General features: G+C 41.8%; 7 protein-coding genes across 9 annotated transcripts; 5 read left to right on the top strand and 2 right to left on the bottom strand.

Annotated features, from left to right (window-relative positions):
* The first annotated feature begins 10439 nt into the window (after positions 1-10439).
* On the top strand, positions 10440-20696 carry LOC306962287 (uncharacterized protein). Its single transcript, XM_079555396.1, has 7 exons — positions 10440-10521; positions 10608-10738; positions 12721-12911; positions 15336-15440; positions 17466-17604; positions 18875-19025; positions 20500-20696. Exons 1-7 carry the CDS (start codon positions 10515-10517, stop codon positions 20640-20642), a joined length of 867 nt encoding a protein of 288 aa, XP_079411522.1. The 5' UTR covers positions 10440-10514; the 3' UTR covers positions 20643-20696.
* Positions 20697-25032: 4336 nt separating this feature from the next.
* Positions 25033-31874, top strand: LOC306961689 (uncharacterized protein; the record flags this gene model as incomplete). The annotated part of the gene is made up of 5 exons (XM_079554534.1): positions 25033-25054; positions 25141-25307; positions 27743-28344; positions 29498-29597; positions 31548-31874. The coding sequence occupies 5 exons, from the start codon at positions 25033-25035 to the stop codon at positions 31872-31874; spliced, it is 1218 nt and encodes a 405-aa protein (XP_079410660.1).
* A 6435-nt stretch (positions 31875-38309) lies between these two features.
* LOC306961858 (paired amphipathic helix protein Sin3a-like) lies at positions 38310-43409 on the top strand. The gene is made up of 4 exons (XM_079554790.1): positions 38310-38422; positions 41057-41191; positions 42141-42247; positions 43213-43409. Exons 2-4 carry the CDS (start codon positions 41066-41068, stop codon positions 43352-43354), a joined length of 375 nt encoding a protein of 124 aa, XP_079410916.1. The 5' UTR covers positions 38310-38422; positions 41057-41065; the 3' UTR covers positions 43355-43409.
* Positions 43410-48040: 4631 nt separating this feature from the next.
* On the top strand, positions 48041-83371 carry LOC306961775 (paired amphipathic helix protein Sin3a-like). 3 transcript variants are annotated; one of them, XM_079554667.1, is made up of 22 exons: positions 48041-48221; positions 51575-51800; positions 52637-52807; positions 53353-53459; positions 54550-54943; positions 55039-55290; positions 57582-57734; positions 57835-57987; positions 59545-59631; positions 59755-59873; positions 60964-61189; positions 62471-62587; positions 62680-62918; positions 64063-64246; positions 66847-67164; positions 69074-69383; positions 71129-71298; positions 73682-73855; positions 73936-74028; positions 75830-75924; positions 79555-79759; positions 83041-83371. In XM_079554667.1, the coding sequence occupies exons 2-22, from the start codon at positions 51606-51608 to the stop codon at positions 83257-83259; spliced, it is 3981 nt and encodes a 1326-aa protein (XP_079410793.1). In that variant the 5' UTR covers positions 48041-48221; positions 51575-51605; the 3' UTR covers positions 83260-83371. The 3 variants fall into 3 exon arrangements, with proteins under 3 accessions (XP_079410793.1, XP_079410794.1, XP_079410792.1); XM_079554668.1 differs by having other exon boundaries at positions 54550-54952; positions 66847-67110; XM_079554666.1 differs by having other exon boundaries at positions 54550-54952.
* Positions 83372-89018: 5647 nt separating this feature from the next.
* Positions 89019-106396, bottom strand: LOC306961855 (cellular retinoic acid-binding protein 1-like). The gene is made up of 4 exons (XM_079554787.1): positions 106239-106396; positions 97316-97494; positions 97104-97217; positions 89019-90309 (listed from the first exon to the last, which is right to left on the bottom strand). The coding sequence occupies exons 1-4, from the start codon at positions 106306-106308 to the stop codon at positions 90259-90261; spliced, it is 414 nt and encodes a 137-aa protein (XP_079410913.1). The 5' UTR covers positions 106309-106396; the 3' UTR covers positions 89019-90258.
* Positions 106397-111129: 4733 nt separating this feature from the next.
* LOC306962296 (solute carrier family 25 member 44-like) lies at positions 111130-113705 on the bottom strand. Its single transcript, XM_079555407.1, has 3 exons — positions 113043-113705; positions 111473-111600; positions 111130-111377 (listed from the first exon to the last, which is right to left on the bottom strand). Exons 1-3 carry the CDS (start codon positions 113668-113670, stop codon positions 111186-111188), a joined length of 948 nt encoding a protein of 315 aa, XP_079411533.1. The 5' UTR covers positions 113671-113705; the 3' UTR covers positions 111130-111185.
* A 4300-nt stretch (positions 113706-118005) lies between these two features.
* On the top strand, positions 118006-125351 carry psma4 (proteasome 20S subunit alpha 4). Its single transcript, XM_079555790.1, has 9 exons — positions 118006-118088; positions 118444-118469; positions 118552-118594; positions 119992-120154; positions 120233-120310; positions 122104-122192; positions 122271-122401; positions 122473-122596; positions 125119-125351. The coding sequence occupies exons 2-9, from the start codon at positions 118467-118469 to the stop codon at positions 125271-125273; spliced, it is 786 nt and encodes a 261-aa protein (XP_079411916.1). The 5' UTR covers positions 118006-118088; positions 118444-118466; the 3' UTR covers positions 125274-125351.
* Positions 125352-143474: the final 18123 nt, after the last annotated feature.

The following is a 143474-nucleotide window of genomic DNA, read 5'->3' as shown; positions in this document are numbered from 1 at the left end:
AAGAGCCTATAGTTTAACATTGAGGTGGAGGTCAACTGACGGTAACTATGGTAACAGTGGTAACTGACAAAATGCATATTTTTATGTCTTTGTTTTTCGGCTCATATCTCAGTCATTACTGGGGGAATCAACATGAAACAAAAGCTGTCACAAAGTTCATCGTCTCTTCTGTCAGCACATATAAACTAATGTCCAATTATTATCTCTGAAAAATGTCAAAAAGTGGTGACAATATGCGAAAACATGACCATGATGTTGTCCAATAGAAAGGACTTTCAGGCAAAAAAATAATATCACAGGTTTGTGAATCCACTCACGATCAAATACTGAAGAGGAAAAACATTTCTCAATTTTCGTTTTGGAGATTTCTTCCAAAAACTGCATTTCTCCCATAGAGTTGTATTGGCCCTGCCCTCCATCTGACATTATGACATCATCACATTCTAAATCGTGAACGCCACCTATTGTTTTTCCCCTTAACTGTTTTCAAACATGACCATATATGGGCGATTCCAGGGATGCCGTCTGTATCTATAGAGCATAGAGCATGGTCGCCACGGCAACAGTTTGTTTGCTTCCATCTATGTCACTTCCTGTCCGTGTCCAATGACAAAGTGAAATCACATAAAATGTCAGATTAAAGAAAGCTGGGTAATGTGTCTAAAATGTAATAAGCACTGCAGCACCAACTAAACTACATCACAGCTACTGTATATTATAAATGTTTTAATACTTGGACAAATACACATACACGCTCTCCGTAAGTAAATCTGTCTTTTTTCCTTATCGCAGTCGTCGTCCTCCTCCTCCTCTTTGTCGCACTGACGTTCAGCCTTTGTTATTCTTTCTTTTTGGGCCTCTAGTTGGACCAGTTTGACACCATTCTGCGACTGCTCGAATTTGGCTGAACTCCACCTCTAAATCTGTGCAGGTTTCTCATAAGACGCACACGTTTACCCAAGGTCGCTTCATAACGTGTAGTAAGAGGAGTATTGAAAATCGCGTTCAGGTAACTATTATTCAAATACTTTTGTTTGGGTAGAACTTGATGAGGTTAGATTTAGACGAGAGAAGCTAGAAAAACACAGTATTCATTCTGTGTGTTGTTCTAAATCTTCTGTTGTGCCTTTTGTGTGAGTTAATACTGTATGAATGTGATGAAAGTGCCGTAGCTTCTAAAAACAAAATGGATCGACACAGTCTAAACCTGCATTACTGCCATTTTGAAGTACTACTAAAGGACAAAATGTGGTTTCAAACTCAGTGGTTAAAAAATGCCTGTTTAACTAATGTTTTTGGAGATGATATAAACCAAATACTGTATGATTTCTTACTTTAAAGCAGTGGTTCCCATCCTTCCAGGGGCGGACTGGGACTGAAAAACAGCCCTGGACTCTGACCAGCCTGACCCAAATTAGCGTAATTGTGACTTCCACAAATACATATTTTAACCTCTTACCACCCGCCCTAACATTAACGAGTGCATTTTCCCCAGTTCGGCTTTTTATTATTATTTTTTTGATTGGTATCATCAGCAAAAAGAACTGGAAAGTGGTCGTAGAAACAGAAGCAAAATCATTAATATAAATAATAAATAATAATGGTCCCAAAATTGAACCTTGTGGTGCACCATACTCCACGGAATTCCTTTTAGATTCAGGTTTTCAAATCTAAAAGCCTCTTGACGGGAGATCAACAATGTAACGCCTCATTTGAAAGCTAAGACCGACAAAAGCGACGGAAACCTTTCGTCACGTCGCCACATTTTTTTCGTATTTTTGTTGTTTTTTGAGCTATTTTTTTCTATCATTTTTTGTTGTGTTTTTCTCATGTTATTGTTGACTTTTCATCCCCTTTTTCTCGCTATTTTGATGCTTTTCTTTTTAGCTTTTAGATTTGGGTAAAGCTCGGTTGAGGCGGGACTGGTGCCCTTCTGTGCTCTTCCAGAATGGACATATGGCCAGTCCGCCCCTGCATCCTGTCCCATGTACCCCTTGAGGCATTCACTTATGCTCCGAGTATCCCCCAAAATAAAATATATAAAAACGAAGTGAGCAGCTAAACATAGATTATTCAGCATTTAGTAGAGTGTTAAGTTCTGAATGAAGCTAAAATAAATGTAAAAAACGACCTTTTTTGAAATGCGATTATTTATTTATTATCTGAAGTCATTCTAAATACCCCCCGCTAAGTGGTCCCCTCACCCCTGATTGAGAAACACTACTTTAAAGGATGATTAGTTAACCTCTTAACCCCCGCCTTCACTGAGCGCATTTTCTCCAGATCAGCTTTACCCAAATTATTAGCTTATCTAAAAGCTTGTGAACCGGAGAGCAACCGTGTAATGCCTCATTTGAAAGCTAAGGCCTATAAAACAGTTTTTTCGTTTTTTTCGTTTTTTTTGTTGCTTTTTCATCTTTTTTTTCATAGCTTTTTTGTGTTTTCGTCACCTTTTTGTTGCTCTTTAGTCACTTTCATGTGGTATTATTGTTGCTTCTCTGGCACATTTTTGTTGCGTCTTTGTTGCTTTTTCATCGACGGTTGTAGAGCGGCTCGTCTCATGATCGGAAGGTCGGGGGTTGTGTCCTTGGGCAAGACACTTCACCCAATGCCTATGTGTGAGTGGTTGGTCGGAGGGACCGTTGGCGCAGATGTGAGCAGCCTCGCTTCTGTCAGTCTGCCCCAGGGGAAACTGTGGCTAAAAATGTAGCTCGCCACCATCAGCATGGAGTGAATGTTCTATGTTATAGCTATGGACACATGTGGCTCGTTTGAAAGCTGAGACTCTAAGCTTAATTAAGTTTAATTCTACGTGCCTCGGTTCCTGAGAAATCTGAGCTAATCACTGATTGTCTTCTAGATTCTGAGAGAATGAGTGTTTTATGAAACTCTCTCCTCTCTGGACGGACATTAACGTTATGGGAAGAGGCCTAAATATATTTGTTTCAAGTCAAAGAGAAAAACGCAATAATAATGAAATGTCCCGATCGTGACTTTTCCCAAGTTTTGGATCGTCATTTATTTAACTTCTGTTCATCACAGAGCTCCCAAAATGCGTCTAGTTTTACAATTGGCTTGTTGCACAATGTGGCTACGCTAGTTCCTCTAACCTGAAGTAGTGGGCGCGAGCACTTCCTGTTCGTATTTATTTCCATTAAAATTAGCTTAGACTTGTTCGAATCATGGTATTTCCTAAAGATTCTGTGGTGGACAGTGAGTTCCTGGTAGATGGTCACTTCCTGCAGGTGAACGAGTTGCTGTACAGTGTAAATATTTCCATAGAGGAGACGTCTATGTTTATAAGGATCAGTGAGTTTGTCTTGAAGCTAAAGGCTAACATTAATTTCATGCATTATACAATTTGAAATAGTGCCTTTTATTCATTTTTTTAATTGCATGTTAGCCTTTAGCTTCAAGACAAACTAATCCTTTATGATCACTGGTATCTCCGATCTAGACAATATGATTATTATTCCAGGAAAAGAATACAGACAGGAAGTACTGGCGCTCACAACTTCAGGTCAGAGGAACTAGCATAGCCATACCGTGCAACAAGCCGATTAAAATATTTTTTTAAAACACAGAAACGAGTTCTTCCATTTTTGCCACTCAATGCGTTAAAAACAAAACTTAAAAAACAAACAAAAAAAAAACATCTAAACATTCCTTCCTGGCAAAGCATCCACAGTTTTATTTCCTCATGAGACTCTCCATGATTGTGTTACAAACTGTTCTGATCCAGGTGATAAACACAGTGTGACCGGGCGCCGCCGCCTCCTCTCCGAGTGCGTGTCCTGTCAGAGTTGCGGTTGATTTGTTATGTGGATTGTGGTGGAACTAGATTTTTTTGCTGCTCTATGAATATTTGTGAAAGACATTTTTTGGTTTGCGCAAATGGTGAAAGAACAACATTATTTTTTAGTGTTCGACGTATTTCAAGTTGTGTGTGGTTTTGATCGGGGGGGGGGGGTCATTTTTACAAGTTAGAGGGTCGTACCTACAACAACTTAAACTTTATTCTGCTCAACTTTCTCCCTTTACGACACGCACTAAATTATAACTCTCGGCTCCTTTTCATGCACTGACTGAGCAGTTTTGTTGTATATACGCGTGATTTGGTGTGGAAAATGCTGAAATATAAATTATGGAAAAAGAGTTGATGGGCCTCTTCTAACCCCCGCCTTAAAGGGATGTTTCAGGATTTTTGACATAGGGCCTCATTTCCTAGTTATCCAGAGTGTTTCTGGAGTGTGAAGTGTTTTTTTTTTTGTAATTCATGAGAGAGTTTCATGGCGCTAGGCTAGTGCAAGGCTAGCACATTTCTATGGTATCAGCTAGCCTGCATTAAAGACAGTGTGACCCGCTCCACAGAGCACCTGAGGCAAATCACTTATAACACCAGACTAACCATATAAATGTCTGTGTCGATTGAATAATGTTTGGAATATAACTGACCTGCATCACATGAATGATCGCATTTTGAGGGACTATTTTCTAGCAGATCACTCCGCCGCTACGTAGCTTATACAACCACGAAGCTGATGCTGCTCAAATATAAGGTATTTTAAAGGCAAAATGGTTAAAATTACTCTATGGACACAGACATTTATATGGTTAGTCTGGTGTTATAAGTGATTTGCCTCAGGTGCTCTGTGGAGCGGGTCACACTGTTTTTAATGCAGGCTAGCTGATACCATAGACATGCACTAGCCTTGCTTTAGCCTAGCGCCACGAAACTCTTCAAATATAAGACCTGCATGAATTACAAAAACACTCTGGATAACTAGGAAATGAGGCCCAATGTCAAAAATCCTGAAACATCCCTTTAACCAAACATATTTTCTCCAGTTTGGCTTTACCCAAAACTAAAAGCGTCTTTACTTGTGACTTTTTCGTTGTGCTTTCGTGACTTTTTCGTGACTTTTTCGTGACTTTTTCGTGACTTTTTCGTCGTGTTTTCGTGACTTTTTCGTTGTGTTTTCGTGACTTTTTCGTGACTTTTTCGTTGTGTTTTCGTGACTTTTTCGTGACTTTTTCGTTGTGTTTTCGTGACTTTTTCGTGACTTTTTCGTTGTGTTTTCGTGACTTTTCCGTCGTGTTTTCGTGACTTTTTCGTCGTGTTTTCGTGACTTTTTTGTTGTGTTTTCGTGACTTTTTCCGTCATGTTTTCGTGACTTTTTCCGTCGTGTTTTCGTGACTTTTTCCGTCGTGTTTTCGTGACTTTTTCGTCGTGTTTTCGTGACTTTTTCGTGACTTTTTCGTTGTGTTTTCGTGACTTTTTCGTCGTGTTTTCGTGACTTTTTCGTCGTGTTTTCGTGACTTTTTCGCTGTGTTCTCGTGACTTTTTGATTTTATGACTTTTTCGTTGTGTTTTCGTGACTTTTTCGTTGTGTTTTCGTGACTTTTTCGTTGTGTTTTCGTGACTTTTTCGTCGTGTTTTTGTGACTTTTTCGTCATGTCGTCGTGTTTTGCCTCTTTTTTGTCTCGTTTTTTTGCTGAAAGCCAACAGGCCAGTGTAATGCCTCATATGTGTAAGATTTTTTCCATCAAAAGCATGAAGTCGCTTATTCTTAATGAAATCCAGTTAGTTTCACACACATCACCTTAATAGTACAGTAACAAAAATGAAAAACAGTCTTTGAAGGAATTCTCAGACGTCTCATCCACGTTTTGTAATATGAGATTCCAAAACATAATCTCCCACAAAACAGTGCATTGTTCCTAATGTTGAAAGAGTAGTTTTAAATCTTAAATCAGTCCGAGATCCTCCTCCCACCTCAATTACTGAAACTACAATTTGAACTATTGGAATCGTAAAGTTTCATTAACAATTTCACCTTAGTCCTTTGATCTTTACTGACACAACCACACACACGGGGCAGTGACACGGAGCTCATTGTGCTTGTGGTTGGCCATGAGTCACTTTTATGAGTAAATAATTATAGCCCTAATAGTGCAAAATATGCCAAATGAAAAATAACTAACACTTAGTAATTACATGCTGAACATTTACAGTACAGTCGGTCTCAGCCAGACTTGAGAATCACTTAAATACATTTGGAGCTGCTGTTATTTGTATTTTTAGACTCTTGTATGTCTCTTTTATGAAGGGTGTGTTACAAGTATCAGTGTGTTCTCAAGTGCTTGTCCAATACATTTTAAAGAAAGTTCCCTGTTTTTATTACAGCATTCTTAGTGTCCTCCCACTTTGAAACCCACAGACTTTCTGAAAAATGAATTAAAGGTTTGATATAACGATGACACCATAATCAGCCGTTATTTGATTGGATTCACAAACCTCCACATTATTCTTTTGGCTGAGAGTCGTTTTTGCCGACCAACATCACCCTCATGTTTTTGAATATTGCCTCCACTTAGACCAGGGGGGCCCAAAGTGCGGCCCGGGGGCGAAATGCGGCCCTCAGATACATTTTTGTTGGCCCTCGGGCTTCTTGTTGAATTGGCATCTCCTGAGTTAGTGCTTTTTACTGCAAGTTTGATAATTCCACACAATTAAACTAGGGATGCACCGATACCGATACCAGTATCGGGTATGGGGCCGATACTACATACTCGTACTCATTCATGAGGTCCCGATACCAGAAACCGATACCATTTGACTTGCGGCCAGCACAGCTACGAGGCGCAGCTCTCAGCTGAGGAGAGAAGCAACAAACTGGAGAATTGTTTAGTGTAAATACAATAATCCACATAGAGCTGACTTTATTACAGACGACACTCACTAAACCAGAGTCTGAGCTGGATTTAACCAGAGCTTAATGTTGTTCGTGCTGCAGCGTCTGCAGTGTTTACAACATACAGGCTAACGTTGCTAACTCACGGCTAGCAGTTTTGGACATTCTGACGCCGTTTTAAGCCCAGGGGTTTATTCATCTGAAAAACTAACCCAGCGACTAAAAAGTCCTGAGAAAATCCAAATTAAAGACACACAGCATGTTTATATTGAGGGAAAATGAGCTGCAGCAGAACAATGAAAACGCTGTAGCTTCTCGCTAAGTTACTACAAACACACGAGAAAATCTACTGGAGCTGAAGTAAAGACGAAAAGAGACCATTTAAGAAACATCTCAATACTATTGTTAAATAAAAATACATAAATGAATAAAGCTCAGGCATTGGGAGCTTTAGGACATGGGCTTTTCTGTCTATGATGGACAGAGACATAAAAATGATATTGAATGAAAATAAAATAAATAAATAAATGGCATCAGCACAATTCTTATATAACTGCTCTTAAATGTGTCGCCTACTTTACTTAAGGAAATGTAAATGAGTCAATTTACTAATTACAAACCAATCTGCTGTGAAAATGCCTTGAACTCGTATCGGTATTCGGTATCGGCGAGTACTTAAATCAAAGTACTCGTATCGGTTTTAGAAAAAGTGGTATCGGTGCATCCCTAATTAAGATGTGGGGCACGGTTTAAACCTCTCTTAAAGGAACAGGCCACCGTATTTCCAAACTGAGTTCTAACCTGAGCTTAGACGAGTTGATACGCACCTGTTTGGTCTTTGTGCCTGTGGAAGAGTTCATTAATTTCTGTAATTCATGACATGCAAAGTGACATGTCAAGCCTTTGTTTGTTGTCATTTTGATGATTATGGCTTACAGTCAAAGACATTTAGAATTTTTGATGAATGTTAGTTAGTAGCTAGTACAGGGGCGGACTGGCCATGTGTCCATTCTGGAAGAGCACAGAAGGGCCACTGGCTCTAGGGCCACCGGTCTGGCCTCTCACTTTACCTTACCCCTACCTCCGGCCCCGGGCATGACCGAGCTTCACCCAAATCTAAAAGCTTAAAGGAAAAGCATCTAAAAATTAAAATATGCCGGAAAAGCAACACAAAAGTGACAATAAAGTGACAAAGACACAACAAAACGTGACGAAAATGTGACGACAAAGCAATGAAAAAAGCGATGAAAAAACTAAAATAACATGAAAAAAAAGAAGAAAAACAAGAGACGAAAACACAACGAAAAAGTGACGAAAATACACCAAAAGGCCACAAAAAAGTAATGAAAAAGCAGCAAAAACATGACAAAAATGCAGCAACAACGTGACAAACAATCACTTTTCTAGATTTTAGCTTTCACATGAGGCGTTGCTCTCCAGTCAAGAAGCCTTTTGAATTGGGTAAAGCCGAACTGGAGAAAATGCTCTCGGTTAAGGCGGGGGGTAAGAGGTTAGCATGTGTATTTGTGGAAGTGTCGCATTTACATCCAGGGCTGTTTTTCAGTCCCGGTCCGCCCCCTGAGCTGGTATGATGCTGAATAAGGCCATGCAAAATAAGGACTTAGGGCTTTATAAAGAACAAATAAGAGCTAATTAACCATTAATTAGTACCCTCATCAGCCCTTAATTAGCTGTTAATAAGTGAGTGCTGAAATAAAGTGTTGCTTTCGTTTTCTCAAAATTCAGTTATTCACAGTTGTTTCAGGACCCCGTCTGCGCACTCTATCAGTGAGTTTGGTGCACTTTTTTTGAGCAAAACAAACCCATTTATATTTGTTATGGTCAGGGGCGGACTGGGACTGAAAAACCGCCCTGGACTCTTATTTTTTTGATTGGCATCATCAGCAAAAAGAACGGGAAACGGGAACGGGTTGTAGAAACAGAAGCAAAATCATTAATGTAAATAATGAATAATAACGGTCCCAAAATTGAACCTTGTGGTACACCATACTCCACGGAATTCCTTTTAGATTCATGTTTTTTTTCATACTGGGCTTTACCCAAATCTAAAAGCTTCTCGACTGGAGAGCAACAATGTAACGCCTCATTTGAAAGCTAAGACCTACAAAAGTGATGGAAACTTTTCGTCACGTCGCCACATTTTTGTCATATTTTTGTTGTTTTTTAAATCATCATTTTTTGTTGTGTTTTTCTCACGTTTTTGTCGTTTTTTTGTCCGTGTTTTTCTCACGTTTTTGTTGACTTTTCATCCTCTTTTTCTCGCTATTTTGATGCTTTTCTTTCTAGCTTTTAGATTTGGGTAAAGCTCGGTTGAGGCGGGACCGGTGGTGACCCTAGAGCCAGTGGCCCCTCTGTGCTCTTCCAGAATGGACATAGATACAGGCGGCATCTCTGGAATTGCCCATATATGGTCACTTTTTAAAACAGTTAAGGGGGAAAACTATTTTGAAAAAATGTAAATTTTCTCTTAATTATTCAAAAACTACTTTAACAAATGCTGAATTATGAATATAGTTTTCTACTAAATAAAGAAACAAAGACATGGGGAGGAGCAAAGTGGTTCAACAGCCCATAAATACATAAATAACTGAGAATGCTAACTTGATGCTACATGTTAGAATCGGGCTAATGCTAACGGTTAGCTAGCGCAAGCTACAACTGCTGTTTTTTCACTTCTACAGAACAATCTGTTGCGACAAAATATCCATATAGGCCCGAATTACACTTGACTTTATTTATGTGATAAATAAGTTCATATTCCATCAGAAAATGGCTAAAAAGAGTGAAAAATTGTGTTTCTCTAAAGATTCTATTTTCCCCCTTGGCTTAAATGAGATGATGAGATGTCGTCTGTATCTATGGCCAGTCCGCCCCTGGTTATGGTCAAAACTTAGAACCTAAACGTCTCAGAACAACTCAGAACGCAGATAGAACCTCATAATTCAAAAGGGACGATTTACAAGCAACTAAACATTTTTAAAGTGGATATCATGCTCAGAATTCTCCATCTTTATCAATTATTCTGATTGTTTTCGCCAGTGTTAATTTCGTCGACTAAAATATTTTGTCTTAATTTTAGTCAAAGTGATATTTTTGTGACTAAAATGTGACTAAAACTAAATCAAAAGATTCTCATGAGACTAAAACTATGAATAAAATGTCCAGATATTTTAGTCGACTAAAATAAGACTAAATAAAAATGAAAAGGAGAGACTAAAATCATCCAAACTTCTGAAAAAGTCTGAAAAAGCCTCATATCACATAGATTCTCTGCCAAATGAACAGGTTTGTGCTTTATTCATGTGGAAGCAGCTCCATGAAGTCGAGGACCTTGATTAAATATGATTATAATGAACATTATAAATGCAAAGTCGACTAAAACTAGACTAAAATTGAAAAGCTTTTTTTGACTAAATCTCGACTAAAATTAAATTAAATTTTAATCAAAAGACTAAAACTAAAATAAAATATGTTGTCAAAATTAACACTGGTTTTCGCCACAAATATGGTCTGTTTTACACATTTTTACTCACAAAAATGTTGCGTGTGTCACAGCAAAAGCTATAATGTATTTATGATCTGAGTGTCACTGAAACAAAGTCATCATTTTAACAGCGCCGCGTCTCTGTGCGAGGCCTATTATCCCCACAGTGTCCACATACCTCGGCTGCACCCGCTGTACCGGATCGCTAACTCGTTTTTTCTTTTCTTTCGCCTTCTTGACAGCTCCTAAAGCGTCTCAGGAGACTATAGACGACAGCGGCCCATACGTGAGCGCCTGGAGCTTTGCGTGTCGCTATGATGGGTATGTTTAATGTAAACCCCGACATACGTGTGCACAGACGTAATTGCAGCTTTGTGCTCAGTGCTGAACCTGTTCCCTTCCTCCAGGTCCCTCCCCCTCCCTCCTGACGTTGGCGATCCTGCTGCAGGGCCTGGGGCTGGCCCGGCCCGCCTCCGGCAGCCCCCCTCTGGGCATGACCGTCCACGTGGTGCCCCTGGACTCCACTGAGGGCAAGACTGTAAGTGGCGTCTCTAAGAAATAATACAACTAGAGCTGAGACTCCAAAAGACCACGCGACGAAGTAATTTTAGTCGTTGATGAGATACTTTATGATGTTTTGTCATGAAAAACCTGAATTGCGTTTTGTTTGATTATACCAGTGGTGGAAGAAAGTTAATAAGTATAAAGTAAAAGCCATTAAAGGAATAGGCCACCGTTTTTACATACTGAGATATGTTCTTACCTTAGCTTTGAAGAGTTCTTTAGGACCTGTCTGATCTTCACCCGTGCCTTCAGTCACGTAAACACAGCGCAGACGGCGTTAGCATTTAGCCTCTCCCTCTCTCCTCTATAGCTCCAAAACAGGTCAAGATAGAAGCTACCAAGCTCTTCCACGTTTTCCCTATTTAAATATGGTTACGTGAAGTGTTCCACTACAAAGTATAATTACACAAAATTAAACAATGTGGATTTTCTAAGCGGATAAAAGGGGGGACTATATTGTAAGGCGTAATAATACCAGGATTAATACCGCACAGTAAAGTGAAGATTACTGCGCGGATTTCGAACTACTCCTGGTATATTTAAATAGGGAAAACGTGGAAGAGCTTGGTAGCTTCTATCTTGACCTGTTTTGGAGCTATAGAGGAGAGAGGGAGAGGCTAAATGCTAACGCCGTCTGCGCTGGGTTTACGTGACTGAAGGCACGGGTGAAGACCAGACAGGTCCTAAAGAACTCGTCAAAGCTAAAGTAAGAACATATCTCAGTATGTAAAAACGGTGGCCTATTCCTTTAAGAGGGTTAGGGTTAATGTGCAGGATTTTTGAGAGGCCTCCACTGTGAGGTCGCTCCAGTTCAGGCTCCACTGTCAATTTTTTTTTTCATAGGAAGGGAAAGGTGGGCCGCTCCCTGATTGGCCAGTTGCCGACATGGGCAGCCAATGATAAGTGGAGCTCCAACCATGATGTCACCACAACAAAACACTAGTTTAAAGTGGGGGGGTTAAGAGGTAATAGTCTATTTTTGTGTATTTTTAAAGGGGGGGTATTATGCTTTTTTCAATCACATAGCACCAGTCTATATCACACTACAATGATGAGCAAACCTTCTGTTGGTCTGTAAATGCAGTAAATTAGAATAACTGCCTTGTATAAAATGTCTCTCTCAAAATGGCTGTAGTGAATGTCTTGAAATAGGCCTCTGTCTCTTTAAGAACCTCTGAGCCTTTCCGACACGCCCCCTCCACACGCTGTCTGTGGCATCAGTGGGGAGGGGGTTCTGCTGAGGAGCAGTGGTTGGTTACTCGGCTGGTGACGAAAGCTCGGAGGCGTCTCCAGGAGGTGGGGGCGTTCCTAGGAGGACTCAGGCAAACCTATCCCTAAAATGGCCGCCATCAGAGTTTTTACAGATGACTCAAAAATACGTGAAGGTGCCAAGGCAACACTTCAGGCATGTTTTTAATGAGGGAATGACATAATAAGCTTGAAAAAGTCGATTTTGCATAATACCCCCCCTTTAAGCTAATTAAGATTTCAGAGGCAGTTGTGGTGAACAGGTCTGAGCTCATTCTACACATTAGGACATGGTTGGAACATGTAGGGGGGGGAAATACTTAATTTTAACATTTTTAAACTCTGTATAGTCCTTTTAAAGATAGTGGAGTTTACCAAAGCGGTGGTAGGGACCTCACAGTGGAGGGTCAGGGTACCTCCAGGACCTCTTGTGACTTTTTGAGCTTTAAATGATGGTATAGGATTGTTCCCTTTTGGAAAGAACACAGCACTTTTTACATAATAATAAAAAGCATTTGACAATGAACTTACATGAAGTTTTAGTATTTTCTAAGGCCATTACATTCTCAGACAAATATGATGTAGTAACTGTGCTTTGCTCCGTCTGTACAGTCCTTGTCTCTTCATTGACGTCAGCGCCTTGTCGACTGTCTGCATTCTGTGTTTCGTGCGACTCCATAAGGACCTGTCGTCTCATGTAATCACCAGGTTCGCGCCCACTTCACCGCCATCGTGTCCGGGGAGTGCACGGCCGTGACGGGGCTGTGCGCCGACGGAGAGGACTGCCTGGTGGAGCAGAACACCGTCCCCTTCACCGGCACCAAACCCGGGGCAGGCTGGTGCTCGCATCACTGGCAGAAGACGCTCGCCGCGGACTTCTCCGGCACCGTCACACTGGGGTAAAGCTGCATGTTCATGACACTGAGCTTTAGCTACAGGAGGAGTTCACTGGGACTAATTAGGACAAATGTAAACATTAGTCTGTTCCTGCAAAAGTAAAACAAAAAACATCTAAAATACAAAGGAGTTACTCTGACAACCATTAAGTAAGGATTAAACAACGAGGAGCCGCATTAGACGGTTTTAATGCACGACGCGGAGTCAAGAACATCACGACGAGTCATTATAACGTCTAACGCGGCTCCTCGTTGTTTAATCCGCTTATACCAGGGTCCCACAAACGTAACATTCATAATAAATGTTTTTTTCATTGACTAAACTCACTAAATCTGCCAGACTACGGGACTATTTTGTGTGGGTTATTAGCCGGTCACTGAAGGCTGGTCTCAGAGCGAGTCATTCTCCGCAGCTATTACGAGGATCTCAGTCAGGCTCAACGACACAACATCAGCACAGAATCACAACACAACAGGACTAACCCGGAAACACTTTTCCCTGGAAGTAAACACCGATATGCGGCACTCGTGGGCAGGAGTTATTTCACTTTTACGCTGTTTAACCTGAAGCTAGCTAGCTAGCTCAACCAGCTCAACTGTTTATGGAAACAGCTGCGGTGGAGTCGCTCACACCTGGGCCCCCCCAACTCAAACTTTTATGTTTGACTTTACTAATCCAGACAAATATGCTTCAATGCTGGATCATTTTATGTACGCCTGAAAATGATGAATAGCCTTAACCGTTTTCAATAGAAATGTAAAAGCTCATATGTTATTAACAGTAGCTAACCTAGCTGCTCACTCTCCTCTACAAACATTTAGCAAACGTTTTGTTTTGGCCAAAATCCATCTCATACGTTCCTGTCAGTCACTAATTACGCCTTTATCTGATTCAGCTGTGTCATGCGTTGCTATGGCGATGCCACAGCGGAGCGATATCCCAGTGATTTAACTACCGGACTACGTGTGCGGTTATACCAAAATAATGCACCAGCCAATCAGAATCGAGTATTCACTCAGACCATGGTATAAATACAATTAACCTCCTAAACCCCGCCTTAACCAAGCACAGTTTCTCCAGTTCAGCTTTACCCGAATCTAAAAGCTTTTCGACTGGAGCTCACACCTATAGGCCAGTGTAATGCCTCATTTGAAAGACCCACAGAACTTTTTTTTTTTTTTATGCGTTGTTGTTGTGTTTTTTATTGCTATTTTGGCGCTTTTTTCCAGAAGCTTAGATTTGGGTAAAGTCGAACTGGAGAAAATGTGCTCAGTTATGTTGGAGTTTAAGAGGTTTAAAATAAGGAACATCAGTTTGTTCTTTGTTTTGGAGCTGTGTCTCAAACCGATCTTCCCCAGTGGTTGTTTTCAGCGACAGCTCTTCCTGAGCTCCTACGTATCGAGGAAATGTTTTCCTCACCTCTTCATCTCTTGCTAAGCTTAATCCTTTCATAGCGGAGTGACAACACTCGCCATACCTTCACTACTGCAACTGATGCAGAATGAAGCTGCCCGTTTGACACTGAACTGCTCTTATAGAACCACTGTAAAAACTATGCTCTCCGATCTGGGCTTAAGGTGAAAGATTGAGCTTCATTGTTATTCTCTACTTGGAAAATATTAAAACTCAATAATCCTATGTTTTTATTTAGTCAATTTAAAAACAACAGGGAGTCACACGGCTATAACACTAGACATGCATCAGAAGGAAGGTTTTCAATTCCCAAAGCAAATACACATTTTCTCAAAAGCACTTTTGTCTATAGAGCTATGATGGGATGGAACGTCTTGCCACTAAACCTGGTTCGAATAGACCACAAATCTGTTTTTAAAGAACAATTGAAGAACTATATTGGTGTTGAATATCTTTGAGGATGCAGAATGACGTCAAATATACATTGTACTTGTTGTATTTTCTTTTTATAATGTATTGTTGTAATGTTTTGTATATGTATGCTTTTAACAAGGACCCCAGGGAGACGAGCTGGCTGTAAAGCACAGCTAATGGGGATCATAATAATAAACTAAACTACAGCCACACTTAGGGCTGGGCAAAAAAATCGAGTTGGCAAGTCAAATCGATTAATATTTTCAGAAAATCTGTTTTATTTATTTTTTTAGTATTAAAATGTTTGAATGTTTAAAAATCTTTGTTACAAACTGCTACTGAAACATATTGATGTGCTGCCCTATATTTTTTTTTCATGGTGTAGCATTTAGAAGATTTGAAGAAGCACAACTCCCCTCCCTTGATAAATCATTGAATTCCTGTAGGTATAATAGGAAACCAATGGAGAGTTTAGATAATATAACAGCATCAAAAGGCAGACTTTCCACTCATTTGGCCTCTGTTGCCGTGCCGTTGCTATGCAGTGACATCACTCACCTTCCCTGCCCTAAAACCTGGATGTTGTTGAACGCTCCCAGGTCTTCCTCTGAGATGTTCGTGGCTCTGAAAGCCGACCCTGTGGTTCGCGGCAACAGCGGCAAACTCAACACCCCGGCGTTTGTGGGTCTCCCTCCTCCTCTCAGGTAAACAACTCCTCCACCCTGAGCGTCTGATCACACACGGCACAGGCGAGAGGCGGCTGCTTTCAAAGTATTAAACAGGACAGGTAGAAAATGGAGCTCTTTTAGATCAGTAACTTTTTGAAGATATAAGATCTTTTTTTTTCTTCTGGTAAGGGAATAAGGTGTGCTTTGTCCTTAAAGGGGGGAAATTATGCAAAATTGACTTTTCCAAGCTTTCCATCATGTTATTATGTCACTCCCTCATTAAAAACATGCCTGAAGTGTTGCCTTGGCACATTCACGTATTTTTGAGTAATCTGTAAAAACTCTGATGGCGGCCATTTTAGGGATAGGTTTGCCTGAGTCCTCCTAGGAACGCCCCCACCTCCTGGAGACGCCTCCGAGCTTTCGTCACCAGCCGAGTAACCAACCACTGCTCCTCAGCAGAACCCCCTCCCCACTGATGCCACAGACAGCGTGTGGAGGGGGCGTGTCGGAAAGGCTCAGAGGTTCTTAAAGAGACAGACGCCTATTTCAAGACATTCACTACAGCCATTTTGAGAGAGACATTTTATACAAGGCCGTTATTCTAATTTACTGCATTTACAGACCAACAGAAGGTTTGATCATCATTGTAGTGTTATATAGACTGGTGCTATGGGATTGAAAAAAGCATAATACCCCCTCTTTAAGTATTTTAGAAAAGTTGACAGTTTTTTGGAAACTTTCTCAATAACGATGATGAAGCGATATCAGAAATCTGCAAAAATGTGCTGCAAACATCTACATTCACATCGCTTTGCTGTCTTTCATTCGGCATAGGGCTTTTAAATATTTGGTTTCTCTTCCTACGGTGAGTAAAACACAAACTTCACATTGTCATATGAAAACGGCTTCCAGTTGTTATTCATTTGACTTATCTAAAAAAATAAAAAACATAGACTATTTTATGTCAGACTTCGCTACATAATAAAATGAATGTCACTCTTCCTTGAGTAAATATTTTGGATACTCTTCCCACTTCAGGTCCATTTCCTATGAATAATATGAATGAGTAACTAAATGAAAATTAATACATAAACATATGGTCATTTATTTATAGTGAAAGGGACTATATGGAGTTTAAAAATGTTAAAACTAAATATTTTCCTCCCCCTACATGTTCCAGCCATGTCCTAATGTGTAGAAAGAGCCCAGACCTGTTCACCACAATCCTGCACTGTCACTCAGAAAGGTGTTAATTCGGGTCCGAAGCGCCGTCATGCACGAGCTTAATATAGAAGGTGCAGTTACACGTATGACCCGAGGTGGCAGTAGTGAGTATAAAATGGCCAACTTGCATTTAGCCCCTTTAAAATAGTTTAACCTCTTACCACCCGCTTGAACCAAATGCATTCTGTCCTCTTTGGCCATTATATAGGTCTGTGTAACACCTCATTTGAAAGACCCACAAAACTGATCTTTTTCCTCGCGTTGTTGCTGTGTTGTGACACCTTTTTTATGTTTGTTTTTTTTTGGTCACATTTTGGTTGAGTTTTGTAATTTTTTGTTGAGTTTTTGTCACATTTTTGTTGAACTTTTGTCACATTTTTGGTTGAGTTTTTATCACATTTTTGTCACATTTTTGTTGCGTTTTTGTCACATTTTGTTGAATTTTAGTCATTTTTTTGTTGCGTTTACATCCTTGTTTTTTTCTCATTTTTTTGTGGCTGTTTTGGCGCTTTTTTCCCAAGAAGCTTTTTGATTAGGGGAAAGCCAAACTGGAGAAAATGGGATCCGTTCAGGTGGGAGTTAAGAGGTTAAAGGCCATGTACCTTGTTATTGTTTTTGTTTCCAAGCAATGAAAGAGTGAAAAAGTAAATTAAAATTAAATAAAATGGCACAAACACATTTCTATTCCAAATTCTTCACAAGGATGAGTGTCCCGTGGGACCCCGTGTGTGACCCGTGTGTGACCCCGTGTGTGACCCCGTGTGTGACCCCGTGTGTGACCCCGTGTGTGACCCCGTGCGTGACCCGTGTGTGACCCGTGTATGTTTTGTCCAGGGCCAATGAGAAGTGCCCCCACCACTTCCCGCTGTCGGTCAAGGATCTGGACGGGGACCGGGTTCGCTGCCGCTTTGCCAGCGCGGACCTGGACGAGTGCACCGACTGTCAGCCTCACTCCTTTCTGGAGCTGAATCAGGTCAGCGCAGCTTCTCGAGCTCTTCATGTTGGTTTTTTGTGTCAAAAAAAAGTGAGCAAACATTGACAAAAAAGTGATGAAAAATTGATGAAAAAGTGGCAAAAATGTCACAAGAAATTGACAAAAATGGACGAAAAAATTACAAACATTTGACAAAAAAATGACCAACAAATGACAAAAAATTGATAAAAATTTGACAAAAAAATTACAGAAATGTGACAAAAAAAGGACAAAAAAAGATAAAAAATTGACGAAAAAATGACAAAAATTTGACCAAAAAAATGAAAAAAAAATGACCAAAAAAAGACAAAAAAATGACAAAATGTGACAAAAATGTGATAAAAAAATTGACAAAAAAATTACAAACATTTCACAAAAAAATGACCAAAAAATGACAAAAAATTGATAAAAATTTGACAAAAAAATGACTAAAATTTGACACAAAAAATGACAAAAATGTGACAAAAAAATGACAAAAATTTGACCAAAAAAAGACAAAAAAATTACGAAATGTGACAAAAATGTGATTAAAAAATTGACGAAAAAATGACAAAAATGTGACAAAAAATGACTTGAATACCCAACAAAAAAATGATGGAAAAAAAATCTGATGACGTGAGGAAAAAGATCCTCTCGGTTCAGGCGGGAGTCAAGAGTAGGGCTGCAACTAACGATTATTTTGGTAATCGATTAATCGACCGATTATTATTACGATTAATCGATTAATCGCTTGGCTGTGAAAGGTGCATGGAAATTGTATTTTTTCCATTTTTTTTATCACATAGAGCTAAAGTGGCGGCGCTTGAGGACATGTTGATGGAGTAAACTTAAAGTAAACGTTTGTACAAGGCTATTTGTGCTAATTCTGCTTTCTGATTGGACGAGACAAAGACAGATATTTATGAAATTTACAATGTACAAAACACTGCAGACCCTAACCTTAAAAACAAAGTAGGTTTTCATCCAAAATACAGAATTTTTATGTCTTTTTTGCTCTACTTTAGTCTGTGTTCACTAGAAAACGATTAATCGATTACTGAAATAGTTGACAACTATTTTAGTAATCGATTAGTTGTCGATTAATCGATTAGTTGTTTCAGCCCTAGTCAAGAGGTTAATGGAAAGATGCAAATGTTTAGAAATGACATAGATTATACTTCGATTATCTGTGTTTGTGTTCCTTTATTGCTCTCCTTCTTCTTCTTCCTTCAGTTGTATGAGTTGATTATCATTGTGTGTAAGTCTTGAGGTTTCTCTGCGGTGGTTTCAGGAGAAGTGCTCGATCACGTTCACCGGTGACGCTGCGGTCGGGGTTTATCACGTGTACCTGATGGCCGAGGATGTGGTGCCGTCGCCGCACGTCGTTGTGTCAACGCAGAGCAAACCCATGAGCGCCGTCCCGGTCATCCTGACCCTAACTGGTGAGGCGTTACAGGAGTCTGACTCCCTCTAGTGGTTCATGAAAGGACAGCACTTAAAAAACTGCATGCAAAGGTTACAGCACTATTTAATGAGTGCTCAATGTTTTAGATGCAGTTTTTCCCCCTTTTTTATTATACAAAGGTGCATTATAGGTTATAAATAAAATAGAAAAACACACATCAGTCTAGGGCGGATTATACTCAGATTAGTAACAGTTTAATCATAGTAAAACTCTATATTAAACGATTTCAACCTTTCCATTCTTCCATTATTAACTTTCTGATAAATTAGTTTTCAAGGCTCTAAACGCATTTCTAATGTCCTGATTCTTGTAAATTCTCTAATACTGGCCTGTATTCCATTAGAGGATGGGTCTCTAACAGTGGCCGGGTTTGCGGCTGGCGGAGGCAAATTAAAGCCGGTCTCTAAAACAGGCCGGGGCTTTTATTAGAAACTATAGCGGTAGAAATATTCCCCATGTTAGGAATTTGTCTCATACTCGTGTAAATGAAAACTCACGTTCAGGAAGTAAACAAACGGGAACCCGGGCCGAGGGGGACGCTGCGGAGGAGCTGATCCGAGCGCAACTTTGACACAGATTTAGCCACTTTTCAAACCTCCTGTGACGATATTTGGAAACAGGGCAACAAATGTCATGTGACCCTCCAGGTTTTAATAAAGTCTCCATCGCGTCTTCAAAGCACGTCCAGCTGCTCCGTGTGCAGGTCAGTCCCACATCTCAAAATAACTCCTCCGATCAGCGCGAGCGTCTCGTCTTCTCTCGGGTCAGTCTCATGATCGATCACAAACACAAACGCTCCGTCTAAACTCGCCTTTTACACGAGATAACAACAAATAATCCGGACCGCGGTAAAAACGAAACAGAAACCTGCAGTGACAATGATGTCAAAGCTCCGCTAACAGCAACGAAACACTTCCTGTTGTCCCGACAAAATAAAAGGTGTCAATGTTCCAGCCGCTGGGAGAGGGTTTGAAATGTTAATTAATAAATGAACCTAATATTTTAGGTGCAAATGGACACAAATCTCGTTTTTCTTTTCTTTTTTTAAAAAGTGACGAAATGAAACAAAATGAAATGAATGAAACAAAATGACAACATGGCAGTAATGTGACGAAAAAGATCCTTCTAGTTCAGTTTTGGAGGTTTCAAATGAGGCATTACTTTAGCCTTTAGGCTGCAAACCTTTAGATTTGGGTAAAGCTGAACTGGAGAAAATGCACTTGGTTAAGGTGGGGGTCAAGTGAATCTCATCTCTAAAAGACTTGAAACTACAGTAGTTTGAAGTTATCCAAAGTTTAAATATGAGCATAGCTACTAGATTCTGAAATCACTCTAAATACTATTTGAGTTTGAACTGAAACCTACTGGTACAATCCGCACGCGTGACTTCCTGATCTAACTAATGCCTCCCGCTCTGAGCCTGATCCTGTCGTCTGACCCTTGCGTTGCAGTCGAGGAGGCGAAGTACAGCTGCAGCGCCGAGCCGGTGGCCACCGTGGAAAACCCGACCGAAAACTCCGTCCTGCACATCCTCCCGTACCACGAGAAGTCCTTCACCGTCAACTACGACTCCAACCAGGAGAGGTGCCTCTAACTCTGCTCTCTCTGCCTCCCCACCTCCGGGACAGGGCTCTGGCTTCACTCTCCATGATCATTAATGCGAGATTCACCTGCAATAACACAGCGTCCAATGTCGTGACTTTACAGTGTCATAATCTCAGGATCATTTTGCAGACAGGTTAGTAAACAGTGCGTGCTTTCATGTCCAGCGTTTCTTGTTGAAAAAGAAGATTACCTCACCACTCCTGAATACACGTTTGATTACTTTACTTACTATTTATTCAAAAGTTTGTGTCATTTTGTGAAGCTATGTGCAGTACATTCTCTTGTATCGTAATCATTAGGGATGCACCGATACCGATACCACATGCTTGTACTCATACTCGTACTGATTCATGAGGTCCCGATACCAGAAACCGATTCCATTAGACGTGCGGCCAGTGCAGCTACGAGGCGCAGCTACGAGGCGCAGCTACGAGGCGCAGCTACGAGGCGCAGCTACGAGGCGCAGCTCTCAGCTGAGGAGAGAAGAAGCAACAAACTGGAGAATTGTTTAGTGTAAAAACAATAATCCACATAGAGCTGACTTTATTACAGACGACACTCACTAAATCAGAGTCTGTGCTGGATTTAACCAGAGCTTAATGTTGTCAGTGCTGCAGCGTCTGCAGCGTTTACAACATACAGGCTAACGTCGCTAACTCACGGCTAACAGTTTTGGCCATTCTGACGCCGTTTTATGCCCAGGGGTTTATTCATCTGAAAAACTAACCCAGCGACTAAAAAGTCCTCAGAAAATCCAAATTAAAGACATACAGCATGTTTATATTGAGGAAAATGAGCTGCAGCAGAACAATGAAAACGCTGTAGCTACTCGCTAAGTTACTACAAACACACGAGAAAATCTACAGGAGCTGAAGTAAAGACGAAAAGAGACCATTTAAGTAACACCTCAGTACTATTGTTAAATAAAAATACATAAATGAATAAAGCTCAGGCATTGGGAGCTTTTGGACATGGGCTTTTCTGTCTATGATGGACAGAGCAATACAAATTAAAAATTATATTGAATGAAAATAAATAAATAAATAAATGGCATCAGCACAATTCTAATATAACTGCTCTTAAATGTGTCGCCTACTTTACTTAAGGAAATGTACATGAGTAAATTAACTAATTACAAACCAATCTGCTGTGGAAAAAGTAAGAATGTTGAAGAAAATGCCTTGTACTCGTATCGGTATTTGGTATCGGCGAGTACTTAAATCCAAGTACTCGTATCGGTTTTAGAAAAAGTGGTATCGGTGCCTCCCTAGTAATCATTCTGCTTTAACAAGAAACCTGCTGTTTAGCTTCGTGCTTCAAATTGATTCTAATTGAGGATCAGGAGCTAATCATCTTCCTTCATCCAATCATGTCAAAGCAGAGGTGGGAGACTCGGGTCACATGACTTGACTCGAGTCAGACAATTTTTGGGACTTGAGACTTGAGACTGACCAGTGCTCCAAAAACACTTGACTTGCTGTAATATTATGTTCATTATTGATACGTTTAACTGATGACAGACAGGATTCAATGTGTGTTTATGGTAATTAGCCTCATGCTCTTTCGGTTTCCCAGACGCAACGCCTCGAATCAATACAGCGAAAACGTTTGAAACAATGGGCTCAGGGTTTCCGCAGGGCATTAAACGTTATGAAAGCAATATTAAGTAACTTGTTTATCTTAATAAATCTTCTCCGTAGTCCCTGTGGGGGTAATACAAGTGTTAATTGGATGATTGGAGGGTTTTTCATCTCCCCCTGGTGTCTCTTGCCAGAAAACCACAATTGCAACTTGGCTGCCACCGGACCGGAGCCACCAATACACACTAATAGAATCACGAAGAAGAAGCTAACAGGCTAACAGGTAAAGCTAACTGTGGGCTAGTGACACTTAAACAGTATTTGCAGCCAAGTTTGAGTGAAAAAAGTATTTCCGTTGTGTAATTGGATGAACAATATCCCTCTGTCCCTTTGTCTTTTCTGTCAGCGTAGTATTTACTCTCACGGACAATTAATGAGTTAAAAAAATAGTAACTTGCTACAACACCTGCAGTGGCGCTTATGGCCTCTAGGGGCAAGAGTTACTTAGTACTGCTTTAAATGAAGTTAGCCAAAATCAAGACCTTAAATGTCATCAAGTATTAAATTAAGTTGAAACTGGCATTCCCTCTAAATGTTTTGGAGAATCATGACATTGCTCAAGGGGTTTTACTTTATAATTTCAGCACAAATACCAAATTGATGGTTTAAAACAGGGGTAGGCAAGTTTTATTGGCAGAGGGCCGGTTTTCTTTATTGTCAATAGACCAGATAGAACTTGCACTGTGCCTACCAAATAAACTAATAAAAAATAAAACCGAGGGCCAAAGCCCAAAGTAAAGCACAACACTGTAAACATAACCATCTTAAATGAGATAAATGACTTAAAATTGCTTGAATAAAAGTTCTTCTATGTTGAATTTGAGTCGGTTTGAACTAATCCAAGATACAAATGCTATAGCGCCAATGGAACAAGAATAAAATCCACTTGAAATGACACAAAATTAAAAACCAAATCTTATGCAAATCTTTATGCAATTTCTCCATCTGTGAGATCAATAAAGTACCATCTTATCTTATCTTAAATCTACTCAAAACTTAGATTTTATCTCTTAATTCAAGTAGATTCGTCATTTCTTCCTTAAAACGATTATTCTTTTTCCAGTGCACTTCCTTCGAATGCCAGTGTTGTACATAATATATGACCTAATTGGGTGCATTGACAGTATTTCTACCTTTTTTTCTCCCATTTAACTATAATAATGTTCAAAGTTCTCTCTGATTTGTGTCATAATGTTTCTCAAAATCACCTTTAGGGCCAGAGGTTCTGTGCTGGAGGGCCGGATTTGGCCCTCGGGCCTGACGTTGCCTACCCCTGGTCTAAAAGGACTGCAGGACTGAAAGCTGTGCAGAATCTACTTTGAGCAGGGGCGAATCCGACCATACAGGGGCTGGGGCATTGTAGGGGAACCACTGACAAAGAAACAGTTCGACTAAACAAAAATAGAATGTTATTTTATATTTATCTTTCAGACTCCATGGAAAAGCAGCTCGTGTTTTAAAGACAATTTTTTATATTGTTGTGATGAACCCCCCCCCCCCCCAGGCCCCCTATCTTTAAATACTGTTCTAGAACTTTAACTTTGGTACACAGACAGGAGCTTTCAATAAATGTTTTCATTTTATTTGTGACTATTCAATGTTGATTAGACTTAAAGCAGATTTAAGTCATGCCCCTAGAGGCCATAAGCACCACTGCAGGTGTCGTAGCATGTCGCGTTTTTTTTTACTCTTTAATTAATTACTCATTAATTGTCCGTGAGACTAAATACGACGCTGACAGAAAAGACAAAGGGACAGAAGGATATTGTACATCCAATTACACAATGGAGATAATTTTTTTCACTCAAACTTGGCTGTAAATACTGTTTAATTGGCGCTAGCCCACAGCTAGCTTTGCCCGTTAGCCTGTTAGCTTCTTCTTCGTGATTCCATTAGTGTGGATTGGTGCTTCGCCCTGGAGGCAGGGAAGTTGCAATTGTGGTTTTCTGGTCAGAGACACCAGGGGGAGATGAAAGACCCTCCAATCATCCCATAAACACTTGTATTATTAAGGTAAACAAGGGCATATACATTAGATTTCGTAAAAGCTTGGTATTAGCCTAAACTTTCAGCCGACTAAAGTGTGACTTGACTTGACAAAAGCTACGACTTCCCCCCCGTGACCAGGTGACTGGGACTGGAGACTTGCATTTAGTGACTTACTCCCACCTCTGTCTCAAAGGGCTTTAAATCATGGGACTGAATCAAACTAAAATGACACGCTGACAAACCTGAGCGAACCTCCCGCCTGCTGACCCGCTGAGCGTCCTCTGACCGCGCCCCCTGTCGTTGCAGCGTGGTGGAGATCGCGGTCATCGGCCCTCCGGAGCTCTACCGGTCGGGGTTCATGTCGCTGAAGCCGATCGCCTCCGTGTCCATCGCCTGGGTGCGCGCGGAGAACAAGCTGGCCCGACTGCTGCCCATCTGCTACGTGGCCAATACGCTCAAGTACGTCATTTCAAATCCAGCATCATGTCCCGCCGAAGGAAAGTGACACAAGCTGCTTTGTTTTTCTTCTTCTCCAGTTTGCAGTCGGAGCCGCGGTGTGTGTGGCTGCATCAGCGTAAGTGCAAAACGAGGATTCTTTAGGTCTGCAATCAATCAAATAAGAAAATGTGTTGAGTTTGAGTTACAAGAATAAAAGCAAAAAGTTCTCAACACAAATACGACTCAAGTAAAGTAAAGATAAAGCACAGAAACCGCTGACTCATTGTATGTTGATTTGTTGCAGGTGAGATTATGTCACTCCCGACTGGAACAGGTAAACTGAGCTATAACCGACTGAGCTTTGACCTTCAGAGCGTGAAATAATCGCGTCCCGTGTGTGTCTCTGTCGTGTGTGTGCAGTGTTGACTTGTGGGAACACAGAGATGGACCTGGTCCTCCCCATCGGCTCCTTCACCAACATCGACGTTGCTGAACTGCAGCTCAACAGCCCCGACTGCCCCGTCTCTTACAACGACACCCACCTGACCGCCAAGATCCCCCTGGAGGGCTGTGGTACCAAGGCTGTGGTAAAGCAAACGCACTCACTGCCCCCCCACCACGCTTCTCAAACTGCAGCTTTCGTCACGCGCTTGCATTGGGGGGGGTTTCTGGTTTAGGTGAGGATGTAAGTATAGTGGTGTGCATAGGCAAGGCAAGGCAAGGCAAGGCAAGGCAAGTTTATTTGTAGAGCACAATTCATACACAAGGCAATTCAAAGTGCTTCACAGTTGCATAAATACGAGTATAAGTACGGGCTCCCCTTTAACTTTTGGACATTTTGCCAAACTATGGACCATAAACATAAATATATTTGATTGAAATTTTATGTGAAAGACCAGTGTTAATTTTGACAACATATTTTATTTTAGTCTTAGTCTTTTGACTAAAATGTAATTTATTTTTAGTCGAGATTTAGTAAAAAAAAAACGTTTCAATTTTAGTCTAGTTTTAGTCGGCTAAAATTGCATGTCAATTTAGTCGACTAAATTTAAGACGAATTTAGTCGACTTATATTTATAATATTCATTATAATCATATTTAATCTTGTTCCTCTGCTTCATGGAGCTGCTCCACATGAACAAAGCTCAGAGCTGATCCTTTGGCAGAGGATTTACATGATATGTGGCTCTTTCAGACGCTCAATAGAAGTTTGGATGATTTTAGTCTCTCCCTTTCATTTTTATTTAGTCTTATTTTAGTCGACTTAAATATCGGGACATTTTAGTCATAGTTTTAGTCTCATGAAAAACTTTTAATTTAGTTTTAGTCCCATTTTAGTCACAAAAATAACACTGACTAAAATTAAGACTAAATATTATAGTCGACGAAATTAACACTGTGAAAGACACACACTAAGTGACACACAATCGTGAAGTGAAATGTAATTTATACATGATTTAGAATTTTTTTTATGAAGTTGAGTTGCCTGATGATTTCTGAATGATCAAATGTGACCCCATGACTAAATAGAGTCTGTGTGTGTGTAATCTAATGTCAGGTCAAACACAGCTGCTCTGTGATGGTCTCAGAGGTCTGTTCAGAGACTATTGTGGAGCAGAAGCATCATGAAGTCCAAGAACACACCAGACAGGTCCGGGATAAGGTTATTGAGTTTTCAGTCCAACAGAGTGGCTAGGACAAGACATTTTTCAAAGAAAACCATAAGGTGTCCTGTCTGCCGTCACTCTTTTGAGGCTTTTTTCATGAGTCTTTTAAAGTTGGGTAATGGGCGGCACGGTAGCGCAGCGGTTAGCGTCTCTGCTTCGCTGTTAGAAGGTCCCGGGTTCGACGGGGCCTTTCTGTGTGGAGTTTGCATGTTCTCCCCGTGTCTGCGTAGGTTTCCTCCAGGTACTCCGGTTTCCCCTACCACTAGAAACCACCTCCAGCCAGGTGTTTCTGACCATCAGCCTGACTCCACATCATGGAGATGGGTCCCCAGGCGCGGCACTGCTGTCGACCGCTGCTCTTTACGGGACGCCCCAGGGGCATCGAAGGATGGGTTAAATGCAGAGGACAAATTTCCCTACGGGGACAATAAAGTATACAAAAAAAAAAACAAAAAAAAAATCCAAAATGTTAAGGTAGGGATTAAGCGGTTAAAGGGATATTTCAGGATTTTTGACATAGGGCCTCATTTCCTGGTTATCCAGAGTGTTGCTGATTTCTGGAGAGATTTTTTTTGTAATTCATGCAGTTCTTATGTTTGAAGAGTGTCGTGGCGCTAGGCTAGTGCTATGCTAGCGCATTTCTATGGTATCAGCTAGCATGCATTAGAAACAGTCTCACACAGAGCACCTGAGGCAAATCACTTATAACACCAGACTAACCATATAAATGTCTTTGTCCATAGAATCATTGTTGGAATATAACTGACCTGCATCACATGAATGATCGCATTTTGAGGGACTATTTTTTAGCAGATCACTCCGCCGCCGCGTAGCTTATACAACCACGAAGCAGATGCTGCTCAAATACAAAGTATTTTAAATGCAAAATGGTTGAAATTACTCTGTCAACACAGACATTTATATGGTTAGTCTGGTGTTATAAGTGATTTGCCTCAGGTGCTCTGTGGAGCGGGTCACACTGTTTTTAATGCAGGCTAGCTGACACCATAGACATGCACTAGCCTTGCACTAGCCTAGCGCCACAAAACTCTTCAAACATAAGAACTGCATAAATCAGCAACACTCTGGATAACAAGGGAATGAGGCCCTTTGTCAAAAATCCTGAAATATCCCTTTAACACACAAAGAACACAAAAGAATCATTTCGTTGAATCTTAATGCTTTTATTGCTGACTGTGTCACTGTGTTCAAAGACAAAATATACTTTACTCTTGTCATTAAATTTGGCTCATTAAGCTCATGTAGATTTGGAGAAAGCCTTTGAGGGTCTGTTCTTTGCATATCTGACTTTACTGCTTTTCAGCCGCCATTTTCTCTTCTTCTTTCTCGCGCAGCACCAAAGTGATGAGCTGATCTACACCAACACCCTGAAAACGGTGCGCGCCTCGACTCAGGTCATCCGCCGCCAGCCCATCCTGGTCCTCCCCCTGGCCTGCCGCATCCCGGGCATCCAGACCAAAGGCCCGTTTTTCCAGATGGGCATCCCCATGGAGAAGGAGGTGTTCGGCGAGGTCGAGTTCAAGCTGGAGTTCTTCTTCCCAGGAACGGGGCCTTTGGGGAAATTCACCAAAGATCCGGTGTTCCGCACTGACAACCGGATGGTGCGGACGCGGCGAGAGGTCCGAGCGGACGAGGCCACCGGCGCCGCAAGGAACTCCTCCACCACCGAGAGCCCCGCGACCGCCGGCTCGGGAGGCAGCAACGCCACCGAGGTCGCAAATTTGGTCAACTCCACCACGCCCAGCCCCGCGAGCAACTCCTCCAACGCCACCACCGCCGCTGCGACCACGGCGAGCCTGATCGGGTCCAAAATCGACAGCCTGGACCTGTACGTGACGTCCAACTGCACCGTGGCCCGAGCGGAGATCATCGTCAGCAGCTGCATCGAGTCGGAAACCCCGGACTTCAATGTGTCAAGCCCTCTTCTGGACGGAGGGTCAGTGCCGTAGTTCTGTCAGATCTGGCAACTCGGTGAATTAGGGCTGCACAGGCGACCACAATCAAATCGAAATCGCACTTTTAATGTTCGCTGTTGGCAAATCTCAAAAGTAAAACAACATAAAAGTCTGTCCTCATTATAATTCATCATACGTAAAACCAGCCAAGCTTATACTTTAGACGTCTTAAGGCTGGTTAAGTTATTTGAAATGTGGAAAGCAAACTGAATCTTTTCTAACTGCAAAAACGCACTTTTCATTCTCACATTTGTGTCGGCCCAAGATGAACTTCTAAAAACCTACAGCAAAGTCTCTGGCATGGAGTGAAAATCAGTGGTAAAAGTACTTCAAATATTACCCTATGTGACAAAAAAAAGACAAAAATGTGACAAAAAATGACCAAAATGTGACAAAAAATGTAATAAAATGTGACAAAAAATGACAAAAAATTCACCAAAAAAACGACAAAAATGTGCTAAAAAATTCACCAAAAAATGACAAAAATGTGACAAAAAAATGATAAAAAATGGACAAAAAAAATGACAAAAATGTGACAAAAAATTTACAGAAAATGTGATAAAAATGTGACCAAAAAATTACAAAAAATATACCAAAAAAACGACAAAAATGTGACAAATTTACAAAAATGTAACAAAAAAAATGACAAAAAATTGCCAAAAATGTGACAAAAAATGACAAAAAATTGATTAAAAAAATTGACAAAAAATGACGGAAATGTGACAAAATGTCACAAAAAATGACAAAAAAATTGATAAAAAAAAGATTTCACAAAAAAAAACAACAAAAATGTGATTAAAAAACTGACCAAAAATGACAAAAAAATGACAAAGAAGTTACAAAAATGAGTTGAACTCCCAACAAAGAAAATGATGGAAAAAAATCTGATGACTAGAGGAAAAAGATCCTCTCGGTTCAGGCGGGAGTTAAGAGGTTAAAAAGTGTAGCCTAAACATTTCCAACTCCCTTTCCCTAAATCAGGCTGAACCAGCTCCAAACCTGACACATGGAATCAGGAAATATGTCAGACTGAACTTCTTTAGAACGTTTCCAGGCTTGTTTTATTATTCTTTTTATTATGTACTTATTATGTACTTTCCTCATGTATTTGTCTGTGTTGTGTTCCTTTGGCAGGTGTACAGCCTCTGCAAGTGCCCTCGAGGTGATCACAAGTAGCACCGGAACAAGGATCTACCGTCTGGATTTAAGTGGCATGAACTCTCAGAGCTCCACGGTGCGTATAAGGACAGCGGCTTTGTCAGCAACTTCACTTTGTATATTTAACACAGTGGAGATCAGAGATAGGCAAGTTTGCATCACACAGGGCCAATTTTCATCATCGCCAAAACATCAGGGGCCGAAACTCACCAGTGTAGCCTAAAGTTAAGAACCATTCTGTGCAGTTTCAGATGGAAAATATTGAAAAAAAAAAGTTCCCTACAAGGACATTTAAAAAATACACTATAAAAGACACTATTTCTCGCATTTTTAGAGTACTTTACAGTTATTTGATCCCTTATTTGCAGAATAATATTTCTCAAAATCATATTGGGGGCCAGAGGTTCTGTGCTGGAGGGCCGGATTTGGACCCCGCGCCTGACGTTGCCTACCCCTGGAGTAGATGTTATGATGTCATGTTTCCCAAAGACAAGTCTCAATTCTACAAGAAATGTCTTTTTAAACATTCGGAAATACTATAAAATGAAGTACAGGATTAGACACAGGGCTGAGGAGTCGTTGCTATAAAGCTTTTGTAGAAAGAGGAAGCCTATAATAATAATGCAGGTCTATTTCCTTATTAAGTTAAGTTAAGTTCACTGTCAGATGATGTTTATGATTATTAGGTAATTAAACGTATGGTTTTAGTAGTTGAACTGAAACAACACAGACGGTGTAAACACGCCTTTGACATAAAAGAAATGTTTAAAAGGTGAACTCGGAGAAAGTTTGAGCCTCAGACCTTCTTGCAGAGACGTGCGAGTGCTAGTCTATCATTGGTTGTGTTTATTTAAGTAAATTCTTGATTAGATTTGATTAGAGCAGTGATTCCCAAACTGTGGTACGACCGCCCAGGGCTGGACTGGCAGAAAAAATCGACTCGGGACTTTTGGCCCTCTAAAAAAAAACAAAAAAAACAGTCATATTCAATAGTCGAGGTGATAGGACAATAGCTGCATGATGTTTCTGCCGAATTCAAGCTAACACCTCAGAGACTCAACACTTTAATCTTGTCTTTTACAATTTGAAGGAACTTTTGTAAAATTACTTAATCTTAAAATGTGCGTTCCGTTAATGAAGTTCCTCTCGCGACTGCAACACAAATAAACTTCTCAAAACCAACCAAATGATCCCACTGCAGATGAAGATGAAACGGTCAAACTCACCTCAGAGTCAGAGAGGTGTTAGTGAAAATAGAAGTCCCAAAAAGGCCAAACATTGTAAATCCTTTCAATGGAAACTAGAAGATTTCCAAACTGCACTGATGACGAGGGACAAGACGGAGTCACCTGACAACTCCCAGCATGCACTTCTTTGCAAACATTTGTCTAAAATGTATTAAAAAATAGAGGTCTAAGGTTCTGTGGGTCCGGGAGGGAGTTACAATAAACTATTTCCTCTTATATTCGCAATGTGAGGGGCATGAGTGTTATGTCCCAGAGGCCCATCGCTCAGTATACAAGATTATCTGGGAAACATGACTCAAGAAAGCGCCACCAGCAGGCTATAAAAGGCGTCACATCCCCCTAGTGGAGGAATTGTGTAATTGCACCCAAGTAATGAAAGAGATTCTGATGGCTCTTCCTGCTAATTTCGGGCCGGTGAAAATTGTTACGGGCCTTATCTTGATCTGGCCCAACCGGCCCAAAAGTACGTCGGCCCACTGCGAAAACTCCCGAATCTCCCGATGGCCGGTCCAGCCCTGCGACCGCCCCGGGAGATGTGCGAAGACATTTTGGAGCAAAAAAATATGTTCATATGTTTTTATCACAATCTGATAGAAATTGACCCAGAACCAGAATGAACCCCAAGAGCCGCTCCGGACCCGAGGACGTTAAACCTAATGGAAACCGTATGCGACGAGTCACACTAAGCTTCAGGGCGTACACGGCGCTTACTTCCTAAGTGTTTCAGAGTGGTGGGTAACTTGTAATGTGTTTAAAATGTCCGCCTCTCTTGTGTGCAGCTGTATGTGCGCTGCACGGTGAACCTGTGCATCACCACCATGCCCTCGGCGTCGTGCCCGGACCTCTGCACCACCAAACTCACCCGCGCCAGCATGGTCAACAGCGTGTTCAGCAGCTCCTACACCATCACGTCGGACGCGGTCAGCCTGGTGTACACCACGGCCGCACCCACCACCGTGACCAGTCCCGCCGCACCGACCACCACCACTGTCGCCACGACGACCACCACTGCTGCCACGACTGTCACCACCACCACCACCGCTGCTACGAGCAACACCACCTCGCACGGTATGGGCCCAAACACCGCTGACTTTCAGAGAGTGTGATGATTGGGTTTATGTTCTTTCGTTAGCTCGCCGTTATGCGCCATCGTAGCATAATAATGAGCAAATAGTTTAATTCTGAGGTGTTTTTTATCAGGCAAAACATTAAAGGTGCGTTATGCAACTTTTTATGTGGAATTAAAGAGTCTATATTCCTGTGTATTTGACCTTACAGTGACCCAGTGGCTGTGTGACTGGTCAGCATGGCTCCTGTACTCTCTATCACAGTCGTCTCTTGGACGCTCCAGGATCTATTGTTTAAGGTTTTCTCTGCTGACGGAGCCTCTCACCAGAAAACCTACAAAACAATTGATCCTGGAGCGTTTAAGAGACGACTGTGACGGAAAGTAAAGGCGGTGACCTCTTGTACAGCCGCTGGGTCACCAATGGGCGAGGAACATGCTTCTCTATGGTCCTTATGGCGGGGAGCTGACATCGCTGTAATACCACCCCCTGGTGGCCAGGGGCAACTCCAAGAGACACTTGGGGGCATTGATACTAATGAGACTTCAAACGTCCCAAGAACAGCGTAAAGCCTGGCTCCAAAGAGTTTTCCTTTATCTAAAAATCTATATGACCTATGTGACCACGCTGGGGGAGGTGAAATATTTTTGACCAAGCCAGTTTTTGTTTATCAGCCTGAAATTTGGAAGCATTTTCAGTGCATTGACTGGCTCCAGAGCCTGTCAATCAAGCTCTGTGGAGGCTCCGCCCACCCCGTGAGTGCAGGGCTTCCCGCCTTTTTGCCCTTTTAAAGGGGGGTATTATGCAAAATCGACTTTTTCAAGCTTTACATCATGTTATTATGTCACTCCCTCATTAAAAACATGCCTGAAGTGTTGCCTTGGCACATTCACGTATTTTTGAGTAATCTGTAAAAACTCTGATGGCGGCCATTTTAGGGATAGGTTTGCCTGAGTCCTCCTAGGAACGCCCCCACCTCCTGGAGACGCCTCCGAGCTTTCGTCACCAGCCGAGTAACCAACCACTGCTCCTCAGCAGAACCCCCTCCCCACTGATGCCACAGACAGCGTGTGGAGGGGGCGTGTCTGAAAGGCTCAGAGGTTCTTAAAGAGACAGAGGCCTATTTCAAGACATTCACTACAGCCATTTTATACAAGGCAGTTATTCTAATTTACTGCATTTACAGACCAACAGAAGGTTTGGTCATCATTGTAGTGTGATATAGACTGGTGCTATGTGACTGAAAAAAGCATAATACCCCCTCTTTAAGGAACAGGCTGCGTAGGAGGCGACAGAGCAGCCATTAAGGTTCACACAGGACTGAGGAACCTTTTTCAATGAATGGGGCTGAATGGGACCCGCTCATCTTTATTATATTATATCTATGGTCACTACAAAATCTAATACGCACAAAAATATGCACAAAAAGTTGGCATAAAGCATAATGCCCCTTTAAGAACAAATTATTATTTACAATGTTGCCCTGAAATATTGTAACCTGATTCGTGGTGATATCTATTGGGACTGTCCATATGAGCCAAGGTGAATTTTTATTTCAAAAACAGTGAAAGGCACAGAGCTAAATCTCCGCCCTCTATCTGAAATGATTAATGGATCATGACTCTTTGTGTTTCTACGTTTTCTTACATTGCACACAGCTCTCCTGATATATAAATAAACCAGATTAAGATTATTTAGAGTACTGTAACTCCTCCTAAACTCTTTTGTCTTCATCTTCTTCCAGCTCCAGAGAAAGCTCCGGCGGCGGCAGTGGGCCTGATGACGGCTCTCGCGTGTGTGTTTCTTCAACCCTTCCTTTACTGAAAACGATGAAGAGGAAAAGCACCTTCCATTTGGCCTACATGTACTACGTAAAATGTTTATGTCTCGAATAGGATGACCACCTTAGTTGGGACTAGTTGAGCAATTTGGTCGGATCAGGAGGAAAGAACTTGAGAGGAAGAACTTTAAATATCTGATTTGCTGAGTCTAATAACCGAAGGTTGTCATGAAGCCTGCAAGATATTCAATTGGTCTTCAGCCCTATTACACACATCGGTTCAATTGTAATGTATGTTTAGAGTGAGATAGTTCTGGTATTTTCTAAACCAAGTAACAATTATAGTATAACACAAATTCCACATTTCTGGGACATCATCTAAATAGTTGTGGCGTTTATGTAAGGATTAAACAACGAGGAGCCGCATTAGACGGTTTTAATGCACGACGCGGAGTCAAGAACACCACGACGAGTCATTATAGCGTCTAATGCGGCTCCTCGTTGTTTAATCCGCTTCTACCAGGGTCCCACAAACGTAACATTTATAATAAATGTTTTTTTCATTTACTAAACTCACTAAATCTGCCAGACTACGGGACTATTTTGTGTGGGTTATTAGCCGGTCACTGAAGGCTGGTCTCAGACCGTGTTAATTTTAGTCAAAGTGTTATATTTGACGACTAAAATTGGACTAAAACTAAATCAAAAGTTTCTCATGAGACTAAAACTATGACTAAAATGTCCAGATATTTTAGTCAACTAAAATGAGACTAAATAAAAATGAAAGGGAGAGACTAAAATCATCCAAACTTCTATTGAGCGTCTGAAAGAGCCTCAGATCATTTACATTCTCTGCCAAAGGATCAGCTCTGAGCTTTGTTCATGTGGAGCAGCTCCATGAAGCAGAGGAACAAGATTAAATATGATTATAATGAATATTATCAATATAAGTCGACTAAATTAGTCTTAAATTTAGTCGACTAAATTTACTTGCAATTTTAGTCGACTAAAACTAGACTAAAATCAAATGACATTTTCGTCAAAAGACTAAGACTAAAACTAAATTAAAATATGTTGTCAAAATTAACACTTGTCTCAGAGCGAGTCATTCTCCGCAGCTATTACGAGGATCTCAGTCAGGCTCAACGACACAACATCAGCACAGAATCACAACACATCAGGACTAACCCGGAAACACTTTTCCCTGGAAGTAAACACCGATATGCGGCACTCGTGGGCAGGAGTTATTTCACTTTTACGCTGTTTAACCTGAAGCTAAAGCTAGCTAGCTCAACCAGCTCAACTGTTTATGGAAACAGCTGCGGTGGAGTCGCTCACACCTGGGCCCCCCCAACTCAAACTTTTATGTTTGACTTTACTAATCCAGACAAAGATGCTTCAATGCAGGATCATTTTATGTACGCCTGAAAATGATGAATAGCCTTAACCGTTTCCAATAGAAATGTAAAGCTCATATGTTATTAACAGTAGCTAACCGAGCTGCTCACTCTCCTCTACAAACATTTAGCAAACGTTTTGTTTTGGCCAAAAACGTTGAAATTAACACAAAATCCATCTCATACGTTCCTGTCAGTCACTGATTACGCCTTTATCTGATTCAGATGTGTCATGCGTTGCTATGGCGATGCCACAGCGGAGTGATATCCCAGTGATTTAACTACCGGACTACGTGTGCGGTTATACCAAAGTAATGCACCAGCCAATCAGAATCCAGTATTCACCCAGACCATGGTATAAGTTCATATATTAGTATCCCTGTTGTTATCCTGGATAACGGCCTAAATGGCTGCTCAGTACAACCAAAAGAGGAACAGGTGGTCACCCTGCTCCCAAGGATTGTGTGAAAACAAATTCTCTGTCTCAGTGATATAACATTCTTGAAATATATAATTTTGTTTCTTTATATATAAAAAAAAACTTTAATATATAAAGTATTTTATTTTTGTGTAGGCTCCCTCCAGTTAAGATGCTTGTCATATGAAGGTGACCAGTTACTCACTCTACATTGAACTGTATGTTTCAACATAATAAAAATATATTCAATCCCAGTCACTTGCTCTTTGTTGCCTTTGGCTCCCTCTGCTGTACAGGCTCTAAAGCAGAATGGTAAACCTAAAGATACTCTTCTTGTGTGGCTGTAATAAATGTTTTCATTTTGCTTCGGACCAACACTGGTCGGGGAGAGAGATGGAAACAGGGGCGGACTGGGACTGAAAAACCGCCCTGGTCTCTTTTTTTTTTGATCGGCATCATCAGCAAAAAGAACGGGAAAGGTGGTCGTAGAAACAGAAGCAAAATCATTAATATAAATAATAAATAATAATGGTCCCAAAATTGAACCTTGTGGTACACCATACTCCACGGAATTCCTTTCAGATTCATGTTTTTTTTATACTGGGCTTTACCCAAATCTAAAAGCTTCTCGACTGGAGATCAACAATGTAACGCCTCATTTGAAAGCTAAGACCGACAAAAGTGATTGAAACTTTTCGTCACGTCGCCACATTTTTGTCATATTTTTGTTGTTTTTTTAAATTATTTTTTCTATAATTTTTTGTTGTGTTTTTCTCACGTTTTTGTAGGGGTTTTTTTTTTTGTCCATGTTTTTCTCATGTTTTGTCGACTTTTCGGTTGAGGCGGGACTGGTGGCCCTAGAGCCAGTGGCCCTTCTGTGCTCTTCCAGAATGGACAGTCCGGAAATGGAAATACATCACTTTTCTGAGTCCGCTTTGTTAATGTTACTATTAAAATGCACTTCCTTTAACCTCTTAACTCCCGCCTGAACCGAGAGGATCTTTTTCCTCACGTCATCAGATTTTTTTTCCATCATTTTTTTTGTTGGGTGTTCAACTCATTTTTGTAACTTTTTTGTCATTTTTTCGTCACATTTTTTTTCAATTTTTTGTCATTTTTTCGTCATTTTTTTTTAATTTTTTTTTTAATTTTTTTAAATACATTTTTGTCATTTTTTGTCACATTTTTATCACATTTTTGTAATTTTTATTTTTCAATTTTTTGTCAATTTCTTGTGACATTTTTGTTGCCATTTTCACTACTTTTTTCCAGAAGCTTTTGGACTGGGGTAAAGCCAAACTGGAGAAAATGTGCTCGGTTCAGGTGGGAGTTAAGGGGTTAAATTGAGTGTTGGTAAAAGCTGGAGGTGTTGTCGGCCGCGGCTGAATGTAAGTTGTAATCTAACTTAGTTACTTTTAAAAGCAAGTAATCAGTATAGTAACTAAATTACTTTTCAAAGGAGTAATCGGTAATCAATAACTTTTTCAAGTAATCTGCGGCAACACTGCTGTTGACTGACAGACGTACATTTAATAATTAAAAAAATCATTAAAAAATAAGATTCTGCAGAAGCAAAACTTTATAAAAGTGACAAAATCCATGTTGTCGCCACAGCTCAGTCACATGTCAGTGTCAACCTCTTAACTCCCACCTGAACATGTTTTCTCCTGTTCTCCAAATTCTCCAAATCTAAAAGCTTCTTCAAAATGGCGACATAAAAAAAAGAAGAAAATGAGGATGTAAATTGACAAAAATGACAAAAATCCAACAAAAAAATGACAAAAATCCAGCAAAAAAATGACAAAAATCCAGTAAAAAAAGACAAAAATCCAGCTAAAAAGACAAAAATCCAGCTAAAAAGACAAAAATCCAGCAAAAAATGATAAAAATCCAGCAAAAAATTATAAAAATCCAGCAAAAAATTATAAAAATCCAGCAAAAAATGACAGAAATCCAGCAAAAAATGATAAAAATCCAGCAAAAAATGATAAAAATCCAGCAAAAAAAGACAGAAATCCAGCAAAAAAAAAGACAAAAATCCAGCAAAAAAATGACAAAAATCCAGCAAAAAATGACAGAAATCCAGCAAAAAATGATAAAAATCCAGCAAAAAATGATAAAAATCCAGCAAAAAAAGACAGAAATCCAGCAAAAAAAAAGACACAAATCCAGCAAAAAAATGACAAAAATCCAGCAAAAAGTAACAAAAGAGCAGCAAAAAATGTGACAAAAAAGTGACAACAATCCAACAAAAAAATTGACAAAAATGCATCAAAAAAGTAACAAAAAAAACAAAAGGGCCATTAAAAAAGTGACAAAAACACATAAGGGAATTAAAAAGTGACGACAAGAGGAGAGAATGCTTTTGGTTTGGGCGGGTGGTAAGAGGTTAAAGAGCCGCCTCAGTAAACGGGGGAAAAAAAAGGTTGCGCTTTTGCTTTCATTTTGTAGAAACCACGTGGCTAATTTGCATACTGTAGCTTTATGAAACAGCTATTGAGATAAAATGACACTAAATGGAAATGTGTTGGCTCATTTAGATTTTCCTTTTTTTGTTTTTCTCCTTAAATGTGGACACTGTGTTGTTACATACGCAATACAGTAGGTGGCGGAAGAAGAACAGCAGGTGTTGGTCACTTAGGACGAACTGGGCAAACAGCTCTGAAGCTCTGGTTCACTAACTGCATAGAGATCGAACAATAACCCCATGAAATGATCAGGAGCTACTGGGTTAGGACATAGAGGCTATAATGGAATGGTTTCAGACGCAGCCTTGAACATTGGAACAGCACTTGGGCGGCGACTGATGATGTAGATGCCTGACCACGCCCACGTCAGACCAAAGGGAAGGTACCTAGGCTTTGGGAAACAGCCTTGGATTTGTCCTTTTTGACAACTTTGAACTTTTCTGAGTGCAAGAGCGCCTGGCAGCTGGACGTGGTCGGTGGTGCACAGTGTGTCGGGTTGTTTGCAGTGGCTGTCCCGCTGAGAGGTGAGTCAAAGGAGAGGACTTTTGGTTCTGTCAAATTGAAATCAAAAGCGAAATGACCTCTAAACGTCTGCTATGAGCACATTTAGTTTTATATATGAAACAAAATCACTCAAAATGGCTTAAATTTACAGTTTTCATCTGATGCTAAAATAGAAAAACAACATGTAAAAGTACAGGCTCAGAGCGAATCCGTGTGTCATTCGTTCAAACAATATTCAAGTTGAAAACAAAAGCGAAATTACTTGTAAACATTTGCGATGAGCGTTTTTGGTTTTGTGTAATGGAATCTAATTATTCCATATGGCTTAAAGTTAAATATTTCAATCTGATGCTTAAATCGAAAGATACATTTTAAAAGCACAGGCTCAATGCAGCATCATCCATCCATCCATCCATCCATCCATCCATTTTCTTCCACTTGTCCGTTGCCAGGTCATGGGGGCAGCTGTTGGAGTTGCCCAAATCACACTGCACCAGCCCCTTATGGTCCCTCCTGCAGGTGGTGGGTCCACAGAGGGACGGCCTCATAGTTCTACCCGGGCCTGTTGGTCTCTCATAAGGGGCTTCTGAACCGCTCTCTGTCTGACCCGTCACCTATAGGACCTGTTTGCCATGGGAGACCCGACCAGGGGCACGAAGCCCCGACAACAGAGCTCCAGGATCATTCGGGTGCTCAAACCCTCCACCACGTTAAGGTGGCGGTTCCAGGAGGGGCAGCATCAAATGGGATTTATTCGTTTGCAGCAGCCGAAGTTTCCTCTCTCAGAAGTCAAGGCGCAGAGAAGCGCAAACATCTTTAGCAATAACCCCGGGGCTGTGTCCGTGCGGGTCACAGGTCTAACGCCAATAACAAGATACATAAAGTAGAACAGACATACGCGCACCTGGCACACATCAGCGCGCGCACGTCTGATGCAGCGCCGCCAAAACAGCCAAACTTTTCTTGTCATCAGCCGCTCGAGTTTGTAGATACGGCGTCGTCCAGATGTTTGACGCGTGTTTGCAGCAGTGGCTGAATGTTTGGCGCGGTTTAGCTGCGAGGCCACCGCAGTCTGTGGTGCGCACTGGACACGCATTTTTGGATACGATCAGAAGAACTACAGGTGGGCTGAGGCCTGTGGACAGGGGACGTCAGTGTTGTCCCTTGACCGGGAAACACGTGTGAAATAGAACTTTTCTTCAGGAATCATGGATCTGACAACATCTGGCACACGGGTGAGCTCCCATGTCACCTTCAAACCACACTTGGAGAAGTGCCACAGGTGCGCGTATGTCCCGTGCGTGCGCGCAGTCAGACACTGGCTGCATGTATAATGTATAATGTATAATGTATAATGTATAATGTATAATGTATAATGTCTGTTGTTATTGGCGTTAGACCTGTGAGCCGCACGGACACTGTCCCGGGGGTGTTGCTAAAGATATTTGCGCTTCTCTGCGCCTTGACGTCTGAAAGAGAGGACACTTCGGCTGCTGCAAAAGAATAAATCATAATTGAGTACCTAATAATCCTGCACTGAGCCCGTGCTTTGAAAAGGTGTCTTTCGATTTAAGCATCAGATTGAAAACTCTACATTTAAAGGGACTAGATGCAAGTTTGGGATTTTATACTCACTAACTGACACTCACGTAACTGAAGATTCTATATTAAAGAGGGGGTATTCTGCTTTTTTCAGTCACATAGCACCAGTCTATATCACACTACAATGATGACCAAACCTTCTGGTCTGTAAATGCAGTAAATTAGAATAACTGCCTTGTATAAAATTGCTCTCTCAAAATGGCTGTAGTGAATGTCTTGAAATAGGCCTCTGTCTCTTTAAGAACCTCTGACCCTTTCCGACACGCCCCCTCCACACGCTGTCTGTGGCATCAGTGAGGAGGGGGTTCTGCTGAGGAGCAGTGGTTGGTTACTCGGCTGGTGATGAAAGCTCGGAGGCGTCTCCAGGAGGTGGGGGCGTTCCTAGGAGGACTCAGGCAAACCTATCCCTAAAATGGCCGCCATCAGAGTTTTTACAGATTACTCAAAAATACGTGAATGTGCCAAGGCAACACTTCAGCCATGTTTTTAATGAGGGAGTGACATAATAACATGATGTAAAGCTTGAAAAAGTCGATTTGCATAATACCCCCCCTTTAAGCTCGTGCATGACGGCACTTCAGACCCGAATTAACACCTTTGTGAGTGACAGTGCAGGATTTTAGAGGCAGTTGTGGTGAAAAGGTCTGAGCTCATTCTACACATTAGGACATGGCTGGAACATGTAGGGGGAGGAAAATACCTTATTTTGACATTTTTAAACCCTGTATAGTCCCTTTAAGCCATTTAGAGTGAATTGGTTTCATTACATAAAACGAAAAACGCTCCTAGCAGACGTTTCTGGTCTGGTCAATTTGAATATTGATTGAACGAATGACACACGGATTGCTCTGAGACTGTGATTTCTATTTATTTTTTTCCATTTTAGTATCATATTGAAATGTTATAATATGTGAAATGAAATGAAAAAATGCTCATAGACGTTTCTGGGTAATTTCATTGTTGTTTTCAAATTGAAAATTGATTGAACAAACCCGGTCTTCATCTCGTATGTATCAATTTCTAACTTTCTTCACTTTCTCCCTCTTAAAAAGGCGCCTACGATGGCTCAGAGCACCAGTGGAGTGAAGAGTGCGGTCCAGACCCCGGGCCCCGCCGTGGTCCAGGGACATGTCCACACGCCAGCGCCTCTGAGCTCCTCTCAGGGCCAGCAGTTTCAAAGGCTAAAGGTACAGTTCACGTTATAACATACTCCCTATGTCGTCTCATTGGTTTTAACTAGGGGAGGGAACATCTGGGTACCTCACGATTCGATATTCGATAGTAACACCTTTCTGAGTGACAGTGCAGGATTTTAGAGGCAGTTGTGGTGAACAGGTCTGAGCTCATTCTACACATTAGGATACGGCTGGAACATGTAGGGGGAGGAAAGTACATAATCTTAACATTTCTAAACTCCGTATAGTCTCTTTAAATAAATAAGTAAGTAAATGACCCCTGACTTTCACACTAAAAGTGGGTCTATCATTGGCATCACTTAGTTTACATTTCAGTAAACAAGAAACCACAGTCCTGTTTCAAAAGGAATAAATCAACCACACATTAATCTCATTCATAATTATTCAAAGTCATATGTTTGTGTGACGGTGCTTGTGCAGTGCTGCCCTCTACTGTCCTGGCTGAATTCTTGACAGTTATTGGCCTCTATGGAGCACTGCTGCCTCATTAATATGCATGATGTCGGTCATTAATATATCAGCATTGTATCAATCAATCAATCATTCAAAGTTTATTTATATAGCACCTTACACCAACACAAGGAAGACCAAAGTGCCTCACAGAAAGATAAAACAATATTAAAAAATAATCAATCAAATAAGTGCGATCTAAGTCTTAAAAGCTAGTTTGAAAAGATGAGTCTTCAATCTCGACTTAAAGAGGGACGGCTCAGTGAGAACACGCAGACTGAGGGGCGGCCCCACTGTTTGTACCGGGACCTGGGCACGTCCAGAACCATTTGATCAGAGACCGGAGACTCTGCTGGGGCGATGTACGGTCACCAACTCAGTCAGATATAACGGAGCGAGACCATGGAGGGTCCTGCAAAATATCGCGACATATCATAAAATTGATATATTGTCACACCCCCAGTGTTAACATCGTTTTGTTTTGTTTTAGGTTGAAGATGCTCTGTCCTACCTGGACCAAGTGAAGCTGAAGTTTGGAAATCAGCCACAAGTTTACAACGATTTCCTCAATATAATGAAAGAGTTCAAGTCTCAGAGGTCGGTTTCTTTACACAACTATGGTTGATTGTATGTTCTCTGACTTTTTTACCCTCCGGGTAATTTGCTTTCAGATGAGTATGTTGTGTTGCACTTTTAATCACAATGTAAATGGTTAAAGAAAGTATACCGTAGTATCCTTTGCATTGTGTGGATAGAGTGGTCGCCATGACTGTCTTCATCTCGTATACAAACTCGTAGCAGTCTTGAGGTTTACAAGTTGTATGTAATTACCACTTTGAGCCATTTTCCAAAGGCATTATTCCAAGTGGGAGGTGGGAAATTTAGCAGTTACCAGTGACCTGGAACCAATGGGCAAGGAACACGCTTCTCTATGGTCCTTAAGGGGAACTGACGTTGCTGTAATACCAGGGCCGACTCTAGGAGACACTTGGGGGCATTGATTCTAATGGGACTTCAAACGTCCCAAGAACGGCTTTAGAGCCTGACTCCAAAGAGTTTGTCTTTTTCTAAAAATGTTTTTAACAACGCTAGTTTTTCAGCCTGAAATTGGAAGCATTTTCAGTACATTGACTGACTCCAGAGCCTGTCAATCAAGCTCTGGAGCTCTGTGGAGGCTCCTATAAAGGAACAGGCTGCGTAGGAGGAGACAGAGCGAACATTAAGGTTCACACAGGACTGAGGAACCTTTTTCTATGAATGGGGCTGAATGGGACCCACTCATCTTTATTATATTATATCTATGCCTGGAACACACCATAAGTCCCAAGCAGTTTTGTGTGACTTTTGTCTGTCAGTAGGTGGCAGCAGTGAGCTCAGGTTTTTATTTTTTCTTAGTCAATAAAAATATTTTCATAGTATGAAAGCTATGATGAAATGTATGGCTCAACAGGATGAACGCCGATGGAAACAGTTTTTATTCAGGATTACTTTATTCCATTACTTATATATCTTATATATCTCTGTACTGCACTGATTGCTGTGATTGTCCCGCTCTTTTACAGCATCGACATCCCGGGAGTGATGAACCGCGTGTCCCAGCTCTTCAAGGACCACCCAGACCTCATCATGGGCTTCAACACCTTCTTACCTCCCGGATACAAGATTGAAGTGCAGACTAAATTATTATTTACAATGTTGGCTTGAAATAATGTGACCAGATTTATGGTAGTATCTAAGTATTTAGACTGTCCATATGAACCAAGGCTGATTTTTTTTTTTTATTCAGCATAATATAAGAAGGAACATGGTGGCATTATTCAGTCACACAGGTGTTATTGTTGTCAGTTGAATGTTGAGGCAGAAGGTGATTATGGACATTTTTCTTTCAAAAACCATGAAAGGCACGAGAACATAATTCTCCTCCTCCCTCTCTCTGAAATCATGTAATTAAATTATAGAACATAGTGAATGCCTGATGTGAACTCCTGGATCAGGAGTCTTTGTGTTTCTACATTTTATAGACAGCTAACTGGACTATCTGTGCCCAGACCACTGCCCCCTCGGCTGACCGGACCACGGACGGGCCCTCCATCTCAGCTGACCGGACCACGGACGGGCCCTCCACCTCAGCTGACCGGACCACGGACGGGCCCTCCACCTCAGCTGACCGGACCACGGACGGGCCCTCCACCTCAGCTGACCGGACCACGGACGGGCTCTCCACCTCAGCTGACTGGACCAGGGACGGGCCCTCCACCTCAGCTGACCAGACCACGGACGGGCCCTCCACCTCAGCTGACCGGACCACGGACGGGCCCTCCACCTCAGCTGACCAGACCACGGACGGGCCCTCCACCTCAGCTGACCGGACCACGGACGGGCCCTCCACCTCAGCTGACCAGACCACGGACGGGCTCTCCACCTCAGCTGACTGGACCAGGGACGGGCCCTCCACCTCAGCTGACCGGACCACGGACGGGCCCTCCACCTCAGCTGACCGGACCACGGACGGGCTCTCCACCTCAGCTGACCGGGCTATGGACCGGGCCTCCACCTCAGCTGACCGGACCACGGGCCGGGCTTCCACCTCAGCTGACCGGACCAGGGACGGGCCCTCCACCTCAGCTGACTGGACCACGGACGGGCCCTCCACCTCAGCTGACCGGACCAGGGACCGGACCTCCACCTCAGCTGACCGGGCTATGGACTGGACCTCCACCTCAGCTCACCGGACCACGGACTGGACCATGGACCAGGCCTCCACCTCAGCTGACCGGACCAGGGACCGGACCTCCATCTCAGGTGACCGGGCTATGGACCGGACCTCCACCTCAGCTCACTGGACCACGGACTGGACCAGGGACCGGGCCTCCACCTCAGCTGACCGGACCACGGACCGGGCTTCCACCTCAGCTGACTGGACCAGGGACCGGGCCTCCACCTCAGCTGACCGGGCTATGGACCAGGCCTCCACCTCAGCTGACTGGACCAGGGACCGGGCTTCCACCTCAGCTGACTGGACCAGGGACCGGGCTTCCACCTCAGCTGACCGGACCACGGGCCGGGCCTCCACCTCAGCTGACCGGACCAGGGACCGGACCTCCATCTCAGCTGACCGGGCTATGGACCAGGCCTCCACCTCAGCTCACCGGACCACGTACTGGACCATGGACCGGACCTCCATCTCAGCTCACCGGACCACGGATGGGGCCACCACCTCAGTCGACAACTACTAAGTCAATACCTGTTACTACAACCCACAAAAAAAAGATAAATGTAAAATATATAATCGAAACCCAGCAATTAAAAAAATTCTATCCTAAAATTATTTCAAACTTTAAATCCGGCAAAGAGAATATGGGCTCCTCGCTGTAGCAGAGGATTACTTGGAGGTCACTTAAACGTCGGAGTCTGGCCTCCAAAAGGGAACAAATGGAACACTTACTAATCAACTCTAATACTACTATTATCGTCGGCGTCTTTAACATAAACTGGGACCAAAAAGAAGACAGAAAAAATGTTAAAACAATTACTGATTACTGCAGTTTAACCCAGATTATAGATAAACCTACCAGAATGACCACTCACAAACTAAAAGTGATCTTGTGTTTACAAACAAACCCGAAAGAATCACCCATACTTCTCATTTTTTAACTGGAATATCATAATGCAATTTTTTTAAATATTATTTTTAACATCGATTACATAATTTATTTTGAAATACATCACATACAAGATAAAAAAAAAGCAATAATGTAATTCCAAAACAACATTTGAAAGTGGCCGTAAATGATCTTGATTGGAATGCAATTTTCTTCTTCGGAAGACTTTTGTACTGGATTTTTCAACAAAAATGATGGATCTAATGGCAATGAAACTATTCAATACCAGTCACTTGCTCTTTAATCCCATGTGGCTCCTGTAGCCAATAAAGCAGAATGGTAAAGGCAAGGCAAGTTTATTTGTAGAGCACAATTCATACACAAGGCAATTCAAAGTGCTTCACAGTTGAAAACAAATAGAATCAATAAAAACATCAACATAAAATTAATCAATTACAGTAAAAGGCGAGAGTGCAGATAAAATACTTTCAGTTATATGCATGGGCAAAAAGAACTGTTTTCAGCCTGGATTTGAACATTGTCAGAGTTGAGGCCTGTCTCACATCCTCGTGAAGACTGTTCCAGATTTTAGCTGCATGAACCACAGCCTCACCGTGTTTATTATTGACTCTGGGAACCACCAGGAGGCCCCTCCCTGAAGTTCTCAGGGCCCGAGATGGTTCATACGGCTGTAACATGTCAGAGATGGACTTTGGAGCTAAACCATGAAAAGACTTGTAGACAAGCAGAGCTGTTTTAAAGTCTATTCTCTGAGTGACAGGAAGCCAGTGCAGAGATCGGAGCACTGGACTAATATGGTCGTATTTCCTGGTTCTTGTCAGGACTCGAGCAGCAGCGTTCTGGATGTACTAAACTAAAGATACTCTTCTTGTGTGGCTATAATCAGTGTTGGGCAAGTTACTTTAAAACAGTAATATATTCTATATTAGCAGTTACAGCTTTTGCATATTACTGTTTCATAAATGTAGCTGAGTTTCACTACTTTGAGTTACTTTTGGCAAAATATCAACTAAAAATAGTAATAATTCCACTGAGCAAAAGTGCTGCCAACTATTTCCTTTTCCTTCCCTATCGCCATTCTCTCTTGTTCTGTTTTGACTTGCTTGATGGGTTATAAATTGAATTTCTTGATTGTATGTGCGAAATTGGGAAATAAACTAAACTAAGCTAAAACTTCACCCCCACTGCTTTCAGACTGTACAACAAGACGGTGAAGTAACATGTGCAATAACCCCTTGCAGAATACACACAATAATCCCTGCATTTACATCATTTACCTGCATCACTTTATCAACCACTTGCACTATGATGTAAACCTGCACTGCTAACACTGACAACAGCTTTACAACTGTTATAGTCTGTTTACTTAGTACTTACTGTTTATACTTTTTGTCCCCACAAAGTCCTAGGTTCGTCATTGTATATAAGATATCACTATTTGCCATTTAATCGTTTTTTCCCTCACATTTCCTGCCTATTTTGAGTGTTTCTAAGAGCTGAATGTAACTAAATTTCTCCATTGTGAGATCAATAAAGGGGGAGGGCCTGATAAGTTATAACTAACTTCTTCCTACTCCTCCTTCCTACTACTTGAGCAGCACTAAGACTTCTTATGTTGTGAATAATTTCTGTTATATGTCGACTATTGCTGGGTTGCAGGCGACATCACAACATTCTAAAGGCCTATACTATTATATAGAGGAAAAAATATTTTGTTTTTGAGGACATTTTTGGTCTTGTCCAGAGAGATCATGGACCCAGTGACTGATATTAACGATATTTTTTTCTAATTCATGCATTTTCTTTTTAGCTTCGACTTGTGAATGTGTAATGCTGTTAAAGGAATAGGCCACCGTTTTTACATACTGAGATATGTTCTTACCTTAGCTTTGACGAGTTCTTTAGGACCGAAATCCGCGCAGTAATCTTCACTTTACTGTGCGGATGCCAAATTACTCCTGGTATTATTACGCCTTACAATATACTTCCCCCTTTTATCCGCTTAGAAAATCTACATTGTTTAATTTTGTGTAATTATGCTTTGTAGTGGAACACTTCACGTAACCATATTTAAATAGGGAAAACGTGGAAGAGCTTGGTAGCTTCTATCTTGACCTGTTTTGGATAAATGCTAACGCCGTCTGCGCTGTGTTTACGTGACTGAAGGCACAGGTGAAGATCAGACATGTCCTAAAGAACTCGTCAAAGCTAAGGTAAGAACATATCTCAGTCTGTAAAAACGGTGGCCTATTCCTTTAATAGGAAAAACTAGCTCCTGCTCCCCATTGGGTCCGGTGACATCATCATATTCTAGAACCTGCAACCCAGCAATACCTGTATGCATCTGTTGCTCAAATAAACTAACTAAAATAAAGGCCATCTTATCTTATCTCTTTTTTTTTTACTACTTAAATATTTGCACATTTCCTGTCTATTTTGCACACCCTGAGTGATCTTAAGTGCCGAATGTAACAAGTGAATTCCATTGTGAGATCAATAAAGGATTATCTTATCTTACCTCATATATTCCCATATTTGGTTTCAGTAACATGCTATATATACATGTTACTGAAAAAAAGTAACATATTTTTGTAACTCGTTCCTTTTGTGATACGTTACCCCCAACACTGCCTATAATAAAAAGTTTTTTGACCTGAACCAAACTTGCCACAGGAGGCGGGGCTTCTTTGTTTTCATTGTGCTCCGGACCAATCCCCGCGCGCGGTGGGAGGAGCCGAGTCCGCCCCGGCCGAAGCCCCGCCTGTATGTTCAGGGAACACCGCTTCATACATACACTGTTGTTAGCGACCGATCCACTGTTGGCACTTGGATTTTGTCCTTTTTATTTGACAACTTTGAACTTTTCTGAATGCAAGAGCGCCTGGCAGCTGGACGTGGGTCGGTACACTAGTGTGTCGGGTTGTTTGCGGTGGCTGTCCCGCTGAGAGGTGAGTCAAAGGAGCCCGCTAGCCGAAGGTAGCCTTTTGGAGGGGTGTTGTAGCATTCACTCAGCTGCTACCTAACCTTGTCGATTGTGGCAAAGGGGACGTTTCCTGCGGCTGATTCTCTGCTAAGACTGGGTGATGCGGGAGAGGGTCGCCCTGATTCCCATCGGTTATTCAGATTTGAGAAGTGACTTGCCTGCCGACCTTAAATGAATTCAAGCTAGTCGAGGCGAGAGCTAGGAGCGCTGACCATGATTTAGCATGGAAGCTAACGCTAAACACACCTGACCTATCGACAACAGCTGCTTCATATTGTTGTTCTGCTGCTTTTTATTTGCGCCAGCTCTGTGTTTATGCACATACATGACGTGGGGATTTGTTTGACTGCCATATTTGGCTCTGTACATAACTTCGCGTCAACGCAACGTAGTTGAGAGTTAGCTTTAGCCTCGTTAGCATTCTTTCACTCGGAACTTGCCAAAGGACTTCATCTAACTACTCGACGAAGCTGCTCTCGGGCACCCGTCCTTTAACTACGCGGCTGCCTTGCGTGTTGTTTACTGAAACGAGACGTTGAATGAAGTTGAATCTGCCTCGAAGTGATCCGTTTTTTTGTTCCCCCATTTCGCGAAATTCTCTTTAATGTTGTCGCGAAAAGGCGCCGTCGCGATAAACCGTGACAAGCGCGTCGCGTCGGACACGCTCTGCAAAGTGTAGCGTTTGATGGTTTTTTTTAGTAACTTTCAAAAGATTTCCAGCCGAAGCGGACAGCTCAGGAGTGAAGCGATGAGCCCTATGGTTGAGCCTGGTGTTTGTCAGAGAGGGGGAGGGGATGAGCAGAGAGAGAGAGAGAGCACGCCGACACACACACACACACGCACGGACAGCGACGCTTCACGGTCGGCCCGCGGATCCGTGCTTGACCCCTCCGATCGAACCGAAGCTCGACCGTGTAGTTTTTCATCGACTCTCGCGCGTTCTAGATATACCATCGAGCGATCCCCACAGCCAATGCCCGTCGAAATGAGCGAGTAAAAAGGGTGCTGCGTTGCCTGACCGCGCCGCTGAGCTCCTACGGCTCCTACAAGCGGGAGGAGGAGTGCGCACAGTGCGTTATGTGCGCAGCAGAATGTGGCCAATGACGTCTGCCGGTTAGGGAGCGTCAGCAAATGTGTTGTGTGGGGGGAAAACGGATACTTCAGCGAAGGATTATATACGCTGCGATTAATTTAGTGGCATTAGAAAAATACAATTGGATTTCTGTAATAATAAAAAGCATGTTATAGTGAATTTTATTTTATTTTTCTAATATCCAGATATACTTTTCTGCACAGCTATGTAAGTTATGTGGACCCCTTTCTGATATTGGTATGAAATAAAGATTACATCGGCACCGAAGTAGACAAAAAAACTGTAGCTTTAACCTCTTAACCCCCTCCTGAAGGCAAGGCAAGTTTATTTGTATGGCACATTTCATGCACATGACATCTCAATGCGCCTCACAGTAACACCCAACATAGTAAAAATAGAAAAAAAGCATTTAAACACAATGAAAACCAAGAAAACAAATCATTAGTTACAATTTCATAAATAAATAAAAAAGAGTTTCAATCTCCATAGGCTGCAGTAAAAAGGTGTCCTTTCAGCCTGGACTTAAAAATGCTCAGGGTTGAGGCCTGAACCGAGCAAATTTTCTCCAGTGTGGCATTGCCCAAATCTAAAAGCTTCTCAAAAAGAAAAGCGTGAAAAAAAAACAAATGATGATGAAAACGCAACATTAAAGTGACTAAAGAGCAAGAAAAGGGCATCAAAAACATGACAAACGCAACAAAAAAGTGATGATGAAAGTGTCAAAAAGGTGACGTCAACAAAGCGAGGAAAAAGATGAGTGTAGATGCATTTTTTAGCTTTCATCTGAGACTTTACTTTCCAGCAGAGGAGCTTTTAGATTTGGGTAAAGTCGAACGAGGGCTGAACGAGATGGCCAAAATGTTATTTCTCGATGTTTATTCCAGTTATCTCGATATTGATACGCTATAACTAAGGGTGAGGTGAAAAACAAGCATTTTTCAGAAAAATAAAAACATAATACAAAAGACTGCAGTTTCATAGATACAAATCTATGTAATGTATATTTTGCTTTTTCGATTTGAATATCTTGAATGTTCATTTACGATATATCTTTCAGCCCTAAGTCGAACTGGAGAAAATGCGCTCGGTTAAGGCCTGTCACAACAACAAAATCTAAAGTTTGATATATTACGGCAGGAAACTAATTGCGATAAACGATATAATACCGTAAGAACTAACTTTTAAGCTTAACAATTGCAGTTAAGCTCCGTTCTGTTCCAAAACTAATGATTCTTAAAATATCCCACAATTAACATGAAACACCATGAGACACAACTTACTTTGGGCAAAAAGTATGGCATTGGAAAAGTGAGGGATTAATGCAAATAAATGTTCTGACGATAAATATTCAGCCCAAAATGTGTTGTTTATCTTGTCATTTACTGAACGAAAAGTGGATATACAGCAATTATCGCTAAATATTTCTGTTTGTGTGTGCTATTTACAGACGGCCCCTAATGAATCTGACGTCGGATTGAAACAACACACCTAAAGGCCATTGAGCCGTCACCAACCTCTGTCTGAGGGCACGCGGGTGTCCTTTAGGGCCTGCTCAATAGCCCTGAGACTATACTAAAAAAGTGTTGAATGAAATGAACTTCTTACAATCAGATTTCATTACTGTATATAGGTATTTGTGTTCTTTGACTCACTTCTCTGTTGTTTATTTTTAACTGGCAGCCCCGGACGACTATGTGCCTTTGAAGTAGCTGACCCTGCTGTAGAGTTTGGGAAATATGAAATTGTTTTGGATACATCAATTGGTTGGAAACAAGCAGACATTGTCCATAGACTTGCATTTCATTAAAACAGTATGAAATAGAAGGGAAAACTGTGGAAAAAATTGTGATATTTAAAGATATTTAAAAGTGTTTTTGTAGTGCCAGTTCTGCTTTATTAATTGGATGAGACACAGACAGATATCTATGAAATTTTCAATGTACAAAACTCTACAGACCCTAACTTGAAAAACAAAGTAGGTTTCCATCAAAAATAAAAAATGTTCATGTAATTTTTGCTCTTTTTAAGTCTGTGTTTACTAGAAAACGATTAATACATTAGTTGTTTCAGCCCTATTAGCAACACAAAATGAAAGCAGTGTGATGATCCTCTCCCGATCTCTATACACACATTCATTTTTACATGATTAAATGCCATTAAAATGTAGTTTTTTAATACGGCCCTTGTATTAAGTATTTTCTTGTGTCCCTTCTTGTGTATCGCAGGTGCCTCAGCCAGCTCGAGTATGTTCACAGGATGAAGAGACGCGTGGTGGACCAGGAAGCAGTATTCTCCTCCCAGCAGCAGCAGCAGCAGCGCCGTCCCACCATCCCGGGGCTCCCAGAGGGTCTGCAGCACCGCCCCCTGGCCCCGACCTCTACTGTCGCCGAGCCTTCCACAGACATGCAGCCAACCAGCGCCATCCAGTACTCACTCCCACAGGGCTACCAGGTGTGACATTTTGAGAAAAACATGTACTTTTACACCAGTGGTTCTCAACCTTTTGGCGCCACAACCCCCATTTTAACAGTAAAAGGGATTCGTGACCCCTGCTCGGGTCACACCGTGAGAAATAGAAATAGTAGCCGACATAATTCTTAGCCTCTTAACTCCCGCCTGAACCGAGAGGATCTTTTTCCTCACGTCATCACATTTTTTTCCCATCATTTTTTTGTTGGGTATTCTACTCATTCTTTTATCTTTTTGTCATTTTTTGTCACATTTTTGTCATTTTTTTCCGTCATTTTTTGTCATTTTTTTGTCACGTTTTTGTAATTTTTTTGTCACATTTTTGTCATTTTTAATCATTTTTTTGTCGTTTTTTTGTCAATTTCTTGTGACATTTTTGCCACTTTTTCATCAATTTTTCGTCACTTTTTTGTCAATGTTTTCTCACTTTTTTTGTCCCACTTCCATCATTGTTTTTGTCTCAGCTTTTTTCCAGAAGCTTTTGGACTGGGGTAAAGCCAAACTGGAGAAAATGTGCTTGGTTCAGGTGGGAGTTAAGGGGTTATAAAAAAAAAAAAAAAGGCTAAAATGAAATTCATCAAACTACAAACAAATAATGGCACTCTGGTAAAAAAGCACACACATGCTACAATAAAATCACACACATGCTACAATAAAATATCAGATTATATGCTAATGAAAATATGGCTATTTTATCTAAATGATCTGGCGAGAACCACTGTTTTACACAATATGAAGTAAACTGTAACTGTGGCAACACCTATTCATCTGCACGAGTGTATCAATGTCTAACTGTCTTCACTTCCTCCCACTTAAAGGTGCCCACGATGGCTCAGAGCACCAGTGGAGTGAAGAGTGCGGCCCCTCACGCGGGGCCCCACACGCACAGCCTGACGGTCCAGACCCCGGGCCCCGCCGTGGTCCAGGGACATGTCCACACGCCAGCAGCTCTGAGCTCCTCTCAGGGCCAGCAGTTTCAAAGGCTAAAGGTACAGTTCACATTATAACATACTCCCTATGTCGTCTCATTGGTGGTCTGACGTTTTTAACCTACAACATATTGTTCATAATTTACAGTTGTTTTCGTGTGCATTGTACTGCTTTTTAAATAAGTAAATAAATGATCCCTGACTCTCACACTAAAAGTGGGTCTGTCATTGGCATCGCTTAATTTACATTTAAATAAACAAGAAACCACTGTCCTGTTTCAAAAGGAATAAATCAACCACACATTTATCTCATTCATAATTATTAAAACGATTATTCAAAGTCATATGTTTGTGTGAAGGTGTTTGTGCAGTGCTGCCCTCTACTGTCCTGGCTGAATTCTTGACAGTTCATGGCCTCTTTTGACTGAAAGCAATAGCATATTAATGCAGTGGAGCACTGCGTTAATATGCATGATGTCGGTCATTAATATGTACGACGTCATCAAATATTGGTATCGGACTAACAAGTATCATATCGTCCCGCAAAATATCGCGATATGTCGTAAAATCAATATATTGTCACACATTGTTTTGTTTTGTTTTAGGTTGAAGATGCTCTGTCCTACCTGGACCAAGTGAAGCTACAGTTTGGAAATCAGCCACAAGTTTACAACGATTTCCTCGATATAATGAAAGAGTTCAAGTCTCAGAGGTTGGTTTCTTTATTTTATTATTTTCTGACTTTTTTTAGCTTGTGTTCCCTCCGGGTATTTGGCTTTCAGATGCGCATGTTGTGTTGCACTTTTAATTGCAACTGACAAATCAGAATGACTGCAATTAATCAGACAGTATAGTATCCTTTGTATTGTGTGGATAGAATAATAAGAGTGTCTGACAGTTTCTTTAAGGGACCAGATGGAAGTTGTCGTTTTTATGCTCACTACTGCCGCCTCTGGTCTTAGGCGTAACTGCAGTTTCTACATTACGCTGTATGACGGCTCTTCAGTCCCGAATTTACACCTTTTTGAGTGACAGTGCAGGATTTTAACGGCAATTGTGGTGAATAGGTCTGGGCTCAACATGGAGCATGTAGTGGGAGGAGAATACATCATTTTAACATTTTTTACTCTGTCTAGTTCCTATTCTAGACACTATAGTATCCTTTGTATTATGTGGATAGAATAATAAGAGTGTCTGACAGTTTCATAAGAGAAACCACACCATAATCGGACAACAGCAAAGGCTCTTGGCCCCAGTAAGCATTTCTGCATGACTTTTTCCATCAGTAGGTGGTAGTGATAGTGAACCCAGCTTTTTGTTTATTCTTATACAAAAAATATCTAAAGATTGACATATTCTTAGGCCCTGTCTACTCGCAGTTAAGCTCAGGACTAAAAGCAACATCTCATCCATATGTAGCCAGCGATTTGGGCGTCTGTAAACAACCATTTTCCAAACCATGTCCAAGAGCAGACAGATCGCGGAAAGATCGCGAAGCGCCGTTTATGCGGCTCCGTTGTTACGGTGTCTCTGCAACTTTTGTCAAGACGACGACATCCCAGTGTTTTATAAGCGTTTTGACTTCATGTGGATATAGCCGAAGTCCCAAGCATGACTTTTTGTGTCAGTAGGTGGCAGCGGTGAACCCAGCTTTTAGTTTTTTCTTAGTAAAAGAAGCTATGATTTATTGTATGGCTCAACAAGATGAACTCAGATATGAACCCTTTTTACTCAGATTACTTTATTCGATTACTTATGTAGCTCTAATACTGATTGCTGTGATTGTCCCCGCTCTTTTACAGCATCGACACCCCGGGAGTGATCAACCGCGTGTCCCAGCTCTTCAAGGGCCACCCAGACCTCATCATGGGCTTCAACACCTTCTTACCTCCCGGATACAAGATCGAAGTGCAGACCAACGACCTGGTGAACGTGACCACGCCGGGTCAGATCCACTACATCACTCCCCACGGCATCTCCGTGCACAACATCCCAGTGACCGGAGCGCCCAGCCAGCCGGCGAGCCAGTCCGCGAGCCAATCCACGAGCCAATCCGCGAGCCAGTCCGTGAGCCAGGCCCCGCCCCCGCAGCAGAGCGCACCAGCGGCCGCCCCACACATCACCTCCCACACCACCGCCGCCCCCACCACCGCCACCCCCACCACCCCTGTCCAAACACAGCCCCCGCCCAACAAGGTCAGCAAGGTATGTGCAGCCAGGAACCAGGAAGTCCAACCTAAACGTGTTCTACAATGATTAATATCTTTGTATTCCTCTCTTTCCCTCCACAGCCTCTGCAGTCGCCGGCTCACACGCCCACCCCTCAGCCCAACCCGTCCATCCCCTCGTACGCCTCTCCGCGCTCCCCTCCGGCCCAGTGCCACACCCCTGTGAGCAGCACCCCCTCCGGCGGGCCCCCCCTCCAGAACAACCAGCCCGTGGAGTTCAACCACGCCATCAACTACGTCAACAAGATCAAGAACCGCTTCCAGGGGCAGCCGGACATCTACAAAGCCTTCCTGGAAATCCTGCACACGTACCAGGTACAACAAAGCACCGTCTGTTCAGCCACTGTGCACAGATTTACCCAGGAGCGTGGGTATAACAAGAGATGCTGAAAATTAACTGTCTAGTGAACTGAACAGTTTTCGAGAAGGAACATACAGAACGTTCAGAAGAGTCTCCGCTGACCACATTTTCAATAGAAGAGATGACACAGGGCTACATGTCTAAAACTGTGAAATGCCAACCATTTTTCTCTGTCAGGTCAGGTGTTTGTGCCAAGAGGGTTTAAAATCGGGGGAAAAAAATATTAAATGAGGGTTGCTTCATTTTGAAAGGTTTTATTTGAAATAAGATTTGTGTTCCATTATACTATGTTACAAACATCTCCAGTAACTCCCTAATTGTGGAGAGTCGGGCACCAGGACAGATATTATGAAACAAATACATTTGGCTGATTGAGCAAAACCAATGTGACATCGACACACATCAATGACACATTTTTGCACTGAACTTAATTTTACCCAAATTTACTTCAGTTTTGGCCTCATTCTGGTCCTGATATAGCGTTTTGGTGACACTTTATTTTACACTACAATGACACATTGTTCCTGGCAAAATTTAGTAATGTAATCTGCTTTGTAACAATCTTTAATAACTAAATTACTATGTAATCCATACACAATGGAATAATGTGTATTAGGTACATGATGTAATAAGACCCAGAGCGTTAGGGTCTTATGTTTTACTACATTATGTCCCTCCAAACAACAGATACACATTATTCCATTGTGTATTTAATCATTAGGTACAAGATAACCCTTTGCAGGTCATTTTGATTCACTCGCCTGTAAAATGACGCCTCCAAATTAAAGTCATTGCTGTTAATGTCCCTTATAGAATTTACATAATACTCTTGCATGTGAGTCTCTAGTTCAGTGTGACTATCAAAGCCACTATTGGCAAGATATCAACTACAGCACTGAATAAAAGAATAATTGTCTTTATTCTCGCCAACATTTTTTTTGATGAAAATAAAGGTCCACAGCTGCAATAGACAGGTGGAACCAAAACACACTCTGAAATATATGTTCAAGTGGTGGTATTTTTATAGGCTCAAAAACAGGTCAACAATATCTGTAAAATAAACATTGTACATCAATTTTTACATGGATACGTCCAATGCGTTTTATAGGACTTTTGTCTGACCCAAATCTATGATTTTGACTAGTAGCATGTGGGGCAATGTGACTGTGGTGCGTATAGGAAGGCATTTAATGGTGCACGTCCTGCCGGCGGAACGTAGCTTCATCAGGGGGTTAAACACAGCACATTACATTGTACAATGTATCAAAGGTACTGTAAAATAAAGTGTTACCAGTAGGGCTGCTCGATCATAACATGATTATTTTAGTAATAATTGAAATCACGATTATTTGTTGCCTTTGAAAAATATATCTTTATATATTGTATTTATTTATTTATGTATTAATTCTTGATATCTTATTTGGACAATTAAAAACCCCAAATTATATTAAATACCGGTATGCTCAAGTTTCTAAACTAATCCTCTATTAAGAGATCTATGTTACACCTGCCCAAGCAAACTGAGCACGTGGACCGATGACATCATCACTGAGTGCTGTTTGTTTATGTCGGACCAGAGCATTTGCTGGCAGCACTTGAAATGCGAAGGGAACAAAATCCATCATCCCAGGAGCATGACATTAGATTTTTAGACTAAACCAGCCCTGGCAAAGGATATAGAGGCTTCTAAACTTCTGTTCTCCTTTCAAGAAAAGGTGGACACTTATCAGTAGCGTTATCTCAAGAGCTACGTATAAACATAATTAAAATAATCCACGACAAATACAGCAGTTCAGCGGATCAGATGTGCTCAAATAAACCGCTCCTGAAAGACTTTCTGTGCTTTGGATGGACACTCAGGAGGACATCAATTATTTTTTCTCGATTATGCTATTTTTGTTGTTTAGTGTAATAATCAAAATCATAATTGGATTTTGATTAATTGCACAGCCCTAGTTACCAGTGTCTTGTCTTGTTTTGCCTCGGTTTTCTAATCACGATATTGCTTTACCAATATTGCACACCTGTATTACATATCACAATTTTTTTCCCATGTTGTGCAAAACTAGCGTGGATAAGCCCACTATTTGGAGATGACCGTAAACCATATCATTCTCTCCAGCAGTTTTATTTTTAAATTCCAAAGTTATAGGGCAAAAGGATCAGGTGAACCCTACTTTTTAAACGAAGTGTATTTAAGTATTGTTGTTTTTAAGTGTCGGTGTTGTTTCCTTGTGTCCGTCAGAAGGAGCAGCGGAACGCTAAAGAGGCGGGAGGGAACTACACCCCGGTGCTGACGGAACAGGAGGTCTACACTCAAGTGGCCAGACTGTTCAAGAACCAAGAAGATCTGCTTTCCGAGTTCGGGCAGTTCCTCCCTGACGCCAACAATTCTTTGGTGCGCTTTTTACCCCAGGCTTCTGAGTTACTGTCTATATTTCATCATCCTGTGTGTGTGTGTGTGTGTGTAAAGACAACCTTTTTATTTGAACCCTCAGCTGCTGAAGCCGAGCACAGACCGAGTGGACTCTGTGCGTAACGATCACGGAGCCACGGTGAAGAGGCCCCTCCTGAACAACAAGCAGAGGCTGAGTCAGAACGGCCTCCCGCTCCGGAGGCCGGGCGGGCTGCCCATCACCCCTCCCATCAAGGTGAGCAACCTTAGATGTTCCTATTTAGTTAGTCACGACTTTCCCAACAGCCTGTTTCATCATGGGAATCAGTTTGTAAGCAGGTTTCACAACATTGAGCTGTGCTTGTCTTTAGTTCTATGTAACAGTTGAGTTAGTGCTTCTTCCTGGTTTCCGATCGAAAAAATAATTATACATATAGTAAAATAGTGCATAATATCATGATACCTATACGTTTGTTAAGTGTGACGTCACGGCATCCGCTTCTGTGTCCTAGCAGAGCGGCTAATATGCGAGGAAAAAAAGCATTAAAAAGTCTTTAATACAGCAAACAATATTTCTGAAACTTAACGGGGAGTGACTGAACCTACTTATTTCTCAGACTCATTAGCCAAAAATGCCGCACCTACTGCTAAAAAGTATTATGTACTAAAGTCAGTACTTCCGGGGTTAGCGTAGCTGCTCCACCGTTAGTATTTATCTCCGCTAAACCGGAAGTACCTATTTTAGTAAGTAATACTTTTTTAGCAGTTGGTGCGGCAATTTTGGCTGATGAGTCTGAGAAATAAGTAGGTTCAGGCACTCTATCTATCAATCAATCAATCAATCAAAGTTTATTTGTATAGCACCTTACAACAACACAAGGAAGACCAAAGTGCTTCACAGACAGATAAAACAATATTAAAAAATCAATCAATAAAACAAGTGCGATCTAAGTCTTAAAAGCTAGTTTGAAAAGATGTGTCTTCAATCTAGACTTAAAGAGGGACAGCTCAGTGAGAACACGCAGACTGAGGGGCAGGCTGTTCCACAGTTTTGGCGCTACAACCCTGAAAGAACGATCGCCCCACTGTTTGTACCGGGACCTGGGCACGTCCAGAACCATTTGATCGGCAGACCGGAGAGCTCTGCTGGGGCGATGTGTGGTCACCAACTCAGTCAGATATAACGGAGCGAGACCATGAAGGGCTTTAAAAACAAACATTAAAATTTTGAAATCAATCCGAAAACGGACCGGGAGCCAGTGCAGGGAGGAGAGGACGGGAGTGATGTGGCTGTGTCTGGATGAACTCTATGGGAGAAATGCAGTTTTTGTAAGAAATCTCCAAAACGAATACTGGCAAATCATCATCACGGTCATGTTTTCGCATATTGTCACCACTTTTTGACGTTTTTCGGAGAAAGTAATTGCACATTAGTTCATGTGCTGACAGAGGAGACACTGAAGTTTGAGACAGTTTTTTATTTCATGTGGATTCCTCCAGTAATGACTGAGATATGAGCCAAAAACAAAGTTACCATAGTTACCGTCAGTTGCAGTAAAAATCGGTCCAGGGGTTTTGGCCGTGCTGTTTTCAATGTCAAATTTCTTATTCATAATCAGAACAGTAAAGTAACAATCAATTAATAAAAAAACAAACACAAGTAATTTCAGCCGTGTTACTTATCATTAGGTACCTACGCACAGTGGTCCCTAAAAATTACATATGCATTAAACTCTACTTATCAAATAAAATATATCAGTTAATCCGCATTTTCAACCCTATTTAACCTTTTCTCTTTACTTTTATTTCACAGAAGAAGCCAAAACTGATGGGAAAGGACCATGGGATGGGTGAAATCGGCAAACACAGCACAAGCACTGAGACGATGTTCTTTGAAAAGGTCAGTACTGTCTTGTACAGCAATAAAGTATCCCAAAAACATTATCAATCATCAAATATCTAAAGTTGATTTACATTTTAAGTTGGCACAAGTTAAAGCGGTGTAATGTCGGCCTCCCCACAGGTCCGGAAAGCCCTCCGCAGTCCAGAGGCGTATGACAACTTCCTGAGGTGTCTGCACATCTTCAACCAGGAGGTCATCTCTCGGGCCGAGCTGGTCCAGTTGGTCATCCCTTTTCTCGGGTAAGAGCTGTTCAACTGTTACCAGCCATCCATGTAACTTAAACATTATTTTCAGTAACTATAATTGCAGTAGCATTGAAAGTTAAAAAATGACCCCCATTCTGTTTTGCCGGATTCGAATAGTCTCCTAAAGTCAGCACACACTACACGACTTTTATGCCAGATTTCGCTCTAATTCTCAGTCGTGCCAGTCGCGTCTAGTCCAAGGCGGTCACATGGAGTCGTGTAGTGCCGGGGGGGTCACGACTGGACTGACGTTCGAATCGTGTAGTGTGGGCGGCAGAAAGACGCGACTAGATTCCAGTCGTAGGAAATCGAACATGTTTGATTTTTAAGCCCAATTTTGGACGCACGGGAGAAACGTGGGTGATTTTACCGTCCCAAATGTGAATGACAGAGAGATATAAAGACAGAGACCGCCGCGCCTCCTTTTTTCACTTCTCTGTTAAACCAGCGGCACAAACAACTCATTTCATGGCCACAGCCCCACACACGAAACAGCACAACTTTGTATCACCAAAAGTTCACGACAACCACCTTTTCCAGCTACATTTCAACCACGGACAGAGTTTAGCGGCTCTTACTGAGTTTGGAGACAAATTGTTTAGCTTCACCTCGCTGCTAACGGTGGCTAGCCTCCCCGCTATCTTCTCCGCTGTCTCCTCCATCGTGAGGTTGACACCCGTCTCCTTTTCTTATTAAATCCACTGAAATACGTCCCGCTTCTTCCTGTCGCCGACTTTTATCTCCATTTGACAGAACTATAGCCCAGTTGAAGCTTCGTAGTAGCAGTAAGCTAGCGCTGCGGTGTTGTGACATTGTTGACACCGTTGACCAATCGGGACACACACGTTTTCCCACGCTCACAAACACAGGCCTGTCTTTGCGGATTTGGGGTCAGTTTTGGAAGCCGTAGAGACGACAGACGTGCTGTGTTATAAAACATCAGCTGTTTGTCAGAATGGTGTAGTGTGTCGCTCTTACGATTCTCAGTCGTTAAGTGTGAACCCCCCATTCTATATAAAATCGTTTACGACTAGAAAAGTCGTGTAGTGTGTGCTGACCTTTAGATTCAACTTTGTCTTTCCAGGAAATTCCCAGAGCTCTTCTCGTGGTTCAAGAACTTCCTGGGCTACCGGGAGTCGATGCACGGCGAGCTGAGCCACGCCCAGAGTCTGCCCAAGGAGCGCGGCACGGAGGGCATCGCCATGGAGATCGACTACGCCTCCTGCAAGAGACTGGGCTCCAGCTACAGAGCGCTGCCCAAGAGCTACCAGCAGCCCAAGTGCACCGGGAGGACGCCCCTGTGCAGAGAGGTGGGCACAAGATCCTCTCCTTCATCTATAATATCTGATTTTGTCGTTGTCATACATGAGCGGGAGGACAGTGGGACGATATGTGATAATATGACTAATTGGAGGTACTTTTATTGGAGTTTACCTTTTCTGTGGAGCCTCTAAAATCATCGTGTTTAAGCTTCAGCTGGCATTAACGACCGCTACCAAAAAGTAAACTACTCCGGCTTCCATCTTTGAGCCAATACAGGAGGTGTTGCTTTGCTGTCTGTTTTGAGTTTGGTTCAGGAATTCTCCAGAGCAGCCATTCCCAAAGTCTGCCCCCTTATCCATGCAAAAATCCTACATTATTCCTCACTCTAATTATTCAAAAGACTTTGTAATGTTAACGTTTTTCCATATATGCTTCATCCCAGTACTGTTTGGTCACAGTTTTCCCACATGTAGCATTTCCTTTGCAAATGGGCCGCAGCTTTTGTGGGCAGCACTCCCACAGATGCACGCACTAGAATACACATTACTGAGGGGAAAACAGTCAAAAAAAGGTTTTGTGAGCCATGATGAAAACAATGTGGACAAATGCTGCTTTTGGTCGGGTTTATCGAGTTATTCAGAGTTTCCAAGGCAAATACTTGAGGAAAGCAGCAGCTAAAAGACAAACTGCATGTTGAAGGTTTGCTACATGCAGATATTATGCTGAAAAATCGTCTTTTTCACCAGTGTTATGTTGTGAAATCTTAAATCTCAAATGACCTGCTTGTTTTAGTGAGGGCAGTCCTCTCTCCTCTGGTCGACCAGAGCTCAGTCATGTTAGAATCAGATCAGCGCTTTGGCCCAGGGCTGAGCTCAGGCAGAACATTTTTTGTTGTGTTTTTGCCTAATTTTTGGCACATATTTGTCACCATTTTGTCGCTCTTTAGTCATTTTTTTTTTTGTGCATTATTGTTGCTTTATAGTCATGTTTTTGTTGGGGTTTTTTGTCACTTATTTGTTGCATTTTTGTCACTTTTTTGTAGCTCTCTTGAGGCTTTTGTTGTGTTTTCATCCCCGTTTTTGTTGCTTTATTGATGCTTTTTTCAAAAAGCTTTTAGATCTGGGTAAAGCCAAACTGGTGAAAATGTGCCCGGTTCAGGTGGGGGTTAAGAGGTTAATTAATAACTGTAATAACATTGTTTTTCACAATTATTTTGGACAGCATAGTTGTGAGATGAAATGTATTCTTCTCATGCCTCTTCTCAAACCGTGGTTATGGTGAGGCTCGGGTTTCACCTTTTATTGATGATTTGTGGTGAAATGTTTCAGGTCCTGAACGACACCTGGGTGTCATTCCCGTCCTGGTCTGAAGACTCCACCTTTGTGTCGTCCAAGAAGACCCAGTACGAAGAGCACATTTACAGATGTGAGGATGAGCGCTTTGAGGTATGTCTGCTTTTCTATGTGCTTCCTTATAATATGGGGTATTGTAACTTTAACTTGAATCCCACCCTAAACCGTTCCCTCTTGTGCTTCAGCTGGACGTGGTGCTGGAGGCCAACCTGTCGACCATCCGTGCGCTGGAGACGGTGCAGCGCAGACTGTCCCGGATGCCCGCGGAGGAGCAGGTGCGCTTCCGGCTGGACAACACTTTGGGGGGCTCGTCGGAGACCATCCACAGAAAGGCCATTCAGCGGATATACGGAGACAAAGCGGCCGACATCATGGACGGACTGAAGAGGAGCCCCGTCGTCTGCGTGCCCATCGTGCTCAAGAGGTATGGTGTCCGTGCCACAGGAAATTCGTGCTGTAATCAAAGCTAAAGGGGTGTAAGAACCAGTAACGTAAGCGCACATTACTGTAGAACACCACATGGTTTCACTTTGCTTTTCGCGCTGCAACTAAAAAACCTTTTAGAGCTGCCATGGATCTCACATCGTAAATGAGAGAGCGGGTATTTGGATAAATAAGCGAAGGACAGAGAGAGGAGGCATGGTCTGTGGAGATAGGAGCAGAAAGATCGGCGCAATGCGAACTGCTAAATTCTGTCCCTTTCGGCCATTGTTTCTTAAAGGTCCTATATCATGCAAAATCGACTTTTTGGAGCTTTTAGCCATGTTTTAATGCTACTTCCTTATCAAAAACATCCCCAGAGAGCCTTTGCCTTTATTCACGCAGTTCTCCGCAATCCTCCTGAATCCTGTTCTCTGAGCAGCTGCTCCGCCCTCTCCTGGAAAACCACTGACTTGTTCCAGTGTGACGTCAGAGTGGAACGGAAGTGCTCGATGATTTTAATTTGTATACAGCTTTTTCATTATTTCTGTTATACCGTCAGTGGTTGTAAGAAAGAAAGTAAACAAACACACCCCTGAGCCGATGTCGTATTTGCTCCAAAAGTTGTGAAGAAGGAGCTCTTTCTAACCTACTTTGGACACCTGTTCTTTTTTCTTACGTAACGATAATGTCATGGAGAAAAGCTCCTCTTGTGGTTACGAGAGTTGCAGGACGTTATTCAATGATTGTTTTTCTGTGACTGTCTCTTGATGGATGTTTGGTGAACCTTGGCCAGAACAAAAGTGGATTAACTTTTATAACCTGCGCGAGTCTCACAATAAAAACAGCGGCCGGTGAGTCAATCAAAACGCGTGTTAGCTTGTGTGTGTTTATGAAGCTCTGTGGCAAATGTCAACTCCTTATAACTGACTCCAAGTGTCTTGTCTTCCGGGTTTGAAAAATACCTCCAGAAAGTACTTATATTTATCACAAAAACGAGTGCTTCATCGTACGGTTCCTACATTGTTCCTACATTTTTGGTTCCTACATTGGGGTTCAACCAAATATCAGTGTATGAAGTTTTTTTTATTTCTCAGTCCTGTCCTACAGTTGAAGTTTACTGTGGTACTTTCTCTGTCTCTCTGCAGGTTGAAAATGAAGGAGGAGGAGTGGAGAGAAGCCCAGAGAGGTTTCAACAAGATCTGGAGGGAGCAGAATGAGAAGTATTACCTCAAGTCCCTGGACCATCAGGGCATCAACTTCAAACAGAACGACACCAAAGTGCTGCGCTCCAAATCCCTCCTCAGTGAGATCGAGATGCTCTTCGACGAGGTACGTGGGATTTTAAGACGTTCCCTCATCAAAAACAGACCTGGCTGGAGTAGTTTTTCACTTTCCAGAGGGTTTTACTGTAAAAGTGTCCGGTCTGTGTTTCCTGGACTTTGCACTCGACTCATTTATTCTCATGGACACAATCAATTTGATGTTTAATGTAGGATATCAATGCTGAGCTGGCTAAAAGCAGAGGCATCATACATATTTGTAGCTTATAAATCTTCTTTGATTTGATTTTATGAACTTCTACAATATTGTCTACTCAAAAGGGTCTTTCCATGTCAAATCTGTTCGACCAACCCGGAGGTTTGGAATTGGTATTTTTTGCCGTTTCTGAATAATTTTGCTTTATAAAAGTGCCGTGGCGGGGCCGAAGTCATGACTTTTGACTCCTCACTAATTTTCCCATTTGCTTCATTTCTACACATTGTTGTGGACTGTTGTAGGGAGGGCTGTGCAATAAATCAAAATTCGATTAGGATTTCAATTAGTACACTAGACGATCACAAAAATAGCATAATCGAGAACAAACGATTAGTAAGGATGCCCTCCCGCTCGTCCATCCAAAGCGCAAAAAGTCCGTCCTGCGCGGTTTGTGTGGCGCGTCTGACAGCCTGACAGAACTGTAAATAATATCTACTAATATTTTTATACCTACGCCACTGTTCAGAGCTCACCTTGTGCTGAAAGGAGAACAGCTGTTTTAGAAGCCTCGACATCCTTTGCTCAGGCACTGGTTTTGTTTAGTAGAAAAGTCTAAAACTCTTCTTCAGGAGCAAATCAACGGAGCTCAAACAAACTCTTATTATTTCATGCTGCTGTGATGATTGTTTCTTTTCCCTTCGCATTTCACTAAAGGCTCAGGCCGCGCGGCTCTGTTGGACAGGTGTGAGGGCTGCCCAGCAGGGGGCAGGTATCCCTATAGGATTAGTTTAGAACAATGGCCGCTGGCTGCCCTGCTTTTTGACCACAAACGTGGGGGCCGCCATTGCTCCGCCGTTGCTGCAGTACCTCCATATCGCCGCTAGGCCCCCATTGAAAAGCATTGGACTTTAGACACGTTAAAAACTACTTTAAAGCCTGGTTTCAATTGTTTCAACACTAGACTAGGCTAGATATTCCTCCTGAGATAACGCTGGGTTAATAACAATATATGAAACCAGGCTGGTTTTCGTCATATGAATTTTTGAAATCTCGAACTTAATGAGGGTCGGACTGTTAGCATTGGAGCAGCGCGAGCTACACGTCACGCAAGGGCGGAGTCTACAGTGAAGATCCCGCCCTTATGCCCTTTTTAGGAACATGCTTCGTCAGAGCTGGGGAGGAGGAGTCTGTAAATCCGCCATGAATTCCCCCACGGCCGTGGTCATTCTGGTAAACGGGGAGGAGTGAGCATAAGACGTCCATTTTTTCTACAGTCTATGGTTTAGAAACATGAGCATATCAAAAAAAAAAAAAAATGCTTTTATTGTCCAAAGAAAATGTAGTCCATAGTTGTTTTTTAAAATAATAATAAAAATTAATAAATAAAATAAAGGTTTTTTTTAAGGCAACAAATAATCGTTTGAATAATCATGATTTTGATTATTACTAAAATAATTGTGATTATTATTTTTTCCATAATCGAGCAGCCTTAGTTGTAGGTAAATGGACTCTACTTATATAGTGCTACAGTAAGCAACCAGTTACCCATTCACACTCGTCATAGGTGTAAAGCATAGGATTCATTTTACAGTCACAGTCTGCCAAATATTGACATTCACATTCGCATAACTGAAGGGCGGAAACAACTAATCGATTATTGAAATGGTCGCAACTACTGTATATACTATACAGAGTCAAATAGATTGTCTATTATAGTAGTGCAATACGTATCGGATCAGCCCTTGGGTATCGTGATATGTATCGGATCGTGACAAAAGTGGATCGTCCCAGCCCGACTGATAATGTATATTTTTGTTTATCAGCCAATAAACTTACAAAATGTCAAGTCGCTTTTTCAAATTTAAATGTCCAAGGTATGACAGCTTCTACCTGTGTGGAAAAGGCTCTGAGACTAACTTAATTTGTTTGGTAAAGTTGGGAAATTGGATGTTGAGACTCACTAACTACCCACAGTAGAAAAGCGCTCCTTCCACGTCCAGCCGGTAACTCTAGGCTGTCTGTGAAAACCTGCTCGACCCACTCCCGACAGGAGATTATAGCGTTGGTGTCCTTTTCTTCAGTCTGAGTGGACAAAGTCTCCCAGAAACGCCTTCTGAACAGATCCTTTATGTAAAAACTGTCTTTGTGCACTTTCACCAGACTAGTTCTTCCGTTTGGCTGCTGAATTTGCTTCGGTCATACATAATTGTGGCGTATAAACTTCTTACGGAACCTCAGCATTGATTTTTATCACTTTGATTAAAGACACTCAATGAGGAGCACTTTCTGTTATAGAAGAAGGAACGACTAAAGCAAACAGGATTATTCAGAACTGTTGATGAAGCTGAATATCTCTCATGTCTGTTTTGATGACATACTTCCATTACTTTTAAAATTGTAACCCAATCACATGGTAGATCCCCTTTAACGGTCTTTCTGTTGCTCGCTTGCAGAGGCAGGAGCGCGCCTCAGACGACACGTCCACAGCGCCCCCTAGCGGCCCGCACATCACCCTGACGTACGAGGACAGTCAGATCCTGGAGGACGCGGCGGGGCTGATCATCCACCACGTGAAGAGGCAGGTGGGCATCCACAAAGACGACAAGAGCAAGATCAAGCAGATGATCCAGCACCTCCTGCCCGACCTGCTGTTCTCCAGACGAGGACAACTCTCCGACGCCGAGGACGAGGAGGACGAAGAGCCGGACACGGCGGAGGTGGGACAGGAGCCAATACCACAGACGCACACAAATGACACTCTTATAGACCGGGTATGTGGGATGTTTTTGATTCAGACACTGTCCAGTGCCCAGATATGAAGTTCACATTAAATTATGGCACAAATAATATTCATAAATTCATGGGACTTGATTGTTTACTTTTGAAATCTGTGTCTCTCTCCTCATTTTGTAATCTTACACACTTATCACTTGAATTCTTAAGCTGATTTTCAAAAGAGAAAACCGCAGTCTAGCCATTAAAGCAGGACTAAATAACGTGTTTACCTTAATAAATCCTTTTCATAGTCCCTCTGGGGGTAATGTAAGTGTCTAATATAAGGGTCTTTCATCTCCCCCTGGTGTGTCTGGCCAGAAAACCATGTTTGCAACTTGACTGCCACCGGACCGGAGCCACCAATACACACTAATGGAATCACGAAGAAGCTAACATGCTAACGGGCAAAGCTAACTGTGGGCTAACGTGACTTTAAACAGTATTTATAGTCAAGTTTGAGTGAAAAAAAACTATTTCCATTGTGTAATTGAATGTTCAATAACCCTCTCTCGCTTTGTCTTTTCTGTCAGTGTACGATTTACTCTCACGGACAATTAATAAGCTGCAGTGGCGCTTATGGCCTCTTGGGGCAAGAGTTACTTAGTTCTGCTTTAAGCACTGGGCCTGTCAGTGCCAATCAGGGGCGAGGGACTTGATCGTTTACTTTTGAAATCTGTCTCTCCTCGTTTTGTAATCTTACACACTAATCACTGTAATTCTCAAGCTGGTTTTCAAAAGCAGAAAGGACCACACACTTTGGGTTGCCAGATCCTACAGCTCCTTCTTCTATAGCAGCAAAAAGCTCTGCTTTTACACAGATGGGGAAAACCGCAGTCTAGTCATTAATAGATATAATTTAAATGTGTGAGAGAGAATTTTTATCACCATATTTTTTAAATGACAGCATTGATTGGAAATATATTTGTTGTTTTAAAAAAAGGTGAATAGGACTTTTCAGTTCATTTTTCTTAGCGCTTTCATTTGACTTAAATAAAAAAGCCTTGGATGCGCCAAATCTCAATATTTCATATGACTCAAAAGTCAGTCTTTAAAGCAGTACTAAGTAACGTGTTTACCTTAATAAATCCTTCTCGTAGTCCCTGTGGGGGTAATACAAGTGTTTATGGGATGATTGGAGGGTCTTTCATCTCCCCCTGGTGTCTCTGGCCAGAAAACCATGTTTGCAACTTGACTGCCACCGGTGCGAAGAAAGCAATACACACTAATGGAATCACGAAGAAGAAGCTAACGGGCAAAGCTAACTGTGGGCTAACGTCACTTTAAACAGTATTTACAGCCAGGTTTGAGTGAAACAAATATTTCCATTGTATAATTGGATGCACAGTAACCCTCTCTCCCTTCGCCTTTCCTGTCAGCGTAGTATTTACTCTCCAAGACAATTAATAAGTTAAAAAATCGCAACTTGCTACTACACCTGCAGTTGCGCTTATGGCCTCTAGGGGGAAGAGTTACTTAGTACTGCTTTAAAACTGTAAAATTATAGGGACTAGCTGCAAGTCACTCACTACTGCCACCTCAGGTCCTTTGTGTAACTGCAGCAGGACAGTGCAGGATTTTAGAGGCAGTTGTGGTGAACAGGTCTGAGCTCATTCTACACATTAGGACATGGCTGGAACATGTAGGGGGAGGAAAATACTTAATTTAAAGATTTTTAAACTCCGTGTAGTCCCTTTTAAGTTCTGCTCTGTAGTGATCAGTCTAACTCCTCATCTGTCTTGGGGACTGCAGATGGACTCCAAGAGCTGAAGTCTGGTACAAAGCATCTTTTCAGACACTGATTAATGCTCCTGTACATGCCCCCTGTTAAATAAATAAAAGAAACCTCTGTCTTCATTATCAGAAAGTTTATTGATCTTTGTATCCGCCCGTGTCTCCCACCTTTAGGACGGAGCCAAGAAGCCCAACGGCCTCCCGGGGAGCGGCCCCACAAAGTCCAAGCTGCTCTTCAACAACACGGCGGCGCACAAGCTCAAGGGCACCGAGGACGCCTACAACCTCTTCTACGTCAACAACTACTGGTACACCTTCCTCCGGCTGCACCACATCCTGTGCTCGCGCCTGCTGCGCATCTACGGCCAGGCCGAGCGGCAGATCGAGGAGGACAACCGCGAGAGGGAGTGGGAGCGCGACGTGCAGGGCGGCAAGAAGGACAAGAACGACAACCCGGCCGTGCAGCTCAAGATGAAGGAGCCCAGTAAGTCACCATCAGGGCCGTACTCGGTTTACGATAAATCAAATTAATTTAATTAAGTCATGCTTTTAAAGGGGATAGATGCAAGTTAGTCATTTTTATACTCACTACTGCCACCTATCTGAGTGACAGTGCAGGATTTTAGAGGCAGTCGTGGTGAACAGGTCTGGGCTCATTCTACACATTAGGACATGGCGGGAACATGTAGGGGGAGGAGAATACCTTGTTTTAACATTTTTACGCTCTGTATAGTCCCTTTAAACACAGACGATTTGGAAAATGGCTCAATTGTCAAATCGAGTCCGCCGCTCCATGTCCGCCTGACGTGCAGCGCTTTAGACGCTCCGTAGCGAAATTAAACCAGCGGAGAAGCTTTCTGACGATCTGCTGCTTCACAAAGGCCACGTGTGGAGTCTTTATATATACACTGAAATTATTTTATGTTTTTTTTTCATTTACAAACCTTCATGTTGGCCTAATTGAATCTGGATACGGACGTCAAATCTTCAGTTTTGTTGCTGGTTGAGAACAGACATTATCCACAAACCCAAAGTGACTGCATTCTGGCACTGACTCTTCGGAGCCGTCTTAGTTTTCTCTTGATGTGCATTTGTTTTCAACTCTACAGACCTCACAGTGAAGAAACGGTCCCAACTTGAGCAGAGTAGTTCTATGTTCGTCATATGCAGTATTTGAAGACAATATTAATGATGCCACAAAAACCCCAAAATTACTGCCAAATTACTCCTGGTATTATTACGCTTTACAATATAGTTCCCCCTTTTATCCGCTTAGAAAATCCACATTGCTTAATTTTGTGTCATTATACTTTGTAGTGGAACACTTCACGTAACCATATTTAAATCGGGAAAACGTGGAAGAGCTTGGTAGCTTCTATCTTGACCAGTTTTGGAGCTATAGAGGAGAGAGGGAGAGGCTAAATGCTAACGCCGTCTGCGCTGTGTTTACGTGACTGAAGGCACGGGGGAAGATCAGACAGGTCCTAAAGAACTCGTCAAAGCTAAGGTAAGAACATATCTCAGTATGTAAAAACGGTGGCCTATTCCTTTAAAAACGACAAAAATTAGACAAAAACAAGGATGAAAAAAGTCACAAAAAAACGCAAAATAAATGTCAAAAAAGTGAGTGCAACAACGATCCTCAATCCATCTTTTCTCCCTGGCTCATGGGTTTGTATTGTTTTACTTGTTTCACTTTATAATAACTGTTTGCACTTTAATAAGCCTTTGGTCTATGATTTAAAGCAGTACTAAGTAACTTATCTACCTTAATAAATCCGTTTCGTAGTCCCTGTGGGGGTAATACAAGTGTTTATGGGATGATTGGAGGGTCTTTCATCTCCCCCCGGTGTCTCTGGCCAGAAAACCATGTTTGCAACTTGACTGCGCCCGGTGCGGAGAAAGCAATACACACTAATGTAATCACGAAGAAGAAGCTAACATGCTAACGGGCAAAGCTAGCTGCGGGCTAACGTCACTTTAAACAGTATTTACAGCCAAGTTTGAGTGAAAAAAAATATTTCCGTTGTATAATTGGATGCACAGTAACCCTCTCTCCCTTCGCCTTTCCTGTCAGCGTAGTATTTACTCTCCAAGACAATTAATAAATTAAAAAATCGTAACTTGCTACTACACCTGCAGTTGCGCTTATGGCCTCTAGGGGGAAGAGTTACTTAGTACTGCTTTAAAGCCCGGGGAGCTTCTGTTCTGACTCTTTGCTGTTTGCAGTGGACGTGGACGTGGAGGATTACTACTCCGTCTTCCTGGAGATGGTGAGGAACCTGCTGGATGGAAACATGGACCCGGCTCAGTACGAGGACACTCTGAGGGAGATGTTCACCATCCACGCCTACGTGGCCTTCACCATGGACAAGCTCATCCAGAGCATCGTGCGGCAGGTCAGTAACACCAGTCGGCTCATCCTGTATTAACATCAGAAGAGAATCCTGAGACTTTCTGACGAGCTCTGCTGCTTCACAAAGTGTTGTTTTTGAAGTGTGCGCAATGGAGTTTATTTTCTCTACACTATTGTTTGGTTTCCCCTGGTCTGAACCTCTGCTGCTCTTATTTCACTCTGAGCGGAGAGTCAGTACCATGTTTAACTCCGCCCCTTTGTGTGAGAGTCTCCAATCACAGCAGAGCATGAGGCATTTGGACGATATAAGTAAACCGCTCCATGGCTTATTATGAAGAGCAGGCAAGACATATTTAAAACAGAGATAACAATTTTAAATCATTGTATATTAGGAATCTAAACCTAAATGGGCTGGAAAGATCAGCTTAATTCCAATACTAAAATTGATTTTATTGTTTGGCCAAATCGCCCAGCCATTACATTACAAAGACGTTGCAAACTTCAGGCCCATTTTCTCAAAATCTTTTTTTCTTCACACTCTGGCTCCACTTCAGAAGCTCCTACAACTTCCAAACTTTCCAGTCTTGTACTTAACAATATTTTCAAGGATTCTGTCTGATTTTGTTTTGTTTTTTTTGAGGCAAAATTAGAATTTTTACAGAATATTTTCACTCATAGCTTATTTCAAAGACTAAACAAAGATTCAAAGCACCCCTGAAAAAATATTTTTATGTATGATTTTTCAGATTTTTGTCACCGTGAATGTGGCTAATTTTCCTTTTTTTTTTTAATACCGTATTTTCCGGACTATAAGTCGCTCCGGAGTATAAGCCGCACTAGCCATAAAATGCCTAATGAGAAAAAAACAACAGGCTGAATAGGCCCTCGGTTTGTTAACGTGACACATTACACAACAAACTAAACAGGCGTCTGTTATGTTAACGTCACATAAACGGTTCAGATACAAAAGCATAAGGAACAAACCTCTGCCCCGGTGACAAACCTCTCCCACCAGCATGTTTTTCAAGCTCTCATTTGCAAAGTCGTTCCTCTAAATGTGGCCATCGAGCTTTTAGCCCGTGATTAGCTTTGTTTTGTTTTCTTCTAAGAGTAACCTCCGCTTCTCCCTCACTCCTAACTTTCTTTCTGCTGCTCGATTAGCCTGTAGTGCCCTCTAGAGGCAAAATTATATATTTGAATTAAAAAATAAAAAATCACATATTAGTGGCTCCGGAGTGTAAGAAAAACGATGAAAAAAAGTGTCTCTTGTAGTCCGGAAAATACAGTCATATTCTTGATTTTTGTATGAAAACATTTGTGATAGAAAACGTGCAATACATTTATTTCGTCACATTTCCTTTCTCACCTCCAGCGTGTCTCCTAAAGGTCAGCTCACACTACACCACTTTTGAGCCCGATTTTGCTCTAATTCTCAGTCGTGCCGAGTCTAATCGAGTCGCGTCTAGTCGAAGGCGGTCAAACGGAGTCGGGTCGTGTAGTGTGGGGGGGTCACGACTGGACTGACGTTCGAATCGTGTAGTGTGGGCGGTAGAAAGACGCGACTAGACTCCAGTCGTAGGAAATCAAACATGTTTGATTTTTAAGCCCGATTTTGGACGCACGGGAGAAACGTGGGTGATTTTACCGTCCCAAATGTGAATGACAGAGTGATATAAAGACAGGAAAACATCGCCGCGCCTCCTTTTTTCACTCCTCTGTTAAACCGGCGGCACAAACAACTCATTTCATGGCCACAGCCCCACACACGAAACAGCACAACTTTATATCACCAAAAGTTCACGACAACCACCTTTTCCAACTACATTTCAACCACGAACAGAGTTTAGCGGCTCTTACTGAGTTTGGAGACGAACTGTTCAGCTTCACCTCGCTGCTAACGGCGGCTAGCCTCCCCGCTTTCTCCTCCATCTCGAAGCTGACGCCCGTCTCCTTTTCTTATTAAATCCACTGAAATACGTCCCGCTTCTTCCTGTCGCCAACTTTTATCTCCATTTGACAGAACTATAGCCAAGTTGAAGGCTTCGTAGTAGCAGTAAGCTAGCGCTGCGGTGTTGTGACATTGTTGACACAATCGGGACACACACACGTTATCCCAGCTCACAAACACAGGCCTGTCTTTGCAGATTTGGGGTCAGTTTTGGAAGCCGTAGAGACGACAGACGCGCTGTGTTATAAAACATCAGCTGTTTGTCAGAATCGTGTGTCGCTCTTACGATTCTCAGTCGTTAAGTGTGAACCCCCAGACGTTCGAAAATTGTACTGAATCCAGTCGTGTAGTGTGGACCCCCCATTCTATATAAAACCGTTTACGACTAGAAAAGTCATGTAGTGTGTGCTGACCTTTAATCTCTTAATCTATCAGGCATTACCTCCGCTTTGTTTCTGAAGTGTCTCTGTCTTTGCAGCTCCAGCACCTGGTCAGCGAGGAGGTGTCCATCCGTGTGACCGACCTGTACCTCAGCGAGAGCTCCTCCAAGGCCACAGGGGGCGCCCTGAGCTCCCAGGCCTCACGCAGCACGGCCGAGGCAGGATACCAGCGCCGCGCCGAGCAGCTCACGGCCGACGACAACTGCTTCAAGGTACGGCCGTTTCAGAGACGCTCTCGCAGATGAAGCTCGTTGGATCATTTTTGAATCATGTGCTGTTGTTGTTTTGGTAGCTGATGTTTGTGAAGGGCCAGGGCACTGTGAGTCTGGGCATGGAGCTGCTGGACACGGAGGAGGAGAACGGAGACGAGCCCGCTGAAGCTGAGGTTTGGAGTCTTTTGTTTATGGCACAGTGTGGTGGGAATGTTTTTCAAAGTTACCCTGGCTCCGGGTCAGTAGCCTTCAAAAGAACCACTTTGGTCTGTTTCAAACCAGTGGAAAGTCTTAAAACCTGCATAGTGTTCTTCTTATATGTCAATATTTAGATTAGATATGCTAGTCCAGTGGTTCCCAAAGTGAGGGTCGAGGCACTGAGTCGGGGTCCCAAGATGAACAAATTTGAGTATTGAATCGAAGCGGGCGAATCAAACGATTGTATAAAATTAATTCTTCATTCAATTCCGCGTACATTTGTGAATAAAGGTTAAACTGCAAAGTAAGTAAGCCAGATGTTTACAGTTTTGTTGCTTGATTATTAAAAGCAACAAAAACTTGTGAACTGCTTGCTTGGTAATTTTGGGGGTCGTGGCCTGAAAAGTTTTGGAACCACAGTTTTAGTAAATTTGTAGATGTCTATTTTTATCATCTCATCATTCTTAGAAATTAACTTTTGAGTCTTATTTTCAAAGTGCTAAAGAGCCTCTAGAGCACATATGGGCAAACAGTTTGATAAAGGGGCCGCTTTGGGTTTTCTACTTGCCAAGAGGGGCCAGACCAGGGCCAGACCAGGGCCAGACCAGGGCCAGACCAGGGCCAGACCAGGGCCAGACCAGGGCCAGACCAGGGCCAGACCAGGGCCAGACCAGGGCCAGACCAGGGCCAGACCAGGGCCAGACCAGGGCCGTTTCAAGCAAGTTCAATTCTCAAATAGACTAATTGCCTAGACACATTTTAAAAAGCAACAAACAGTTATAGATACAGACGGCATCGCGTCATAGAAGGGGGCGTGGCTTCACTGAGGAGGAAAATAGAATCTTTTGGGAAACACAATTTTCCCTCTTTTTAGCCATTTTCTCAGGGAATATGAACTTATTTACCACACATAAATAAAGTCAAGTGTAAACTGGCCCATATGGATGTTTATTCACAGCAGATTGTTCAGTAGAAGCGAAGCGAAGTCGTAGCAAGCACTAGCTAGCCGCTAGCATTAGCACTCATGTTAGCATTCTCTCACTTTGCTCCTCTCCATGTCTTTGTATCTTTATTTAGTAGAAAACTATTTTCACATTTCAGCGTTTGTTAAAGTAGATTTTGAATAATTAGAGAAAGTTTTGGATTTTTCTCACTTGTTTTCCCCCTTAACTGTTTTCAAACGCTGAAATATGAACATAGTTTCTGCTAAATAAAGATACAAAGACATGAACAGGAGAAAAGAGGCTCAACATTCCATAAATACATAAATAACGGCGAATGCTAATGTGGTGCTTCATGTTAGCATCGTGCTAATGCTAACGCTTGCTACAACTGCCATTTTTTTCGCGTCCACTGAACAATCTGCTGTGAATAAACATCCATATGAACCTGATTTAGACTTGACTTTATTTGTATGTGATAAATAAGTTCATATTCCACCAGAAAATGGCGAAAAAGAGTGAAAACTGTGTTTCCCAATAGATTCTATTTTCCCCCTTGGCGAGGCCACGCCCCCTTCTATGACGAGATGCCGTCTGTATATTCTCCATCTTGTTTCATGTGAATTAAAACATAGGTCTTTCCCCTGTTTTAGTTAATGCATATTGAGCTTTATCATCTTTTGTGGGCCAGATTGGAAGGCTGGACGGGCCACATTTGGCGTCCGGGCTTTGGTTTTTCCGCCCCTTCCCTAGAGGCTATGAAGCACCGTGCACCTTTGCCTGAACTGAGGAGACCAAAGCGTCGGCCTCACACCGTTTGTTTTCGTGTCTGCAGAGGTGGTCGGACTACGTGGACCGTTACCTGAACACGGACTCCGCCTCCCCAGAGCTGCGGGAACACCTGGCCCACAAACCCGTCTTCCTGCCCAGGTGAGGACACTGCCGCCCCTCCCCCTCCCTCTCCCACGCACTGTCGGCCCCGCCCCGTCCGTGAGCGAACAAGTGCCTGACCGCAGTGTTCCAGCCTCACACTGCACTTTTTATCAAATCCTTTTATTTATCTGAAAAAAAAAAAAGACATTATTTATTCGAGAGGTCGCATTTTTAAAAAAAAGAGACTTGCTTCAGGTCGTGTCGAGTGTGGAAAATGTACAGTTCAGTCGTGACGTGTTACTAAAACAAATGGACTTGTTTTTATGTAAATGTGCTCTTTGTTCTGGATTCATTACGATCATCATTCAGCGTGAAATCAACAGAGGAGCAGCTTTCGTTTCTGCGCTGTATGAAAACTCATTCCTTTAAAACCGTTTAGTGCGTCAGGATCCCCCCCAAAACGATCATTATGTCATTTCACAAATACAACACTGAATAAAGGTTTAACACTGGTTATAGTGATACAAATGCACATAAAGTTAATGCGTGATTGGAGAACATTATGAGATGAGAGTTTGACAAAGTTTAACAAAATAAAAACGAATGATCTTTCTTTTTTACTGTTAAGCAATGTGATCGATGGCGGGAATGAGCTAAATATCCCGTTTATCTTTAAGGTGAGACGCTGCTGGTTTCGTCCCTTAACTCACTGACTGCCAATGACGTCTATAGATGTCAATTGAAATCCGAGCGTTGGTGGTTTTTCATTGGGAACAACTGCAGCAAAGCCTTTAGCATGTCTGGTGTTAAAATCTTAGTTGTGTTGCCTAATGCTGCCACCTAGTGACTCAATAAAAGAACTGCAAGTTCTTTTATTGAGTCACTAGGTGGCAGCATTGCTCTGTCGTTTTCTCAGCATTATTGGTGATTTCAACTATTTTCTACGGACGATTACAAAAGAATGGAAAGAGGGACAAACAAACTTTTTTTTATTGCTGAAAGAAGAGAGTCTAATCTTTCTGTTGTTGGGTTTCGTGTTGACATAGACCTAGACCGAAATTTTCTGTGGGTCTTGAAAAAACAGTCAAAATCCTGAAAAACCTCTGGCAGTGGGGACCTCGCTGATTTGAAAATGGCCGGCAGTCAATGAGTTAACATCTTAGTTTTAATGTAAGAGTAAAAAGAAACAATGCTTATTTTAGGACGTTTTGTCACTAGCAAGACAGGAAGTAACTCCAACATTGTGGCTGTTTTCCCCACGTTTTATTCATTCACAAATACATTCACATGTGCTGCGAAAGGCGGCCGAGATGACGCTGTTAACCAAATATGGTCATTTCCTTTCCGGGCATCGGCTTAAAACACACGCTACACACACTACAAAACTAAATATAGCCTTGTTTTCTCAAAATTAGGTAAGTTTCGCTCAAAATATCCCCTTTAGTAGCTCCTATAGACTCCAAATATTGTTCAGTCCAGGTTTGGAAAGTTTGAAGGTTTTTCAGAGAGATTCTTCAATATCTATCCTGCCTGATCTATTGGGCTTTGAATCCAAAAAACTAATAAAATAAAATAATTTTTACACTAGAGGTCGACCGATATAACAGTATTTGAGGATTTTACAATATCAGCTATCGGCCGATCTAGCACCGATTAAAAAAACAAAGTTATAGACTTCCTGTTTTTTTGCACTGGAAAGAGCGAAGTCATGGCTTTTAACTTCTTACCCCCCGCCTGAACCGAGCGCATTTTCTCCAGTTCGGCTTTACCAAAATCGAAAAGCTCATCAACTGGAGAGCACCAGTGTAACGCCTGTAGCTAAGACTTACAAAGCTGATTGTAGCATTTTTGTCTTGTTTTCGCCACGTTTTCGTCTCTTTTTGATACATTCTTGGCACATTTTTGGTCACGTTTTTGTCGTCTTTTTATTGCTTTCCTGTAGTTTTTTTGTCACGTTTTCACCACATTTTTGCCACTTTTTTCTCACTTTTTTGTTGCTTTTTCATCGCTTTTTATCATTGCTTTAGATTTGGGTAAAGCCAAACTGGAGAACATGCACTCGGTTCAGACGAGGGTTTTAAACAAGTCAAGGGAACTGACACACATCGTGATGACAGTTGTCTCACAACAGGTTTGTTAAACACAAGTTTCACTAAACCTCAGTCATTTTGGAGAATTAAATCGCAGAGTTAGTTTTAACAGTTGTATTTTTGATTCCCACACAAAATGCTGCAGCTAGCAACAGCATGCTAATGCTAACGGTATCTAATCAAAGCTGGAACAGAAGCAGGGGTAGGTAACGTCAGGCCCGGGGGCCAAAACAAATGGCCTCCTACAAATGTTTACTTTAAGTTTACTCCATCAACATGTCCTCAAGCGGCACCACTTTAGCTTCATGTGGTCAAAAAATTGAAAAAATACAATTTCCATGCACCTTTCACAGCCAAGCGATTAATCGTGAAAATAATCGATTATCAAAATAATCGTTAGCTGCAGCCCTAGAAAACAGAAAACAACAGGTTTTTTCTCATATTTATATCAGTAATGTACAGCCAAAGTTTCAAATCTATATCCTAAATTATGATTTTCTTTCCTCTTCACCTGCAGCGTCTCGCCTTAGTGAGTAAATCAGAAGTAAAAATATTCATGTTTTTTTTTCCAGTCCAGACAAACTGTTGCTTTTGTCGGTGAGATTTTTAATGACGGGTTTTCGTTTGACATCACTGATAATCAAAGAACATTTCACTGCTGAGGAATCAAGACACATTTAATCAAAGTACAAATCTGTCCCGTTTAATGCAGTTCCGCCATAAAAAAAAGCACTTCCTTAACGTTGATCCGACGTTTCCTCTGTTGGTTTGACCTGCAATGATCCGATACATCCGTGTGTGAGATTTGTCCACGACGCCGCACGCCACTGCCAACATTGTCCACATCTTTGTTTTAAGAAACTCCAGGTGTTCGGCCTGTGATCACTTGTACAGGAGTAGGTTTGGTAAATAAAATGTTTGATTGTAAAACGTGACGCTTTTCTCCGTGTTGTTTTTTCTTCCCCTGTTTTGTTTACTTATTTATTTATTGTTTTTTGAGATGGCTGTCCATGACCACATTTCACACTGCCTTCACACCAAAATATTTTCAGTTCTCAACTCATTTAACCCATTGCATAGATCTCATATTATCTTCTCCGGTTTTCAGGCTAATTTGTCTGGATGTTGTTACCATTTTAGCCTTTCCCTCTGCCCTATCTGCTCTGGTGCGGAGTTGTAACTCTTCCAATTGGCCTGTTAAGTTTTTGAAGTGGCTAAATCTTGCTTCATGGTTTCAGTCCCTGATCACCTCACCACCGCTGGGTAAGTACCACTCACACTTTACCTCTGGTGGGGTGAACCACAAGATTTTTGCATATATATATATATAAATATATACGATAAAATAAGGATTAGACTTTCTTTCCTTTTTGCACATTGTACAAAAATGTTCCCACTGCTTCCTCTGCTGCTCTTTATAGATGCACAAACCCCACCAATGATTTGCCTCCTTTCTAAATCTGTAACCTGGTGAGTTGAACGCATGGGTTTAAAAACAATTTATCGGGACAGCCTCTCAAATATCTCGGTCGTGCGCTTTGATATACTGACCCGGAGACTCGAAGGCAGCGGTTGATTTGTGTGTCTGGCTCGGCAGGAACTTGCGTCAGATCCGGAAGTGCCAGCGCGGGTGGGAGCGGCTTCAGCAGGAGCGGCTGAAGGGCCCCGCGCAGAAGCCCCCGGGCGAGGACGGCGGGCTGAAGATGGAGTGCATGTTCAAGCTCAACTCCTACAAGATGGTGTACGTGTGCAAGTCTGAGGACTACATGTACAGGCACACGGCGCTCACGCGGGCGCATCAGGTAAAACGCACTCACCGGCAGCACGTTTTTTTAGACGCTTTACAGACCCTGGCAGGACCTTTCAGAGAATATGAAAGATGACGGTTTTCTTTCACTCACAGTTAGTGGTTTGTGTGAAGCCATTCATGGTGAAACAACTGAGTTTACTCTTTTTAAATCATAATGAAAATTGAAACTATCAAAATGACTCTTATCAAAAGTTGACATACCCCAGACCATTTCTGTTTGGTTTCAACAGAATCCTGCATTTTCCACTTCCTGATTAGAATTTGAACACTGCTGATACAGACGGCGTCTCATCATAGAAGGGGGCGTGGCTTTGCGGAGGGGGAAAATAGAATCTTTTGGGAAACACAACTTTTCACTCTTTTTAGCCATTTTCTGGTGGAATATCAACGTATTTATCACAAACGAATAAAGTCCAGTGTAAATCGGGTCCATATGGATATTTTCTCACAGCAGATTGTTCTGTAGAAGTGAATAAAACGGAAGTCATAGCAAGTGCTAGCTAGCGTTAGCATTAGCACGTTGCTAGCATGTAGCGTCATGTTAGCATTCTCCGTTATTTATGTATTTATGGGCTGTTGAACCACTTTGCTCCTCTCCATGTCTTTGTATTTTTATTTAAGTAGAAAACTATATTCATAATTCAGCGTTTGTTAAAGGGGGGGTATTATGCAAAATCGACCTTTTCAAGCTTTACATCATGTTATTATGTCATTCCCTCATTAAAAACGTGCCTGAAGTGTTGCCTTGGCACATTCACGTATCTTTGAGTAATCTGTAAAAACTCTGATGGCGGCCATTTTAGGGATAGCTTTGCCTGAGTCCTCCTAGGAACGCCCCCACCTCCTGGAGACGCCTCCGAGCTTTCGTCACCAGCCGAGTAACCAACCACTGCTCCTCAGCAGAACCCCCTCCCCACTGATGCCACAGACAGCGTGTGGAGGGGGCGTGTCGGAAAGGCTCAGAGGTTCTTAAAGAGACAGAGGCCGATTTCAAGACATTCACTACAGCCATTTTGAATGTGCCAAGGCAACACTTCAGGCATGTTTTTAATGAGGGAGTGACATAATAACATGATGTAAAGCTTGAAAAAGTCGATTTTGCATAATACCTCCCCTTTAAGTATCCATTCAAACCCCTGTGTGTCGACTTGTGTGCATTTTATCAGGCCATGATCACCAGGTATATAAACTTTTGATCACTTTTGGCAACTCATTTTGCAAGTTGCTGTTTTTCATTAAGATTTTAAAAAGCGTAAACTCCGTTGTTTCACTTTATTATACGGCTCTTCACAACGTAAATAGAACGCTCCGTTGATTTGAATGGGATTTCCCAACGTTCTACCGGTCATTATTTTCTGATAAAGGACCTCTGAAAAAAATAATGACCGCTGCCCATGGCAACGGAGTTCGTGCTTTCATATCACTCCGCGCGTACGTAGTAGCGGACACTCTCTCTGTCCCCGTCACTGAGAGAGAAGTTGGGGGAATTGCTCGTGAAGTTAGCGTGAGTCTGACTTTCAATTTACCCAAAGATTCACCACCATTCCTCCAACTGCGCCTTCAGCTAAGTAGCTAGGCTAGCTGCTAGCCTTGCTGCTTCTAGCCTAGCCAAACGCTGCAGCGCAACGCGCAAACTTTTGGGAACTATTTGTCGCGGAAGTCATTAAATAAACCTTTGGACCTTCATAAAAGCGTACGAAGTTTATGTTGTGTGTGTTCAGTTGGCAAATGGCCGTATAATAAGCGGGATAATGTATAGAGCGCTGGTCATTATCGGTAAAATAAGTACCTTCAGGGCGAAACAAGACCCCTCCGCTTCGCGTCGGGGTCCGGTTCGCCCTGTCGGTACTTATTTTACCGATAATGACCAGCGTTCTATACATTATCCCTTACATAAATTACTTCACACAACCACAAACTATGAATGAAAAATAGTCAAAAAAAGTCAAAAATTCTGCCAGGGTATGTACACTTTTGAGCATAACTGTATTAACCACCAAATTACTGATGTGTGACGCCTTTTCCATTACTCACATTCATATTTCACACCACAGACTGAAACCACCCACTCTAGAGGAAACCGCCCGTTGAATCAGTCAGAGCAGCCATTACGTTCAGACCAAAAAGCAAATGGTGCCAGTGTGACAACAATCTTGTGTAGGGATGAGAACTGAAGCCCGGTTTGATGACGGCCCCTCAGGCTGTGATAAGGCGGTGTCTGCGCTTCACCTGGACGATAAGCTCCTGCCTGAGATATGTTCTTGCCTTAGCTTTGACGAGTTCTTTAGGACCTGTCTGATCTTCCCCCGTGCCTTCACTCACGTAAACACAGCGCAGACGGCGTTAGCATTTAGCCTCTCCCTCTCTCCACTATAGCTCCAAAACAGGTCAAGATAGAAGCTAATAATACCAGGAGTAGTTTGGCATCCGCGCATTAATCTTCACTTTACTGCGCGGATGCCAAATTACTCCTGGTATTATTACGCCTTACAATATAGTTCCCCCTTTTATTCGTTTAGAAAATCCACATTGTTTAATTTTGTGTAATTATACTTTGTAGTGGAACACTTCACGTAACCATATTTAAATAGGGAAAACGTGGAAGAGCTTGGTAGCTTCTATCTTGACCTGTTTTGGAGCTATAGAGGAGAGAGGGAGAGGCTAAATGCTAACGCCGTCTGCGCTGTGTTTACGTGACTGAAGGCACGGGTGAAGATCAGACAGGTCCTAAAGAACTCGTCAAAGCTAAGGTAAGAACAAATCTCAGTATGTAAAAACGGTCGCCTATTCCTTTAAGAGATTTGTGGCTGATTCGGAGCACAAACTGGCTTCTGTCAGACAAATACATCAGATTAATAGAACAGCGGCTACAAAGCAGCAGACAGGTATTTGAAGCTGCTGGTGCAGTCTCTAGTCCATTTAAAGAAATTACCTGAGTGCTCACTCCAGCCACTACGGGGCAGGAGTGAGTGAAGGATCAGGACATAAACACATTGGCTACAGTCCTGTCAGGCCCATTATTATTTATTATTAAAAAAGTTTCCTCAATCGTATTTTTCCCAACACACTTCGTACACTTCCCATATATATTTTGGCCCACAGGGAAATTTACTTATCCGGCCTCCACATAACTGTTAATCAAATGCTCATGAACAGAAACGGCTCGTCAACATTCAATTGCACAAAACCATCCATGAGTCTAATTACAATTTGCATAATAATTCATTTGTTCTTCTCACTCTCCATCCCCCCCCCCCCCGTGTCTCGTTGCAGTCGCACCAGCGCGTGCACACTCGCCTCCACAGACGCTTCCACAAGTGGCTGGACTCGTGGGCCCGGGACCACGTGAGCGGCGACATGGCGTCCCAAACGCGGCGGTGGCTGATGGGCGACGGGCAGGACGGCCTCCTCCCCTGCTCCACGGCCCGCTGTCCGGAGCTGCTGCATTACATCACCGTCAACAAGTACCGCGTCAGCTACGCCGCGCTATAGTCCACCGGCGAAGCGACCCGGCCGCTTCCGGACGCCACGCCGCTCAAACGTTACTGCCTTTCCAACAAGCTACTTTCAATAAACCGGCAAAAACGAGCCTTAGCCAACAGTTAGGGGGGGAAAAGAGTCCATGTTTTGTCATTTCTTTTGTGATGCAAGACACAAATCTGGCATAAATGACCTGCTCATTCAGAAAAGGCAATAAGCCACATAGAATACAATGTAGCCGCCATTTTCCAAAGATAGTTTAGGCCAGATCTTCATTCAAAAGACACGTGATTAGAGGAACTCATTATTAAATAGTTGTAGTGTTTTTAAAGATACAGTACCAGTCAAAGCATGGCCGTGGGAACCCAGGGTGCTGCGGGCGTTGCACCCCCCCCCCTGGTGGATAGTTTGTGAACTGCAGGCAATATTAACCCCTTAACTCCCACCTGAAAGGGGTATATTTTCTTCAGCTTTACCCCAGTCCAAAAGCTTCTGGAAAAAAGGAGTGAAAATAGCAACAAAACTGAGACGAAAACAAGGATGAAAATGTGAAAAAAAAGTGAGAAAACATTGATGAAAAAGTGACAAAAAAGTGAGAAAAATTTGACGAAAAAGTGAGGAAAAAATTGACGAAAAAGTGACAAAAAAGTGAGAAAAATTTGACGAAAAAGTGACCAAAAATGGACAAAAAATTGACAAAAATTGACAAAAATTTGACAAAAAAGTGAGAAAAATTTGACAAAAAATTGAGAAAAAATGGACGAAAAAGTGACAAGAATTTGACCAAAAAAATGCGAATAATTTGACGAAAAAGTGACAAAAAAGTCACGAAAATTTGCCAAAAATGAGACGACTGCCCAACAGCAAAAGTGATGAAAAAAAATCTGATGTGAGGAAAAAGATCAATTTAGTTTTGTAGGTCTTTCAAATGAGGTGTTACACTGGCCTACAGGATTTGGGTAAAGCTGAACTGGAGAAAATGCTCTCGGTTCAGGCGGGAGTTAAGAGGTTAATAAATAGGATTTATGCACAGAAAAAGTATTTTGGGGGTAAATTTTGTCCCTCAGCACCCCCTAACTAAAATATCTTCCCACGGCTCTGAGTCAAAGGTTTGGAAACGCTGTTTATGAATTGTTTTTCTTCTAATTCTTCAAAATGGCCGCCGTTTATTCTTGGCCTTTTCTCGATGAGCTTCGTAGCATTGTCTCTGAAGCTCATTGAGGGAAAGCAAAAAGCGGCCATTTTGAAGAATCTATCAGTCTGTAAAGAGTGATCAAATAGAAGAAAAAAGCGTTTCCAAACCTTTGATCGGTACTTCAAGGTTTACACTGGTTAAATGTGAGCCCATTTTAATCCCGAAAACCTAGATTTTTAAAGCAACCAACGCAAAATATCTGTGATATCTAGGAATGAGGGGAAATGTTGCTCTTGTGCAGGGTTTCCACAGGACATTAAAAAGTGTTTTAAAAATTATCACAAAATTGACAATCTGGCATTGAAGGAACAGGCCACCGTTTTTCCACACTGTGATATGTTCTTACCTGAGCTTAGACGAGTTGATGCGTACCTGTCTGGTCTTTACGCGTGCGCTCAGTCACGCAAACAGACCGACGATGTTGTTAGCCTCTCAACAGGGGTGAAGGTAGAAGCGACCACGCCCTTCCACGTTTTCCTATTTAAATACAGTTACATGATCCAAGAATAGTCAGTGCTCCTAAGGTGTTATTACGCCTTACAATATAGTCCCCCTTTTCATCCGCTTTGAAAATCGTATAATTAAAGTATAAGACTATACTTGGATCGTGTAACTACTCACATAGCTGTATATATAAAGCAGTACTAAGTAACTTGTTTACCTTAATAAACCCTCTCCGTAGTCCCTCTGGGGGTGATACAAGTGTTGATGTAATGATTGGAGGGTCTTTCATCTCCCCCTGGTGTCTCTGGCCAGAAAGCCACGCTTGCAGCTCGACTGACACCGGGTCGGAGTCACCAATACACACTAATGGAATCAGGAAGAAGAAGCTAACAGGCTAACGGATAAAGCTAACTGCGGGACCACTGATGATCCTTCTATTTTGCACCCTTTCAAGACCCTAATGTAAAAAAAAAGTACACTCCAAAAAAGAGCCTTAAAATAACAACCATACATTCATTTTTTTTCTGCTTCTTTTTACACAAAAATCTTCAATGGCTTTTGGGTCATTTTGATGGGCTGCGGGCTCCAGTGGCTTTCGGAGAGGAAACAAAGTGATCGCTACAGTGGGTAGAATAGTCTGTAAGGAGGTCAGGTGCTCTTCAGGATCAACACATGAGTTTAAAAGTAATTTAATTAATGGACATGCCAGGATTTACAGCCATGTTTAAGTGAAAACAAATATCTCCATTGTGTAATTGGTTGTACAATATCCCCTCTCTCCCTTTGTCTTTTCTGTCCACGTAGCATTTACTCTCAAGGACAATTAATGACACCTGTAGTGGCGCTTATGGGCCTCTAGGGGCATGAGTTGCTTAATGCTGCTTTAAATAGGGGAAACGTGGAAGAGCTTGGTTGCTTCTAACTTCACCAACGTTTGGGTTCATAGAGGAGATGCTTAATAATAAACTCGTCTAAGCTCAGGTAAGAACAAATCTCAGTATGGAAAAACGGTGGCCTGTTCCTTTAAATCTAAAAATGTAAGATAACATAAACTTCATTTGTCTTGGGCTATTCACTCATGCTGCAGCCGATAATCAATACACATAGACAACATAAATAAAATATAAACATACAACAGGCCTGTCCCGTTACATCCCAAATACATCCGTCCAAAACACAAAGACTGTGGTTTAAAACAGATTCAGCTGCAGTTGTGAGTGAAGTTTGAGTGTCCACAAAAGAACCCACAAACTATCGATGCCAAATCTGTCGCTTGCATCACAAAAGGAACGATTTAAATCTACTGTCACGGGCCTTAAAGGGATACTTCAGGATGTTTGACATAGGGCCTCATTTCCCAGTGAGTGTTGCTGATTTCTGGAGATATTTTTTTGTAATTCATGCGGTTCTTATGTTTGAAGAGTTACGCGGCGCTAGGCTAATGCAAGGCTAGTGCATTTCTATGGTATCAGCTAGCCTGCATTAAAAACAGTCTGACCCGCTCCACAGAGCACCTGAGGCGAATCACTTATAACGCCAGACTAACTGACAAAAAAGGTGTGAAAATAGCGACAGAACTGAGACAAAAACAATGGTGAAGATGTGACAAAAAAGTCAGAAAACTTTGACAAAAAACTGATGAAAAAATCACAACAAAATGACCCAAAAAATGAAGAAAATGACAAAAGTTACAAAAATGAGTTGAATACCAAAAAAAAAAAAAAAGATGGAAAAAAAATCTGATGTGGTGAGGAAAAAGATCCACAGACATTTATATGGTTAGTCTGGTGTTATAAGGGATTTGCCTCAGGTCAGATTGTTTAACCTCTTAACTCCCGCCTGAACCGAGAGCATTTTCTCCAGTTCAGCTTTACCCAAATCCTGTAGGCCAGTGTAACGCCTCATTTGAAAGCTAATATCTACAAAACTCATGTAAATGGATCTTTTTCCTCATTTTTGTTATATCTTTTTGTTTGGGGGGGTATTGAACTCATGTTTGCAACTTTTTTGTCATTTTTTTGTCATTTTTTCATCAGTTTTCTTACTTTTTTGTCACATCTTCATTGTTTTCATTTTTGTAATTTTTGTTGTAGTTTTTTTGTGATTTTTTTTTTGTCTTTTTTTGTCTTTTTTTGTCACATCTTAATTGTTTTCATTTTTGTTATTTTTTGGTAGTTTTTTTTTAAAAAATTTTTTATTATTTTTTGTCATTTTTTTGGTCATTTTTTTGTCACTCTTTGTCTTTTTTTTTAAATTTATTTATTTATTTTTTTGGGGAAATTTTTTGTCCCATTTTTGTCAGTTTTCTCACTTTTTCGTCACATCTCCATCATTGTTTTCGACTCAGTTCTGTCGCTATTTTCACACCTTTTTTCCCAGAAGCTTTTGGATTGGGGTTAAAGCCAAACTGGAGAAAATGTTCCGGTGGGAGTTAAGGGGTTAACGCGGGCTAGCTGATACCACAGAAATGCGCTAGCCTTGCACTAGCCTAGCACCACGTAGCTCTTCAAACACAAGAACTGCATGAATTACAAAAAAAACAAATAGCAACACTCACTAGGAAATGAGGCCCTATGTCAAAAACCCTGAAACATCCCTTTAAATGAGCGGCCAAACCAGGAAATGAAATACAAGTCTGTAAATGAAGAAGAAAATCTGTTACGAAAGGATGTAGAGCGCGGCGCACACGGGCGGACTCCTCAGGCTGGTTCGGAAAACTCCCAAAAGTCGGTGAAAGCGGACTGTGTTTTAACCTGTGAATGTTTTTTGTTTTCTTTTTCTATTCGTATCGGTGCACTGTATATTCACCAACCAACCAACCGAGTGTATTAGGTACAGTAACTTATGACTGCGTCTGTACATAATGTTTATAACTAGATTTTTTATCAATTGTCTTCGACGTGTAGCCAGCATTAACAGATTTAGATAGAGGCGTATGAACTATTTTTACCGTGTTTGTTTGTTTGTTTGTTTCTTTCTTTCACCAAAGGTTTATCAGTTCCGGCTTTTTTTTTTTCCTTTCCTTTTTTTCTTCCTCCACCTCCACATTTCAAAAACTCCTGTGCTGAGTTTGGAAACGCTGAATGTAGCCGATGATGAAACCGGTCCTTGGTGAAAGCGATCCAGTCCCGCCGCTCGATCTCTCGGTTCACGGAGCAATAAGTACTTAACGATCGACTGAAATTTTTAATGAAATACGGCTTAGTTCTTAGGTGTTTGTTTTGTGTGTGTCTTTCCCTTTTTAAAAAAAATGTGATTATTCTAAAGTTGTAATAAAGAGTCGCGGAGTCGTCGAAACGGGACTTTTATTTTGAAATGCTGTAAAAGTGACATTCAAAAAGAAACGATACAAAATCCACCCTTTTCTCTGCAGTCGTCCGAGCTACAGACAATCTGGGAGCAGTTTCATACCGGGCCTTTATTTTTGTATTATCGGAAGAAAAAAAAGCACGTCCCAGGGAGCCATTGTACATACTGTTTGTATCTCGTTCACGTGGCCATCCTCCTCTTTTTTGAATCTTTCAGATGTTGTAAATGAGTGTCGTATGGTGTTTGGAATTAAACTATCCTTTGACTAGAACGAAAGGCGTCATCTTTATTTGTATCTCTTTCAGACAGTGGGACGTTTTTGTACCAGTGTCAAACTTTGGTGGTGCTCGGGCTTCCATGGTGCGATTTTAGACTTAAAGGGACTATAGGGAGTTTAAAAATGTTAAAGTGGGGGTATTATGCAAAATCGCCTTTTTCAAGCTCTACATCATGTTATTATGTCACTCCCTCATTAAAAACATGCCTGAAGTGTTGCCTTGGCACATTCACGTATTTCTGAGTAATCTGTAAAAACTCTGATGGCGGCCATTTTAGGGACAGGTTTGCCTGAGTCCTCCTAGGAACGGCCCCGCCTCCTGGAGACGCCTCCGAGCTTTCGTCACCAGCCGAGTGACCAACCACTGCTCCTCAGCAGAACCCCCTCCCCACTGATGCCACAGACAGCGTGTGGAGGGGGCGTGTCCGAAAGGCTCAGAGGTTCTTAAAGAGACAGAGGCCTATTTCAAGACATTCACTACAGCCATTTTGAGAGAGACATTTTATACAAGGCAGTTATTCTAATTTACTGCATTTACAGACCAACAGAAGGTTTGCTCATTGTAGTGTGATATAGACTGGTGCTATGTGATTGAAAAAAGCAGAATACCCCCTCTTTAAATGGTTAAAGGACGGCTGAGAAACATCCTGTTAAAGTCTTCAATCCGAGAACCAGGCTGTTTAAATGCACACGTGATGTTTCAAAACGTGTCAACAATTTTGTCGTTGAAAATTGAGTTGAAACGGAAATATTTAGTCATTTGCCTCTTCACAAAACGTTAGTGTCCGTCCAGAGAAGAGGAGAGAGGAGTTAATCAGAAAGGAGAGAGTTTCATAAAACACTAAGTATCTCAGAACCTAGAAAATAATCAGTGAAAATTAGCCTCTGTTCAGCTTCAATTTCTCAGGAACTGCAGCACGTAGAATTAAACTGTTTTCACCGACGGAGAGATTAGAGTCTCATCTTTCAGACGAGCCATAGTGTGTGTCCAAGGCTATAACACAGAATATACTGTGGTGATACAAATATCAGGAAAAATGGTCTGGATTGTTGCAGCTAAATCCCCAAAACAGCGCGGCCTCAGTGTGTTAATACATTTTAACAAGACTTTTCATTTATGCTAATGTTTTCTGTTTTAGTAATGGTTTACGCCCAGTTTAGGTTAGGGATGCACATTCTTCTCAGTGTCATTAATCGAGTTATTGGTTACTTATCAAACGATTATCGATTAACTGTTAACCTCCACCTGAACAGAGCACTTTTTACTTTCTTAAACAAAGCGTCAAAACCGCAACGAAAACGAGGATGAAATGCAACCAAAAAGAGACAAGAAAAACGCCAAAAGAGTGACAAAAACATGAGTGAAAAGTGATGAAAAAGCAAAAATAAAGAGCCTTAAAAAAATATGTGACAAAAAACATGGCGATAATGCACCAAAGTCACAATTGTTGTGTTTTTTTTAGTTCTTAGCTTTCAAATGAGGCATTACTCTGACCTAGCTCCAGTCGAGAAGCTTTTAGATTTGGGTAAAGCTGAGCAGGAGAAAATGCGCTCGGTTCGGGTGGGGGTTCAGAGGTTCAGAAGCACATTCTCAGGGATGTAGAATAAAGCTTTTAATCGAGCCACAATTACAAAACACGAGAGGTTTTTGTGATATGATGTGGTGTGAAGTTGTGTGATGTTGTTGAGCCTCCGTGGATCCAAACAGAAGGTTCTTTGAAACTGCACAGTATCAGATAAAGGTAAATGTGGCAGATACTGAACAGTCTCCGGGCTCTGGAGTCGGTCAGGCTCGCACGTAAACACGAGTGCAGACCACGTCGTCCGCTCCAAAGATCTGAAACGAGAGAGAAGCAGGTGTTACTGTCACCACTAGGGGGCGCTGAACAGGGAACATTAAAGGTTTGTTGTAGCTTTTCTGAATGGAATGTAGAACCATGGATACGGTTCAATTGCAGGTTCTAGAATATGTTGAGGTCACAGGACCCAGTGGGGGGAGGAGCCAGTTTTTCCTATTAACAGCATTACACTTTCACAAGTCGCAGCTAAAAAGAAAATGTATGAATTAAAAAATGTATCATTAATATCACTCACTGGGTCCATGATCTCTCTGTAAAAGACCAAAATATTTTTTCCTCTATATAATAGTAGAACGCCGTGATGTCACCTGCAACCCAGCAATCGGCAGTGAAAACCTGTATGTAAAGTCGCTATGCATCCACTGGGTCACTGGAAGGTCAGAAATGCATTTATATCTTCCTTTTTTTTTTTTTACTTTTATATAAAAAGGTTCATAGTGCCCCTCCTGGAACCGCCACCTTAACGTGGTGGAAGGGTTTGAGCGCCCGAATGATCCTGGAGCTCTTGTCGGGGGCTTCGTGCCCCTGGTAGGATCTCCCAGGGCAAACAGGTCTTAGGTGACGGGTCAGACAGAGAGCGGTTCAGACGCCCCTTATGAGAGACCAGCAGGGCTGTTTAATTGTGAGGCCGTCCTTCCGTGGACCCACCACCTGCAGGAGGAGCCATAAGGGGCTGGTGCAATGTGATTTGAGCAGCTCCAACAGCTGCCCCCACGACTTGGCAACGGACAAGTGGATGAATAATTTTAACCATTTTGCATATAAAATAACTTATATTTGAGCAGCATCAGCTTCGTGGTTGTATAAGCTACGCAGCGGCGGAGTGATCTGCGTGAAAATAGTCCCTCAAAATGCTATCATTCATGTGATGCAGGTCAGTTATATTCCAAACATTATTCTATGGACACAGACATTTATATGGTTAGTCTGGTGTTATTAGTGATTTGCCTCAGGTGCTCTGTGGAGCGGGTCACTGTTTTTAATGCAGGCTAGCTGATACCATAGACATGCACTAGCCTTGCATTAGCTTAGCGCCACGAAACTCTTCAAATATAAGCATGAATCTCCAGAAATCAGCAACACTCTGGATAACGAGGAAATGAGGCCACTCTTGTCGCTCTTTTGTCACTATTTTGACGATTTGCTCGGTTCAGGTGGGCTTTAAGATGTTAACAGCCATTCTTTGCAGCAATATCAACATCTGTATGAAGTATTTCCTCATCAAAACCGAGTGTGAACTGAAGCGCAGACCTCGCCCGGCTCTCTCTGCTCTCACATGCGTCTTCATCATCCCCGCATTGTCCTCAGAGAACATCATTTATTTCACACGTCCGTCTCATTCGGACATTTCTATTTCATTTCCACCCGGGAGGTATTGATTTATGAAAGACAAACCGGGGCGTCATGAGGGGCCCGTTTACGTCAGGATTGGACCCAGCGGATTGGCCTCATCGATCATTACGAGGGGGGGACGGAGTGCTCGCTTTGATATGTCCCTGGGCGTCCCGTGTCAGGATGATGGGTGGGAGGAGACGTGGGTGAAGCCGAGTCCAACCCAAACAGCTGCAACTTCGAGAAAATTTCATGTAAATTTTGATTTTATTCGCCGCAGGGAAAGCTTGCGGGCCTCTCCCTTTTTCTCCAGCCGCTTCATAAATCCGCAAATGGACGTGATCGGGACCTCTGGAGAGAACTGGACAATAAACGGCGCCGAAATGACGATTTATAAGCTGCTTTTAACAACACGCACGTTTCCTTTTGAACTCCGTGGCCCAAGTCCCATTCGTTCAGCGGGAAGGGGGGGGGGGGCGGCGGCTCAGGGTCAGTCCAGGCTGTCGTCCGAGTCGATCCGCCTCGTTCTCCCCGTGTCTGGGTGGGGGTGCTCGTTTTTCCATGGACTGTGACCGACTGCGACCGCAACAATGAAGAAGAAAAAGCCCGGACCGCTTGTGTCGTCCGAACAGCTGGTTGCATTTTTGTGGAGTGACTCGGTATACAAAGGAACTCATTTTCACTGGAAATTACCTACTTGTATAAACAGCCATTTAATCAGGACCAGACAGCGGCCGGGATGGAAGAAGACGACTGTTTAAGTAGCACAGGCAAAGATTAACAGAACTCGATAGGAGGACATCGCCGTAACATATCGGAACGAATGGTGATTCTGGCGGCCATGTTGGAATCGGCCTTTCAAACTTAGTGCAATGTTAGCCAATAGTAAACTCCACTCATGTTTGTATCTTATTAAAGCTGCCTTTAAATCGACAATACAGAGTTTAAAAATGTTAAAATGAAGTATTTTCCTCCCCCTTACATGTTCCAACAACGTCCTAATGTGTAGAATGAGCTCAGACCTGTTCACCACAACTGCCTCTAAAATCCTGCACTGTCACTCAGAAAGGTGTTAATTCGGGTCTGAAATGCCGTCATGCTCGAGCTTAATATAGAAGCTGCAGTTACACATATGACCTGAGGTGGCAGTAGTGAGTATAAAATGACCGACTTGCATCTTGCAATCCCTTTAAGTGATGTATTTTTGAAATGTTTTCATCGGTAGGTGGAGTAGTGAACTCTGCTCCCCTCACCTGGCTCCCCCGTCGCCCCCTCACTCCCCTCCACACGGTTTAGATCACACTGTGCTGTTTACATTCAATGAGCTACGGAAATCTCATTAATAATAATGCATTGGTTTTATATAGCGCTTTTCTGGACACTCAAAGACGCTTTACATTGCACTATTCATTCACTCCATACTCGGCGGTGGCAAGCTACTATTGTAGCCACAGCTGCCCTGGGGTAGACTGACGGAAGCGAGGCAACCAGTCTGCGCCATCGGCCCCTCCGACCACCACCAACCACTCACTCACTCACTACATTCGCGCTGCTTCCTGGTGTTACTAAACGGTCTCCCATCCAAGCACCGACCAGGCCCTTCCCTGCTTAGCTTCCAAGGTCTGACGGGATTGGGCAGAGCAGACCACAAATGTTCAAAGTAAATATTTTTTATATATTTCACTTTTTTTTGGACATTAAGAACATAATAATTCCATTTAGAACCAAGTTTACAGCGCAGTACTTTTTTTTTACCGCAACCCTTGAACGCCTCAGCCTCTCCTCCGGTGCTGCTTTGCTTTGTGAGGGGGAAAAAAGGAGGAAAAAGACCTTAGGCTCCTGTAGATATTGGATTAATAAACAAACGGACATTTCAGGAGGATTTCTGCTGCATCAGAACAGGTCGGTCAGAGGTTTGTCAGTTCACCATCTTGTTGTAAACTTCTGTCATCATGCTAAACTGTTAGTCGGTAACTGTTACTGCTTCTGCTTGGACCCCGAGGCGACACCAGGCCACAGAGACATCGATCTCACGCTCCATCCGTCCCTTACTCGTGAACAAGACCCTGAGATACTTGAACTCCTCCACTTACAATTGTATTACATTTCATCAAATACAATACAATTTACAATTTACATAACATCAGTCACAGAAGGAAAGAAAATGGTAGATTGAAAATACTTCCCGTCCCAAACAATCATTTAGTTTGTCTGACCACACCTTTAGTCTTACCAGCAATACAACACATAAAAAACAAGCCGATCTCAACAAAGTGGAGGAGGATGAACGACAACAACACAACACTATATTTCTATACTTCTGTCTTCCTTTTATTAGGCCAGAACTAGGGACTTCATTGGGTCTCAAGCCCAAAATCACAAGAATTAACATAGACAACCAGTGTGGGTCAGTAACCTGTGCACACTGGTGTTTGGAGCCTGCAGTCCATGTGTGTTTCCACCTCAACACAAGCGGAAAACCCCTGTAAACCAGTTGTGTGTCCAGGCTGAAGACGACCTCGAACGTCCCACGGTGAATCAGTCTGTGCACTGTTCACATTGTGCATGAGCGGAACCATTGTGTGCAGATTCCTCAGGATAACTAGTCAAAGCTTCAGGGAAATAAATGGGTTTGGCTTCATCGAGTTAACACAGGCCGTCCTTTTGAGGAGAACTGTGGAAAACAAGTCCGAGCTTCTGACCGGTCACCGAGTTCATGAGGGGGAAGTTGTTTTTCTGTCATAGTTTCTCAGAAAACGAATCCATTCTTCAGCGCAGCTTGAAATGGAGGCTTTTACTGAGGGAGAATTTCCATCTGATGCTTAAACTTAGAGGGGACACATTATGCAAAATCGACTTGTGAGCTGGAGATAGAGGGTGAGTTCTCAAGTTTTAAATCAAGAGGTCAGAAAAATTAAATGTACAGATGCCGAAGGTCCCAAAAATGTATTCTGTCATTGCACAAAACGTTAAACATTTAAATAGTAAAAATGCATAATATTGGGGAATTTATTAAATATACAGAGTTCAGGAAATTCCACAGTTACCATGGAGACCCGCCATCTTTGCAGATCTTTGTATAAAAAGTGGAAAAATCTAAATACATCTAACACACTGTGGCGTCCAAGTGTTTTAACCCCTTAACTCCCGCCTGAACCGAGCACATTTCCTCCAGTTTGGCTTTAGTCCAAAAGCTTCTGGGGAAAAAAGCTGTGAAAATAGCAACAAAACTGAGACAAAAACAATGATGGAAATGTGACGAAAAATTGATAAAAAAGTGGCAAAAATGTCACAAGAAATTGACAAAAAATGGAAGAAAAGTTACAAAAATGTGATTAAAAAAACGACAAAAATATGATAAAAAATTGACTAAAACAATACAAAAAAATGATGAAAAAATGACAAAAATGTGACAAAAAATGATGAAAAAATGACAAAAATGTGACAAAAATGTGACAAAAAATGACAAAAATGTGATAAAAAAAAACGACAAAAATGTGATAAAAATTTGACCAAAAAAATACAAAAAATGACGAAAAAATGACAAAAATGTGACAAAAATGACAAAAATTTGATAAAAATTTGACAAAACAAAATACAAAAATTGACCAAAAAAATGACTAAAATTTGATTAAAAAAATTGACAAAAAAAATACAAAAAAACGACAAAAATGTGATAAAAATGTGACCAAAAAAAATACAAAAAATTGACGAAAAAATTACAAAAACGTGACAAAAAATGACAAAAAAGTTAGAAAAATGAGTTGAATACCCAACAAAAAAATTAAGGAAAAAAAATCTGATGACGTGAGGAAAAAGATCCTCTCGGTTCAGGCGGGAGTTAAGAGGTTAATGTAAACAATAACTCCAGTATTTTAACTTTTAAAATCTCCATTAGTTTACAATTGCTGCTGCTCCCATAATGCTTAGCGATATGACATCACATTCCCGAACTCCACATCAAGAGTCAGGGCAGGCCTATGATGGGACATTCAAGAGTTCTAATGAGCGACATGCCTGGTGTCTGTAAACTCCTAAAACGTGGGACAGATCGAAACATCACTCAGACAACTGTGATGGGAGTTCTTTAAAGGGACTATACGGAATTTAAAAATGTTAAAATTATATATTTTCCTCTACCTACATGTTCCAGCCATGTCCTAATGTGTAGAATAAGCCCAAACCTGTTCACCACAATCCTGCACTGTCACTGAAAAAGTTGTTAATTCGGGTCCGAAGAGCCGTCATGTACGAGCTTAATATAGAAGCTGCAGTTACACATAAGACCTGAGGTGGCAGTAGTGAGTATAAAATCAATCAGATTGAAAAAGGGGAAAATGTAACGTAATTTTTATAAGAAAAGTTATATTTTTCAGGAAAATGTGTTGCCTTGGAAGAATTTCATAGGTTTATTTTGACTGCAACGTTGTCCTTTTTCTTACAAATACCACTTTTAAGTAATTTCTTTCTAAATAAACTGTAACACCCTTGAGGTAGGGGGTACACGGTTGACTACTGGAAAGCCAAAGGGGTACGAAAGACAAAAAACGTTGGGAACAACTGCCCAACGATGAATGCTTCGTAAACTTATTAGACAGCGGAGTTTGTGTCACACCTTGTGCAGTCCCAGTGAGTAAAACTACAGCAAAATGGTTCCATTTGGGAGGCAAGACAAGCAATAAGCTCCAGTAAGTTCTTCTCATAAAATAAACATGCTAAGTAATGTGACACTAACATAACACGACTGGTTGTGTGTCAGTTTTTGGATGACACTATGTTTTCCTGAGGCTTTGGGGCAGGTCTGACTCAATTCTGCAGGATCTGGACCGGAAATAGATGATGAGTTTCTATTTTCAGAGTAGTTTTAGGTCAATGTTGCCTCTTGCAATGCTTAAAGAGAGGGTATTATGCTTTTTTCAGTCACACAGCACCAGTCTATATCACACTACAATGATGACGAAACCTTCTGTTGGTCTGTAAATGCAGTAAATTAGAATAAATGCCTTGTATAAAATTGCTCTCTCAAAATGGCTGTAGTGAATGTGTTGAAATAGGCCTCTGTCTCTTTAAGAACCTCTGAGCCTTTCAGACACGCCCCCTCCACACGCTGTCTGTGGCATCAGTGGGGAGGGGGTTCTGCTGAGGAGCAGTGGTTGGTTACTCGGCCGGTGACGAAAGCTCGGAGGCGTCTCCAGGAGGTGGGGGCGTTCCTAGGAGGACTCAGGCAAACCTATCCCTAAAATGGCCGCCATCAGAGTTTTTACAGATTACTCACAAATACGTGAATGTGCCAAGGCAACACTTCAGCCATGTTTTTAATGAGGGAATGACATAATAACATGATGGAAAACTTGGAAAAGTCGATTTTGCATAACACCCCCCCTCTTTAAAGTGTTGACTAATGTTGTGTCAATAAAAACTGCCGTGACATGTGACTCACCAGAACCAGCTCGTCCCCCCTCAGCTCGCGGCTCCAGTGCGTCTTCGGGCCGCTCCCGCTCACCAGGGCCTGGGAGCAGTAGATCTTGTCCGGAGTCTCCCACGTGGCCAGACTCTGTGGAGGACACACTTCCCTTCAATAACATCCAGGACCTGCTGAGCCCATTACTCCATCAGCCTCTCCGCAACACGTGGCCCATTCTTTCGGTTTACCCTGCACTTGCGGCCGTCCACCGTCTCCTCGCTGAACTCCTCCCCGATGGTGAAGTTGATCTCGGTGGTGCGCACGGTGGTGGAGGTCTTGATGTAGAAATGCTCTCCGCTCTGCCGGATCTCCACGTGGGGTTTGGAGGCTGCGGCTCCGGCCACCTTCCGAAGCATGGCGTTCACACCTGCGCAGCAAACGCTTTTACAGCTCTGATGTTTTAGATCTTCTCTCGAAAACCACCGCCCCTGTGTGCCCCCTTCAACCATGCAAGCTCATACACAGATCTTCAATGATTTTTAGGTCAGGAGACGATCATCACCCATTTGCAGGGGCGGACTGGGACTGAAAAACGGCCCAGGACTCTGACCAGCCTGGCCCAAATTAGCGTTAATGCTATCACCACAAATAGGCCGACATATTTTCTCGCATTTTCTCAAGTTCGGCTTTACCCAAATCTAAAGCTTCTCAACTGGAGAGCAACAGAGTAATGCCTCATCTGAAAGACCTAAGACAGTGATTTATAATATTCATTATAATCATATTTAATCAAGGTCCTGCTTTATGGAGCTGCTCCACATGAACAAAGCAAGTCCACTCAAATATCTGAATATTTTACTCATAGTTTTAGTCTCATGAAAAATGTTTGATTTAGTTTTAGTGCAATTTTAATCATTAAAAATATTACTTTGACTAAAATTAAGACTAAATATTTAGTCTTTTTTTATTTTTTGCCGTTTTTTTATCATGTTTCTGTTGGTTTTTCATTGATTTTTTTTCCGTTGCTTTGTTTTCATGTTTTCATCACCTTTTTGTCACTTTTTTGTTGCGTTATTGTTGCTTTTCCGGCAAATTTTTGTTATTTTTTTCATCCTCGTTTTCGTCACTATTTTGATGGTTTTCTTTTAAGCTTTTAGATTTGGGTAAAGGTCTGTTAAGGCGGGGGTAAGAGCGAGATTAAGGAGAAAAATTCAGAGGCCAGACCAGTGGCCCTTCTGTGCTCTTCCAGAACGGACACATGGCCAGTCCGCCCCTGCCCATTTGTAGAATCTGGATAACTTCAGCTTTTTCACAGATGGTGTTACGTTTTCCTTTATTGGACATTAACTGAATCCATTCTTTGTTCTACCTATAAACTGTTCCCTATGTCTCTGCAAAACAACACAAAGGATGATCGATCCACTCCCGGACCTTCGCTCAGTTCAGCCAAAACGTTCTGTTTTTTGTCTCCAAAATGGATGCTGCTAAATGTTATGACTTTGTGCCACTTCAGAACCTTGGGAAACTTATTATTTGAGCATTTTGTAATACTTCAACAGGTGTTTGATCTTTCAATTATCATATGGGCCAGAAGTTGTGGAAATGCAATTGTATTCAGTGTCGATTCCCTGTTATACAAACTTCCAAAACATCAACAGAATTTGTCTTGGCAAAGGCCCTTGATCCACTGAGAATGGGCCCCGATCACCGACTGTAAATATAAATGTACAGCTTCACCTCACTCCTTCCCGTTTACCATTATAACCAAGCTTGTGGGGGAAGTCATGGCGGAGTTACAGACTCCTCCTCCCCAGCTCTGACGAAGCATGTTCCTAAAAAGGGCATAAGGACGGGATCTTCACTGCAAAAAGTAATTAACTAGATCAGTATAAACATCTCAATTTGAGCACAATAATCCAAATTTGAGCTGTTTTGACTAGTTAAGAAGTTCTTGGGCATTTGTCCTCGATTATTTCACTTGTTCTGAGATGTTTCTGACTCGTTTCGATACATTTCGTCCTTATTTCAGGACATTTTCTTTGCCAATGGGGTAAGAACATTGGTCTTATCTCATTGGCAATTTTACTTTCTTATGTCAAGCGAGATTTACCCTAGAACTGGTCTGAAATGTCCTCAAACAAGCAAAGTAAACTCGGTCCGATCAGGAAAAGTGTCTAAATGAGTGAAAACCGCTCAAAACAAGAAACATTTCCTCAATTCAAGTCATTTAAGCCAATGCTTGATATTCACTTTTTGCAGTGTTCACTATAGACTCCGCCCTTGCGTGATGTGTAGCTCGCGCTGCTCCAATGCTAACAGTCCGACCCTCATTAGTACGAGATTTCTAAAATTCTTCTTACGAAAACCAGCCTGGTTTCTTAAATTGTGACTAACCCAGTGTTATCACAGGAGGAAGATCTAGCTTAGTCTAGTGTTGAAAACATAGAAACCAGGAGTTAAAGTTGTTTTTAATGTGTGATATGGAGGAACTACAGCAATGGCGGCCTCTAGTGTCGTGGGCATAAAGCAGAGCAGTCAGCGGCCATTGGTCCCGAGTCCGACCCACCAATTAAGGGCCTTTCTTCCCGGAGAGAGTTGCAGAGCTGCAACTCGCTAGCCTGGCACAAGCCAGACTGGTCCTCCATGTTAAGAGATACATGGGGATGCAGTCTGGAATTGTACGATTTGAATCTCACTGACTCAAACAAAACCAGGCAGAGCCAATCATAGCACAGGAGGCGGGAGTTAACGGTGCGTCATCTTCCGTGCTGGGATTTCCCATTAACCAGTGCTCCTCCGGGCCGCAACCAAAACCGTGAAGATGGCGGCCGTGACACAGCCATCTTTAACCGGTGCCCTTTCTTCTGTTTTAAATGAGCTGGACTTGTCCTTAAAGCCACAGCAGAAGCTGCTCTGAGGACTTTCATCAGAACATTTACTTGACTTCACGTGTGGGACAAACAATCATGGAGGACGACGTGAACGCAAACCGCTTTGTTTGATTGGTTCGCTCTCATTCAAACTGCAATCGTTAGCCCCGCCTCCAGTCTCGATTTGGAAATTGTGTCCTATTACCACAATTAGACTGTCTTTATATGTATTTATAAATACTTAAATAAACTCAGTCTGGCTTTATGCCAGGCTAGTAACTCACAGTGACCGAATGCATATGAGTCTATCTCAGCGGCCTGGAGACTAGATGGAGAATAGTCGGGGACTAGAGTCACCGCCGGTCACTCCGAGACGTCCCCTGGAGCTAAGGTGAGTCTCCAGGTAGTCTCGAGGAAAACAGGTCTCCAAGAGGTCTCTGCAGTCGCGAACACCATATGCTCAACCTGTGAGACGTTTCTGCGATGTCCCTGCAATGTCTCTGAGGCCCGTCGGACACCAAGGAGTCTCTTTATCGAGTCTCCATGCAGTCTCCGTTGAACAGAGACTACCTGGAGACTCGCCTTATCTCCAGGGGACTTCTCGAAGACATCTCTATGACCAGCAGCAACTCCAGTCTCCAACTAGTCTAAAGGCAATTCCAAGTTCTCCCCACAAGGGCATAGACTCGAGTATAGGAGGTGTAAAGAAGTTTGATGATGGAACACTCATGGATGACTGAGAATGAACACACTAAATATACTTAACCTCTTAACTCCCGCCTGAACCGAGAGCATTTTCTCCAGTTCAGCTTCACCCAAATCCTGTAGGCCGGTGCAACACCTTAGCTAAGACCTACAAAACTAAATTGATCTTTTTCCTCACATCATCAGATTTTTTTTCATCACTTTTTTTGTTGGGCAGTCATCTCATTTTTGTCAAATTTTCGTGACTTTTTCGTCCAATTTTTCGATTATTTATTTTTTTTGTAAAAATTTTTTGTCACTTTTTTGTCAAATTATTTGCATTTTTTTTTGTCAAATTCTTATCACTTTTTTGTCACTTTTTAGTAAAATTTTGTCACTTTTTCAACAATTTTTTCCTCAATTTTTCGTCAAATTTTTATCACTTTTTTGTCACTTTTTCGCCAAATTCTTTGCATTTTTTTTTGTCAAATTCTTATCACTTTTTTGTCACTTTTTTGTAAAATTTTGTCACTTTTTCAACAATTTTTTCTCAATTTTTCATCAAATTTTTCTCACTTTTTTGTACAATTTTTGTCAATTTTTGTCATTTTTTGTCCATTTTTTCTCACTTTTTTGTCCATTTTTTCCTCACTTTTTTCACATTTTCATCCTTGTTTTCGTCTCAGTTTTGTTGCTATTTTCACACCTTTTTTCCAGAAGCTTTTAGATTGGGGTAAAGCTGGAGAAAATGTGCTCGGTTCAGGTGGGAGTTAAGGGGTTAAAGGTCATATTTCCTATAACATTACACTGTGCGTAGGAAAAGATATTAGTTTTTATGTGAAGGGGGGGGGCGTGTGCCGGAGTGATGCTTATCAGCAGATGTGGGGAAAATGGCCGACAGTGACAGGGCGATGAGAGGCAGGAATGTCGGCGCCGCGCTCGTGTTTGGTTCAGCCGTAGATCATCGCAGGCTGGAAAAGACATCAGCCTCCGTGTGCGTTCAATCAGAGGCCGGATCAAAAACACTTGAGCTGCTGCACTTCGGGACCAGCGAGTCCCGCGCCGGCCCATACCGATAATACCGGTCTGACACCACGGGGAGCGATGAAAACAACATCCAAGCCTGTTAAAGAGCTTCCTGTTTATTCAAGCAAACTCCAAGCTCCGCCCACAGCGCTCCTCTTGCTTCCCTTTGCTACGCAGCTGTTTCGATAAAGAGAACAAAGAGACGTCTGGCCTGTTTGGCTGTAGTGAAGCTGTGACGAGTTACACTTGGAGATGTAGAGGTGAGGAAAGCGTTTCCTGGATTTATGGAACAGGAGGAGCTTTTTCTGCCTCTGCGGTGCTAAGAACTAGTCTCGCCAACCAGACTCGGCTTCTTTACATTTCCTGAACTCCGTGTGGCAGGAGCGCCATTGTTAACGTCCCAATGACGACAACTTTCTTGTCGCTGTTTCTGTCGTCACATCCGCTGTGTTCTCATTGGCTGCTGCGCTTCGGTCGTCCCACATTAGTCCCGCCTCCAGCAGTAGCTTTTCTACGACAGGGTCGCCAGACTAGTCTCCTGTTTATTAATTAATAAACATCGGAGATTAGTCTGGATGCCAGGCTAGCTAAGAACAGCCACCGGGGAAGATTCAAAGATTACTTAAAGATGTGCAAGTGAGTCAAAACACAACTCCAGGTCGTTCTTTATCTTTGTTGGTCCAACTCCAGGTCTGTTTTTGATGAGACATAACATTATGACAAGGATAATCATAGAGAAAGTCTTTGCTTTCTCTATGATTATCTGATTTTTTTCATCTTGCAGAAAATAGAAATAGAGTCAAATATGGGGCTCATACACTCCACACTGACAGGAGTTGAAGGAGATGGAGAAACGAGGAAAGCATTTCCTTGATACATAGGACCTCAGGAGGAGCTTTTTCAATTTTATATTTGACCTTTATTTAACCAGGAAAATCCCACTGAGATTAGGAATCTAATTTCCAGGGGAGTCCTGGCCCCAGAGGGGAACCTATTGTACATAGTGATACAACCAGAGGAGAACATGCAAACTCCACACTGACAGGGCTCGCCTTTGTTAGAACTTATAAAAGTTGATTTTGCCAAATCATTGCTTTATGTGTGATAATTAGATTTTTTTATATTGCTGAACCTTAAAAGATGCAACATGCAACTTTTATATGAAAAAAAAAGTTGACAATTGTGCGTATTTGACCTTGTAGTGACCCAGTGGCAGGCCCACCTTAAAGGAATAGGCCACCGTTTTTACACACTGAGATATGTTCTTACCTGAGCTTTGACGAGTTCTTTAGGACCTTAGTAATAATACCAGGAGTAATTTGGCATCCGCACAGTAAAGTGAAGATCACTGCGCGGATTTCGAACTACTCCTGGTATTATTACGCCTTACAATATAGTTCCCCCTTTTATCCGCTTAGAAAATCCACATTGTTTAATTTTGTGTAATTATACTTTGTAGTGTAACACTTCACGTAACCATATTTAAATAGGGAAAATGTGGAAGAGCTTGGTAGCTTCTATCTTGACCTGTTTTGGAGCTATAGAGGAGAGAGGGAGAGGCTAAATGCTAACGCCGTCTGCGCTGTGTTTACGTGACTGAAGGCACGAAGATGAAGATCAGACAGGTCCTAAAGAACTCGTCAAAGCTCAGGTAAGAACATATCTCAGTATGTAAAAACGGTGGCCTATTCCTTTAAGCTCGTGCATGACGGCACTTCGGACCCGAAGTTACAATTTTCTGAGTGACAGTGCAGGATTTTAGAGGCAGGTGTGGTGAGCTCATTCTGCACATTAGGACATGGCTGGAACAGTAGGGGGAGGAAAATACTTACCTTTAACTATTTTAAACTCTGTATAGTCCCTTTAATGTACCCATAGGCCCCGGGGCTTAAACAGAATTGTTTGCACCCAACCCCCTCAGCGCAAACCCTGACCTATAACCCTAACCCTGCTACTCCTACATGTTTCCCTCTGGGCCAGGCAGGGCGGGTCCAGGTGCACCCAGGAGCTTAGCACAATCATCACATACGGTCAGTCAGGCCGCAAAGTGAAGTGATTTACATGAAAACAAACAAATCACCTTTTCTTTGTTTCCCCCTTAATTCTTGTAGGTCCTTGACTATGGTACTCTACAACGCTCCAGGATCAATTGTTTTGTAGGTTTTCTGGTGAGAGGCTCCATTAGCAGTGAAAACCTCCCAAACAATTGATCCTGGAGCGTTGTAGAGACCACTGTGATTGAAAGTAAAGGCGCCGTGACCACTCATACAGCCGCTGGGTCACTACAAGCTCAAATACGCACAAATAAAACCTTTTTTTTTCCCACATAAAAAGTTGCATAATGCACCTTTAACAGCCAGCACTGAACCTGCGGTGCTGCAACTCACAGGTTTAAAACAAGCTTAAACCTTTTTCAAACATAGAGCTGCAGCTACCGCTTAACTCGTCCAGGAGCTGTGACATCTGAGCGTCTGAAACATCACACTGAAACAGAAAATGGAGCATTTCCTGTGTCTTGTTGGTCATTAGGAGCATGTTTTGTTTTGCTGCAGGGTTTATATAAATAGCAGGAAGTCAAATTTAGAGCCTTTTAATGCCCAAACATATTTTCAGAGCCACGAACAAAAAAATCTGTGCATTTCATTTCCAAAAAACAGAGGAATGAGGAGAAATGTTGTTATCCAGAAGCAAACTGGACACAACAGGAAAGTGTATCATTTCAGCTAAAACTGCAGCTGAATGTGTTTAAGACCAGAGTTTTTGTATTATTATTATTGTATGTCGGAGTCAAAGTCAATATTTTCTAAGAAGTTAAGATTTAATGCCAGTTTGAATCCATTGTGGAAACCCTGTGCTGGCAACAGAATCCAAAATACTACACAGTGTGAATATCATATTTAAAGTACTGCATGTCAGAAGGAAAGGATAATACATAAAGTACAAGTTAACAGTAATGTGTGGCTGGTACTGTTTCATTTCTTTCAATACTTTTACTTTGAATTAGGGCTGAAAGATATATCATCATATCGATATCGAGATATGAACATTCAAGATATTAATATCGACAAAGCAAGATATAAATGATATAGATTTTCATCACTAAAACTGCACTTTAGTGTATTATGTTTTTATTTTTCTGAAAAATTGGTTTTCACCCATAGTTATATTGTATACTCAGCTTTTATCCGTAATTGTTCCTTATATAACATACTGCATTGAAGTGTGGGGAAATGCAGGCACCAGTTATACAGAAAGGTTGTTCTTACTCCAGAAGAAAGATGTAAGAATTGTGACTCTCAAAGGTCCACGAGACACAAACAAACTGTTTATAAAAGTGCAGACCTTGAAATTTAATGAATTGGTCAAATTTAAAATACTGCAAATTATGTGGAGAGTGAAAAATAAGTTGGTGCCGATACATATCCAAAACAAATTTGTGTTAATCACAGACAGTAACAACAGAAGAAAGGGCAATTTCTGGGTTCCATATTCACACACTTCACAACTTTACTTTCTTGTAAAAGGGATCAGTTTATGGAATTCTTTGGACATTGTTCAAAAATCATGTAACACAATCACTCAATTCAATAAAATGTATAAAAAAATGTACTTGGAAAATACGAAGGCGACGAAACATAAGAACCAATGTTTTGACAAATTTGAAACAGTCATTGATTTAGATGTAAAGTATTCTTGTACCTTGATATCGGCTAAAACAAATCAAAAACGGGAGAGCCGTCTGTTCAGAGCCAGCTCAGATTTTGGAAAAAAAAGGGGCATGAAATTTATAAGACAATGTCTTCCTCATGCTCCCGTTCAGCATTGAATACTTTGCTGTTGCTGTTGTGGTTATTATGGTCTGTAATAACGCCATGGCTGAATAAAGAATTTGAACTGAACTGAAATATCGAGATATGAAATTTTGTCCAAATCGTTCAGCCCTACTTTGAATGATACTTGGTTTACGATACAGACACTACATTTGTTTTCTAGAACCACAAAACAGAAAAATGATGTTAAAGACATTTTTTTTTTGGTGTCTGCTTTTGATAAATAAAATGTTTGTCGATACCAGTTGTACCTAAACCTTTTTCTCAATAGTTTTCTGGTGTCGCTTAATGGCACCACCTACTGCATGTGCCCAAGCCTTGCTCTGCAAACAATGAAAACAGACATTCCCCACTGTCCTGTCGCCACATGCTATGAATAATTGAGGTGATAAAACACACCCAAATTTAAGGCTTTTTTGCTTTTTCAAGGCACCATATTACACATTGCAAAAAGGGCTAAACTGAAACACAGTATGATGTGCTTAAAATTGCTTAAGATGTGCAAATGTACAATATCGAGTAAGTCTCCGATGTCAAGAAATGTAGAACAACTTCAAAAAAATTGGGGAAAAAGTGATTATTTTCTTCTTTTATGCGAAAAAGAAATGAAAAGGAAAAAAAAGAATAATAAGAATATGTGAAGATGAGCTCCTGTACGTTTGGGGCTTTTAAAAGTTACATTTCCCAAACAGATTTAATTCAAACCTGCTTCTTCTCAACCCATCCCACCCTTGAAAGGAAAAGTCTGAGACGTTCCTCACCCAGAGCCTTGAGCAGCTCGTCGAAATTCTCGCTGCTCTTCATCTTCCAGGAGCCGCTGAAGTTGGGCATGATGTCTGTGCGTCTCCTCTGCCCCGGCTGAAGCGCCGTCTGGCTCCAGCGCGAGAGGAAACCGGTCTATCCCAGACGAGCACAGCCCCTGAGCTCACCCTCCCTCCCTCTTCTACCCCTTCTCTTTCATCCCTCTCTCTCCCTTTTTCCTCTCTGCCCTCCCACCCTGGTCTCCTTTCTCCCCTCTCTCACTCTCCTCTTTCTCCCTTCTCTGTCTCCTCCCTTCCCCTCACTCCCCCTCTCTTCTATCTCCCTCCTCTTTCTCCCTTCTCCCTTTAAACCCCTCTCTCCCTTCTTCCTCTCTGCTGTCTCCTTTCTCCCCTCTCTTCCTCCTCTCTTTCTCTCACTCCCCCTCTCCCTCTCTCTTCTATCTCCCTCCTCTATCGGTCTTCTTTCTCCCCCTCCCTTTAATCCCTCTCTCTCTTCTTCCTCTCTGCCCTCCCTGCTGTCTCCTTTCTCCCCTCTCTCACTCTCCTCTTTCTCTCTTCTCTGTCTCCTCCCTTCCTCTCTCTCCCCTCTCTCCCCCTCTTATCGCTCCCTCCTCTTTCTCCATCTCTCTTCTCTCTTTCTTTCTCCCCTCTCCCTTTAAACCCCCCTCTCCCTTCTTCCTCTCTGTTGTCTCCTTTCTCCCCTCTCTCTCTCCTCTTTCTCCCCTCTCTTCCTCCTCTCTTTCTTTCACTCCCCCTCTCTCTCCCTCCCTTTTTCTCCCTCCCCCTCTCTGCTCTGTCTCCTTTCTCCCTCTCCCTTCTCTCTCCCTCTTCTTGCTCTCTCTCTCTCTCCCTCCTCCCTCTCTCTCCCTCCTCCCTCCCTCTCTCTCTCTCTCTCTCCCTCCTCCCTCTCTCTCTCTCCCTCTCTCTCTCTCTCCCTCCTCCCTCTCTCTCTCTCTCCCTCCTCCCTCTCTCTCCCTCCTCCCTCTCTCTCCCTCCTCCCTCTCTCTCCTCTTCCCCCTCTCTCTCTCTCTCTCCCTCCTCTCTCTCTCTCTCTCCCTCCTCCCTCTCTCTCCCTCCTCCCTCTCTCTCCTCTTCCCCCCCTCTCTCTCTCCCTCCTCTCTCTCCTCCTCTCTCTCGTGATTTATTCTCATTAGCCCCATAATGTGTTTTATTCTCTCCTCTCCAGCTGATGCCATTGTTGGTCTCTGTAATTTACCAGCCTTTGTCTTCAGGTTCTTTGTCCCAGCACCTTCCGCTCCTTTTGTTTCACACTGTACTTTGATAAATGTATTTTATTCACGTTATTTATGGACTTTTTCAGAGGATTGTGTTTTGAAATGAGCCGTTTATTAGTGGAAAAGTCTGTTAAAATTCAAATTTCACCTTATTTTTTGAAATTCAAAACTCAATAAATCAGATTAAGAATTACATTTTAAAAAATCAGGAAAAAAGCTGATTCGAACCACCGACCTTTCCACTTTACCATGTGAGCCGATAATAGAAAACTGCAGAGCCGGAGCTGAGACAGATCCACCGTGACAGTGCGCCCTCTGCTTTATTTGTCCTTTATTTATCCAGGAGTGTCCTGGCCAAGATTCTTTAAAACTAAAATATGCAATAATTTGCCACAAAAAGTAAACATTACATATGAATAAATTATGTTTACTTTACAGCAGGGGTAGGCAACGTCAGGCCCGAGGGCCAAATCCGGCCCTCCAGCACAGAACCTCTGGCCCTCAGGAAGTCTTGAATGATTTTGAAGATGCCATTATTACACAAATCAGAAATCAAATGCCTAAAAAATTGTGAAATACAGTCAATTCTTACAAAATTTCCAAACCGAACACCCAGTTAGGTCATACATGACAGGCTGATATTTAGTCTGGGGACACCAATTCATTTTCTCGTAGGAGAGGCGTGGTTTACGAATGTCTATCATGCGTCTGCACGAGGCCCCAGCCAATCGTATCATCGTATGAGATGACGTATGACGTATCCGCTGTAAACTTTTGAGATAAACTATTTAGAACAAGGTCTAAAGCTTGATCGAAAAATACCATTGTGTCTGTTGCTGTCATGTTGGATCCGTAAATAAACTTTTCTTTTAATCCATAAATAAACTACAAGCTTCCATATATCGAATAGCGCGTCATCGTCTTGCCGTCCCTCCTTGCTCTGTGATTGGTTCCCAAATCCATGCAAAAATTTCGGCCATGGTCCCCAGGCTGCTGTGCAGTTCCAAATGATTCGAGCGCACACAGCAGCCTGGTGTTAGCCAGGTTAGTCATGTATAGGGCTGGCCCCCCTTTATTATTATTTTTTATACCTATTGCTGGTTTTCAGGTGACATCACAGCGTTCTAAAGGCCTATACTATTATATAGAGGAAAACTTATTTTGTTTTTGAGGAAATTGTTGGTCTTGTCCAGAGAGATCATGGACCCAGTGACTGATATTATTATATTTTTTTTTTATTCATATATTTTCTTCTTAGCTACAACTTGTGAAAGTGTAACACTAACAAAAGGAAAAACTGGCTCCTCCCACTGGGTCCGGTGACATCATCACATTCTAGAACCTTGAACCCAGCAATACCTGAATGATATATATATAACCATAGAACCAGGAAACAGAACAATAATGTGTGTGTGTGCAAATGTACAACATGTGGGGAAATTTGGGGGCAAAATAGGGAAAAATGAGGCAAAGATTGGGCAGAAAATAAAAATAAGTAGGCGAAAAAAATAATTAATTTGAGCTGATACAATCAAGTTGCTTCCTTGGTCCCTGGACCGACAGCAGACCTGTATACAGTACTTTTTTTTCACGGTGCTTTAAACTTTTTTATCAGACTGGTTTCGTTTAACACCCAGCCCTCGTCATGTACAGACAACGCTGACATTTGTAGAAAATGGTGCTTTACTTTGGGCTGAAATTGGCCGGTCCAGCCCTTGGTCTTTTTACAAAACTCCCCCTGCTTTACAGCCTGCAGTTGCATTTTTGGGTAGTCTATGTAATTGGGATTATTTATTGTTTTTACTAATTTACAACTAGCATGAACGCTATCTTAAAGGGATGTTTCAGGATTTTTGACATAGGGCCTCATTTCCTAGTTATCCAAAGTGTTGCTGATTTCTTTTTTTTGTGATTCATGCAGTTCTTCTATTTGAAGAGTTTTGTGGGGCTAGGCTAATGCAAGGCTAGTGCATGTCTATGGTATCAGCTAGCCTGCATTAAAAACAGTGTGACCCGCTCCACAGAGCACCTGAGGCAAATCACTTATAACACCAGACTAACCATATAAATGTCTGTGTCGACAGAATCATTTTTTGAATATAACTGACCTGCATCACATGAACGATTGCATTTTGAGGGACTATTTTCTAGCAGATCACTCCGCCGTGTAGCTTATACCAGTATTTTTCAACCACATGTTGTCTGGTGTGCCTTGGGAAATTATGCAATTTAACATTTTTTTTTGTTTTTTTAATAAATTCATTATTATTCGCAAATAAAGTACAGTTTTCGAATGTCTGTGCCTTCTAGTGATCGGCAGAGTAACCGTGTAATACTCTTCCATATCAGTAAGTGGCCGCAGGGAGCTCATTTGTGATCAATGGCATTGTGGCGAGCGAGACTATACGGTGTTCCTATTCAAGACACTTTGATGAGAACGACTGAATATAGGCTACAGAGTTACATTTTTTTTAATTTTCTGCTGGTGGTCACAGTTTGTGCCTTTATATATTCCAATGTTTAAGTTTTATTATGTTTATTGTACATATTGTTACTGTTCTTGTACAGCACTTTGGTCGACAATGGTTGTTTTTAAATGTGCTTTATAAATAAATTTGACATTGACATTGGTGGTGTGCCTTGTGATTTTTTCAGTGAAAAATATGTGCCTTGGCTCAAAAAAGGTTGAAAAACACTAGCTTATACAACCAGGAAGCTGATGCTGCTCAAATATAAGTTATTTTAAATGCAAAATGGTTAAAATAATTCTGTCGACACAGACATTTATATGGTTAGTCTGGTGTTATAAGTGATTTGCCTCAGGTGCACTGTGGAGCGGGTCACACTGTTTTTAATGCAGGCTAGCTGATACCATAGAAATGCACTAGCCTTGCATTAGCCTAGCGCCACAAAACTCTTCAAACATAAGAACTGCATGAATTACAAAAAAAAACATCTCCAGAAATCAGCGACACTCTGGATAACTAGGAAATGAGGCCCTATGTCAAAAATCCTGAAACATCCCTTTAAGCACAAAATGAATGTGTCCACTTTTGGGGGGAAATCGAGCAATTCGCATGTTGTTTAAAGTGTTCGCTTTATCAAACAACAGGAGCATCTACGATTTCAAAATGTGTTCATAAGAAATCAAAAAATGAAAACACTCGGGTAAGTCTACTCACGTTCGTTGAGTTGATCAAAAATTAATCTTCCAAAGAGCTGATACCGTCGTGCATCCGTCTTTGCCAGCAGAGGGCGCACTTCACTGCAGCTTCCCCTTCTCATCTGAGCCACTGTCGCGTAACGAAATCACAACATCCCAGACCCTTACAGTTAAAATGGATATTTATTAACCTGATCGATTTCAGATGTGGCTTCAGGATTGTTGACATTTTCACAAACGATTTATAAATAAGTTCAGTTTCTTTGTGGATTTTCTACATTGGTCTAAAGACAAAAACAACTGAACTGACGGAGAACACATGCCTCTTACAATGACATCACATAGACCTGCATTAAAAGCACATTTCCCATTTTAAAATTCAAGTTACACATACTGAATATTCAAGAGAAGGCCAGGAGTGTCGTCACCTCTGTTCCTTTGTTAAAACTCTGAGTGGAGGAGACTACACAGTTCATACAAAGGTCCTGTAGCAGCAGTATTGTGGCTGTGTTTCCAGCTTGTGTCCCTGTTCAGCTCCTGGACCTCCTGTCACCAGTGTCTGGAGTCGACCAGCTCCGGGCGAAGGCTGAGCTTTTTCAGCGTCTCGTATCCGACCACCATGACGAGGGCGGTGGGCGCGGACGAGAGGATCCGGGCGGACAGTCCTTTGGTCAGGCCCCAGAAGCCCTCCTCCGAGACCAGCTGCTTGAAGGTGTCCACCACGGAGCTGCGGCCTTCCACCTGGAGGAGACACGCAGAAACGGGTGTTTGTGTTTATGTTCTCCAACCCACTCTCCTCCAAGTCAAATGTCGCCCTCTGGAGGCAGGAAACGGACCTGAACTCTGGCTCGGACCACGTCCATGGGGTTGGTGACGGTGGAGGCCGTGGCCGCAGCCAGAGGCCCGGCCATGGCCTGCAGCACCAGGTGAGGACAGTCAGAGGGAGCCAGTCTGGACAGCTGCTCTGTGGAGGTCAGAACAACAGAGGCACGAAACAGACAGTTCAAAATATAGATTACTGAACACAGACTTCAGTTCCATGCTATAGAAAATGTGCTCGGTTCAGGAGGGAGTTAGGACTTAGGAGGTTAAATAAATACACTAAAACAAATAACAATAATGTGTCTCGCGCCGCCCTTTTCATCTTGAACAGACATTTCTGAAGTCTGTACCTGTGGGAGTCAGGATTACAATCCCAAACTGCAAAAGGTTTTTATCGGAAGTTCAAATCAATAAATGTTTGTCTGGGTAGGTTCAAGGTGATGTAGTGATACTTGGGTTTACGATACCTATACAATGCAATACTTTTTTTAGACACCTATACTAATATTTTTGCATATAGAACTTAAACTAATCCATAAATGTAGTCAGCGCATCCCTAGCGTTTAGCTACTTATCTGAGAAAGATCCGCTTCATATTTTCGGTTTTGTAGTTAGATAAATATGCTGGGGAGCAGAAATACGTCGTAATGTTGGCCTTTTCCTCTCACGTGTATGAGCGCGTTACAAAAGTAGTCCAGGAGTCCTGGATTAAAAATAACTTCAGTTATGTCTGGAGTCTGTCTGGAGTCTCTCCAGCAGCTCACGGAGGCGGAGCTGACACAGGCAGCAGAGGGACTGGGGAGAAGCACAAAGGATTTTGACTAGACAATTCAGAAATGGGGACCCCCCCCCCCAATATTGACGGGTATTTCGCACATTGGGTAAAAGGTTAACGATACCCAGCCCTCAGAGCCGTGGGAAGATATTTTAGTTAGGGGGCGCTGAGGGACAAAATGTACCCCCAAAATACTTTTTCTGTGCATAAATCCTATTTATTAACCTCTTAACTCCCGCCTGAACCGAGAGCGTTTTCTCCAGTTCAGCTTTACCCAAATCCTGTAGGCCAGTGCAACACCTCATTCGAAAGACCTACAAAACTAAATGGATCTTTTTCCTCACGTCAGATTTTTTCATCACTTTTTTTGTTGGGCAGTCGTCTCATTTTTGTCAAATTTTCGTGACCTTTTCGTGACTTTTTCGTCAAATTATTCGCATTTTTTTCTCAAATTCTTATCACTTTTTCGTCCATTTTTTCCTCCATTTTTCGTCAATGTTTTCTCACTTTTTTTTACATTTTCATCCTTGTCTTCGTCTCAGTTTTGTTGCTTTTTTCACACCTTTTTTCCACAAGCTTTTGGACTGGGGTAAAGCTGGAGAAAATGTGCTCAGTTCAGGTGGGAGTTAAGGGGTTGATATTGCCTGCAGTTCACAAACTATCCGCCAGGAGGTGCTGCAGCGCCCTCAGCACCCAGGGTTCCCACGGCCAGGCCAGCCCTACCCTCGATTAGTTTGGACAGTTTGGACGCCCCTGCACACCATAATAAAAATATCCAGAGGGCGGGGCCAGTCCTCCTTATCCCTTACCTGCGTAGAAGTGGTAAAACGGCCACCACACCGCGCTGTTGGGAATGTACGTGAGCAAAGACGCCACATATCCTCTGTAAAACCCCCGCAATCCATCCGTGGCGAAGATCTGGCCCATAATGTTCCGGGTCTGTCCGAACACCCTCCTGGGCTTCCCCGGGTCGGCGTCGCACTGCACCTTAAACCTGCCCAGGTGCTCCCCTTGGCCCTGCATCATCAGCTGCTGCGAGATCACGTCGATGGGCACCGTGATGCTCTGCGCCACCAGCGACGCCGACCCGCCCGCCACCAGCGACTTGAGCGTGTTGTCCTCCGAGTACGCCGACACGTACTTGCGGACCACCTCGTACGTGGTGATGTAGGCCTGGCCGGAGATCAGCGTGAAGGTGTTGACCAGGAAGCCGCGGTACAGGCCCCGGACGCCCTCGCTGCGCAGGATCTTGACGAAGGCGTCGCAGGTGCCGTTGTACACGGAGCGGCCGCGCTGCACCTGCAGGCGCGTGCGGATGAGCGTGGCGGGGTACACGGCGGCGCGGATGGTCATGGTCATGAACACGCCGAAGGAGTAGAACTTGCGCTTGTCCAGGTCCTCCCATTCTATGATCTGGATGTTCCCCTTCTGATGCATCGTGAGCGCGGGGCGAGGGCCGACCTGGAGGGAGATGAAGGCGGGCCTGTCACCGAAACAAAATCCAAAGTTCAGTATAATGAGGAAGGAAAGATAAACGATGTTATTGAAGACCTTATGATGCCGCAGAAACTAGCTTAACCTCTTAACCCCTGAACATGTTTTCTCCAAATTCTCCAAATCTAAAAGCTTCTTCAAAACAGAGGCAAAAAACAAGAAGAAAATGAGGACAACAAAAACAAAAAAAGCTAAAAAGTGACCCAAAAAAAAGACAAAAATGACAAAAACTCAACAAAAAAAGTGACAAAAATCCAGCAGAAAAAAAGACAAAAATCCAGCAAAAAGGTGACAAAAAATCCAGCAGAAAAAAGATAAAAATCCAACAAAAAAGTGACAAATAATCCAGCAAAAAAAAAGACAAAAATCCATTTAAAAAAAAAGACAAAAATCCAGCAAAAAAGTGACAGAAGAGCAGCAAAAAAGTAATAAAAAAGTGACAAAAACACATAAGGGAAATAACAATGGCATAGAGGAGAGAATGGATTTGGTTTTGGCGGGTGGTAAGAGGTTAAAAGCTTGAAAATGACAGTTAAGCTTGGGTTGAAAAGTATTTCATCTTAAAAAATCCCACAGTTAGCATGAAATACATTGAAGACCTTATGATGCCGCAGAAACTAACTTAACCTCTTAACTCCCACCTGAACATGTTTTCTCCAAATTCTCCAAATCTAAAAGCTTCTTCAAAATAGAGGCAAAAAACGAGAAGAAAATGAGGATGTAAAAAAAGCTAAAAAGTGACCAAAAGACGCGACAAAAATGAGAAAAACTCAACAAAAAGTGACAAAAATCCAGCAAAAAAAAGACAAAAATCCAACAAAAAAATGACAAAAATCCAACAAAAAAAGACAAAAATCCAACAAAAAAGTGACAATAATCCAACAAAAAAAGACAAAAATCTAGCAAAAAAAGTGACAAAAATCCAGCAAAAAAAAAGACAAAAATCCAACAAAAAAGTGACAAAAATCCAACAAAAAAAGACAAAAATCCAGCAAAAAAGTAATTTAAAAAATGACAAAAACACATAAGGGAAATGGCATAGAGGAGAGAATGGATTTGGTTTTGGCGGGTGGTAAGAGGTTAAAAGCTTGAAAATGACAGTTAAGCTTGGTTTGAAAAGTACTTCATCTTAAAATATCCCACAGTTAGCATGAAATACATTGAGACATAAGATAATTTGGGTAAAAAATTAAAACAGTACTAAGTAACTCATGCCCCTAGAGGCCCATAAGCGCCACTGCAGGTGTCATAGCATGTTATGTTGTTTTACTCATTAATTGTCCGTGAGAGTAAACACTACGCTGACAGGAAAGACAAAGGGACAGAGGGATATTGTTCATCCAGTTACACAATGGAGATCATTTCTTTCACTCAAACATGGCTGTAAATACTGTTTAAGTGGCGCTAGCCCGCAGTTAGCTTTACCCATTAGCCTGTTAGCTTCTTCTTCATGATTCCATTAGTGCCTCTGACCCGGAGGCAGGAAAGTTGCAATTGTGGTTTTCTGGCCAGAGACACTAGGGGGAGATGAAAGACCCCAGTCATCCCATTAACACTTGTGTTAATGCCCAGAGGGACCACAGATAAGTTACGTAGTACTGCTTTAAGTATTACATTAGAAAAATGGCACGAAAATGCATCAATGCACTGACGATAAATATTGAGCCCAAAAATGTATTTATTTATTTATTTTTTCATTTATTTAACACTGTTAATATAGTATTCACTGTGACAGCCCTGGTGAAGGGAAGTATTGCTGTTTAGAGCAAAAAAAAAAATGAAACAGATTTAAAATTTAAATAGATGCAATCAGCAAATCAAACTTGTTGCGATTAGAGCTGCACAATATACCGCAAAAAAATATCGATATATTACTGATCCTGCACGAGATTCTTACATTTTAATTTTGACTTTGCATTTTAAATGTTAAGGCTGCAGGGCATGGTTGACTTCTGCACCAGGAACAGAATGTCCTTTCATTTTTTTAATTATGAGTCCAATCATGAATCCTATTGCCAAGTGTGCTTAAAGGAACAGGCCAACGTTTTTTCATACAGAGATATGTTCTTACCTGAGCTTAGATGATTTGATGCGTACCTGTCTGGTCTTTCTGTGTGCCCTCAGTCACGCAAAACCACCAAAGATGTTGTTAGCATTTGGCCTCTTCCAATGTATCCCTGTAGCTCCAAACGGGGGTGAAGTTGGAAGCGACCACGCTCTTCCACAGGCACAAAGACCAGACAGGTACGGATCAACTTGTCTAAGCTCAGGTAAGAACATATCACAGTATGAAAAAACGTTGGCCTGTTCCTTTAAGCTAGTGCTCTCGAAATATCTCGAAAAGTAAACTGTGGGAAATTTAGGTTTTTTAGCTAATGTTATATTTTATAATGCTATGGAATGTTTTTGATGAATTTAATCTATGTGCTTTAAGTTTCAGCTGAAAACCAATCTTTTCACACGCACATTGCTGTAACAATACCCCATTTCTCGCTCTTGCATTCTTTTGCTCATATCTATGGAGACGTCCAGGTGCCAACACCAGTCTGGGCAAAAATAACTCCAAATAAGGCATCAGGAAGACACTTCTAGTGGAAAACTACTCAGAGAAAAGCTTGGTGACCTTGGCCTAAGCTCAACTCATTTCCTATCTCTTCGTGAACGTCACATTTTTGATAATATATATTGTAAGAGCGCAGACTAGAAGGTGCTTTTCCCGGGACTGCCCCGCTCGAGCACCGTGTGTGTGTTAGTGTAGGGACTTTAGCGCTCGGAGAATCTGTGTTTAGAATTGTAATTGTTATAGGGAATAAATCTTCTTTGACTAAAGCTACTGAATTCTGGTGGTTTCTTCTTGGACCTTGGGATCAACGAACACGCTTGGCGAGACCTTTTTGATACTTTAATATTTTAAACTTAACTGTTTAAATGTGTTTAAAATGATCTTATGGAGTCAGACCTTATGTAAATTTAGAGTTTTAATATTTCCTGTGAAATCGCCCACAGAACTTATACAGCTTGACCTCTGGAATTAATAAACCAATTACACGTAGCAGCTACAGTTGTTTTAAACTCTGTATCATTAAAAAAAAAAAAAAAATGTTTTGTGTGACAATATCATATTATCATCTTTATTTGGTATCGAGCCATGAGTCACTTTGAATTCTGAGGTACTGCTCCCTTTTTTTAACTGGAAATATTGCCTCTAATACAACTCCTGAATAAGGGAGGGTGATACTGTCAATAAAAAACATCATAAATTCATTACACATTCAAAATGTTTAAAATAAGGCATCATGTGTCTATTTGTTGTAATTTTACACAGTTTGCTGTTTTGTAAGTACCACAGAACTGAGATATCAAAATGTATTGTAAATAATGAAATAAAATAGTGTGAAAAAATCCCACAGAGGGAACAATATTGTGAACCTTTTATTACCCACATATCATTGTAGTGTAATGTCCTCAAGGTTCAAAGGTCATTGTAAACAGGTCGACATGCTAAGCTAAACGTGCTACAGAGTCATATTTAAAGCAAAAAGACTATGAATGCAAAGTCAATTTACAGTCGTTACACATTCTTTAATGTATTTATGACATAACGTCAAAACAACGCATTTTTTAAACACTTCATTATTCTTTTCCTATAACAAAACAAAGAAACTAATCAAACAAAGTTAATGAATAAATGATGGAAATCGATATTATTCTATTTTACTATATCTCGGATGTTAGTTAGCATTGTCATGTGCTGGACTAGCATCACTTTGCTTACCTTTCACACGCTGGCGACTATTCTAAAGCCATGTGATTTTCTTTGACATATCCGCAGTTCAATAATTCTTCTCCAAAGCGCATAATAATGAATATATACTGGTAGATATTATTGTCGATGTGTCGGAGCTAAAATGCTAAACGTCAGCTGAGCTCCGTGCCCATCTCATTCAAACTATGCTCCGGCATCAGCCAATCAGCGACCGCGGCGCACCTTCGGGTTCCGGTGTTGCGTCACAATAAGCACCCCTTTGCGAACGTGCGACGTGGGGTTCGTGACAAGGAAGGAGTCGGATAAAACGGTTAACTAATTTCCCCCTCAAACGTATATTAAAACTTACATGACTAGCACTACTAGAGGATCATAAAATTCATTCATAACCAACCAAATGCAATGCCTACGTTTTCGCGCTGTTTGTATTAATTTGGCGAAGGATGCTGTTTTTGACACTACACCTAGAAAGCCTCCAGCCGAGAGGTGGCGCTGCTGAGCTGTCACTTCATCACCACACGCACAAGGAAACCGCAAATTGAAAGTAGTGCTGCTCCTGTCCGGGGAAGTAAGCTAATTCAACACATTTAGACAGGTATTGTAACTCACAATTACCACTAACATAAGTCGTATACGGTAATATGGTGATTTAAAGCTAGTACGTAAGTTTAGCCGTGTTAAGTCGCACATTTACGCCTTCTGAAGTGGATTAAAGTGTCATGCTAACAGTTTAGCATGTCCTAATATTGCAGATTCATTCTGCCGATCTGCTGTTCGCTTTCAAACCTGCGGACTTTATCTTCAACATTGTTATATTCTTTTTAAACATAGCTGAAAATAAATATAGAAGACTCATAATCTTGCATGGGAGCTAATGAGAATATATTTTGTTTTGTCACAAACTGCAGTTACCGGTGTCAAAATAATCAGCAGTTGTTTTTATCCAACAGGACAAACCCAGGGCTGCAGAAAAATGGTAAGAAGCTTGTTTTTCTTTGTTAAAGTGATTTTACACTGTGATTATTTGCTTATCTGTTGCTTTCACTTTCCGTTTTTAGTCTCGAAGATATGATTCCAGAACGACAATATTTTCCCCTGAAGGCAAGTGCTGTTTTTATTAGGCCTCCTATTACCGGGTGTTTGGTTTCGTTTATTAATTTATACTGTTCTGTGTAATGGTATAGGGGATATTTGTTCATGCATATAATAGAAGCTATGTAAGAAAAGTGAATGAATATAACAAATCGATGAGATGGACTATTTTTCTTTGCCCTTTTTTTAACGAGTTAACGTATTAATCCCCAAAGCAACAAAAGCTTGACAATTAAATGACATAAACGTGACAAAAACATGGCGAAAAAGCAACAAAAACGTGCCCGAAAAGCAACAAAAAAGTGATCAAAACATGGCAAGCATTGAAAAAAAGAAACATGAAAAAGTCACAAAAACAGACACTGAAATGTGAGAGAAAAAAAAGTTGCGATCACTTTTTGTTGAGCTTAGCTTTCAAATTAGGCATTATTAGCTTTTAGATTTGGGTAAAGCTGAACTGGACAAAATACCCCCGGTTCAGGCGGGGTAAGAGGTTAATAACTTTAACTGAGAATCGATAAAATGCCTTTTTTTTGTGGATGTGCTGAAGATGAAGAATTAGAGCTGGGTGATTTTTTTTCCCCAGCTCTAATTTTAGAGCCAAAATACTGCAAACTGTAAATATATTAAAAATATATAAATATATATTTATTTAAAGTGCATCAACACAAACAGAATTGCAATGGCAAACCCTTTCTCTAACTGAAAAGTCACGGTGCAACAAAGATTGTTAAACATCCTAATTATTTATACTAGTATTTGGATTGAGATAATAAAACAACAAAAAATCCTGAACTGAGCTCTGTTCTTCATGGCACATTATTACAGCAGGACCTTCTTCCTCTGAGCAGAAAGCTTAAAGGAACAGGCCACCGTTTTTACATACTGAGATATGTTCTTACCTGAGCTTTGACGAGTTCTTTAGGACCTGTCTGATCTTCACCCGTGCCTTCAGTCACGTAAACACAGCGCAGACGGCGTTAGCATTTAGCCTCTCCCTCTCTCCTCTATAGCTCCAAAGCTGGTCAAGATAGAAGCTACCAAGCTCTTCCACGTTTTCCCTATTTAAATATGGTTACGTGAAGTGTTCCACTACAAAGTATAATTACACAAAATTAAACAATGTGGATTTTCTAAGCGGATAAAAGGGGGAACTATATTGTAAGGCGTAATAATACCAGGAGTAATTTGGCATCCGCGCAGTAAAGTGAAGATTACTGCGCAGTAAAGTGAAGATTACTGCACGGATTTCGAACTACTACTATCTCAGTATGTAAAAACGGTGGCCTATTCCTTTAAAAAAAAGAATAATAAAAAAAGAATACTTTGTCACTTTGCCGCTGCACAAAAGTAGTAGATGGGTTGAATTGTATTTGTTACACGCCTCCTCTCCCTCTCTTCCACAGGGCGGCTCTATCAGGTGGAGTACGCCATGGAGGCCATCGGTCACGCGGGAACGTGCCTGGGGATTCTGGCCAATGACGGAGTTCTGTTGGCGGCCGAGAGACGCAACATCCACAAACTCCTGGACGAGGTGTTCTTCTCCGAGAAGATCTACAAGCTGAACGAGTGAGTGACCTTTGTGTCGTCCGGCTCCTCCGGGCGCCTCCAGAGCCGGACTAACTGACCTGTGTTGTGATCCGCCAGGGACATGGCCTGCAGTGTCGCTGGAATCACGTCCGACGCCAACGTCCTCACAAACGAGCTGCGTCTCATCGCACAGAGGTAACGCCAGAGCTGGGGTTTTCTGCCATAATCTTTTCTTGAATCCAATGCTGCTCTCCTGGTGTATTTATGCATTTTGATTTTGTATTGTAAATGGTATAATGATTGGAGTAACATACAGCATACAAAAAGAGGGAAAGACCAGGCATACAGACCTCAGAATGGAATGGTCACTGTAACCATGGAAACCCCCCATGTTTGTGGGCAGTAGAACAGGGGTTCAAGGGCTGCACCGACAAATTTAAGACAAATTTAGTCGACTTTGCGTTTATAATATTTGTTTTAATCATATTTAATCTTGTTCCTCTGCTTCATGGAGCTGCTCCACATGAACAAAGCTCAGAGCTGATCCTTTGGAAATTAATTTAAATGATCTGAAGCTCTTTCAGACGGTCAATAGAAGTTTGGGTAATTTTAGTCTCTCCTTTTCATTTTTATTTAGTCTGATTTTAGTCGACTAAAACATCTGGACATTTTAGTCCAATTTTCGTCAGCAAAAACATTACTTGGACTAAAATTAACTGAACACTGGTACCCACAAATATGGCCGATTTCCATGGTAACAGAAAATGTGTAACATTCCAGCTAATGTGACATCACAACATTCTAAAGAACCTATTCTTTAGGTTTTTTAATTGGCAGGTAAGAATTGCATGACAGAAACTACGGCGCTTGTAAAAATGCAGTTTTTTGTTTTGTTGGTTTATGGCTAATATCACTGTCATTTCTGAGATCCAACATCTCTCAACACCTAAGGTCACATGACTGTGTCATTAAGGTGTATAAAAGTGGAGACAATGTTCAAAATGACGTGCTTGATGTTATGATGTGATATAAAGGACTTCTAACCACAACATTGGGTTTGTGAATCCAATCACTTCTAAATAATGTTTTAAAGGGGCTAGATGCAATTTAGCCATTTTATACTCACTACTGCCACTTCGGGTCATACGTGTAACTGCAGCTTCTATATTAAGCTCGTGCATGACGGCACTTCAGACCTGAAGTAACACCTTTTTGAGTGACAGGGCAGGATTTTAGAGGCAGTTGTGGTGAACAGGTCTGAGCTCATTCTACAGATGAAGACATGGCTGGAACATGTAGGGGGAGGAAAATACTTAATTTAAGCATTTTTAAACTGTATAGTCTCAGTGTTGTTTTCGTCAACGAATAACGAACGATAACAATGTCTTTTCGTTGACGCCCCTTTTTTTTAATGACGCTAATGTAACGATGACGAGCTAAAATGAGCTCTTGACGAGACGTTTACGAGCTTACGTCAATGAGACGAGACAAGACAAAAATGGGAGAAAGTTTTTTGTCAGATCGTTCACAGAGTTTGTGCGCGGAGTGAGTCCTGTTCACAGTCCGCCTACCACTTCTGCCAGTGCCTAAAGTGGCGTAATCTGTTGTCAAAAGCTATAGAAAGCCAATGGAAGCTATTATTTATCCCAATTTCCAAGACTTATCAAAATTAATTATAACTTCTTAAAATGAAACTTGACGAAAACCTTTTTAATTTTCGTTTGACTAAAACGTGACTAAAACGATCACATTTTGAAATGACTAAAATGTGACTAAACCTAAATGCATTTTCGTCCAAAAGACTAAGACTAAAACTACAAAGGCTGCCAAAAACAACACTGTATAGTCCCTTTAAATGAAACCCGATCAGTATCTGCCACTTCTAGAAAGTGTAAGAGATTTATGAGACTAGGAAAATGATTACATGATTATCCTTTTTTTAATCTATTGCCTGCCTTGGTTTTGAATCTGAAAAACGTTCCTTGCAGGTATTTGCTGCAGTACCAGGAGCCTATTCCTTGCGAGCAGCTGGTCACGGCTCTGTGTGACATCAAACAGGCCTACACACAGTTCGGAGGTAACACGTTCTCTCTGATACACAACCTCTGCACCGTCTGTCGACTTCTCCTTAAACGAGCTTGACTTTTTGCGACAGGAAAAAGGCCCTTCGGCGTTTCCCTGCTGTACATGGGCTGGGACAAACACTACGGCTTCCAGCTTTACCAGAGCGACCCCAGCGGAAACTACGGCGGCTGGAAGGCCACGTGCATCGGCAACAACAGCGCGGTGAGTGGAGTCGGGGGAAGGAGAGGGTTTAGGTTTGGATCGGTTTCAGTTTTAACGAGTGTCTGTCACAGGCGGCCGTGTCCATGCTGAAGCAGGATTTCAAAGAGGGGGAGATGAGCCTGTCCTCGGCCCTGGCCCTTGCCGTCAAAGTCCTCAACAAAACCATGGACGTCAGCAAACTGTCGGCAGAAAAAGGTACGAACCCTGGTCCAGCTGAAAACGTGGGTCTCGATCCGGTTCAGACGAACTCAGAAGCGGGTCATTTGGGTCAGGGAGCAAAGCCCTGATCAGATCATGTTTACTACCTTGTTCCACGTCTCTTTCCCTCGGACAGTCGTCATAAGTAGGTTTCGATGTCTCTGCCCGGAGGCTTCGGAGTTGTCATGTGAAGAAAAAATATCTCAGGGGGCCGCCAGTCCTGCTTTAGTCCCGCTTTAGTCCTGCTTTAGTCTTTCTTTAGTCCCGGTTTTGCCTCGTGTGGCCTCATCTCATTTCATGATGAATATTTTCTCATTTATCTCCCATTTTGTCCCTAAAATGATCCATGTGTTCTGAGCGTAGTCACTGTTACTGTCATATTAAAATGTGCAGAAAGAAAAACCAGCACAGTCACAGTCTGAAACCGCTCCATAAGACGGAACAGGAAGTGGAGCTTAATCGACCAATCACAGAAGCGTGTTTCTTGTTGTTTTTCATGGAAAGGGTTTTAATGCAGCGCCCCCACAGGCTGCAGAGGAGCTCTGCATTTAGAATGCTGGTTTGATTGACAAAAAAGAGTTGTGAACGTAAAGCTGAAACAATTATGCAACTTTGGTTCCCAATCAAACCGAGTGTGAATGTGACCTTAGTCTAGAGCAGGGGTCTCATTTGGACTGGGGGCCAAAAATGCAAACCCAGTGTTGGTCGGGGGCCGCAACAGACGAAGCGTTTATATTAGTCAGTTATGATTTAGCAATTTTTTATTGATTGCTATAATGCAACTTAAAATAGACTGTACATCTATCAACTATCTGCACATGTTTAAGCTTCTAAAGGTTTCCAAAATCCTTTTTGTGACCTACAGTTAGAGAACTGATGGGGCTTATATTTCTTACTGTCAATGTTGCTGTAATTATTTGCAGTATTTTCATACATTTCCATATTTAATTTAACTATGGATCATGTGTTCGCACATGTGTCCTTTATAAAGATTAAATTCATTGATAATGTAGCTCAGAGAGAGATGGAGAGAAAAGGCTTCTCACTTTACTGCTGTGACGCTTTTAAACACTAATACAATGTGTTCGCTTTGCAGTGTCCTAAAGGTAAATATGGTAAAGGTGCTTTTTGTCCTGCTGCAGCTGTAACTTTTCCAGAACGTGTTTAGCTGAACAACTGAAGTTTCTCCCTCGCGTTCTGACGTCTCCACCTGTTTCAGAAGCTCCTCTCTCACAGTCGCTGCTTTTAGTCCGTGTCGTTGTTGAAAAAAGTTGATCTTGGTCGTCTGCAGAAGCGCCACATCTCCTTCCCCGGCTGATGTTGTAATTCTCGCGTCCGCAGCAGCGTTGGCGCTACCGCATGAGAAATGTAGTTCTAACGTGTTTAAAGCAATTTACCGACGGGCCGCATATAATATAAATAAGTAATTATCTCTCGGGCCGCATTTGGCCCCCGGGCCGCATGTCTGAAACGCCTGGTCTAGAGCGTATGTGTGTCATCACTTTCCGCTAATCTCAAGGCTGTACCAGTGTTGTTTTCGTCAACGAAGACGATAACATCTTTTCGTTGACGCCCCTTTTTTAATGACGATAACGTAACGATGACGAGCTAAAATGAGCTCTTTGGGGACGAGAACATGACGAGACGTTTACGAGTTTACGTCAATGAGACGAGACGAGACAAAAATGGGGGAAAGTTTTTGGTCAGATTATTCTTAAACAGAGTTTGTGCGCGGAGTGAGAGACACACGGTAAACGTGACCCGGAGCGGCGCCGTGCTGCTCATGATGCGGCGGCGGCGCCTCTTTCTCTCTCTCTCTCCCCGTGGCGTGCGGTCACTGCTCGCGTACATCCTCCTCAGAGCGTCTGACATCCATGTCACAGGGACTTTATTGTTTCTCAGGACAGTTTTCAATACCGCGGTGTATGAACGCAGAAAGCACGTTGATGTAGCTACGTATGTGCAGACAGCGCTGTTGGTTAAAAATAAATAAATCTCGAACCGATGATCAGAGGACGAGGAGAGCGGGCACTTTGGGAAAAGTCCTGTTCACAGTCGGCCGACCACTTCTGCCAGTGCCTATCGTGGTGTCATCTGTTTGTCAAAAGCCAATAGAAGCTATTATTTATCCCAATTTCCAAGACTTATCAAAATTAATTATAACTTCTTATAATGAAACAGACGAAAACGTGACAAAAACCTTTTTAATTTTCATCTGACTAAAACGATCACATTTTGAAATGACTAAAATGTGACTAAACCTAAATGCATTTTCGTCCAAAAGACTAAGACTAAAACTAAAAGGGCTGCCAAAAACAAAACTGGGCTGTAGACTCTCCAAACACATGAGCTCTGCACGTCTTTGTAATGGTTTGTCCTGCTGATGTCCAGGCTATTTCAAAACCAACCTATTGTTTATATCACACTTGCACCGTGATGCACCATGAACCGAACCACGAAAGCTAAACCGTTCCCTTTTTACCATGAGGATCATAATCGTGACTTCCCTTGTGTTCCAGTGGAGATCGCCACTCTGACGCGGGAGGACGGCAAGACCAAGATCAAGGTCCTGAAGCAGAAGGAGGTGGAGGAGCTGATCAAGCGGCACGAGGCTGAGGAGGCCAAGGCTGAGAAGGACAAGAAAGACAAAGAGCAGAAGGAGAAAGACAAATGAGCGCCTGCCGCCAGGTTCTTTATGGTTTCACTGCACCTGTTATTGTTCTGTCTTTTACATTAAAAGCTTCAAATTTCACATATATGTTTCCTATCGATTTATTTATTTCACTTTTACCGGTCCCAGAGGTGGATCGTAATCAGTGCATGTACTTTTTAGGAAGCCACTAAATCAAAATAAACTAGTGTTGTTCCAATGCCACTTTTTCGGAGTAGGGGAACGCTGAGGCCAATCTACCGTGAAGCAAATCCACTGTGAGAGTGCGCCCTCTGCTGGATAAGGCGGATCTAGACTGATCAGCTTTTAGGAAGGTTGATGTTGAGTTCATAGGCAAGATATTTACATTTTTTCATGAAAACAACAAAATTCTTCTGAGCACATTTGGAAAGGGTAATTAGATGCTTCTGTTGATAAAGATAACATAATTTTGAACAGCATACAAATTGCTTGTTATTTTGTTCATAAACGATCCTAATCTAAACCGAACAACCCTAACCTAACCCTAATCTTAACGACTAGACTAAACCTATTAATTGTAAAACATAGTATTATGCAAAATTGACTTTTTCAAGCTTTACATCATGTTATTCTGTCACTCCCTCATTAAAAACATGCCTGAAGTGTTGCCTTGGCACATTCACGTATTTTTGAGTAATCTGTAAAAACTCTGATGGCGGCCATTTTAGGGATAGGTTTGCCTGAGTCCTCCTAGGAACGCCCCCACCTCCTGGAGACGCCTCCGAGCTTTCGTCACCAGCCGAGTAACCAACCACTGCTCCTCAGCAGAACCCCCTCCCCACTGATGCCACAGACAGCGTGTGGAGGGGGCGTGTCGGAAAGGCTCAGAGGTTCTTAAAGAGACAGAGGCCTATTTCAAGACATTCACTACAGCCATTTTGAGAGAGACATTTTATACAAGGCAGTTATTCAAATTTACTGCATTTACAGACCAACAGAAGGTTTCATCATTGTAGTGTGATATAGACTGGTGCTATGGGATTGAAAAAAGCAGAATACCCCCTCTTTAACAAATACTGTTGTGGATCTGCTCCTACCAGCAGAGGGCGCACTATCACGGCAGGTCTGCAGCAAACTATTGTTGGTTTTTCGCTGATACCGAGTACCAGCCCAATACCAAAGCAAGTGATAAAGACAATAATAAAGCCTGTAAAAATCTGCCAAAACCTAAAGCTCATGGCTCATTATGCAAATTAACTCTGCTGGGATTATAATATTGATAATTCACCTTGACATAGTTTATTGTAATTTCATAAAGCGGGAGAAGAGGAGTGACTCACACCAAAGTAGTGACACCGGTGCAGATGTTGAGGAAAATCTTCCCCCCCAAAAAAACACATCGCAAACTCATGAAGCCGATGTCCAAAAGTGAGTTCATTCAAGATTACGTTTCGCCATAGCCTTCTGCAGATCATGTATTTTTTTGAACCACAGTGCACAGTGTGACGTCATCACATTCTAGAGCAGGATTGGGCAAGTTTGCTTGACAAAGGGTCGATTTTCTTAATTGTAAAAAGACAGAGTCGGACCTGCCAGTTTTAGACCAAAGAAAAGCACAATTTTTTTTACAAATGCCAGCGTTGTCTGTACAGGATTATAGCCTTAACGTTAAACGATGCCAGTCTGGTAGCGGGAAAATAAGTTAAGTTCTACTGGTATCTAGGGCAGGCATAGAAAAAAGCACAACATTAAAGGAAGTGACTTTATTATTTCAGCTCAATTCAAATGATTTGTTTTGCCCATTTTTTCAATTTCTTGCCCAATGTTTGCCCCATGTCACCCAATCTTTTTATTTTTTCTGATTTTTCCCAATTTTTTTTCTTGTTTTCACAATTTTCCCAAATTGATTCCCTATTTTTGCCCCGCTAAATTATTCCCCATATGTCACACATTTCCTGTCATTGGAGATGAACCCGATATTGTAAATGTGCAGATCTTCCACACATTATTGTTCTGTTTTCTGGTTCAAAACAACACATATTTTAGTATAGGTGTCGGATAAAGCATCGTTTAGCTATTGAACGGTACCCAGCCCTATACATGAGCTAATTGGGTGTTTTGTTTAGAATTTTTGAAAGATTTGACTGTATTTTACACATTTTTAGACTCTGATTTGTGTAACAATATCATCTTCAAAATCATTCAAAAAATCCTCTATGCTGGAGGTGCCAATGGCTGGATTGCAGTATCTCAAACATGATGATGTCACAGGACTCAGCGGGGGCGGAGCCAGTTCTTCCTATTAACAGCATTACACTTTCACAAATCGTATCTAAAAAGAAAATTTATGAATTACAAAAACGATCTTTACTCTCAGTCACTGGGTCCATGATCTCACCGTATAAGACCAAAAATCTACTCAAAAACAAAATATTTTTACCTCTATATTAGGGCTGAAACAACTAATCGATTACTAAAATAGTTGTCAACTATTTCAGTAATCGATTAATCGTTTTCTAGTAAACACAGACTAAAATAGAGCAAAAAAGACATGACAATTATGTATTTTGGATGAAAACCTACTTTATTTTTAAAGTTAGGGTCTGCAGTGTTTTGTACATTATTCATTTCCTTAATATCTGTCTTTGTCTCGTCCAATCAGAAAGCAGAATTAGCACAAAGAGCCTCCTACAAATGTTTACTTTAAGTTTACTCCATCAACACGTCCTCAAGCGGCGCCACTTTAGCTTTATGTGGTCAAAAAACTGAAAAAATACCATTTCCATGCACCTTTCACAGCCAAGCGATTAATCGTAAAAATAATTGGTAGATTAATCGATTACCAAGATAATCGTTAGTTGCAGCCCTACTGTATATAACATTATAGGCCTTTAGAACACTGTGACGTCACCTGAAACCTTTTTTTCTAGTTGTGGAACACATTTTGCTTTGTCCTCCATTATAAACCGATCTTGCCACATGTAATACTCGTTCCGACATGGAGATATTATCAACAAGGGTTTCCTCTCAGAAAAAGGGTATAAAAACCCAAAGGTTCTGCTGCAATGACTTCCCCAACATCTCCAGCAGAAAATTGGACAAGAAAAAGCTCAAATCCAGTGAGTAAAGAACTGACAGCTGCAATCCCCACATGTCACCACCTGATGGCGCCAGTGCCCAGTGTTGAACAGGATCGTGGCTGAAGGCGGAGCTGTCAGGACTCAGCGATGGGCAGTAATCCTGGTTATTGACGTGATCGTTTAGAAGAGACTGTCAGTGATAAACGGGCCCTTGTGGATAAATGTGTAAATGTGTATTACAATATGAAGCCGCAGTTTATTCAGCTTTACTCATACATTTAATTATACATTCACAAATGGCCAAAAAAATAGGGTAAATGCTGAGGAGAGAGAGTTTAATCAAAAATGTAAAATTCTGTTCAAACTACTAGAATTTGATGATAATCTCAGGGGCCGATTACAACTCTATAGGAGAGAAACGTTTTTTGAAAGAAATTTCCAAAAGGACAATTGTTTTCCCTGATCATTATTTGAACGTGATTGGATTCACAAATTCATCTTATGACAGCAAAGTCCTGCCTCCACTGTATGATATCCTCCCATATTGAATATAGTTTCACAGCCTGGTCCTTTGCTGGTGCCACTGCGCTTAAAGGTACACTGCGTAACATTTTGGACTATACTGTTACCGGCAAAACAGAACATGCTCCTAATGACCAAGGCCGGATTTATGAAGTGGCTTACAGGGGCCCAGCAGGTTGAAGGGCCCCTGGGCTTACGGAGAAAAATGCGTGCTCAGTGCGGGCTGTTAACTAGTTCCCTCTATTTTCGCAGACTCCCTCACATTCATCAGATGATTTTTTTTTTTACCCGAGAATAAACCAGGTCTAAATAAGATCTAAGCCAGGTCTATGCACCATTAAAATAAAAAAGATCTCTGTGAGAGGACCCCCAGACCCCCCTTTTAAATGTGTCCTCCCACCAGTCTGGCAGTAGCTAAAGCTCTTCCGCGAGGGCCACGGAGCTCAAATCGGGGTCATTATGTTTTTTTTCTCAAAAATGTGTATTTTTTTTTTTTTAAACTACTACTTTGTTTAAGAAGTTGCTTCTGCAGGTTCAAAAAAAAGAAAAAAAAAAATCCTTTCATTGTAGAGAGAGAGAAATCAGACAGACAGACACACAGTATATGTACAGATGTTGTTAAGGCGCTATATAAATAAATATTGATTGATTGTGGGAGGCCCCGGGAAAACTTTAGCCCCGGGGCCCATTTTACTTAAATCCGGCCCTGCTAATGACCAGCTCAACACAGAAAATGCTCTTACTGCAGTGGGTAATGAAAGAATGGACTTGGATGAGAACCTCACCTGTTTAAATCCCAAATTCTCCATGGAAACGAGCTGGAGACGTCCCCACTCCCGGTAAAGTTTACAGTCATATCTTAGGAGAGCTGAGCCTCATCAATGTTTGTTTGTACATTTATGAGGTAATTTTCAATGATGAAAATATCTGTCATAAAATAAACGCTTGTATTTTCATTTTATTTATTCTGTAAAATTCTACACGGTGTGGCTTTAAACAGAACCGCTATTAATCAAGGTACTAGATTAAAATAAACAGTCTATTCACAGATGTGCTCTAGTTAAGAAATATAAACTTTTTAAATTTTGAGAATCTAAAATCTTTTAAAATGAATTGTCCTGTTTCTAGAGTGTTACATGAGGGGTGGGGTGGGGGGGGGGGGGGGGGGGGTATGTGGTACAGTTTTCTATTAAGGCTTGTTCTAGTTGAAACACTCGACCTAGTGATAGGATAGTGACGTATGAAAGAAATGCACTTTATGAATTGTGTAGTTGTTGCCCTTGCTTGTTTTGTCTGTAATGTACTGCTGTGTGTTTATGTGTTTATATGTTCTTGTCTTTTTGTCTTTTGTGTGTTCATGTTTTTTACCTCATAGGACTGCGGATGGAAATTAGCCTTGAGCTAAATCCAGCATATTTACAGCACTAGTTGTCTGTTCATTAAAGGGATATTTCAGGATTTTTGACATAGAGCCTCATTTCCTAGTTATCCAAAGTGTTGCTGATTTCTGGAGAGATTTTTTTTGTAATTCATGCAGTTCTTATATTTGAAGAGTTTCGTGGCGCTAGGCTAGTTCAAGGCTAGTGCATTTCTATGGTATCAGCTAGCCTGCATTAAAAACAGTGTGACCCGCTCCACAGAGCACCTGAGGCAAATCACTTATAACACCAGACTAACCATATAAATGTCTGTGTCGATAGAATATTTTTTGGAATATAACTGACCTGCATCACATGAATGATCGCATTTTGAGGGACTATTTTCTAGCAGATCACTCCGCCTGCGTAGCTTATACAACCACGAAGCTGATGCTGCTCAAATATAAGTTATTTTAAATGCAAAATGGTCAAAATTATTCTATCGACAGACATGTATATGGTTAGTCTGGTGTTATAAGTGATTTGCCTCAGGTGCTCTGTGGAGCGGGTCACACTGTTTTTAATGCAGGCTAACTGATACCATAGAAATGCACTAGCCTTGCACTATATTCATATTTCAGCATTTGTTAAAGTCGTTTAATAATATGAGAAAGTTTAGATTTTTCTCCAAATTGTTTTCCCCCTTAACTGCTTTCAAACATGACCATATATGGGCGATTCCAGAGATGCCGTCTGTATCTATGGGCTCTTTAGAATGTTGTGATGTCACCTGCAACCCAGGTAATTAAATCTTGAAATCCTCTTGGGCCCGCCGCTCAGATCCTACAATTCTACGACCGCAAGTCCAGGACGTGCTCACACCGGCTCTGCTTCTACGACTATGAAAGACTTTGTCCGTTTAAAATGTGGGCTCTCGATGAGAACAGAATGTGTGATCCTCGACACATCACCGCCTCGGCGCCAAAGTCAGCTCTGCCTTTGATTTGGAGCAGCTCAGAGCAGTTTGTTCAGACAATTCAATTACTGCATCATTTCCTTTGTCCAAAGAACACGCTGGTAACACGGCCTCGGACAAACCTTTCACTTCACATAAGGAAGTATCTGATAAATCTGCTGTTGAGTTTGTGAGGGTTTTGAGGTGAGGGAAGGGACAAGGACAAACTAATAAAGAAAGAAATAACAGTGTGTTCAAAAAGCTGCTTATAATAGCGAAGTAATTAATCACAATATATCGAAGTGCTACAAAAAGAACGTATTTTAATCACAGGTCGTTGAGTGAAGCTTTCACTTCCTACAGTTTTAAAGGTCCTTTGAGAGCGTCATTTTTAAATAGTGATTTATTTGAGATCTGCTGAATCTCCATAGGCTTTCACAGAAACTTACAAGAAGTTTACAGTTCCTCGAGAAAAAGAACAGAAGCATGACGTCATGAGAAAAGAGCTAATGTTTACATTGAGTCACCATGGTTACTGACCTATTGCTTTAAAGAGGGGGTATTATGCTTTTTTCAATCCCATAGCACCAGTCTATATCACACTACAATGATGACCAAACCTTCTGTTGGTCTGTAAATGCAGTAAATTAGAATAACTGTCTTGTATAAAATGTCTCTCTCAAAATGTTTGTAGTGAATGTCTTGAAATAGGCCTCTGTCTCTTTAAGAACCTCTGACCCTTTCCGACACGCCCCCTCCACACGCTGTCTGTGGCATCAGTGGGGAGGGGGTTCTGCTGAGGAGCAGTGGTTGGTTACTCGGCTGGTGACGAAAGCTCGGAGGCGTCTCCAGGAGGTGGGGGCGTTCCTAGGAGGACTCAGGCAAACCTATCCCTAAAATGGCCGCCATCAGAGTTTTTACAGATTACTCAGAAATACGTGAATGTGCCAAGGCAACACTTCAGGCATGTTTTTAATGAGGGAGTGACATAAAAACATGATGTAAAGCTTGAAAAAGTCAATTTTGCATAATACCCCCCCTTTAAGTTCAATCATTCTTGTTTTATGTAGGGTGTTACAGTGGAAACCAGATGTTTACATACACTATATTAAAGGCTCACACATGCATTTTTTTTTTCCACTGTCTGACAGGAAACCAGAATGAACCTTTACTTTTTTAAGTCCATTAGAATATTAAAAATTATTTCTATTTGCTAAATGCCAAAAGAATGAGAGATCGAATTTTTTAACATGGTTTTATATTACTTTAGGTCATTGTCCATTTGGAAGACCCGTCTGCCCCCAAGCTTTAACTTCCTGGCTGAAGTCTTGAGATGTTGCTCCAATATACTTGGTTAGGGCGGGGGTTAAGAGGTTATAAACAGACAACGCCAACCAGGAAGCTAACGTTAGCTAAACGCTACACATGCTAACGTTACGCTACAAGTGCTGTTTTTGTCTTGACTTCATTTGTGCCTGATAAACATGTTTATAATCTGCCAGAAAAAAGCTAAAAATACCAATGTCCCGGACCCTACCAGTATGAGCCCACTGTTGTGTGTCCTGTAGTGGACCCGTCCCGCTCGCTCTCAGGCAGTGTGCCCGTCCCGTCTCAGGCTGGAGTACGGGAGGCGTCCCTTGGCTGCTGCTCTGATGGAGCGCACTGGGAGAGCCTCAGTGTAAACACAGGCCCAGAAAAAGAACTGGAATGTCTCTGCGCCGGGAGCAGGCTCACCGGGTCAAACGGAGGTCAGGGCAGGTGGTCCTCGTCTCCCCGAGGCCTGACGTCTGCACATTAACTCATCCAAACAAGAGGCGGCGCGTTGTCCTGAAGAGATACAGCCAGGAGGGAGGAGAGGGGGGAGTGTCCGAGAGAGGCCCGAGCAGAGCGGGGCTGAGGGGCCGAGGGGGGACGGTCTCATTGTCAGTGACAGGAACATCCGCAGACATGTGTGAGGGCAAGTTCTACTCAAGAGGTGATGTCTTTACTCAAATCAATACTCAAATTATACCGGAAAGTATCCAAGTAAAGGTAAAAGTATGTTTTCCCCACTTGATTTTTCTGTTTCTGATCACAACTTCTTAACTGAAGCTTATAGATTTGCCGACTGTGCGACTTCAAAGAGGTCACAGCAAAAATATATGTGTTTGAAATAAAGATCAATCCAGTAAATAATGTATTTATCAGTTTAAAAGTATTTACACCTTAACCTCCGCCTTAACTGAGCAAATTTTCTCCAATTTTGCCAGAATCTTGAAGCTCCTGGACTGGACCTCACAGCCTATAGGCCTGATTACATCTGGTTCCACAAATGTTATGGAAGGTTACCGAAAACCCTCAAGGGGCTTAACAAGTGGCAACCTCCATAAGTTAAAATTAAAAGCAACTGTGAGGCATTTGAAAGCTAAGACCTACACAACTACCCACTACGCCAATGTCGCTGTAGAAAAATATACAAACTTTCTGAAGGGTAACACTTAATTTTACAGTACCTTGATACATTGTACCTGATTAAATTAGTACAATGTAATGTGCTCTGTAACAATGTGTAATAACTTGTGTCTATGGGTTAGATACACAATAGAATAATATGTATTTGTAGTTTGAAGGTGAACAATGTAATAAGACATAACTCTAACCCTAGCCTTAAGCCCTAACCCTAAAGGTCTCATGTCCTATTACATGTAACTACAAAGTAATGCAAGTTATACCCTTGTGGGTATCACTTTATTTTACAGTACCTTGATGCATTGTACCAAACTAAATTTAGTACAATGTAATGTGCTCTGTGGATATCTGTAATACCTTGTACCACTTGTACACTTTTCTATCGGGCATTCATGGAAGCGACCCGAGTTTTCTGCCTGGTCGCCTGGTACGGGAGCTCTTCTGTTAGAAACAAAAACGCCTTGAATCAGCTGGTCAAGTGGTCGAGTAAAGTCCTCGGCCTCAGACCAGTTTGGACTTTCTGCATGAGTGACAGTTAGAGAGGACGGCACGAAGCATCGCAAAAGACACTGAGCATCCTTTACATTCAGAGTTTCGATGCTTCCGTCTGGGCGTCGGTTTTTGATGCCCATGAGCCACACGAACCGTTTTAAGAAAGGTTTTGTTCCCGCTGCCCTTTCCTTTATGATCAAGTTGGGATCAAATGGCCCCTGACACGGCTTTTTATCTTTGTTACTGCCCAGTGGCTTAAACTTCAGTTGTTTTTGTACCAAAGGCACATCCTGTTAGTATCTGGAGCACAAGCTTTATATTAAATATGTGATGTTTTATCTTTGTATAATGTGTTTTAATGTGTCGACTAGTTCTTACAATGGAATAACTTGTATTAGTTATTATCTACCTTACTTTGTAGGTACATCATGTAATAGGACATGAGACCCTTAAGGTCAGGGCTTAAGGTTAGGGTTGTAGTTATGTCCTATTACTTTATGTACCTACGAAGTACTAACACATATTTTTCTATTGTGAATCAGTAGGGACAAGTTATTACACATTGTTACAGAGCACATTACATATACTAGTTATGTACAATGTATCAAGGTACTGTAAAATAAAGTGATACCGAATAAGGAAACACAAACTTCATCTAGTTTATGCTTCAATATGAAGCTTTTGTCCCCCCGCTTTAACCAGGTGCATTTTTTCCAGTTCAGCTTTACCCAAATCTAAGAGTGCACAGCCTCTAGGCCAGGATAAAGCCTCAATTGAAAGCCACGACCAATAAAACTCATCTAAATGGATCTTTTTCCTTGTGTTGTTGCCGTGTTATCACAACCTTTTTTGACGTTTCTTTTCATTGCTCTTTTGTGGCATTTTTGTTGCTTTTATATTAAACGCTCCCCGATGAAGAAGTTCAAAGAGGACGACTGTTCAACCCGCCCTTGTCACCGCAGCACCGCCCGACGTGACAGAAAAGAATCCTCACACTCTTCACCGGATTGTCCCAACATGGCCGACACATTTGCCGCTCCGTGTGAGTCCCGGCAGAGTCCGGGCAGAGTCCCCCGGGGGCCCGAGTGCTGAGAGCAGACAGCAGAGTCAGTGTGGGGGCCTTCATCTCCGGCCCGTCCGTCGTCAGGGTGGTTACAGGCTCCGCTCTGAGGACATGTGTTCATTCTTGTGTTCCCCTCATCACGGTGTCCTGTGTGTCGGCCCCAGAGTGTTCCCATAGTAAACATATGACCATCGTACCCGTGTGATAACAAGGAGCATCGGGGGACGACGTTTAAGAGCTCAACAAGATGTAACGGGAGACACTTTTTTGGGGACGCCTTTGTTTGTGATATTTCCTTTGATTCGGCAGCAGTGGATTCACTTGGATTTGCGTCACAGTCCAGGGATCCAAAGTGGAGAAATGTTAGAACCCCTGTCAAAGCAATGATAGCTTATTTCCTGGTTGTAGTGCAGGGGTGGACTGGCCATATGTCCATTCTGGAAGAGCACAGAAGGGCCACTGGCTCTAGGGCCACCAGCCTCTCACTTTACCTTACCCTCACCCCGGGCATAACCGAGCTTCACCCAAATCTAAAAGCTTAAAGGAAAAGCATCTAAAAGCAAAAATGTGCCGGAAAAGCAACAAAAAAGTGACAAAAACACAACAAAATGTGACGACAAAGCAATGAAAAAGCGATGAAAAAACAACGCTAACATGAAAAAAAAAAAAAAAAAAACAAGAGACAAAAACACACCAAAAGGCAACAAAAAAGTAATGAAAAAGCAGCAAAAAGCAACAAAAACATGACAAAAATGGAGCGACAACGTGACAAAAAGTTACCATCACTTTTCTAGATCTTAGCTTTCAAATGAGGCGTTACAGTGTTGCTCTCCAGTCAAGAAGCCTTTTGATTTGGGTAAAGCCGAACTGGAGAAAATGCTCTCGGTTAAGGCGGGGGTAAAAAAAGACAAAATGTGACCAAAAAAAAAAAAAAATGTGATAAAAAATTGACAAAAAAATTACCAAAAATTACAACAACAAAAAAGACAAAAATGTGACAAAATGTGACAAAAAAATTTCAAAAATGTGATCAAAAATGGAAGAAAAAAAATTACAAAAAATGACCAAAAAGTTACAAATATGAGTTGAAAAAAAATCTGCTAACGTGAGGAAAAAGATCCTCTCGGTTCAGGCGGGAGTTAAGAGGTTAAAAAGCTGAAGGTTAACACTCCCACCACTCCATAGGCTTGGGAATTCATATTATTTGGGTTTTGATGTCGAGAGTCTATTCATCATATTTAGTTCCCACCTTTATGTAAACAAGGCGGTCATTTGATCTGACCTCTGACCTGACGTCCTCAGTGCTGGGGTCAGGAGAAGGACTGAGCTGTCAGCTGGTCACTGCAGAGGACTTCATGATGGCAGGGGAGCTGAAGCCTGAGCCTGAAGTCCACGGTGACCTGGAGCAGAAGTGTTGACCTCACGTTAACCTCTTTCCCCCCGCCTTAACCGAGAGCATTTTCTCCAGTTCGGCTTTACCCAAATCAAAAGCTTCTGGAAAAAAGCTGTGAAAAAGCAACAAAACTGAGACGAAAACAATGATGGAAATCTGACAAAAAGTGACGAAAACATTGACAGAAAAATGACGAAAAATTGATGAAAAAAGTAGCAAAAATGTCACAAAAATGTCACAAGAAATTGACAAAAAGTGACCAAAAAAATGCCAAAAATGTGACAAAAAATGACAAAAAAAAATGACAAAAATATGACAAAAATTTGATTAAAAAATGTGACAAAAAACACAAAAATGTGATTAAAAAATGGACAAAAAATGACAAAAAATTGATTAAAAATTGATTAAAAATGTGACAAAAAATACAAAAATTTGATTAAAAAATGACAAAAAATAACAAAAAAATGACAAAAATGTGACAAAAAAATGACAAAAAATTGGTTAAAAATGTGACAAAAAATACAAAAATGTGATTTAAAAAATGGACAAAAAAAATTGACAAAAATGTGACAAAAAAATGACCAAAACAAATTGACAAAAATGTGACAAAAAAATTACAAAAATGTGATAAAAAGTTGAATTAAAAAATTACAAAAAATGACCTGACGTCCTCAGCGCTGGGGTCAGGAGAAGGACTGAGCTGTCAGCTGGTCACTGCAGAGGACGTTATGATGGCAGGGGAACTGAAGCCTGGGCCTGAAGTCCACGGTGACCTGGAGCAGAAGTGAGCTGAGGACGACACACCGAGCTTTACTTCACTTACATGCAGGGGCGGACTGGGACCGAAAAACAGCCCTGGACTCTGGCCAGCCTGGCCCAAATAAGCTTAAATGCGACACTTCCACAAATACATACATTAACCTCTTACCCCCCGCCTTAACCGAGAGCATTATCTCCAGTTCGGCTTTACCCAAATCAAAAGGCTTCTTGACTGGAGAGCAACACTGTAACGCTTCATTTGAAAGTTAAAATCTAGAAAAGTGATGGTAACGTTTTGTCACGTTGTCGCTGCATTTTTGTCATGTTTTTGTTGCTTTTTGCTGCTTTTTCATTACTTTTTTGTGGCGTGTTTTCGGCACTTTTTTGTCACTTTTCATTGTGTTTTCGTCTCTTGTTTTTCTTTTTTTTCATGTTATTGTTGTTTTTTCATCGCTCTTTCATCGCTTTGTCGTCACATTTTCCTCACATTTTGTTGTGTTTTTGTCACTTTTTTGTCGCTTTTCCGGCACATTTTAGATTTGGGTAAAGCTCGGTCACGCCCGGGGGTCAGGATAAGGTAAAGTGAGAGGCCAGACCGGTGGCCCTAGAGCTAGTGGCCCTTCTGTGCTCTTCCAGAATGTCCGCCCCTGCTTACATGTAGAGATAGGATTCAACATGAACTCTTTAAAGGCCCAGATATTGTGGTTCATTCCCCCCAGGCTTTTGGAAACGCTTTTGCCTCGACACTTTTTCACTATAACTTCAAATATCTACACTGATAACAGGTAAAGAAATGCCTCTCTGTAATATCAGGCCTAGTTCTGTTCCAGATCCGTGTGTAATTGAGCGTTTATTTTGTAAATCTTCACTCTGTGCACTTCAGTGGTCAAATGCACTTAAATTGTCTCCTTTATATTAGTTTAATACCTAAACAAATGCCTCCCTGTCAGTTTCAGCCTGTAATTAGGCCTGAAATCACTGTTTATGAAAATCAGCCAATGGTGGAATGACCTGATTAGTTTCTCTGCTGCATTTTGTAATTTAGGGGATTTAGAGGATGCTCTGGGGTTGGTCTCTACTTTTGCCATTGCCATATATTACAACAAGAACAATCAAAGGCTACATAGAAACTTTCACAGACTAATAGGCCTTTTTGAATAAACGTGTTTTCCGGCCTTTTTAACCTCTTACCACCCGCCTAAACCAAATGCATTCTGTCCTCTTTGGCTATTATATAGGCCTGTGTAACAGCTCATTTGAAAGCTAAGACCCACAAAACTGATCTTTTTCCTCGCGTTGATGCTGTGTTGTGTCACCTTTTGTATGTTTTTTTTTTCTTTTTTGTCAAATTTTTGTCAAATTTTTGTCAAATTTTTGTCAAATTTTTGTCAAATTTTTGTCAAATTTTTGTTGAATTTTTGTTGAATTTTTGTTGAATTTTTTGTCATTTTTTTAGTCAATTTTTTGTCAATTTTTTTTTAAAATTTTTGTTGAATTTTTGTCACATTTTTGTTGAGTTTTTGTCACATTTTTGTTGAGTTTTTGTCACATTTTTCTCAAATTTTTGTCAATTTTTTTTTAAATTTTTGTTGAGTTTTTGTCACATTTTTGTTGAGTTTTTGTCACATTTTTGTCACATTTTTGTCACATTTTTGTTGAGTTTTTGTCACATTTTTGTTGCGTTTTACATCCTTGTTTTCTTCTCATTTTTTTGGGCTATTTTGGTGTTTTTTCCCAAGAAGCTTTTTGATTAGGGTAAAGCCAAACTGGAGAAAATGGGATCCGCTCAGGTGGGAGTGAAGAGGTTAAAGGAATAATACCAGGAGTAGTTTGAAATCCGCGCAGTAATTACTCCTGGTATTATTACGCCTTACAATATAGTCCCCCCTTTTATCCGCTTAGAAAATCCACATTGTTCAATTTTGTGTAATTATACTTTGTAGTGGAACACTTCACGTAACCATATTTAAATAGGGAAAACGTGGAAGAGCTTGGTAGCTTCTATCTTGACCTGTTTTGGAGCTATAGTGGAGAGAGGGAGAGGCTAAATGCTAACGCCGTCTGCGCTGTGTTTACGTGACTGAAGGCACGGGGGAAGATCAGACAGGTCCTAAAGAACTCGTCAAAGCTAAGGTAAGAACATATCTCAGTATGTAAAAACGGTGGCCTATTCCTTTAAGGCGGGGGTAAGAGCGAGGTTAAGGAGAAAAATTCAGAGGCCAGACTGGTGGCCCTAGAGCCAGTGGCCCTTCTGTGCTCTTCCAGAATGGACATATGGCCAGTCCGCCCCTGGTACATACAATATTTCAAGTTATACCACAAAGTTGAGGTTATATCTGTGAGTGTGTGTGAGCTGCCGTCCTTGAACAGCCGTAATAGTGCTGCGTGTGTCCGGGAGTCATTAGGTTTTCTCAGCAGGTGTTCTCCGTCTTCAACATTCTGCTGCTGACCCCGCTCACCTTGACCGGAGCTGCAGCTGGCCTCAATGAGCCTTTTGTCTGACGCCCGCCCTCTTTACAGCAAAACTACGACTGATAAGGCATCCTTCGTTCTCGAAACATATTTCCATCCAGCTTTGCATGTCCTTGGGGCGCATATCAAAATACTACTCAGATAAAAGTGAATGTTCTTCCAGATGAGCAGTTCAATGAAAGTAGAAAGTCAGTTTGAGTGTTAGGGGGAAAAAAACTGCTTCAAAAACACAATCAGCGCCTGACATGGGCGGACTGGGACTGAAAAACAGCCCTGGACTCTTGTTTTTTTGATTGGCATCATCAGCAAAAAGAACGGGAAAGGTGGTCGTAGAAACAGAAGCAAAACCATTAATATAGATAATAAATAATAATGGTCCCAAAATTGAACCTTGTGGTGCACCATACTCCACGGAATTCCTTTTAGATTCATGTTGGGCTTTACCCAAATCTAAAAGCTTCCCGACTGGAGAGCAAGAATGTAACGCCTCATTTGAAAGCTAAGACCTACAAAAGTGGATGGAAACCTTTCGTCACGTCGCCACATTTTTGTCATATTCTTAAATTATTTTTTCTATCATTTTTTGTTGTGTTTTTCTCACGGTTTTTGTTGTTTTTTGTCCTCTTTTTCTCGCTATTTTGATGCTTTTCTTTTTAGCTTTTAGATTTGGGTAAAGCTCGGTTGAGGCGGGACTGGTGGCCCTAGAGCCAGTGGCCCTTCTGTGCTCTTCCAGAATGGACATATGGCCAGTCCGCCCCTGGTGCCTGAATGCCCCCTCTGTACGGCAACACAGCTGGGACAAACCTTTCTTTCTCATTGTGAGCCAGTGGCCTTTGACTGTACATCTGCACAGCGCCACCTACTGCTCTGGAGTGCGCATTATAGGGCTTTCAAAGTGATCAGAAAACACAAATAAATGTAGTATTGACTGTGCAGCCTTTAAAGGAATAGGCCACCGTTTTTACACACTGAGATATGTTCTTACCTTAGCTTTGACGAGTTCTTTAGGACCTGTCTGATCTTCACCCGTGCCTTCAGTCACGTAAACACAGCGCAGACGGCGTTAGCATTTAGCCTCTCCCTCTCTCCTCTATAGCTCCAAAACAGGTCAAGATAGAAGCTACCAAGCTCTTCCACGTTTTCCCTATTTAAATATGGTTACGTGAAAGAAAACATATCTCAGTATGTAAAAACGGTGGCCTATTCCTTTAAAGAAATGCAATAATACTGTTTATGGGGCGCCTTTCAAAATTCTCAAGGTCATCTTCACAGACAGAAAATGACAAGGAGTGGAATGGCAGAAGCTCAGGAATATAGTGGAATATGTTGGAACAGATCAGATTTTAGATGAGAGTCTGTTCTATGGGCGTCTTGTGAGAGACCGGAGTCTGAGTGAACGTGTGAAGGTCTGACAGGCATGGAGGCGTGAGGTTGTCAAAAGGATTACTATCGCAGCAACACGTCATCAGAAGGCTAAAACTAACCTGTCTCAAGATCTAATCCCAAGTCACGCTCCCTTTTAGTGAGTGAATTCTGCTTCACGATGAGGAAGAGCCATGTGAAAGTGACCCTGCATGTTGTAAAACGTGCCTAAAGTCTTGTGAGCCAAAAAAAGTATGTTTGGCAAGTTGGGAGATATGTTCTTACCTGAGCTTTGACGAGTTGATGTGTACCTGTCTGGTCTTTGTGCGTGCCCTCAGTCACGCGAAACGATGAGTAGGGGAAAGCTGCAGACCCGTAGCCGAGACAGAAATACTGTGAAGCGAATCCACCGTGATCCACCGCGCCCTCTCCTGGTAAAGACGGATATAAGACGGTATTTGATCAACTCAACGAACGTGAGACTTTAACCGAGTTATTTCATTTTTTGATTTCTTATTAACCAATTTTGAAATCGTAGTCTATTGTTTGATAAAGATGACATGACACATTAATTTTCTGCTTAAGATAGCATTTATGCTAGTTGTAAATTAGTAAAAACAATAATTAATCCCAATTACGTGCTACCCAAAAAATGCAATTGCAGTCTGTAAAGTAAATATAGAATTTATTCATAATTATGTAGTACGGGTCCCTTTTACTTTCTGTGGCAAATTATTGCATAATTTAATTTTAAAGAATCTTGGCCTGGACACTCATGAGAGTTTTATCCTGGATAAATAAAGGACAAATACATTTTTTTTTTTAAGTCCAAAAATAGCCCAGAATTACAACATTTGATCTTTACACATCAGTGTTGATCTCTTGTTTCTAGTGAAGTTGACAGAAAGATGCTGCTGAATTTAGAAAACAGACCCTGACGGTACAAATGATATTTTTTACTTTGTTATTGCATCTCCAAGCTAACATTATTAAGCTAAAATCTGGAACAGTCTTCACGAGGATGTGAGACAGGCCTCAACTCTGACAATGTTCAAATCCAGGCTGAAAACAGTTCTTTTTGCCCATGCATATGACTGAAAGTATTTTATCTGCACTCTCGCCTTTTACTGTAATTGATTAATTTTATGTTGATGTTTTTATTGATTCTATTTGTTTTCAACTGTGAAGCACTTTGAATTGCCTTGTGTATGAATTGTGCTCTACAAATAAACTTGCCTTGCCTTGCCTTGCCATTAACCCAATTTCTCTCCTTTCTTTACTGATAACAGCAATGGCCGTTACCACAATAAAAATGTGATTTTGTTCCAAAATATTGTCCCTTGTTGAACAAATGAACAAATGAAGGCACTGTCCTACAAAATACAATGAAAGGAGTAAAACATACAGTTTTAATTTCATAAAATAACCCAAATAATAGTACATGTCGCCTAAACTAAGTTACATGTCTACACTAAATTACACAAAACAATCCCAACGATACAACTGTAAAACATGAACTAAATACCGTCGTATATTTGTCTTTGCCAGCAGAGGGCGCACTATCACGGTGGATTCGCTTTTCGAGGTAGATTTGTCTCGGCTCCGGGTGTGCAGCTTTCCATTATTGGAAACGACCAAAGATGTTGTTAGCATTTGGCCTCTCCCAACATATTCCTATAGCTCCAAACAGGGGTGAAGTTGGAAGCGACCACGCTCTTCCACGGACACAAAGACCAGACAGGTACGCATCAACTCGTCTAATTGTATGGATGGAAAAACGGTGGCCTGTTCCTTTAAGTTGGCGCGTCCAAGAGAAAACACAGAAGAGTGTGTAAATATGTAAAAAGAGCATATATAATATATTTTATTTATAACTTAAAACTGAATGGAGATGTGTCAGGCCCAGATTATGTGTGTAGCAGCTGATGTTATCGTTCTAGTATGATTGTCATTGTTGTAGTGTAACATGATCGTCTATTTGTTAAAGAAAAATGTTACACGGCCCCCGCGAGGCAAACAGGTGGGGGTCGTTTGAAAGCTTGAAATCTCTCATTTCCGACACGAAGGACGGCGGGAGCACGGACCTCATGTGGTTCAAAAATTAAAGTGCAATTCAGCCCCCCCTCCAGCAGAGAGCGCCCCCGGGTCAGTGTGTCGATGCTCAACCTCTTAACTCCCACCTGAACCAATCACATTTTCTCCAGTTTGGCATTACCCAAATCTAAAAGCTTCTTGGGGAGAAAAAAGCGACAAAATGGAGACGAAAATGAGGATGTAAATGCAACAAAAAATGTTAAAAAAGTGACAAAAATAGCGACAAAAAAGCAACCAAAGAACGG

Source organism: Gobius niger (genome assembly GCF_951799975.1).
Source record: "Gobius niger genome assembly, chromosome: 4".
NCBI classification, from domain to species: Eukaryota; Metazoa; Chordata; class Actinopteri; order Gobiiformes; family Gobiidae; genus Gobius; species Gobius niger.
This window is presented reverse-complemented; position numbering and strand designations above follow the sequence as displayed.

Coding starts and splice junctions, on each gene's coding strand:
- LOC306961855 (XM_079554787.1), bottom strand. CDS start 106,308: ATGCCCAACTTCAGCGGCTCCTGGAAGATGAAGAGCAGCGAGAATTTC. Junction 97,495..106,238: donor CGAGCTGCTCAAGGCTCTGG/GTGAGGAACGTC, acceptor TTTGCTGCGCAG/GTGTGAACGCCATGCTTCGG. Junction 97,218..97,315: donor TGGACGGCCGCAAGTGCAGG/GTAAACCGAAAG, acceptor TGTCCTCCACAG/AGTCTGGCCACGTGGGAGAC.
- LOC306962296 (XM_079555407.1), bottom strand. CDS start 113,670: ATGCATCAGAAGGGGAACATCCAGATCATAGAATGGGAGGACCTGGAC. Junction 111,601..113,042: donor GTTTTACCACTTCTACGCAG/GTAAGGGATAAG, acceptor TGACCTCCACAG/AGCAGCTGTCCAGACTGGCT. Junction 111,378..111,472: donor TGGTCCGAGCCAGAGTTCAG/GTCCGTTTCCTG, acceptor TGTCTCCTCCAG/GTGGAAGGCCGCAGCTCCGT.
- LOC306961858 (XM_079554790.1), top strand. CDS start 41,066: ATGGCTCAGAGCACCAGTGGAGTGAAGAGTGCGGTCCAGACCCCGGGC. Junction 41,192..42,140: donor AGCAGTTTCAAAGGCTAAAG/GTACAGTTCACG, acceptor GTTTTGTTTTAG/GTTGAAGATGCTCTGTCCTA. Junction 42,248..43,212: donor AAAGAGTTCAAGTCTCAGAG/GTCGGTTTCTTT, acceptor GCTCTTTTACAG/CATCGACATCCCGGGAGTGA.
- psma4 (XM_079555790.1), top strand. Junction 118,595..119,991: donor GACAATATTTTCCCCTGAAG/GCAAGTGCTGTT, acceptor TCTCTTCCACAG/GGCGGCTCTATCAGGTGGAG. Junction 120,311..122,103: donor CTGCGTCTCATCGCACAGAG/GTAACGCCAGAG, acceptor CGTTCCTTGCAG/GTATTTGCTGCAGTACCAGG.
- LOC306961775 (XM_079554666.1), top strand. CDS start 51,606: ATGAAGAGACGCGTGGTGGACCAGGAAGCAGTATTCTCCTCCCAGCAG. Junction 62,588..62,679: donor GTGAGGATGAGCGCTTTGAG/GTATGTCTGCTT, acceptor CTTGTGCTTCAG/CTGGACGTGGTGCTGGAGGC. Junction 73,856..73,935: donor CCGACGACAACTGCTTCAAG/GTACGGCCGTTT, acceptor TTGTTTTGGTAG/CTGATGTTTGTGAAGGGCCA.
- LOC306962287 (XM_079555396.1), top strand. Junction 10,739..12,720: donor ACTCCACTGAGGGCAAGACT/GTAAGTGGCGTC, acceptor TGTAATCACCAG/GTTCGCGCCCACTTCACCGC. Junction 17,605..18,874: donor CCTTTCTGGAGCTGAATCAG/GTCAGCGCAGCT, acceptor CGGTGGTTTCAG/GAGAAGTGCTCGATCACGTT.